The sequence below is a fragment of the Cygnus atratus genome, chromosome Z, assembly GCF_013377495.2.
Source record: "Cygnus atratus isolate AKBS03 ecotype Queensland, Australia chromosome Z, CAtr_DNAZoo_HiC_assembly, whole genome shotgun sequence".
NCBI lineage: Eukaryota > Metazoa > Chordata > Aves > Anseriformes > Anatidae > Cygnus > Cygnus atratus.
In genome coordinates this window covers 33,575,307-33,719,485 of record NC_066396.1, presented here as the reverse complement: position 1 = coordinate 33,719,485, position 144,179 = coordinate 33,575,307, and the positions used below count along the sequence as shown (strand labels likewise).

The following is a 144,179-nucleotide window of genomic DNA, read 5'->3' as shown; positions in this document are numbered from 1 at the left end:
AATTGGAATGGGTGCCTAACATGGGTATTGACAAAGAGTGGTGAAAATAGTCTTGCCTGTTGATGTTCTTACTGCATTAAAAAAAAAAAAAAAAAAAAAAAAAAAAGCTGTTTCTTGTTATTTAGAGAATTTATAGAAAAACACAGTGGGAGAAGACCCTGTCTAAGGGATTCAGTGTCAGTAAGAACTGACTGTTATGATCAGTAAGAATTTATTTCTTAATAAGGTGGATAATATAAGTGCTCCCATTGCTGTTGTATTATACTTCAGTATTAGTTAAGTGTGCTGTTAAAATCATGTATTACTGACATAGGCAATATTTATTTAATTTAATTTTATGGCACATATTTCAAGACGGACACAAAGAGATATTGTCTGACCTTCCCAATGGTCAGGAAGTTTATTAGCATTGTCAAACAGACAGGATCAAGAAACTGCACCCATTAACTTCAAAACTCTGGCATTATGAGGCTTTCTATATTAATAGGTAGTAGAGAGATCACAGAAAAGTTCTTTCTGCTGATGGGAAGGCGGTCTTGACATCGAGAACAGAGGGGAGAACTCAAAAGGTTCAAAACAGATTCTAGAGTATGTGGATTCTGGTCTGCAGAGCTGCATAATTCTCATTCAAGCAGGATGAACAAAAGCGAAGACTGGAATGAAAAAAAAAAAGAGATTTAAAGAAGTATGTAATGAAAATCAGAGATGATAAGACAGGTGTACTGAATGTGTCAAGAATCTAAAATCCCCCTTTCATGTCCAAGTCACTATTTCAAATCCAACAAAAGGCAGTAGTGACAAAAAATTATTGCCACCTGATCTTCCTCAAGATCCTCTACAAAATTAGATGGTGGTCACTGTCAAGCTGCTGTCAGGTACATGCCACTGCAGCCATCATTAACCAGTCCTAGCTCGCAGGCTACTTTACAAAGGAACTCAAGACCTCAGTAGTCTGAGTAAAGAAAAAAAGACTTGTACAACTAAGAGTGATTTCTCCAGGGAAGGTTGGGGTATGCTAGTTGAGCAGGGCTGGGACAGTTTGCAGTGCTGCCTGCACTTGAAGCTATTCCCTGAATAAACAGAGGACTTCAGTTTCCAGGGCTGTCAAAATGCCAACTTTGGCAGCAGTTGAAAAAGAAAAGGCGAAGTGGATCATTGACTGTAATCACAGAGGAATGGAGAGCTGAAGTTATTCTGGAATCCAAAAATGCAAGGAGAGACCTAGGGAGGAAATGCTGCTATGTGTAGCTCTGATTGCAAGGAGAAAATGGTGCTGAACTGCTAATGCATGCTGGAGGACATGCTGAACGCTAGGAAATGTGCTGCAAGATATGTCTGTGACAATTACGTGTGGCCATAAGGCAGCACTCGCTTCTTGCTGTCAGACCCAAATGTCTGGAAGTGTTTTATGCATGTTTGTTAGCTTTTTTAAAACTGTAATAAATAGTTAATTTTGAAAAATGAAGCAAGATTATCCAGCCCTGTCCTGAATACTGTAGGCAAAAACAAGACTTGAAGGACTATTACTGAGGGAAATGAGATCCAGAAGGAAAAAGTATGGATTATTGCCAGTAACTTTCATATAAGAATCAATTTAAAATCTGGGGGCTAAAAAGGACCAGGCTACCAGCAGTTCAGTCAGAATTTATTATTGCACTCATGTAAGTTTTGGGCTTAAATTGTCAAGAAAAGGCTTGTTGACACAGGTTACAGGAAGAGAAATATCAGCATTAATTGTGTTTCACATCTTTAGTTAGGCATGTAAGGACAGATCTGTAAAGGTATGAAGGTACCCAGAAAATCTGATAGGTGTCTTAAACCTGTCCAAATCTCACAAGGGCCAAAACCAGACAAACTAATTAGATGCTGACTCCCACTTACACTACTTTAATTTAACTGTAGACGTGTGCCTAAATATTTCCGAGGACCTGGGGCTACACATCTATCTGCATCTGTGGCTGCCTATGTATCTTTGAAAACCTGGCCTCCGCTGCCTAATTTCAGCACACACATGCCAATTTGCAGCCCCAGATCCTACTCGCATCTCTGGAAGCAATTTGCTTGCTGCAGCAAAGAACTTCTCCACGTGACTGTTTTCTCTCTATGCATGGCACTGGCGCTAAACTGCCTCTCTGAGCTATTTCTCTTCCCTTCCCTTTAGGCCTCTTCCCCCCCTCTGGGGGGTCGGGAGGCAGCAGCATGCCATTTTGGTGGTTTGCAGTGCCTCGTCCATGGGAGAGGACATACGCTGTTCCCCCACACGTGGCTGCATCACAAATTCAGGGTGGCGCTGAAAATAAATGAGCCCTGGGAATGTGGTCAGATTGGGGCCATTGCAGAGCAGGCCTGGCCCCAAGGGGGTCCACCAGGCCTTCACCCCTAGGGGGAGGCAGGAGAAGCGAGTTTCCCTCCCTCCACCTCTTCAGGTGCTTCCACCATAAAGGACAACTTGAATCCTTGCACTGTCCTAAACATTTTCCCTAAAATTATGAAATGGAGATCACCACGCAAAACAGAGCCATGCAGGGCGCTTAATCCAAATGAGCATCCTGGTACCCACCAGTCACAGATTCAGACGATTTTGTGCAGAAAAGGGCTTTTTTGTCAAGAAAATAAATGATTATTTCAGCCATATTTGTATGATTTACACTATCAAAATACCAACAAAATACATACTTTCCTCTGTTCCTCTGATGTCCGGTGTATATGAGGTTCATTGTTTTCATACCAGAGAGCCTCATTAAAAATAAAATTAAAATTTAAAAAAAAAAAAGGAAAGAAAAAGGCAGCCAAATTAGGCTTGTTATTAACTCAACTCCACTTTTTTTTCTTGTATGTGTATGTATATTTAGTTACATATAAATGCATGCATACATCCTGTGCATATCTCTGCATTTTCTATAGTAGCAACAAGAACTGGAATTCCCTAAATAATGCTGAGGTATATAAGTTACATCATTTCTAGATAAGATCAAATGGGTAAAAAGTTGCTGATTTTGAGAAGTCTCATAGCTGTGAAGTAAGTCCTTCTGAAAATTCCAAAGTCTGAAAACCACAATTTTTCCATACCCATGCTCAGTCTTTACATCAAGGGCCAATGTATGCTCGCCTCCTGCTCCAGAAAGCTGAACACCTTTGGGACAAATTGAATAATTAATTTGCCTGTAAGCCCCATCAGACACTGCAAAAGGCCATTCTACCGTATCTTGAATACTTCATGTCCCTCTCCTCACTCTCTGTGTATCTTACACTTTCAAAGCTGGTGCTATGATTTCCGGTGCTCCAGGCAAATCGTCAAAAATCTGTTCTCACCACAGGCACCCAGACAAAAATAGTCATGGGTCGTTTTGCTGCTCCTCCTGTTTTGCTGCCCTGGAGATACAACAGTTCCTGCAGATTCAGAAGTGATTTGATTCTAGGCTGTGTTTAAGCATAGTTTTTTCTTGAGCAGAGTGATGACAAGAGGAGTTAGAATAAAAATGAAGACAGTCTGAAAAGTGTGGAATGAAAACCCAGTGACACAATGCCTTAACGAGCTGGAGACAAGCACATTGAGTGTTTTTTTTTGCCTATCCTGAAGTTGAGGCCTCTTTTGCCCCCTGAACTTCTCTAGCAAGTTGCTTCCACGCAATCATTTATCCTGCCTTATGGAATACAGCTGCAGCTTTATTTTTCACTTATCCCCCTTCTACTCAGCAAACGTGGTAAAGTGCTGGCTGCCCATGCACTGAGGTAGGATATTTCTGCTCCGCTGTATCTGATCGCTTGTTATGCCAGACAGCATGTGATACATGCAGATTATGGAGCTCTGCACTGAACAGATAACATTGTCTGAAAAAAAAAAAAGGTCCTGTTTCTTGCCATACTTGAGGCATACACGAGGGTTTAAAAACTCCCTAAAGTCAAGCAGCTCCTTGGCCTAGATGAATCCCATGACTGCTAAACCTGATGCTTTTAAAATGATTAACTGTATCAGCTGTCAATGACAAAGGCTGGGAAGAAAGGAGGCAGACTGTGATTTATAGTGAAATTGTTTCTTCCAATATCTGAATATGATACTGAGTGAGATGGTCTTCTGGCTAATTTCTTAGCTGCCAACAATTATAAATATATTGCTAAGTACAGTATGGATGTGAACCCTGAATTTTATTATGCAGAGGAGTGGAGCTATGCTATAAGCTCACTATGTGTATCTGCGGATTGTCCTATTCTTCTAATTATGAATCTGCTCACCAGGAAGCAGCTGTTGTCATTGTCTTACCTGCAAGTCTCAAAATGTGTGGGCTTTTTTGATGCATGCTGGGACAGTACAGCTGGTACACAACAGATGGCACGAGGGAGTCCCTAGTTAGAGGATGCATATGTGCTCAGTCCCAAAGTCAAACCCATGTTGTTATAAACCAGGGAGCTGCCAGGCAGAGCCCATGACTGTATGCTCAGGTGCCAAGAGAAGCTAGAATATAGCTACTGACTAAGTTTGTCATTTTTGCCATAGCTTAAGGGTTGCTGTTGTTTAATGGGACGCTATTATTTGATGCTGAATAATTAGCAGGTCCATCCTCATTTTCATCATTGCCCATTGTAGCTAAGGGTAACATAAGAATTAGGTACTGTGGGACAGCACATTGAGTGGCTCTTAGCTCTTGGCTATTTTACAACCTCCAGGAGAGAGCCTCAGGAGGAAGCTGAAGGGTGGGAATGAAATTTGGAACATACCGTGCAGACAAGGTAATTTGTCTTGCTTGCAAAGAAATGCCTAAATACAGGCATACCCTTTGCAAAAAGAACTGAAGACATTCAAATGATTCTATGAAATTTGAAATATCCTTAAATATAGAAACCCAAGAGTCAGTATGCAACTGGGAAGCAGGTGCTAGTTTTAAGCAAACCTCAGGGCTTGTTTAGTAGAAGCACATCTGGTCTTTAAAAGTCTGCACAGGTGTTTGCATTTTAATTGCACCAATCTATCCTGCTGTCCTATGTTATGCCCTGGAAAAGTCAGAAGTCAACTTTGAGATAGCTGAACTATTAATACAGGTGCTGCTAACTGATCACACGTTGTTCATAAAATACTGAGTCTAGAGCTATGACATTGCCTGTGTGTTCTCTTGTGGTTCTTTGTCATATCTCATTTTAAAAAATACTCTTGCTAATATTCTACTAGTTTATAGGTACCTTTGCCTTTATGAAATGGGCCATGCTTTTATCCTAGCATAGTGATATCTGCTGTCATTAATTGTTTTATGGCAATTCTTTGCAATATAAACATCACTGATTTTTACAGATGTTTTGAAAATTCTTTGGCTGTGTTTTGATCATAGTGTAGTCTAACTGGCAAAATACAAGAGAAAGAGAAAAAAGTCTTGAAGTGCAAAATTTCTCACACTATCTTTTTTTTTTTGATAGAAAGAGAACATGCTGGGAAATCAGTGGTGGGTGGAGTTATGATTTTTGAGCTGTAGATTAAACAGTCCTGAAAAACAATGAAATGGAGATGCATTAAATAAAATTCAGTGATGAGCAGTGAAGCTGATAATAGAAATAAACTGGTTTGGTTTAAGATAAAATTGTCAACTAAATCTATCTGAACCATTACTAGGCACCTAGGAAGGAAAACTGTCTGTGTATAGAATTGTTTGGACAAGAATGAAGTAGGTATTAATGGAAACAATGGAACCAAACATCTGAAGGCTAGAAATGAATTTAAAGGGTAGTAGCTGGGGTAGTTAGGATACCTGTATTCTGCCAAAGACTCTAACTTATGGTACTAGGAAAAAATTCAAGGTAAAAAACAGACAAACAAACAAACAAAAAACAACTAGGTAGTTCATGGATTAAAACAAAACAAAACAAAACATCTGGGGATATAGGGCTTTTCTTCAGATTTATTAGTCAGGTGGCTGGAGAATGGCGAAATGGTGATCCAGAAAATCAGGATCTTAATGTTGATCTGCACTTTCCAATGCTGAAATGTTTATTTTGCTCTTGAGATTTTGTATGTTTTTGTTTTGTGGTGTGTTTTGTTGTAGTTATTGCTGGTTTTTAATTTTTTCTCTCTCTCTCTTTTTTTTTTTTTTTTTTTTTTTTTTTTTTTAGCTCTTAGGTTCTGAGCTTGAATTCTGGTTGCAGCATATTGCTCAAAGTATCTCGTGCAGGTGGCATACTTGGAATAAAGCCGGTTTAATAACTGAGGGATTTAAGTCAGATTTAGTTGAGATAAAAATAAGGATAAATTAAGCTTGTAACGTTTCCTTCCTGCCTTTATCTATGTGACACTTCACTACAGCTAAAATTATGGAGGAATGAGGCATTTCAGATGAGAATAAAGCAACTATGAGATAGAAGCATTAATGAAGATGGAGCTATTTTTTTTTTTTTTAGAAAGCTTTCCCTTTTCAAACCTGTCTTCCCTGCTGAGAAGGAAAACAAGGTGAAGGAAAGGCTTTGCATTGAATTTAGAGATGGCAGAATCATCCTGGAATAGTGAAAAAATGTTTCTCACAGGAGTGAAAGTCAGCCACTACATGTATGAAACTAAGGGAGTATGACAGAATCAGATGATGTTTCAAGACAAAGAAATACATTTTATTGCTGGGAGAGGACGAGGGCAGGATGAGGATCTCTATTTACATCAGAAGTTTCATGCATCTGGAGAATGTCTGACAGGCGCGGAGTACAAAAGGGGACTGTTTTAGCCATGGGGACCTCATTGTGAGACTTTGAAAGCACGGCAGGCGTTTGGAAAAGGACGGAAGCCTAACTCAGAACCAAATTTAGGTTATTCAGTACAGTTATCATCCTGGTGACAAATGTGAGAACTAAGTGAGCACAAATACAATGGAAGGTATTTAAATTTGGATGGGTTTGAAAACAAACGCTTGATGAGGTTCATAAATGTCAAATGAACAGATGGAGCTGAGAATGAAACCAGCAGGGAGATAAGGCAGAGATTGCTGTGAGCAGGGGTGGAAAACAGGAAACTCCAGTTGGTGGGCTGCAGGGTGAGGGTGAGGGAGCTGGGCCTGCCAAGATAAGAGCTGAGACAAAGGCAGATATGGATGGTCCTCAGGCAGCAAGGAAGAGCAGAGGTCAGTGCCTTCAATTATGGGAAGAAAGACCCTTGCTTGCAGATCCTGGAGCCAGAGAAAGGCTGGGAGAGGGGCAGATGGTTGAACCTGCTTGCAGCCCAGGCGCAGGGATGTGCCCCTGTAGGTCAGTCTGCCTGGTGGCCTGTATGCAGCACCACGTTCTGACACCAGTAGGGTTTGTGGCCAGCCGCGGTTGTTCCACATGTCCCTGACAAGATGTTTCTGCCTTGCACACAGCCGTTGCTGTACAGAGGGTGTATACATGACCACACGCTGTGTGGGCATCTGGAGGGCATGGGCAGTCTTGGTGGTCTGTGCTTGTATTTGGGACCTTGTGCAATGCAGCTGTGACACAGGCTCCGAGGTCCATGGATGTTTTGCTATAGATGTCATGCCAGAAAGTGGAAAATAAGCAAACCTACACATTTGTGTCCTGGTGAAACAAGAAAGTTGCAACTTCCTTTCATTCAGGTCATTTTGCTCCTGCATGATGCCCATTTTAAGAGTCTGCCATGACTCAGCTTTATTTTTACACTGCCTGAAAATGTAGCCTAATAAATGCATGCGCTGTGCAATGTGCTGCTGCTGTAAAGTTTCCCTAAGCAAATGACATCTTCCCTGTAAGCCTGAGCTGTCTCATAATCCTAACGAGCAATTGACCCTGATGATGTTGTCAACTAACTGCTGCACATTGGGAACATGCTACAGGCCCAGGTGACTGCAGGTGTTGGACACCTGGAATTTCCATTCATGTAAGCTGTAGCAGGTTTCAATAGGATGCCTAGTGGTACTCTAAACCAGCCTGCAAGCACATTATCAAATATATACTGACTCTGATAGCATCAAACACTGTGGTTTTGTCTAAACATATATTTACTTTACATGCAGAAACATAAAAATCTGCTGATTATAGATTTCTGTTTCTACAGTCTGATTGACAATAACAAACACCCCCTCTCAATAAATAAATAAATAAATAAATAAATAAATATGAGACTGGTGTTCCCAAACTTCACCTTTACAGGAGTCCTGCCAAATTGAAAATACTTCTTTCCCTTCACTTTATTTATTTATTTATTTTTAAAAATATATACATTATTCTTGTTCCTTGCATTCCCACCACATTGACTGAAAACAATGTGATTGAAGAATAAGGTCTATTTTTTCTTTAGTTTGCTTCATCAAGTTAGAATATGCCAAGCACAATCATTTGCTCTCCATGGGTACTGTTTAGGAAGGAGTACTAACTCCCTGGGATGCTGTGAATTGCACTGCTATGCTTACGGTGTTTCGGAGATGATCAAAGTGTGGTATGTCTGTAGCAAATTTTTTATGTGCAGCAAAACTCAGTAAGTACCACACTGACTTATGTTCCTTCATACAGTTAAAATTCTAAGGCTTTGCACTCTAAGTAATTTCTTTTTTTTTTTTTCTTTCTCTTTGTGACAGACTGCCTTTCTTTTCCATCCCACACACAAGGTGGTATGCAAGCAAGACAGAAATGTAAAAGGTGCTTAATGACTCCAAACACTTTTGTCTTGACACTGCTTACTTATGACACAGACATGTTTCCTGTAAGAAGTAATGTATTCAGGCTTCTGTGCCATTCTAGAATAATCACTATACATATGTGTTCCTTGAAGAAAAAATAACGCTAAGAGTAAGTAGAAAAAATGTTGTATAAGAAGAAATGTTATTTTACAGCCAGATAAAGACACTTGCAGATGTTCATGCAGGAAGGCTGCTCCAGTTTTTATTTCACTATAAATGGTTCTAGTCCAATATTCCACCCTTCTTACACTCATTTAAAACTGAACCAGAATTCAAATAAGGATTAACCACCCACAGAGTCTGGCACAACAATAGAAGCACTTGCTAACTTTTTTCCTACGTATTATTAGCGTAGGGAATCTAGGCTATAGAGTTTCATTACAAATTATATTTTTTAATTCTTTACTTTCTATCTCTTTTTCTTTAGTTTAATCTCAACAGCTGAAAATTTCCACATGCCTTTGTGGCCCAAGGTAATCTTTATTCAATAAATGTCTTGGGTAGTGAATAACAGACATTTTTGTGAGCAAAAGTTGCTCAGAAAAAAAAAATTGATTTCATTTGCTGAGGTTGAGTCTAGTACTTGGAAAGAAAAGTGAAACATTTCTTGTCTATCCATCCCTCTCCCTTAGACATTTGTTCAAAATAGGTAAAATCAGAAAAAGTCAAGAAATATTTATAGATGTTCATCTTATATTTAAAAGTAGCTTTTCCTTCGGTCATTTTGAATGTTTGTAGTAAAGGGATGGAGAAAATATTGAGTTATCAAACAGAATGTAATTGGTTGAAAAAACAGCATTTTTTTATTCCAGCCTAATTTTCAGATCATAACATCTTAATGGATGGCTGAATATTGAACATACCAGCTGATGCTAAATACATCTACATAAAATCAGTACTATTAAGATTGAGAAGGTGTATCCAAATGTGGAATTAGCTGGGTTAGTCAGTCTTCATTCCCGGGTATCTGCACATACAACATCAGTAATGACATTACCGAGGTAACTGCATATATATATAAATATCTTTGCTAGAGTTTGGAGATGTAGTTGAAAAAAAATGTGACATTGCCTGAAAATGTTATAGTGAAAGGGATGGTCTGAAAAACTACCTTAATTGAGACAATGGCAAAACTCTCACTGTTATTTAACAGGGCAAAGATTTCACCTTTGAGACAAGTACAATGAAGTTTTCCCCAAAACCGTAAGGAAACTGTAGTACTCTGTGCTTCGTAACTGTTCAGCTTGAACTGCTTGTCTAAGGAGGTTAAGAAGAAAGCACATCATGAGGTGTTGGTCTCCAGCATTTTGAGTGAAGACTCTATCAGGTGCTGACTGCATGGATGTACTACCAAAAGTTGAAAGGCAGACAAGATGGAGCTGACAGAATTGTAGAAATTGGAGCTTGACAGAGCTTTACTGGTTTATAGTATTACCAGTGCCTTTCAATGGAAATCTATTGCCATATTACATAATTTCCTGTGATTTTTAATTAAATCTGAAACAAGCAATTAGGCCAATTAACAGCATTACTCCTCCCATTGCAGTAACAAAGCTTCATTTATAAATCTTGTCCCCACTTTTTATTGTCTAGGTTTCTACATTCATTTTTCTTCCCTAACGGCTAGTTCCCAGTGAGGAAGTATATAATGTAGACAGAAATCTTCAAACACTGGTATGAATTATACACACTGTGATTAATTCCACTGAAACCATGCAGATGGGCTGAGAGTAAGTTTTTTCAAGATTGGAGCTGTATGTTATACCACTGGGCTTGGTAAAAATGAGATTCTGTGACTAGATACCTCATTTATTCCCACTTTTATCTACATGATAGCATAGTACACACACACACACACAAAAACACATCTCAGCTGGAAAACTGGTTTTAGAAAGTGATTCTTTCAATTGCTGACATCCTATTTGATTAAGAAGGGTTCATCTTTCAAGATATCTGTTTTCCCAGCTCTGAATTTCATGTCTGAGTACTTAATTTGTTAAGACACAATGTTCTCTGATTTAGGAAAAAAAAAATCCCAAACCCCACCAAAACTAATTTCCTTAATTTTCTTTTGGCCAGACTGTTACATTTATATAGGAATTACATCCAGTCCAGAGAACAAACTATGCAGCAGAGTTTTTATCCAAGTATTCATAGCTTGTATTGTCATTGGATAAAATTTTCTCCTGTGCAATGAGCTTGCATGGGACGCAATCATATCTTCCTTTTCATGTAATACTTTCGGGGAAAGAGCAGAAATAGCACAAAATTCTTCAACAATATTCTGAGATTTCTTGTTGTCCTAGAGAGATCTTACTTGCACCAGGAAGTCAAACAAACTCCATTGTTTATCCTCTGAGACATAAGAGCTTTATGTCCCACTTTAGGAACAAGTGCTGCATTACTGTGATGAATAGGGCCAACATTCCTCTGCAGTATCCATGAGCTTTTTACATTAATTTTGTTTTTAGTGCTTTTCCCTGCTTTCAGTGCTTGCTCATTGGGGATGTTCTGTCTCAGATTTCTAGAGGAAGCTACAATTTTTAAGCAATTTTTAATTTTACAATTTTTCAGCAATTTTTAAGCTACAATTTTTAAGCAAGTATCTCTGAGAAACAAAAAAAAAGGAGAGAAAAAAAGAAAAGATGGAGCTTGTAAATGTGAAATCTTTTCTGTAGTAGTGAAAAAGACGTGCAGTTTTCACGTTCAGCAATGATCATGGGGTGAAATATTAAGGATTTGGCTGCAAGAATGGCATTTCCTTTGTTTAAACATTTTAAAATACAATTTTAAAATACACTGCTGTTCCTTCAGCAAAGTTTCGGTCAGTCTGAGGGTTGCTTTGCCATTTGTACTGTTTGGTGGCCTCTGGCATGAGCATTGACTGCCAGGTGAGGCGTCCCTTTTCATTACCCATTCAAAACCCAGCTATACACCAGCACTCCTATAGCATGACTGGTGTGGCACGTGAAAGTAAGTCATGAGGTATGCAACATGCATGGCCCTATGCTAGAAACCATTCAGACAGAGGCTAAAGACTGTGAGCTAGGTAACAAGTCCTACTTTTCAGCCCTAAAGTAATATGTTTAAGCCGGGAAGTTGGAGGATGGGTGGAGCTGGCTTTAACCTTCCTCAGTGCAACACGTTTACCTGATAAAAGCTTAACAATGCAATCTGAACTTCACGTTGCTAACATTACAGAGGCTCAGCTACACGCTGTTGGATGAAGTGCAAAACAAGAATTATACACACACACAAAATGCATGAAAGACATATGTTTAGGGGAATCTAAATCTTAGGGGAATGAATGGGCTAAAATATGAAATTTGCCAGTCAAACATTCATCTATAAAGTATTTGCTTTTCTCTATTCATTGTTATAAAACATGTCCTAAATTAGTCCCAAAACACTTGCCTTTCAAGTCCATGTTGTCTTTTGGATTTGCAAACAGACTGAAAATGACCAGCTAGTTAGAGACAAATGAAGCACAGGATTTTTATTATTATTATTATTATTATTTTCTATTAAGAAAAATTGTAACCAAATTAAATGTTCAGATTACTGTGATCAGCTCCTGTATGCTTATTTGCATGACTTGCTAACACTTTTGCACATTTCAGGAAATTCAATTGCCTTTTTAAAACTGAGCCTGTAGGGTTCAAATGAAGTACCTACCCTTCAACTCAGTAGGTGCTTGATGGAGCTGAGCAGCTGCACCGGCTTGAAAAAAGTTGCTATTGTGCATTGCTCATAATGGTCCTGAAAGCAAGAACTGAATGCTGCCAGCCAGCACAGCTCTTCACATTTTCTGCTGGTGAGTACATGTCACTTAAAAGACTGATGCTGCTGGGTATTTTCCCCTGGGTTTCTTTCCCCCAGGCTGATATATCTCTTTGGACAAACCTTCTCTTCTGTGATTGTCACTCTGCAGACAGTAGAATTGTAAGGTGTTCTGTAGTGGGTGACAGAGATGGAAGACAAAATGCTGACTTCTGTTACTTCATCACTACCTGTGTCCTTTCCCTGGCTGTAATCTCTTGATGACACCCCTGGCTAGGTAGCATTAAATACTTGCTATTTAGTCCACCCTGCAGCTGGCTGAGGAAGTGAAAGACATTGTTTTCCATGTGCTGCCTCATTCTGAGCACCGAGTGCAAAAGTGCTAACCACAAAGAATAATGTTACATTGAAGTGTACACCACGTATTCTGCAGATGTGCTCGCTGAAGGGTTGTATTGTAACTAGGCAGGAGGGTTGTACCTGATGACGACCAACTCTGGCTGCTTGCTCTGCTGGCTGGTAGGCGTGGGCAGCCCTGCAGAAGTGGCACAATCCAACCCTGTGGAGCAGAGCTCTTCACACCACTTGGTGGCAATCTCTCCAGCCAATTAAGGAGATGTGTGGATGAAATCCAAGGGGAGTTGCAACGCGTTCACCTTGGCTGGGAGAATGAAGGCTTTGGTTTATACAGGCAGGGCTGCAAGCAGGGTGAAAAGGAAAGAGCTGTTTGTAAACAGTTCCCTTTTGGGAGAGAAACAAATGAACTGGACACTATTTTAACATCAAAACAAAAGTGGTATTTCAGAAGGGACAGGGAGAATTTTTTTAATCCCTCATCTCTTGCTAGGCACTCGGAGCCGAGTACAGCACAGTATTTTTAAATGTTCATGCTCCCATTATGTTGTGTCAGTGAAACATCGCTGAGAATTCATGCACTATTTATTCACTCTTGCTTACAATGACATGGCTTTGATATTCAGACCACGAACAGTCTGGGACAAATGCAGCACCAAGGGGATCTGGCAAACAGTGAAATGGGTGTCTTCAGTTGCAGTAGTTGAAGGAAGTAGAGGCAAACACCGAAATTCTGTAGAGCCTGCCTGCAATGCTTTCCACTGTCAGACAGGACAAAGTGAAACATTATTTAGTGATTTTAGTGGAGTGAATACCAGCTGGAAAAGCTGCCACTACAGTGACTGTCCTTAATGCCAAAGATTTATCATGTTTTTGTGGGTTTTGGAGGTAATATCCTCAAACCAAGTCTTCTGCTGTTCAGTGACAAAAGTGCAGAGCTGTGTTTCTCTGGTAAGATCTAGGACTGAGCTAGAAATCATTAGACAGAGGAGGAGGCCTATCCCTGACCAAAATCAGAATTCTGATCCTTTCTTCTCCTTTACAGAGCTTGGGTTAGTCAAATCAAGGAGACCATGTTGCAGTGCTGATCTGCGATGCAATCATTATAATTTCTTCATTTCATTAAAATCTGAGCTTCGATACTTTATACTCAGAGCAGCCTCATGAAAACAGGCCTGAACATGACCATTTTTGCGTAAACTGCATTTTTCTTTTTAAAATGCTATCAGTAGAGCTCAGTTGTTACGAGTCATTGAACCCCCACACACTTTCCCTTATGCATAGCCCTGCCATCAAACCACTTTCTCTTCTAGCCAGCAAAAAAAATCAGTAGAAGAAAATAATCTGTCCATTCTTAAATGGTCCTTAATAAACAATGAGTTTTTCTGCTGCTCTGTTGAAACATTACTGTGTATCTGTGAATGAAGGAGTAAACGATATGAACTGTTAGTAGTTCTGTGGATGTATTACCAAAATAACTCTTTAACTCCTTCACTAAACAAATTTCTCTATTCATATTAAATTTTAAAGGATTTTGAAGAAAATAGCCTTCTTAGAAACTTGGGGGCATAGAATATCCATTGAGCAGGGAAACATCTTTGCTAACAAATTTGTTACTTTTGCCTTCCCTACAAAGTGTGACCGCCAGTGATCTCCAACCATTTGACTGCTATGATGTGATCTCAGGAATCCTTTACTTTTCACAGTGAGGGGTGGTGGGATAAAAATGAAATTTTGAAGAGTAAATTTTTTTTTTTGCAGATTTATAGAATGGTTGAAGTTTGAAGGGGTAGTCATCCACTTGGTGGCTCAACCACCCTGCTCAAGCAGGACAACCTGGAGCCAATTCCCCAGGATGATGTCTAGATGGCTTTTGATGATCTACAAGGAGGGAGACTCCACAACCTCTTTGGATAACCTGTGCTAATAATCAGTCACCTGGACGGTAAAGTGTTTCCTGATGTTCAGAGGGCTGGTTCCATTTTTATGTGTGTGTGTGTGCCCTCTCTTCAGGTGTTTATCACATTGATAAGATTCCCACCCCCCACCCTGAGCCTTCTCTTGTAGTCCGAACAGTACCAACTCTGTCAGCCTTTCCTCATAGGAGAGGCTCCAGTCCCTTCATCATCTTATGGCCCTTCATTAGACTCTATCTGTTAGCTCCATGTCCCTCTTGTCCTGGGAACCCCAGAAACAGACGCAACACTCCAGATGTGGCCTCATCAGTGCTGAATAGAGAGAAAGGATCTCCTCTCTCAATCTGCTGGCAACGCTTTGCCTAAAGCAGCCCAGGACACCAAACTTGCTGAGGGTGCAACCTGTCACATCATCCAGGTCATTAATTTTCTTGTATTGTTGCCTCAAGGCACTGGCAGAATTATTTCTCATGTTACGTTTCTGCAATAGCATCTCTTGGCTTCCAACAGAAGTACAGCTTGTGTGTTTGTGCTTAAGAAACAGGATGTCCTGATGCAGGACACCTAAAAACTTGCTGGGCTGCTGGAGGGTGTGCCTGTGCCCAGCAATACTGTATTGTGAATACCATGTGGACTCAGTTCCTTAATAACCGCTAACAGTTGGCTTTATATGCTGTTTGCTGCCCTCACACTCTGCACTTCCATCCCCACATATGAGATGACCAACAGAATTTTTTTTGCCATTGTGGTGCAAATGTTAATTACAGGATTGTCCTGGGCTCTCCAGGACATGTAGCCAGCTGAGCTCACTTCACTGCATGGGTAATAAATACCATGCACATATCCTGTTTCCTGAGCTCATACTGAGTGTTTATATGTATGTAGATTTGGTGGTTTATTTCAACATTTATCACTGTTTCCCAGCTCATTTCCGCCTTTCCTTCTCCCAAAAGCACAATCCTTCCTGAATTATATCAAAGTACATTTCTGGGTGGTGAACATTTGTTTCCGGACAGGTAACACCCAGCAGAAGCAGATAAGTCAGATAACTGATGTCTCAGCATGCATATATTTTTGAAGCCTACATATAGTTCAATATATATACATATATAGAACTAAATTCTAACACAGCTCCTGTATGTCCTACTAAAGTTGGCAAAAATATAACTGTGCCAGCTGGTGTGGATCAAACTTTTCCTCACTCTGCATTTTACTCTGAGCTATGTATGATACAGCAGTTGGTGGTGTGCCTGAATGTAAAGGAAGAAAAGAGCTGAAACAATGAAGTTACGTCTAGTCCCTCATCTTTGCCTGTGCACTATATTTCCACTGCTTTGTCAAGTCTTATCTCATGCCTACCGCATAGGTGATGGTTTATTTGCACATAAGATAATGCTTTCATCATTACTATATGTAGAGAAACTTTATTTTATTGGCAAATTTATAGTTATGAGGTCTGCACATTAACTGCTGATTTGTTGTTTTTTTGTTTGGAATGTTTTTATAATTCAAGAGTGGGGATACTCACTTTTTACCTTGTCTTAAGTAATTCCTTATGCTTAAAATATATTTCATCTTCAAAATAATCCCATGTTTCTGTTTAAAAATCTTAGTATTTGTACAAATGACATTTTGATGTCACTACAAACTGAAGCCTTCTTTTTCCCCTGTAAACTCTTCTAGTATGGATGGGAACGAGATCTGCACAAATCCACTAGTCTGCATTGACCTATTCCTGGAGGGACAACTCTCAAACAGAACTCTGTACATTTGTAGTTTAGACTCAGCTTGGAAATTCAACAGAGGTACCTTTTACAACAGTTTTTTCCTTATCTGGGAGAACTGAGAAAAGACCATTTCATAAAGGCCACGGATGCAACTTTTATTCAACACTGTATTCTGATATCAGTAATTTCAATTATTTCAATTTGAACAGTTTAGCTCCATATGAAGATTTTTTTAGTTGTCTCAGACCATTACAGTAACATTCATCCAACCTTTCTCCTCACGCTCTTCATGCAAAAATCTTTTGTATTTATGTAACTCTTAATTTTTCTGCCTGCAAATGACAAAAGTAATATCGCTAGGTTTTAGTGGGAATTTTTCAAGGTGGGATGTTGGGGTTTTGCCTCAAGGTGTTTGTTAAATTTCATTAGTCATACGAATACCCCTCACAAAATAAATTTAAAGTTTAGGGAACAGTCATTTAAAACCAACAGACATGCATCTGGAATAAAGAAAACTTAAACCTAGTGGAGGGGGACCAGACTAGTGAATATTTAAGCATACTAGACATACAGAAGTATGGGACCTCACAGGGTGCACCCAGAGTTGCTGAGAGAGCTGACACAAGTCACCATGACATCATTCTTGGTTATCTTTGCAAAGTCATGGCAATCAGGGAAGTTTCCTGAGGACTTGAAGACAGCAGAAGTTACTCCTTTCTTAAAGACAGGCAAGAAGGAGGTTCTAGGGAGCTCTGAGCTGGTCAGCCTTGCCTCAACCACTGGGAAGGTTGCAGAAAAAACAGTCATGACATTTCCAAATGCTGAGGACAAGAATGTGTTTGGAAGTAGTCAGCACAGGTTTATGAAGAGAACATCATCCCTGGCCACCCTCATAGTCTTATCTAGTGGGATGCTTGGCTTGCTAGATGAGGGGGAAAGCAGTGGATTTTGTCTATCTCAACTTCAGCAAGGCTTTTGTCATTGTCTTCCATAGCATTGTCATAGACAAGCTGATGAGGTATGGGCTAGGTAAGTGGAAAGTGAAGTGGATTGAAAACTGTTTGAATGGCAGGGCTCCAAGGGTTGAAGCTTCTCCAATGAGAAGCAAAAAGTCCAGCTGGAGGCCAGTCATTACTGATATACCCCAGGGGTCAATACTGGTGCCAATCCTGTTTCTGTCTTCTTTAATGACCTAGGTGTTGTGATATGTTGCACCCTCAGCAAGTTTGCAGATGATATAAAAGCATGAGGAATGGCTGTTACGTTGTCTGGTTGTGTTGTTTTTCAGAGGGACCTTGACAGGCTGGAAAAATGGGCTGACACAAACCTTGAAGTTCAGCAAAGGCAAATACAAAATCTTGTACCTAGTGAGGAGCAACTCCATGCACCAGCACAGGCTGGAGGCCAACTGGTGTGAAAGCATCTATTCAGAAAAGACACAGTGGGTCTTGGTGGACATCAAGTTGGTCATTAGACAGCAGCACACCCTACTGGCAAAGAAGAAAAATGGTGTCCTGGCCTTCTTTAGGCAGAGCATTGCCAGCAGGTCGAGGGAGGTGATCCTTTCCCTGTGTTCGGCACTGGTGAAGCCACACCTGGAGTGCTGTGACCAGTTCTGGGCTCCCCAGGACAAGAGAGACATGGATCCACCAAAGAGAGCCCATTGAAGGAGTAGTCTATGATTTGGTGACTGAGACAATTAAATCAAATTAAAAAAATATGATCTATTCATGTTTCTAGTACATAAAAGAAAATTGAACTTCAGAGGTGGAGTAGGTGAGTAAAAATATATGTTATGCAACAGATGGCATTTATTTTCCTTTTTGGCAGTTGTTCCTTAACAGGTTAATTTCAGTGAGAGATAGGGGGAGTGAGTGAATTTTAAGATTGTCTCCAAAAGTTGATAGCCTTTTACTGCATTCCATGAAGAGTACTTAAAGATGCTTCATTCCATGAAGAGTGCTTAAAGATCTGAAGTTCTTCATTTGAGACCAAAAGGTAAAATAGTACGTGTAAAAAAAAGATACTGCATGACTTCTTAGTCACTCTTCCCAAATGTTCAGTGAACATGTTTAAAAACTTGATGACATGATTCTGGTAGATTATACCTGGGTTAATGCCAGTAAGCTACACTCTCCAAGAAAGGTGAAAATCTCCCCAAACTACAGTGAAATTAATGTTGCCAAAACTGAGTTGAATACTCTCCAAAAGTATTTCCAAATAAAACTCCGCCATTACTCAGCTGGGTGCCAATAAACAGGTCAACTTTAAAGCTTGGAACTTTAAATGCAGTGAAAACCAAGAGCTAATTTGCTACTCTTCCATGACAAGTAGGATTTTTTTTTCTTTTAATTTGAGCTATTAGAGGACACTTTCTATATTAAAAACAACAACAATAAAACAAACAAAAAAAGAACAAGTTGCCTCTTGTGACTTTACTTAAATATTGTGATCATCTTATAGTGAACAAAAGAACAAGAAGAAGAGTTCTAAAATGAAATTCCTTCGCAATTAATTTGGTGAAAATATAAGATCTTCATTTTGACTTATACTATTGTAACTGAGGAAATGATTCAGTTTTTATTTGGAAATTGGCTGTGAATTCCTAGTAATTTACCTGTTCTTTTTTGCTTATTTATTTATTTATTATGCTGAAAGTTGGTCTAATGATATTTTTTTAGTTAACTAACTGATAATGCCTCTATCCAATCCAGCTGCCAGGCTCTGCATGTGCTATAAACATGTAATTGGAACATCCTTCCGAGTAAGTGTATAAATAAAATATAATAGTATAAATACAAATTAGATAATTACAAAAAAGTATCCAGCTATGCATGTGATTATTTTTACATTTGTAACATTATACATTTAAATCTTTTATGTGTCCTTGATCTCTAACAGAATGTTATGAGCCAAATTTAGCTTTTTTTTTTTTACTTCAGTGAATGTCATGCAGATATACCAGTAAATATATATCGTCCCCTATGCTGTTTTATCTTGTACCTTCTTTTCAAAGACCTTTTGAGGTATGTCTCCTACAAGCCATGCTAAGAGCAGGAATTTGACCTGTTGTCATTAACAGCTTGATTGGGCTTCCATGGAAGTCTGCATAACTGAGTGCACTCCCAGGCTGAGTGACCAGAGCTGCCCATTGTGCAACTAAGTCACAGAGCAATGCAACATGAGTCTCATGCAACATGATGTTAAGCATCTCTGCAGAAGAAAACCAAGGAAGATTTCATATTAAATGATGCCCAGTGAAGAAAGGGAATACTCTTAATGTAATTCTGCAGAGCATCTTTCATTATAGGAGGGAAGTGGACACCTGAATTTGCTTTCACTTCATTACTTTAAATATTTTGGGGGTGGGGAGGGCAGTTGACTTTGTAAAATCAGGCACAATTAGCTGTCAAATTTCCAGATATGCAACACTATGGCATGTTATAAGATGTCACACATATGTGTACATGGTACCTATGGTTGTTGATGGTATCTGCTGCATACCAATGGGCTTCTTAGTGAGAGTTCTGTGTACAGGAATTGATTTTAATTTTCTATTTCAGTCTGTGTATAGGTATTGTTCTCAATAAACAGTGTCTAGCAAGGTGTTCAATGGTAAAAAAAAAAAAGTAAGATTTTGAACACATAAAAAGTAGAAGACAGAAGATACTGAACTCATTTGCTTTCAAAAAATAGAACTGAAATGGTGACAAGACCTTCACAGAAAAAAAACCAACTCTGCTAAGTCTCAAAACACTTCTTAGAAAAGACTGATGAAAGACTGAGAAGAGAAATGATTCACCACTATTTGGGAGGGGAAAAAATGAAGTAGAATCAGAAAAAACAAATATTTGGAACAGAAAAGATGAAGGAGAACGCTCTTAATAAAGTTAATTGTAAACTCAAATCGAATAAAAATTCAGACAAATAGCTAAAGGAAAGACAAAGGGAAAAAAAACTATAAAATGAAGGAATACGGTTATTATAGCATACAATATACATACAGTCTGTTATTGATTTACAAAATGACCACAGATAAAAAGCTCCTTTTTTTTTTTTTTTGCATTCCATCAGTTCAGTGAACCTGCTGGAGAGATCCGAGAACTGTATCTGGTATATGTTATTAAACGCAGAAAAGCTAACAATTTTTTTCCTTGTACCTATTATTTTCTTATGATACCTTGAGGACAAAGTGGGATTTTAGATATACCAGTACAAAGGTAAAAAAAAGTCCTGATAAATCCCTGTGCTTTCTTCCCTCTTACCTGTACAACGTGTTAGTATAATTTTTTGAAGGGTGGTGATGATATTGTGTGCGGGTGTGTGCTGACTCACTTTAACCATGCCATAAAAGAAAACTCTGTTTTTGAGACAGAGGCAGAAAGGGCAAGAAGGTGAAAGTGTGAACAAACATACTTTCTGCAGTGCTGTGCTAGAGGAGCTAGGGTCCGAAGAAGCAACAGCAGAGGGTATCCCCAGCAGTATCAGCCTCCTATACAGTTACCCATGCACGCTGCTGCTGCCCTAATGTTGCACTATGTCTGGCAGCTCTCCTTTTGGTTACCCTGGCTCTGACCCAGAAAACCCCATTCTGACAGCAGAAAAGGATCTATCTTCTCATCTACTGTGAAAGCACCCACCACTTGCCTTCCCCAAAACACATGTGGAAACCTGCCTGTCACAGCCAAACTAGACAGTATCAGAAGGATATCAAGTTCCCAGCCTGCAGTAGAAAGTCTGCCAGCAACACTATAAAATAATCATGAATGCATCTGAAGAGTTAAGGAGCACTGCTGTATGAGAACGGGGTAGGGGAGTAGATGTGGGGCAGTCAGCGTGGTCAGCCATAGGAGGAGAGCTAGAGAGAGGAATTTTGTAGGATCAGAGTACCTTGTAACACTTCCATTTGACACAAATGTTTTCATATATATTTCTTGTGACAATCTTTCCCCACATTTATATGTAAGTTTTGTTTACAGAGGATGACGTGCACCAGTATGCTAGGGGCCCTGTGGCCTTACTCATTTATTTATAGCTGACAAAGGATTCAGCAGGTTTTGAAATAAAACATATATTTTTTCAATGTATTAAAAGTGTTGTCCAAATAATAGAGGTTGTTATTTCAAAATATACTACTGGATTAATTTAATCTTCATGTAAAGAATTTTCTGACTTTCCTTCTAATGATATTCTCCCTGTTGGCTGTGTCTAAATGCCTACCCCATTCAGTGTTAGTGCTGTTGTATACAACTCATGCCTACGCAATACTATGGGACATGGAAGTAGTTTCTCATATCTTTCTATATCTTCCACACTGCCTTGTAAATTTTTCTTCACAGCCCCGGGCCAAGAGTGGGGAAAAAAAAAAAAAAAAAAAAAAAAAAGTGTTTGTTCCCTGCATTGCTCATGGAAAAAAAACCCTCCGAAGTGAAGCAATTAATTTGAAATAAAATTATTTTTTATTATTAGTGCTCTCCCAAACAAGTTATAACTATAGTACAGCTTTAATGGAAAGATTATTCATCTATGCCATAAGTTTCCACATACAAGCACTGAAAATGGAAAGCCAAGATATAAAAAGACGAGTTATCCTTGCAAACCCTTTGTGTTGATCTAGCATCTGTCCTTGGCATACCAGCCAGCAGAGACCTCTAGAGGCTGCTCATGGCTTCATCCTCCTGCGCATTGGCATCCATCATACAGGAGATGCGTCTAAATACTCCGCCATCTGTGGGACAGCCATTTGCTCCCATGGCGTGTACATGAAAGTCCCACAGCTTTCCCATTTCTGGACCATATGCTGCTCTCATTTATGGATTTGGAACTCAGGCATAATGTAAATGGGAAAGCCTAGTTATCAGGATCTGCTGTTTAATTTATGCAAAACTAGGGCACTGTCATTCTGCAAATCATATGGTGCACATTTTCAGAATTCATCATTTACATAAAGATGGGGGTGTCCTTAAAAGTGGTTGGGAACGTATGAAGACACACATCTGAATCGCAGAATTCACACCCAGATTTCTATTACTACCTCATCTCCGACTCTGTGATATTCTGATTTTCACATTTCAGTTAGATCATCAAAGACACAAAGCCAAAATTTGCATCTGCCTAAGTTTCCAAATGCCTTCAATATTTTCAATATTTAGTTGCATCTGCAGTTTCCAGTCAACCACAGTTTATTAGCAACAACAACAAAATACTCCTCTTCCTCAAAATTCTATGAATTCTTGCTGTATTTTGAAAGTACACTTATGACCAGTTTATTCTACTAATAATTAGGTCTCCTTTGAATGTTAGACATTGTTCTCTTTCACTTGAGAATTAAAATATTGAGCTGGTTCTACCATGGATATAAACATGCACATGTAATCTGTGTTTCAAGTCAGATGTTATGGATTTTTATTTTTATTTTTTTAATTTAAAAATAAATAAAAATCTTTTGGGTCTGGTAAGCATCAACAGTCAAACTTAGCATTCTGCTTCCATCAATGTAGAGTCACAATTTCCTGGTGCACATTAACCTATTTGTGATTCCAGATATTTAGAAATGTTGTGAGCCTTTTGTTGATGCCAAGCTGTTGGACCCATGGCAGCACAATGCTGTGGATACCATCAAGTAATACAACAGCAAATTGGACTTTGACTAAGATAATCTCTCCCACCCTTGTGGAAGCCAATCTTGATTTGCTAGGCACCTGGTACTGCCTAGAAAAAGGAGTGGAGAAGGCTGCAACAGGGCAGACTCCTCATTATATTTGCTGCCCTTGTTCTTTTCTCAGATGATGTTTTTTTCTGTTGCCCTGTCTGAAGGCCAAGTGCACAGTTCTCTGAGAGTTGCTGGCTAGGAGTTATTTGTTTAAATGCTTTGTGAATTTGATCTTCAATACCAGCCTCCTGGCACCATAAAGCTATTGCCTCTGTGATAAGCCACCGTACCACTGAGGCAAACCACTGAAAAATCACTGGTGCCACCAGCAGACTTGTTTATTTCTGTTGCTTTGAAGAGCTTTATTAGGGCAGGCTGCTTTTTATGTCCCATTTGTGGGTATTTCTTGTAACTCACACCACTGAAGATGCCCTTCAGTGAAAAGGACTAGCAGTATTCCACAGGGAGGAAAAAAAAAAAAAGAAAGAAAGAAAGAGTGAAGAGGTGCTGCCTTTGTTATGCAGTTAATCCTTCCCTTTACTTTCTGCAACACCAGCACAGAGTATAGAGGTTAAAGAAACACACAGCTGCTCACTCCAGCTTAGCCTTCTAGTAAGCTAGTGATGATGTGTATCTCATCAAGTTGCATCCACTGTTCATTGTATAGTTATAGTAATTGGAGTCCAACAGCATCTCGATGTCTCATGCCAGAGCAGAATTAGTATGTTGGGGTACAACTGGTGCTTGCTGAATTTCTGGAAATTAGGTAGGATGAAGCAGCGTTTAGCCAAGTTTCTTTTGTTGTTAAGTGATGCCACCATCTGGTGAGCTATCATTTTTCACAGCTGATTGTCAGGATACCCTCCACAAGCTGAACAGGGCTGTGGTTGGAGGTCAGCTCACCTATGCCTGGATAGATGCCCCTCTAGTGACCAGGGTCAGGACAGCTGTTTTAGGGTCTGCAGGGATGTGTGAAGGAAAGTAGGTACTTCTGAGGTGAACAGAGGAGCTGTGTGTCAGTTAGACCCTACCCAGGAACTTTCTGTATTTCTTTTGGACTTTATCATTTCCTTGCTGCGGTGAATTTTGTGACCTAGTGGTTAGGTCAAGCCACTTAAGAATTATTAAAGGCTTGAAAGTTCTTGCACATGGAACAGCATGAAGATCTTGTAAGGCAAAGACATGACAGAGGGAACACTCAGCCAGCAAATATTAGCGAAGTCTGAATGCTTATGCAGCCTAGCAATTCAAGATGGGCAGTCTTCTATCACTTTTTAAAGTCCAAGTCCTTCTATCACTTTTTGAAGTCCAAGTAAAATACAATAGCACTTAACTAAATACAACCCTCTCTCCCAGAAAGTCTGTACTTGCTATGATATATTGTGTGAAATGTATCTTCTGTATGGTGTTCAAAAGTCTTTCTCTCTCCTTTTAGCAGGAGTTTGGTTACTGAAGGGACAAGGTTTTCCCTTGTATTTTGTCAAAATAAAAATGACTGCTTAGACATTTGATTCTTCAGAAAGGAACAAGTAGAAAGTTTGTCTCTCTTTCACAGAGACAATCCCTTCTCATATAGTATCTATTGCTGTGTGATTGATCAAAGTACCCAAGAAATGGGCCAAAGCCTTTTGCAGCACTACATGCCACGTTCCATTTGCTTTCTGGTTTATGTTGATTTTAAGAGGCTTGTCCTTCCCTTAATACCAAATACCATCTATTCTTCTCCATCTTTGATCCTAACCACATTTCCCAGTCTGCATGTTAAGTGTGTTTTCCAAAAGGCCTGATTTCATCCCTCTTCTTTTTGCTCACATAGCTGGTCAGAGAACTTAATGTCACTGAGGCATATTCATTCGAAGCTCTGTAATCATCCTCCTGTACTGGGTATTATGTACTTCATACATCTTAATGCCAGCTGTCTAGTAATGATCAGCAATGTGGGACTGATTATTGACTTTCTTGAGAACTGTGGAGATTGTAAATAATACATTCTGTTAAGTTCGACAAAGAGACGTTAAACTTGCTATGAGCCAAGAAGAATATTAGTCAAGAACAGACCTGTTGCTGATTACAGTGGCCTCTTTATAGCACAATGTTCATTTCTCAAATCATTCATCAAATCACCTTATTGTAGTAAAATGATATTTGTGCATAGCCAAGGCAGATAGCAGGAATCAGTGGGAGGAGACAGGACCTCATGCCTTGGTGAAATTCTTTAATTTCAGTGTGCTCCAAACCACATTCCACCTTGAAAACTTTCGCATGAGCTTCTAAGCCCTATGGAAGTAGAGCAATTTGCCCATAATGGCTTTATCTAGCTAAAAATTTCTTTAAAAAGTGTCATTTAATAGACATTTTTTTCTTCTTTCTGCTTTTGCTTCTTTGGTTTCAGTAGCCCGTCTCAACTGATTTCACCCTACATGTCAGTCAAGGACTTTATTTCTTGGGGTGAGTTTTGCGTTTCTCTGTCAATAGTTAACGACATCACTAACACCTAAATCATCCTGAAGAATCTAACCTTGTGCTCTGCTTTGGGTGTTAGGACTACCAGCAGTTATTGCAGGAAACAATAAAGAATCACAGTCTTGGCATATGAAAATGTGAAATACAGAAGAATAGCATCATCAGCTATTTTACCCTTTAATGTGATTATAAATCTACCAGTTCAATATATCTGGTCCTGGTAACCTATCTGCCTATATATGTATTTTGTGTGTGTGTGTGTGTGTGTGTGTGTGTGTGAAAAAAGAGAGACGTATGTATAGAAGTATAGCAGGAATGTGAAATGGGGGGGGAGGGGGAGGGAGGGAGGGTCAAACTAAAGCAAATTCTTTCTGCTTAGTGTGGACCTCATCATTAGCATGAATTCCTCCCTATGAGAAAAAAGGGCTTAACTAAGTCTCCTGTAGCATTCGTTGTTTTTAGCTCCAGTTTGTAAAACACTTTGCTATCCTCAGATGGCAATGTATCAGGAGGGCAGACAGCTGTCAGAGCAGTTCAAATCCAGAAACAGAAGCCAGGAATTTGTATTTTCAATCTCACATCCTGTGGATCCATTTGTCGCCTATACAAGGATAGCTGAAAAATCAAGGAAAGTGTATTTGCAGGACTTGGAGGAACAGAGCAAGAAACCAATCACTGCCACACTTTAAGTGCAAGTGCTCTTTTCAACAGCTGTCCCAAAATGTCCTGAAGCAAACAATCATCTTAATGATATAGAAGTCCCACATCAGGAAGTTATGAGCACATAAATCCAAACTAGCCAAACTAGTACAAGAAATGTGTTACAATGCTGATTGATTAATAGTCACTGGAAGGGAGAAAGGATGGCACCACATGGAATTGAGATCCTGTGCTGCCTCCTTGGCTTTCTCGTCCTCCTTAGGCTCAGTCCAGTCCAGGCATTAAGGCCTGACTCTGTCCAGGATGCCCAGGCACCCACCATGCTCTCTCCCACTCTCCCCAGCCCTTTCCTCCCTGTCTTCCTTGGAAAGGAAATGTCAACGTGGAAAAGAAACATAGCCAGTGACATCCATGCACCTGGAAGCCAGCTTAGCCACGATGTCCATTTCTTTAGGCTTATTTCTGTATTTCTGTGGAGTGTGGTGAGGATAAGCATGTGAAATACACAAATTTAACAGGCATGAATGTAAGCTACAATTTGATACTGTGTAAATTAATATCTGTCTGTTTCTGATCAGTGATCTATTTGCCTAGGTGTCACTTGAAGGTCTTGGAAAACAATGGTTTGCTTGTGGCAGCTGAAACAGCTCACTGTGAAGGTCCACTTTATTTTAGGTCCACTTTATTTTAGTTTCTAAATTGCAGCGGGTGCTACTGGCCTGCTTTGCTCTGAGGTAAGTGAAACCAATCTGTGATGATAAGGATTCAGTGTTCAGAGTATTACCATTTTGTAATGTTCATATCCAGGATCTATCATGTTTTAAACACCAGGGTCATGTATTCTCAAACATGCATGCATTGTATACCTAAGAAAAGATACTTTTTTGTGTGTGGTATGCTGTTGAAGCTATTAGGCTATCAGGTAGAAGTATAGCAGAATTGGTGGAATGAGTAGGGAATGTTGTACCAATTTATACCAATTTATTTTGGTGCTACCTGTGGTGTTAATTCTGCAGCTCTTTGGGATTCCTGGAGGATAGGGATTAGTCAAGATTTCAACTCAAGAAGCATGAGGTTGAAAAGGGAATGAGAGGAGGTGAAATGTTGTGAGAATACTCTGGGAAAAAAATCTTCCCAGACCGAAGCTGATAATGAAGGTCTGCCATTCCCTCAAGGAAGGGATCTGGTGTAAAGATCTAGTTCAGCACTTGTTAAGGCTATTATTGTGCCATTCCTACCTCCTCTTTACGTTGAGGGTAACCAATTCCAGGGTTTCTACTTATTGACAACTTCAAGCTTTATTTCAACTTTCCCATTCCCTTGAAAGTCAAGGAAAATTTTGTAATACAGGTTTAATGGAACACAAGTTATTGTCCTCTCAAGTCTGGACTTGTGTTGCAATGGTCAAAGAAAACTACAGTTATCAGTGATGATGTGTAGTCATGCCTCTGGCTGGATTTCTAATGCCAAATTTTGGCCCAGAACTGTTTCTTTAAATGCTATGAATTCATTATTGTGCATGCAAATGATTTGGGAAAGAAAATAGAAAATTATAGTTGTTGTTCAAGTAAAGAAGATGACTGAAAAATACCTTAGAAATTGTTTAACACTGAAAATCTCTTCAAACTCTTGATGCTATAAATCAATCTAATTAAAAAGTACAGATTCACCTTTTTTCAAAAGTGCAGGACTAACTATTTCATGATATACCAATTTTCATCAGTATAGTTTCATTTGGCTGTAGCACTGAACATGAAGAATACACTCTACTATCTTGTACTTGAGTTCAATGATTGTACTGACATCTACTGGTATAAAAATATTTTAAATTATATTTATGTTGTATTTGAGGTAAAAAATGACAAACTTGTTAGCTGTGTTATAGAAACTTTCACTCCCTGCAACTCCTCTCCTCTCCTCGGCTCGCCTCTTTTTTTTTTTTTCTCTTTACAAAACCAACTGTGCTATTGTACTGACATCCTGCTCATAATAGGATATATTTTCAGGAACTGCATTTTCATTTCAAACTATCAACAGGTTACAATTTGGTTATTTTGGTTGACATTTTTGGTATACCAACAAATTTGGGTTGGTATTTCAGTACCCTTTAGTCATACATTGAAAGAGACTGGTGATGATGCAGGATAACGCGCTACTAAACACAAGTGATTGCAATGACAAAAAGGTTAGACCACAAAATTAATGGTAGGCAGAAATTTTCTGAATCAGGGTTTAAAATAGCCCCACTATTACATGAGAAATGCTGCGTTATCACTCTGAAAGCACAGACATCCCGCAACACAGCATCTGCAGAAGGACAGAAAAACAACCATCTCTGTCCTGCAATCACCTCTGACTAAAGCTATTTTGACACTTCTTGGAGGAGTTTTTAATTTATAGCTGGCCGAACACATCATGAAATTAAATGGAATCCCATTAGAAATGAACATGCTGATGGGCAGGGAACAGTACGCATGAATTACTGCTCTTCACAAACCATGTGTTTAAAACAGAAAAAAAAAAAAAAAAAAGATAAACAAGCCAGAACTTTTAAATGTAATAAAATTTCCAATGAAATGTATTGTCAGACATTTAACACAGGAAGGAGTTTATGACAGTCTTTTTTAAACAGCAGTCTGTAATTTTCTAATAGATTAAGTTTCTAATCTGAGGAAGGAAAAGTATGCCAAGGTACCACCTTTAAATAATGCTTCGTTGCTGGATTTCAAGTTAAACTGCAGAAAAAAAAAAGAAAAAAATCCAATGCTAGAAATGTTCTGCCTAAATTTGATTGAGAGTCCCCTGACTGCAGAATAACATTTCTCATCTTGACCAGAGAAGAGAGACACAATGGTCATTGTGCCAGGAGTGGAGAAAAGAAAGACAAAGAAACTAGATCCTCTAAGATTTAGCAAGAAATTTCTTTGCTCTTTCTTTCAAAGGATTTTTGACGTGGTCTTTTGAAAAGTCCACTTGAAAATGAAAGGTGTAAGGTATTTAGCAGCTGTTGCTTGATTTTTAGCTATGATCATCATTGAATTGACCTCATTAATAGAATGTGCAAAACATTAACATAACACATTTTAGTGTGTTAGACTTAACAGGGTAACCCTTGGAAATGGTTGATTTATGTTTTACCTGCAGTCAGACTGGAAGTAGAACAGTGTTTCTTAAATTTGATGGTGTTTTTTTTTTATCTCAGTTTAGGACTTTATCAAAACAGTAAGAAATTATGAAGTTTGAGGTGAAGGAGCATCATTCTTGACAAGTGATTAAAAACGTAATTTAGGATTTGATAATACTGATAGATATCTTGATTACCAGTAGCTTTGGACAGGAACATATATTGTATGTGAGCAGATTTCAGATTCTTTGTAAATTAAATATCATAATTACATTACATTTACCCTTTTATGCTTCGGTTATTATAAGGATACATGACTCACCATTGTTTGCTACGAGAAACTGCTGACCAATGACTAAGTTAAATGCTTTCCCTTTATTGTTGTGATATAAGCTTTTTAAAACTACAGAAAAATCACAAGAACTTGACCCAGTCTAATCATCTTGACATGGCATGTTCTCAGTGTGGCATTAGAGCAATGCATTAAGAATATAAACTCATTTATAATAAATGGTTATTATTTTTAAAATATTTAAAAGATTGTTTTTTTATAGACTGATTTATATTTACTATAGATAGTAACAATATGAAAAGTAGCTTTTAGTTGGAGCCGTCCAACCAAGTACTTCACAAATTCTAGTTTTAAAACATAGCTCTTTTGCAGTGTTAATTTATGGGAAATACATTCTTTCTGCATTTTTCAGTACAAAATAATTCTTGTATATCATTCAATAAACCCTAAGGCTGTGGTAATGGAAAATCTAAACTGACAACCAGGGCTGCAAATAGTGACTTTATTTAAGTTATTATGGAAATGCTGCTGTAACTAGAAAACCTAAATATTTGAAATGAGAACTTAATACCCCTAAACAGCTTAATTTTTCAACCCTAAACAGCTTAATTAAACCTTTCATTTTCAAACTGTGAGAATCCTGCAATAGAGCTTGCTCTTTGCAAAAGCAGACAAAGGTGAGCACACCGCTAACTTGTTACAGATATTTTCAGAAACTTTGCTTATAATTAGATATCACACTTTTATACCTATATGAGTAATTTTTCCAGCTTAAACCTTAAATATTGTGACATTTTGCCACCTATACTTGGCATCTACCTTTGAAATACTGTTCTTAAAAAAAACGTGTTCCAGAATAAACTTGTCAATTCACTGATATTGTGGTCATGAAAGAAACTTTAGTCAAGCCAGTCTAACTTACTCTGGAGTATGGGGCATCAGATTTTACGTAGGGTCTTCTTTTGCCAAGATCACTGGAATCTATTTTAATAGATTCTACTTTCTAGTTAGGTACTACACTTCTTCCAGGAAGGCACTCAGGCACTATCTGACTGATCCTAATGAAGACTTTGAGAAAATTATGATTTTAAAAGTAATCAATATTTTCTGTCTTATGGCTTTTCATGTCTTCATATTTAAATTTTGAATAGGTTTTTATCCATATTTTTTTTCTAATCATCCCCTGAAAACTTCTTTACTGTTGCAGGGAGTTCCGCAAATTGCACAAAGATTTACATACTTCTAATTAGTACCTTCTGGTTTAATTTGAGGTCTCCTAGTACTTGTACTGGCAATGGACAACGCAATGGACAACTGTTTTCCATTTTCCTTCCTTGTACCATTTTCTGCTCTAGAGTTTCCATCAATCAGGTGGACTTCCTATAAGCAAAGATTGTACCAGGTATTATGGTGTCTACTGGCAACTGAAGTCGCACCAGTGGGCTAATTTGTATACCTTTAATTTCAATCTTTTAAAAATCCTTGCTTACCTTTTACTGTATTGTAAGATAGTTGTAGTATGTTAATTGCCTGCATGCACTATATATTGTTTATTCCCTGTAATGTATGTTTGGTACTTCTGTGTGTCATGATAGAGCCACATGGGTGTCAGAAGGAAGCAGCATGGTCATATTAGGACAGTGTCCACCTGGGTTAATATGCTCTGCTGCCCACAGCAAATAAGCAGTGTCAGAGTATTGCACTAATGTGGATCTAGTGTGTCAGGTGCCCCAAACATCTCTGAATGCCTGAAGGTAGGCTGCTTATCTCTGCACAGCAGGGCATAATGACACATAGGTATATTTGAGGTAGCAACAGCACCACTGACAAGAAGTCAGGACTGGTCCCACAGGTCACTTTGGAGACCAATTCTGCAGAGAAACTGCTGGGGACTGGCTGCCTTTCTTGCTATATGAGCTTATAATAAGTTCCACAAGTTGCAGTTGAGATATGCTCCGTTATACTCAACGTCTCTCCTAATTCGACACTTGATAAAAGTAGTCCTTAAACTTCTCTTGGTTTCTTTTGGGTGTTCACCTGATTTATTTACAATTTTGAAGAGAAATTAAGAAACCCTTTTTTGAGCCATATGCCAAATTAATTTGAAGTGTAAATCTCTTTTGTTGATTCTCTCCAAACTTCTACAATGAAAGTCTATTGGATTTATTATTTCACTCACTGGAGAAACACTTCCTGAGTTTTAACAGATGTTCAAGTTCCTTAATTTCTAGAGTTTGCAATTCCCCTTGGTCTTAATGAGTATCTTCAGTACCAATGGTTTACAAAAAGCTTATGTTCTCACATTCTGCTGCACTTGACAGGAAAATACCCTTGTAAGAAAAGCGTGACTGTTACTGCTGCTGTATTTGGTACATGCTCCCTTCTCTGACTGCTGATGCTTATGGCCTAGTGGAAGCCTGAGGCAGCTGGGAGTCTGAAGGCAATACTGGTAAGTGTATTTTTATCTATTTACTTTCCACAACTATTTATAGCTGGGTATGGGCACAAGCTTGCTGTCTGTCAACAAAATTGCGAAGTAAGTCCTTTTACACTGTTCTGAGGATAAATTTGCCCATTTGAAGTACTTTGAACTTTTCCCTTACAAATCATACAAAAGGATTAAAGTCAAGATGCTCCCAAAGTTTGGGAGGTTATATTAATGAGAAACCTATCTGGACCCTTTCCCGAGATTAATAAATAAATAAATAAATAAATAACAATTAAAACAAAAAACAAAAAACAGCTGGTAAGGAGTCTGGACCTGGATCCAAAGAAAATGTGATTAGTCCAGCATGCCTAGTCCCTTTTATAGCTTTTAGGGCTTTGCTGAAAGCACTGAGACATGGGCAGAAAGAATATGGTGTCTTACTAAAGGACGCTAGGACAAGAGTTGCCTTAGCTATGAAGAATATAGGTAATATAATACACAGCTATTCAAATCTTTCTCTCCTGTGGGACTGAGGCACTTCTTGTCATATATGATTTACAAATAATGAAGTTCTTTGAGTAGCTGATACCTGAAATAAAAGCTTGCTCTGATCCATGTGTAGTTGAGATGTCTACTTACACACAGAATAATTAAGTGGACAGGCTCTGTGTCTATTGTATAGCAGACCTTAATTCAATTTTCATTCCTCCCTGTGTTTGGACTGAGAGCTTTCTTGATCAAGGACACTGATGTGACATTTGTGTAGTAAGCTAGGTTAAAGACTTCTGCTTTTAAATGTAATGTACGTGATGCTGTGTATGCAGTCTGCAAATTGGAACACTCAGTGTCAAATATAGGAACTGTGCCTAAATCAGGGTAACAGTAGTTAGGATAGTCCAGGTTACTTTTGCAAGAAACGTGAGCTTAAATCCCTTCCAAGAGGGTTTTGATCTTGATTGTCTAATTTGTCTTGATTTGTCTAATTGCCCGATTCTTGCTTTAAAACAGTGAAGGAGAAGCATAGTATCCTTTGGTCATTATAGTACCTGGTTAGGAAGGTATCTTCTAATGGAAAAGTCTGGATTCAGACCTCAAAACGAGATAGAAGTATGTTTGGAATCCTAGCAGGCCTTACCAGAAGGTAGACCACAAGCGTATCAGGAAACAGTCATCCAGGTAGATGAAATGTCATAAACAATGTTAACAGATCTTAAGGAGCGAGGTCTCAGGTAGAAGACTTTGGAAAGACTGAGTGTGGGGTGTAAAATTACCAGTACCCTTTTTTAGGTACTTACATATATCCAGAGAAAGACTTTTTGATCTCTCCAACTCCAGTAAATTCTTTAGAAACTGGTTCTTTCTATTTTTTTTTTCTGAGGATATTTCAACATCTAAGTCTAACATCTAATTCATAACATAAGAATGGAGAATGGTGTTATTAGAAAAAGCATCAACAAAAGACTTCTGCAGTGAGGGTGACTTTGTAGGCAGAGCTGTCTGAAGGCACCAGCAATGTTCTTGCAGTCCACGCCAGTTGTCATGCATTAGGTCCCAGAAAGGAAGACACAAATATAGTAACCTGGAGGCGGGAGGACAAAAGGCTTCTCTAAGCCTCTTAAACTGGATGAAGGGCTCTATGTTTTGTGGTGGTGGTGAGGGGCTCCATGCTAGTGGTCTATGGAGTCCCAGCTGGTTTATGCACAGGTGTCCTAAAAACTACAAGAGCTGTTCTTCTACCAGCTTCCCTCAAGTTTTTCCTATTGAAAAAAACATTAAAGGGGGAGAGAGAAATGTAGAAATGTCTCTCATTGTCTGCAGTAGCTCCCTTCTGCTGTTCGAATAGCTTTTTACAAAGCAGATGTGCATTTTGGACCTTCAAGAATGTCTATGTATGTTAAGGTAATATAAGGATAAAAGATACAAAAGGTTCAGTGTTTTTGCACCCTTTACCTCCCCTTGTTTCTGGTGTTGCCTGAGCATTTAGATTCAAAGCTCAAGTTATCAAATGATATGGACATGAGAGGAACACGGGAGGGAAAGGCTGATTTTTTTATTATTATTTTTTTTTTCTGAAATGACATTGTTATTCTTCATTCCTCCTGCATACAAATTAGATTGAGAGTTCAAATATTAGTAACAGCAGCTTTAAAATTCATCACTTTGCAGTTGTTAAATCCATTTCCTCTCAGTTTGTCCCCTTGGCAACAAAAATAAAAAGGCAACCATACGGTGAAAAAAAAATGCATCTCATCTGAGCCTGTCTTTGCATAACACATTCTGAGACTCTGTCTGGTTGCTAACTTGATGTTGGCTCAAGACAGAAAATTGGAGGAGGGAAGTTTATGAGTGCTTTGAGATCTTGCCCTGTGCTCTGCACACCGTATGAATTCTTAAAGGCTGGGGAGAAAAAAAAAAAAAAAAAAAAAAAGAGAGAGACAGCTAATGACAGTGGCAACACAATCTAGTTAGAAAATAAACAATTTCCAGCAAACAAAATTGAAAGTATAGGAGAGCATTTTACTGCTGAAATTGAGGAGATCAGCTTACTACAGTTGTGTGTTTTTATATAGAATATTCATTCTTATTTTTAATTATGATGTAAGTCTGGCATTTACTGAACAGCTAAGGGCAAATTTTCACATGTTGCATATCAAATTCTTTAACAGCTCCTCATAGCCATACCACTGTGAGAAGGAACCCTTATATATGAGAAGCAGATGACCTAACCGAAGAGGTGCACTTTAACAGAAAAAAGGGATTTACTGCATCAGCTTTGCAGAGTAACATAGCTCTTTTAATGCTAGTGAGAGTCCCGTTGGACTAAATTCATATCCGCTTCATTTGCTAAAGTGATTTTCACTTAATACTAAATTCCTATTTAAGAATGGTGCAAAATTGACCTTACAGTTGTCAGGTACTGGTAAAAGTGGGCTTATTACAGAAATGCCACCCTTTTCAGGTTTTTCAGTTAGTTCAAACCTCTTTCCAAGTGGTATTCTTTTTCATTTTTTTCTTATTATGTTCTTGGTGCTGTGCAGAAACCATGAATGCCTCTGCATTGGCTGAGCATGTACAGGGGAAGGCAAGTCTGGTACCAATCAAAGAAAATAGTAAGGATTTTTGCATCAGTGAACCTGCCTAAAATCTTAAAAACTTGGCCAGTAATAGGCATTCTCATTCACATCTGGGCCAAGAGTCTGCAGCACAGATCACCAGAAGTTTCATCCTTTCATCCCACTCACAGAACAGGAGATGTTCTCAATATGGGAAAGGTTCCCCGCTCTGCCTGTCTTTACAGGTGCTGATTTTGCTAGACAAAATATCATTGGTGTGGGATGACATGGTTAAATGCTGATTATAACTATTTGCTTTGGATGTGTCAGCTGTCATCCTTAAATGACTGTGCTGGTGTGAATGAGCAATACGTAGTTTTCAAGTTCCTAGGCAAGGGGATGTGAACTTGGCATCGTTTGTATTTTAGACTCTCAAAATCTGCACACCAACACCAGCAATGAGCTGGTAATTCCTAGCCTGTACTAATCAGACATTCTATCCACGTATGTATTAATGGTATTAGCTGCATTTAATAAAACTAGTAATACTATTTTTAGTCTAAATCCAATGTGAAGCTACATCATAAACAAAGTGAAAGAAGGACACAGATATACCTTTTGGCTTAGTCTCTACATGTAACTTAAAATTGAAAGAATCATGTGGAAGCATCCTCATCAGAAAAGCACCTTCTGGAAGGTCATGGACAGAATCGTTTGCCAAGTTCCTCCATACACAAAACTACTTGGCAAAACTGTCTGTAAATTCTGTGGTCATTCACTGCCCTCTTGAGCGGACAACAGCTCTGATGCTGGTTCATGACTGGAACTGGAAGACACCGTTTTGATAGTCCAATAGGTAGGGAGCTGTTTATCCCAAATAGGTAATATTTTCACTGTTCCTGGGAACCCAAGGCTCAAGACTGTAAATGCCAACCTTTAACTTTCCCTGTGCCTCTAACTTTGAAAACCCCTGAAGTAAATCTGAATAGAAACACCCCTCTAATTTCACAGTTTGGATCAGAAGCAAATCAGAAAAAGACCAGGACAGAATCTCAAACACGCTGATTAGCTCAGTAGTGTATACGGAGGAAAATACAAGCTATTTGGGCAGTACCACAAACAGGATGGTACTTTTGTGTGATGAACTTCAGAGCCATATGACAAATTGATCTATGCATAGTGGTCTGCTTTAGTTTAGTTCCATCAATTCGTCTTCAAGAGGATTTATTCTGAAAATAAATCAACCTGCCAGAGAAATATTTCCTTTTCTTCCTGCAAACATGGCTCCCTCCTACCTAGCATGCTGTAGTTTAGCTGTCTGTGAAACTAACTGGTTGATGATGTGACATTTTCTCAAATAAATGTATATCATTGTTTAATGTCTCAACACTTAGGAAAGAGGTGCTATCATATTCAATACATAACAGCAACATGATTAACTGCATACTCCTAAACTGGTCAGGTCAGTTCTTCCCATTCTGATTTTAAAGCTCAAAGTACTCTCATGTGAGAATTATCTATTCTTCTAACACAGAATTTATTAAAGATATTTCTTTTTTTTTTTTTTCAAATACTGGAACAACTGTTGCATTGGTGCGTACCCCTGGTTACATGGTGCTCTGGACTGTATCCCTTGAAGCATTTCAGAAAAAAAAAAAAATTAAATTAGATTTTCTGAGAGTGAGGTCTGCCAAATACGTGGTTACCTTCAGCAAGACACAATATTAAAAAAAAAAAAAAAAAAAAAAAAAAAAAGCCTTAATCTGAACAAACCAGACTCTCCTCGTAGGTATTTTATGTCTGAGAAATCTATGATAATGTTAATATGCTTTGTCACTTACTTGGCTTCACTCCTCTGCTATGGGCAAGGCCTGTGGTTTTAAACAATCCTGTTTGTGCGTAAATAAACGCCCTCTTAGTTTGCCATAATTTCAAGTATTTTGTTTTGTAGTCATAAATAATTAACATACCTTTTATGATTTTTTTTGCTCTGGTCTACCTTAAGGGGCATACTTTCTCTTCTACGCACATGTGTAACCTCCAATAGCAATAATAACAGTTATGAAGTATGGCCCCAGGGGAGACAATTTCCCTAAAAACCTTTAAAATGTAAATCTACGCACCATTCTTGCCAGCACGTACGCTCCAGTAAGTGAAACTAATATTCTGTACCTACCAGCATAATAATCCAAAAATTGAATAAATTTCAAGTGCTAAACTTAAGAGAAAGTTCCTAATTTTAACTTTGCATAACAACATGCATGGTGTTACCTCCTACTGCATACTTACTTGTTGCTGTCTGACTTTTGAAGTGTAACTTTTATGTAGAGGTAATGGAGGAGAAAGGTGTTATGTTTAATTTGACTGTGTGCTTCTTCTAGTATAATTTCTTGAAAATGTAGTAAAGAAGTATTGTATTCTAATCAGTTCCATGAAAAATAAGAGGAAAGATGCTGATCCAGCTTTATTTGGACAGACAGTTAGAATGCATAACCACGTACTTAACATAAAACTTTACATAGTAAAACTTTAGTCTAGCAGTTATAGCAATTAGGATCACAGTTGCCTTTGATCTCAGATTGTTTCTTCTACAGTTTAACTCTGCTTAATGCAATGAATTACTTTTGGGGTACACATCTGGGAAAAGATTTTATATATAGGAATAATTAGCATCTTCTGACAAGGAAGGTTATTAGTGGTGTTTAACCTAAATTTTGAATAAATGCTCTGCTCAGAAGTATATTATTGTATATATGTATGCATAAGTACATGTGCATAAACATTAATAGAATTATATAAGTACTGTATGTACTGAACAGTAAGGTTATAAAAGCAGAAATATATTCAATTGTTATTTAAGTTAGTGCTTATAAAAAGGTTTATTGTACTATTTTTTTAGATATTAAGTTCAGAGATGGGATTTTTCAAGCCTAAACATAACATATATAAACATTTCAGAGTCCTTCCTCTCATATTTCCTCTATGTATCTAAAATACATATTCTATCCATCCTGTAGCTGGACATCCAATTGCAATGTCCTTACAAAAATACCATTTAATAAAAACAAAAATGAACAAACAAACAAAAAACAAAACAAAACAAACAAAATGTTTTGATACACAATCCAGTATGATAAAAGCAGACAATTGCTTTTGTGAATGTATTTATTTTAATTTTATTTTATTGTGTTAGGAAGTACAGTGACTTATGACTTAATGGACACATAGCCTTGTTTTTTGTAAAGACATTTTTCTGAGTTCACTTATCCTTCATGTCTTCTAATCTAAGCAGTGCCTTGCTAATATTAACCTCTGCTATTTTACCAGCAAGATGTGACTAGTGACTACAGAAGTAAGTCAAGAAGTTATCTCATCCAATATTCATACTTCCACCATGAATATGTCTTAAATTGGCCTGAGAAATGAAATATTACTGGAGATTAATATAAGAGCACAATATAAGAGAATGTTTTTTAGGTCCCACTCATCTTCTCCTTAAGAGACCTTTCTGACAAAATATAACGTTATAGATTTTGTTGTAGTAATGGTATTTTGAAGAAAGTTTGTTTTAAAAAGCTGTTTGCAGTTTTACTTTAAAATCACATGGATATAAGTATGTAGATATATCTTTGTTTGTGTATTTGCTTTAAAAAATTTGTAAACCCATTTAGGCTTGAAATACAAAGTAGATTTTCTTCCCTCACATATTGAGGACAGCATCCCCCAAAATTGCACAATAATGGCTGCTCTACTTATGCTAATGCAGCTATAACATAAATTTAATTTTGTGTGTTAGGTCTACATCACCTAGCCTACCTTGGGGAATCTTTAATAGTTTTAGACTTTTTTTTTTTCCTGGGGAAGGACTGGAGAGGTAAAATGGTTTCCTTATTGTGGAATCAGTAAAATTACTTTTTGCCATACTTTGTAACACTTCTGGTAAAAAAGAAGAAACAAGTAAATAATAATAATTGTTTCTGTCTGTCTAGTTATTTTTCTAAACCTATTAGTAGGTATATCCTCCAGACTTGTAGCGTGCTCTAACCCGAAATGGTTTTCTTTGCTATTTGCTAGATCTGTATCTGCATGATTCTTCAGAAGTGTCAACTATTGTAAATGAGAGCTCATTATTTTCCTGTGATGGTTATTTACAGTACAGATGTGTTGTACGTTTACCGAGAAGGCTAGCTTTGCAGGTACAGTTATGTTAGTATAATTAAGCCCATGAAAATACTTTTAGAACAGGCAAGGCCTAAGGTAGCATGATGTTTTGAACATCAGTAGGTATAACCTACTTATCATATACTTCAAGGGATTTGACAAGATCTGAATGTAATTGAAATTCTACTTGAGAACAGCAGATTGCATGTTAAAAAACTATCTGGAAGGTATACCCCATACAACACAGGTTGTGCTGTGAGGAAAGATTACATAGCTGATGTTGTATGCATCAGGAGTAAAATACCACTGCACCTAATTCTGATCTTTTTAGCTCCAAATAAACTTATGGACTTCACTGTATTTTATTTCAATTGAATGCCATGGTTAAAGCCGGAGCAACAGAATAAATAATAGCTGTCTGGTTTTGCATTTATCTATTCGACTGTGGATTATTTGTTAAATAATGATACATGCAAATTGTGCCTTATACATAAGATTTCACTCTAGAGTCAATAAAGGCTAATGTGACATGGAAGCGGGTGGGGCAGTTTATAGAGCATTCACTGTTATAGCAATAGCAAACAGAGCCCCAATATTTGATTTGATGGGCAATATGCTCACCAGCACACAATGGATTGAGCAATATAACCTGTGAATTAAATATTGAAAATGATTATGATTAATTTTTTCATAGTCAAGAAGTGGAAGAACGATTGTTAAATATATAATTACATGCAGATTTGAATATATATCAGAGAAACAGGTGGCTAATCATTTGAAGTCCTTCAATCTGCCAGCTGTAATAAATGACAAATATTGTCTTGAGGGTCAACTTTTTTCAGAAGTTAATTTGTCAAATAATAACAACAATAATAAAAACATTACACGTACAAAGAGTGGTGTTTCTTTAAATTTACATGAGAAATGTTCTGCTTTTGAAAGTGCCAATACCGGTATCGCATTCATCAATCCTCTCTCAGATAAATAGGTTGGTATTCTACTTTATCTCCAAAACAATGATATTCTTCAATTGTTTTTGGTACAAAACAACAAAAACTATTGCTTGAATATGGTAACACACTCAAATCCGTTTGCGGGAAGAACCAAGCCAAAGCGAGAAGGCAGGTGGGAGAGCCGGGCGCCAAGCAGCTGCAGACCCAGGGCTCTTTTCACCACAAAGAGTCTCATTGCAGCAGAGCTGCCATCTGCATTTGCAACATGGCATTATCTCTTGGCAAGGAGCAGTGGAGCCCACAGTCTTGATGATGTGATGTCCAAGCATGCAAACTTAAGAAATCAAGTGAAATAATTGCACTTTGTTTTGCAGAATTAATTTTTACTGTCATACCAACCGTTCCTGCATTACGTGCTTTGCTCTCATGGTGTTTATACTTATGTGAAAGGTACACAGCACCTTCTTTTAGCTGCTAAAAAAGAAGGAAAATCACATTTTCGTTAGCCTTATGACCTCATTCACCATTTTGGCTATTTTCATGCTTTATTTCCAAACGTTTCCCATTTCCCTCCATTCAACCCCAGACTCATCTTGCTGACCCAGAGAGGATGCCGGTGGCTTTTGGGGTGCAAGTAGCGGTAGGTAGCTTCGTGCTCTTCTGCGCCCGCATGAGGCTGGGCCCGGCTGACCTGCAGCAGAAGGCACGGCGCACACCACAACCCCACTTTTACAGACACCGACAATAAAAAAGGACAAGAGGGAAGGACGAACCCAGCCGCTCGGTCCCATCCTGGCGAAGGGCGTGCGCTGAGCCACCCGGCCCGGTTTGGAGCCTCGCCTACTGCCGGGAAACCGCTGGCAGGGCCCCGGCCAGGGGACCCCCCGGCTCCACCCGAGCCGTGCCGAGCCGTGCAGAGCCGCGGGGGCGGCGGTCAGGATTAGGTTTCAGGCCGCCGGGGCGTGCCTCATCGGCTGCCCCGCGGCGCAGCGGGGCCGGCGCCGTTACTCGGGGGCGGGCAGGGCGAAGGCGGAGAGCGGCGCCGGGCGGGTAAGCGGGGCGCTGGGCCGGGTCGGGCCGGGCCAGGCCAGGCCAGGCCAGGCCGGGCCGCCCGCCTTTGTGGGGACCTGTGGTGGCGCCGGGGCTGTGAGGGACCCCGTGAAACGTATTTATTTCCCGAAGCGTGACCGCAGGGGTTTCGGCTCGCCGGGTTGCGGGGGGCGGTCGGGAGGAGGAGAGAGGCCGCGGGGCTGTGCCGGGCTGAGCCTGTTGCTCTCCGCGGTCCTCGGCCGTGCCGTGCCGGCCTGGCGGCCAGTCCTCATGTAAACAACAGCCGCGTCGCCCCCGGCGGCTGCGGGAAGGTCCGCCTGCCGCCTCCTTTTTCTCCCACGTCTCTTTTTTTCTTTATTATTTTGTATTTTCCCCTGCCTTGGGGCGCTGGGGGTCGAAGCCGGGTCTCGGGGGGGCCCCGGTTGCTCTCTGGAAGCGAAAACGGGGCCGAGCGGCCGGCTTTCCCCGAGCCAGAGCCCCCGGGGGTTGGATGGAGGGTGCCTTTATCTGTTGCTGCGTTGGTTCGCAGTGCTGGAGCCCGCTGGAGCTTTCTGAGGCCCCGCCGGGTCTGCACGAAACACGGCCCTTTCCGTAGGGTGGGGTGAGAGGTGCAAGGCTGAGAGTCAGTTTTTTGTCTCTTGGTAGGTCTGGTCGTGTGAAGAGAAGGGTTTGCTTTGTGGGACGGTTTGTTTCTTGTGTGGTTCCCCTCCCCTGCATCCTGTGCATTCCTGGGTTATTGGGAAGAATAATAGACAAGACAAACGCTCTCAAAGCTGATCCTTTGAACTCCTTGTACCACATTTAATGGATTTGATTTATAACTTGGCTGGGCAGTGTTATTTTCTCCTTTTCCCTTTCCCCATTCTTTCAGCTTTAAAAACAGTGCCTCATCCCTGTATATTTTTGCTCCTTTTCACACACAGGAGACTTTGTTAGCGTAACCTGTTGAACAGAAAATATCATTATTGGCTATAGTACTGGAAAGGATAGCGGGAGTCCTTTGCCCAAGCAGAGCTGTGCCTTGATCAAATTAAAGGGCCTGGCTTCAGCTGTTGTGGAAGTCTGTTGTGTAATGCCTTGCGGTTTCCATATCAGCAGTGCATTTTCCAAGATAACAACTTGTTGGGAGGGAATAGTCTAAACTAGTAAAAGGCAAAGTAGTAAAATATTTTTGGGAAATATTATATGATGCTCATATGGAAATGGAAAATAACGTAACAGAAGAAAAAGAATACAGAATTAAAATATCTTAGGGCTTATCAGCATAGACGTTAACAAGCAATGTTTTAGTGGCAGAGAACGTCATCTTATTTTTTGAAGTCGTTATCCATTTTTAGGATACATATATTTTTTTATTTCCCTATTGCATTAACAGAGCATGCATGCAACATTTACTGATTATGGCTAGTGTTTCTCATTTCCTTTGTGCTACCAAGAATTTTTTTCTTCCGGAACAGGATATGTTCTCCCCTCTTGTCACATAAAAGTCTGTTAGGGAAGCTAGATTGTTACCGGCACTATGGAAAAAAGAGCTGCACTACTTACGTACTAATAGATGATCTTTATTTTCCAGCTGGCACTGTGTCTGTGAATTTTGTGGAGATTAATGTCATACAACTTTGCAGGTACTCAGATCACTGTAAATGGTTTTAATTGATAACATTTTAATCAGTGCCTTGAAAACCAAAATAAAGACCTTTGAAATTGTCTGGTCCATGTTCCCTGTATGAAAATTTAAAATTCTGTAGATGGTATGAAGTAAGTTTTTAAATGTGCTTTCTATTGAAGCATCCTGCTGAAGCAGTTTAAGCCAGAACAATACTATGCCGACAGTAGGGTGTATCATCATTGGTAAAGACAGTTTTGTTTTGCCATTGACATACACAGCAAGTCAATACATAACTGTGCCATTAAGTGTTTAGTGCCCTCTTCTCACACAGAAATTGCTTTGGAGTACTGTTGCTGCTGCTTATGAAATAATTGACCTAGACAGATTGGAGTATTTCTTTTAATAGGGTTTTCAGACCAAGTCCTTACATCTGAACCACCTTGTACAGTAGACTGGTTACATGATGTAATGACTTCCTGCATTACTCTCCCTTAATTTTCACAAAATATAATAGAAGTTTTATAGTGTCTTCAGCTTTAAAGGAAGATGACAACTCTTCATTAAAGATTAGTGGCAATTTATTAATGATGCTTCTTGTTTATTCATTTGAGTACTTTTTTCACCTCTGTGAAAAGTCCAGTATATATTAAGAAATGCAGCTGTTGTAGGAGCTGCATATAATTAAGCTTAACTGAATTTAATGAATATGTTAATCAAATCTGTATACTAGAGAAGTAAATAGGCAATAGTAACCATGCCTGGATTTTATACTCTGACTCAGGATATGTAGTGTCACATATATTCTGTGTATGCTAGAAAGTTGCTTTTCAGTTTCAGAAGCTATTCCTATACTTCTGGTGTTTGAAGCAAGTGTTTTCAATTAATGCCAATTTAAACTGTTTACTGAAATTAATCTGTTTACAAATTATATATATATTTTCTATTTGTTACTTTACTTACCAGAAAAAAGTTCCCCTGCTATGTTGCTTTTTTCAGTACTCTTTACTGAATATTTCTGAGTATCCTGCATCGCATATGTTTAAGCAGAAGGTAAAAGCAGAAAGTATAGTTTAGGCCCAGTTCCAGGTTGTAATAGTAACTTGTGCATCAACTAACATGAATATTACATTCATGTAGAGTTTCTTACTGTGTTACAGAACAGTATTAATTCAACAGAAAGGAAAAGATTGCGCATTTATCTGAAAGCACTGTAAGTTTCCTTAAAACATTAGTGTGATGTGTACAGAAGGTTAAAATCAGTTGTGTTCAAAATTTAATTTTCATAGTTGGTTCAAAATACATTATGTTCTTTAGCTCTATTAAAGGACTTTCCTCTGACATATAGAGCTACTACTGTCACCCTTTTACGTGTTTTTGAAGCTAGCAGTGTCACTTTTCAAACCAAACTGCTTATAGTCTTAATATAGGCTGTTTGTGAACTAGCTTTTTTTTTTTCTGCTTTGAATGTCTCAGAACAATTTTTGCATTAATAAAGCTTTTAAATGTAAATTTCATGTTTCTCTTGTTACATTCGTCTTAGTCAGTGGAAATTTCCTTTGTTCCTTGTGCAACAGAGCACATTAATTTTTACCTGTATTAAGTCCTTACAAATTGCTTTTTCTTTTATTGAATCAGTTCCCTCTTCTGTCATACAGAAGCATGCAGTCTGAGCATGCAGTTCCTAGACTTGTGAAACAGGTGGTTGTTGTTACCTGCATGTTGGTGACCTATCACTGAAGCACTGGGCTAGCCTTTTTTTCACATCTTTATTCATTTGCTCTTTTTGTTTCTTTTTCCCCTCTTTCCCTGTTTGTCACTGCTCTCCTGCATTTATTTCCACACCCATTCTGTCCATGCTCAGGTATGTATATCACTTTTCATTATGAGTAATGAAAGCTATACCTGTCAAGCTGCAGTGGGCAGTCCCGTCTGATGTTGTTTGTAGTCCTTGAAGGTGAACTCCCTTCATGACAGTGGAAGAATGAATAGAAAGTGTGAGATCTTTCAGTTTACCTTGGATGGTTTCAGCTGCCTTTATATTGACAAGTCCTGTCTTTCAGGAGTCCAGGTATCACCTTAATTTTCTCCACAGGGGTAGTAGGCAGTGTGACAGAGGTAGCTGGGTGAAAGAGAAGAGCTCCTTTAAACTGCTGGCAATATGGAAGGTTTAGCGGTAATTAGTATCTTCCATTTCCTGTGTGGTTTGGTTTTCATTCTTGTGCCAAGCAGGGCTAACACAGCATGCCTGTCTGAGTGACAGACAGAGAGCAGGGGAAAGGAAAGACAGAGGATAACAATCAAGTACAAAAGGATATCCATACCTCAGCCAAATTCAGGCCCAGGTGTTGAAATTTAGATTAGGAGTTTTGAAATGCTCTTTTTAGCAGCTACAGAATATAGGTGGTGATTACCATGTTGTTTAATTGAATCAGATTTGTTTTTTAATCTCATGCAGCTCCTAGGCAAAGTTTGTGCCTAGAGATCGCTCTCAAGATAGGCATTTCCTTTGTATCCTGAGAGCACTTGAAGTAATGCAAGAGCTATAAGGCAAAGCCTATTACTGTGTTTTCTATCTTTGTCATTGCATGTTTGTTAATCTAGTGCTATAAGTGTTAGTTTTCAAGGTATTTTCTGAAATGGTTTATGAAATTGTAGATGGAGTACCCGTCAATGAAAAAGAGTAAGTTTCCAGGCTGAAATTACATAATCAGATGTGAAAGAGTAATAATTAAAAGTGGCTAATCTTTTTTTGTGAATCTTCTGCCTCTTTCGCTAAATAGTTTGCATGGTTGCAGTGAAAAGGAGGTGGTAAATATAAATTTAATGTCTTTTTTTTTTTCTTAATTCTTATACCTATGGATTTTAGTGTTTTAGGAGTGTGCTCTAAGAAATCAGGATTGCAGCATGTCACCTGTTTTCTGGCAACAGAAAACATACCTTACAGAAGAAGGGCAGCTGCAGGAGTGGAGAGATGCATAACACATTTTTGTGTGTTAATGTGGGGAGAGTCAAATTTTAGAAGGGCAAGTGTATTAATGAGTATATGAAGGGGATCATCTTTTATCTTCTGTGCATGCTTAGTAGAAGGTTACATATTTCTCATCATGTACCTGGCTAAAATTGCGTGTGCTTTTTGCTTTCTTAAAAAACATGAGGAAAGAGAGAAGGTGCTTTTTTTTTTTTTTTAAGCCAGATCTGTCAGATACCTGTGCCTTTAAAAACATTGAAGTGAGATTAACTTGCTATTTATTTAGCAGTACTTCTTCAAGTAGCCAATAAAAAAGTGCAATTCATTCAGTCAGTGTTCTTATTCCTGTGAAGAGATTAATGAATTTTGCTCTGAAACACATAAATAGTTAAAGCTACTTTGAACTAACCTACTATGCTCTTTGAGTCACGAATAGTATTTGTGTCATTTATAGGAGGGTAGGTTTTGGCTTCAGACTCCTCTGATGCAGACAGCCAGGAGAATGGAAAGTAAGAAAGGGAAGTGGTTGAGTCACCATCCCTGGAGGTCTTTAAGAGACGTTTAGATGTTGAACTTAGTGATATGATTTAGTGGAGGTCTTGTTAGTGTTAGGTCAGAGGTTGGACTGGGTGATCTTGGAGGTCTCTTCCAACCTAGACGATTCTGTGATTCTGTGAAGATGGTCAGAAATAAATATCTCATTTGTGTCTCTAGAATTTGTCATTGTATTATAAAAACTCTCACCGTAGCAAATGATAGATATACTTCTTTCAACAAATAAAAGTGTGCGTGCCTCCCTCCACACTTCTCCCTGGACAAGATTTGTTCCAGTGCATTTTTACTGAAATACTTAGAAGCAAGCTGCTTTAAAGGCCAGGAGTTGCTGCTGCAATGGGTGGTGGTTGGTGATTATGGGTGTCTGTGCAGTGCTTGCTTCCCTTGTACTTGGGCTTCGTTGATATGCCACTAAGCTGGTGCTGACAGATCCCGCTTGCTAGCGTGGATGGGACACAGCAGGAGCACAGTCACATGGCTTTTCGCCATTTACAAGTGTGCACAGAGCAAAGGGGTCATCTTGGACTGTGAGACACAGAAATACTGGTGCGTCTCAATGCCTTGCTTCTGCGTCAGAGGAAGTGTCCTGAAGAAAAACATCCTGACAGCAGTTTCAGTCTTGATCCCTCTTGGTGCTGCAGTCAACAAAGGCATTAAGCGGGTCGGCTGAGGAGGCAATCTCTGCCAACATAAACACACAATAAAGAGAATTAAGGAGAAATAGAATGAAGTGTGAGTTAAAAAAAAATGATTGGCTGACACTGAGGTAGCTCTGGAGCAGTATACCTACTTCTAGTACATGAGGTAAATAAAAAGTATATCATGAGTGCCTTAGCAGAGCTAAGCACTTTTTTTCATTGCAGATTAAATAGGATCATCTCTATCTTTAGAGTCTGTTTAGTGACTTCTGTTAATAAGTGTCTATTTTGAGAAAGCTTCCATTACAAATCATCAGAGATCATTATTCTAGGATTGCACAAACACAGTGGTGACCTTGTCCATTCTGTCGCTTGTAAAACATGCTTTTCACAGCACACCAAGAATGATATTTTAGGCAAGTTGAAACATAATGTAAACCAAGATCCTGCAGCCTCAAAAGATGTTTGCTCTTTACAGCTGCTTCTTTTCCTGAGACTCTCAGGGACCTAAAGCAGAACAGTAAGCTTGTATTTTTCATGCTTAGTTCATCAAAAGGTGAAAGTTAAAGGTATGATGGCAGTGTGTATGTGCATGGAATAGCATGATAAAAGGATCATGGGACAGATGTGACAGAGAAATAATCTTTTTTTTTTTTGATGCAGTTCTCTGTTTGCATCCACAACACAGCTGCATGAGCAGTTGTACAGAAAGAGCTGGAATGGTGAAACAGGGAAAAGCTGCTTTAGTTGGCATTGCCAGTGAGAAAAGGATGTGAAGAGGGCATAAATGGCTCTGTTTGTAAATACGGGCTCTGAATAGAGGATGTGATAGTTTGTGTTTTTTTTTTTTTTAATCTCAAAGTAAAAGCTATCAGTGATTAAGGTTTGGGGAATCCAGCTTCTTTCTTGATTTTTAAATAACCTCATCCAACCCTTTCCCATGTGAAACAGACATTTTGTTTGTCTTGATTTTGAAGGGTTACAAGGTGAAAACATAAGATATTCTTTGGTTTTGTTTTCAGATCTGGTAGTCATGTGCTGGGATTACCTTGCTAAGTGAGAAAACAAATTCACGAAGGCTTGTTTTTATTATTGATGTGCATGATTGTGTAATTTGGAACATGGAATAAGGTTACTTCAGTAAATTTGGATTGAAAGAATTTGAATTTCATGCCTCTCTCTAAGGAGTACATTGTCCTAAAAATGATGATCAGTTTTTCTCTGGCAATGTATTGGTAAATTCAGACACAATTAAATAAACTGATATGAATCTTCAGTCATATTGAGACTAGGGAAGTCTTGGCAAGGGAACTTGAAACAATTCTAAGCCCACTTGAATTGATACGAACTGCAAAAGATACGTGATTGTCAAAATATTCGTCTTGGTTTATGGTCCTTCTAACTGAATCTGTGTTGAAAACTTTTTTCTCACTCTTATTGTGAGGATTGATTCATGCTTATCCTGCTCAGCTTCTACAAGTTCTACTTCTACTCTTTGAGTTTTAGTTAGGCTCTCACCCCCAGAGATCTGTCAGTATCGTCCTTTCCTGATTTTCCTTTTTATGTATGAAGAAAAAGTCACTTTTCCTGAGTGTTTACTGATCACTGTTCTCTGTGTGGTGATTTGCTCACCAGACTGAAATTGGGATGTTGTCTTAAACTGCTTTCCTATTCTCAAGAAAACAAAGGTACTGTTTTGGAGGATAACGTGAAGAAAGGCACAACTCATTTCATATATCTGCAATGATGTTTGAACTCCTCACTTCCCTTTAGTTACCCATCTCCATCGCTCTTGTGCATGGATGGAAGTACCCTACCACTAATCCAACATTACAAATTTCTGAACAACATCAGACTTGCTATTAAAAAACAAAACAAAGCAAAAACCCTAACAAAAACCATAACAAAAACCCCCCAACCCCCCAAAAACAAAGCAGTTTCAGAAATTTATTCTTCCCAGGATGGAGTTTCCTTCCTGGAAACTTATGTTTGCAAAAATCGTCCGTCATTCATATATGACTCTTAATACCAGTGTATGTTAATAGTGGAGGTTGTAGTGTGACAGGTCTGTATAGCATTAACACGTCGTGGCTTATATGATTTTTCTTTTAAAAGGTGACCTTAAAAGGTAAGCTACGGCTCATGCACCTGAAATTGTCAACATAGGGCTTGAAAACTGAACCCAGGGGTAATGCTTTTGTGAATCACTGGGAAGGAAAGCAATGAAATGCTGTAAAGTGTCAGTGTCAGCTATGATTCATAGCTTCTGATTAGAGCAATTCAGGAGATGTTGTGTAGCAGTATGCAGACAGAGCCTTTGATATGGAAATGTAAAAATATTACAAAGTATATTCCTAAAAGCAATTTTCAGGAAGGTTTTAAGCTCTAAAGTGACTTAGAATATGGTCACCTATGAGGTTATTCTAATTATCCAAGGAGATGTAGTTTTTGTGGGTTGTTATTTTGGGAGGTTGTGTATTGCTTTCAGAAGTCAAACTTCTTTCTTCTCCTTCAGAACTCAGTACTTAATAGTCTGTAAATGTGACTGTTTTCCTTGTCTGATATTTTGCAGGAAAATACTGTATTTGCTACCACTTACCATATTGGAGTAGAAGCTGAGAAGCTGAAAAAATGTTGGAAACAATTGGTAATTTTTTTCTTTTATTTGTATCAATGTATTTTTTTTAGCTAAGTTAAGTGTGCTTGATAGATGTAGGACATTGGTATATACTCTATATATTCTATACAGCTGAGGTAGGTTTTGTCAAAAAATACCTGCCTATACATATATATATATATTTTTTTTTTTTCCATAGGAAAACACATCATTTGTTTAGTGTATTCATCTTTTTCTGCTTGTCTTGTTTTAGTCTTTAGTAGAATTTTAAAAGTTCATATGGAAAAGACAAATGTTTCCTTTTAGAGGTTTGTGTCACTTCTTATTTACAGTTGCCTGTACAGTTATGTACACTTATGTACAGTTGTCACAGTTCTTGTAAATGAATTTTAATGAAGGCTCTTTCACTTTTGCAACACAGTTTTTAGAAATGTAATTTTCTTTGCTCTCTGTTTTGTGCTCTGCCTCTGACTTCCTGATTCATTAAGACGTGTTTGGGCTGGGATTTTTGTTCAGAACCGAACCACTGAAGTCCTCTGTAGTTTGAACAGAAGAGAGGGATTTATTAAAATCTGTTGCCTGCTTCCTATGTCTCTGTTTCTAAACTTCTACTGACTTGGAGTGAATATCTCTACAGATACGCATCGGGCTCTCCAGGCCGTAGAGCGCTTACAGGCAAAGCTTCGCGATCGAGGTGACATTGCAAATGAGGAAAAACTGAGCTTATTAAAATCAGTGCTGCAGAGTCCTCTTTTTAACCAAATTCTCAACCTTCAGACTTCTGTTCAACAGCTGAGAGATCAGGTAGGAAAAGCAGCTGCACAGACACAAGAGAAAAATTGAAGGTGCAAAAATATGTGTATCTCTTTGCATGTTGTGTAGTGAAATCAAATAGCCTAAATTAAAGGTCTGATCCAAAGCTTCAGAGAATGGAGGAGGATATACCCAGTGACTTTCCAGGGTTTTATCATGGCCCGTATTGTATGCACACACTTTTTAAGTACATACTTGTAAGATATGATGTGCACTGTAGGGAAATGGTGGTACTGGGTAGTAAGTTAATGTACTTTCTGTCTGTCCTTCAAAAGGAAGCAGTGTGTTTTGTTTGTGGTCTCGCTTTTATTTTTTTCTTTCCTATGAGCCTTTTATTGATTCCTTATATCTTAACCTGCTAAAATGAGAATATATAAGGGAAGCTGTGGAAATGTTGGCTTCATAAAGAGATGAAGATATATTTTTCTTGACATAGGAATAAGAGATTAAGGAGAAGTGAGAATTTCTGCCTCCTTTCTCCTTGCTCAGGAGTTTAAGTAAAAGTATTACTTTTCTGCCTTCCTTTGGTGAGGATGAGAAAAAGGGCATCTTATTTTTATTGACTTAATTATTTATTATTTTCATTTTACTCTGATGACAAGGAAATAAAAACTTATATATAAAATTTAGTTCAGTAACTAAACTACATATCTGGTTCTGCAAATAGTTTTTCATGTTGAATCCTGCAAGATGGGCGACTGTGTGACTGGTATGCAGAAATGCTGAAGTGGGAGGAACAGCCCCTGCGTTTTGACCATATCATCAGTATGGAGCTGCATCTGGTCTCTGGCCAGGCTGTAGCTGGTGAGGAGTCCTTATCTTCCTGAGGCTAATACAACTGCATGGTAGAAGAGAGCACAGTCTGGCCCTTTGCTGTTTCCTGTAGATCATCTTGATGCTATTTTACGCCATCAAGAAATATATTAGAGTGGTGACTACAGTGTTATGTGTGACAGTGTTTTTTGAAATTTTGCATTTTTGGTACATTCTGATTTGATAGTATTGGAGTGATTAAAAAAATCTGGGAGAAAAGCTGCTCTGAGGGTTTGTTCACCCTGTTATTTGGAAACTGACATGCAAAAATACACAGATACTTACGTAGTGATGACTGTGGGAACATACAATCCAAAAACAAGGTACGCCTGAAACATTAGAGGGAATTTGCTGAAAAGGCAGATGAAATTTTCACTTCTAGTCATTAGGTTTGAAGTTGAAGGTTGCTTCTTTTCTAAATACAGTCATCTAAATGAGATGCAACTGATAGTCCGTAGGTTATTTCAGATGAGCATTTTTTTAAAAATCAAGTAATAGTTTCACCAGCAGCCCCTGCCTTGCAGGTCTATCTGTGCAGTAGCTTCAGTGGTCTGTGCATGTTGCATGATACGTACGTAGAACCCAATCTAGCTGACGGGAACTGCTTGTATGTGAATTTTTTTAATATGCACTCATATGAAAAACCTTCACATGCAAATGTAAGTTTCCATTCTTAGATTTGGGTCACCTCTTAGAAAGTATCCTATATTTTCTCTATGGAATGGTTTCTTCCCTGCAGTATAACATGAGATAGTTTGTTTCTTCTTTGCTTTATTTAAATGTTTATAAAGAATATTGAAACAAGGGGAAGAATAAATGTAGTAGGCAGCCAAGTTAGAAAATTAATTTTTTTGGCATTTTCAAAGCCTCAAATTTGTTCAAGGCCACTCTATAGGTTTTTATTTTGTTTGCTTTTTGTTTTGTTTTAATGGCTGGAAAGGCACTGTGGTCTTGGAACTCTTAAATTACTGGTTGGTGAAAACTGCAAGGCATGTGAGTATTGACCAGGCTTTTTGGCTGAGCACTGCCAGACAGAGGATGGAGACACGTTGTTTCCCAAGCACTTGCGGTCAGAGCTATCTTTGAGACTTGTCAAGTGGTGCTGAGCAGTGCAGTGGCTAGTTGTAGCAGTCTACCCACTGCAGCTGAAGATGGTTAAATTCTCTTGATCCTGCATGGTAAGCTATCCTGAAGTTGAAACGTGGTCTCTTTCTTCTCAAGGTGAAGTGTGACAGTCTGTTAAATTGTTAATGTGTTTTTAATTAGTTGATGAGTTTTTGAAGAACTACAAGACTATTGCAAAATTCTCAGGAGAAGGCCATCTGTCAGTGAAGTATTGGTTTGGAGGAGAGGATGGGAGCAGAGGAGCAATGATGGCAATTTACTTTCTAAGTTAAACTGATTTGTTGCAAGAATCCCAGTAGATCACTAAGTGAGACCTACTTGTAGGCCTGTAGTGGCCTCATAAGCATTTTCGAGGGTAGGATGTATTTCTGTCTTGAGGCACTGTATCTGGAAGGTGCAGGGATGATTGTGAGACCATCTTCTGTTTGTGTAGTGAGTCTGGAAAATGTCGTGGCGAATCTTGTAAACATCAGTCATATTCTATCAAGATTTAGGATGTAAATATACAGTTTTAGCATACAAGTACTTTTTGCATTCCTGTGAGTGTAGTCACCATTTTGTGGTCTAAAATATTAGGCTTCCTTTTTTTTTTTGGTTTTTTTTTTTTTGGTCAGAAAAGTGATCTCTTAAGCACCCAGAGATCTGAAAAAGAGTGTCTCCATGCAAGCAGGTGTTTCAGATTTGCTGTTCCATTTCCTCAAAGCTTCTGCATGTTAATTGGAAACTGATCCCCTTCTGTTGTTGTTGTATGCTTAACAAGAACCTCTTGAGTTTGCATTTGTGTTCAGTGGAGTGGTGTGGAATGAACAGTATGTTGCTTCAGATGGATATTGATGAGGCACAGTCCCGAAGTCAGCAAATCTGATGCTTTGGTTCTATTGATAGGTGCTCTAAAGATTGTTTTTTTCTTAGATAAGCAAACAAAAGATTTTTTTTTCTTAGATAAGCAAACAGTTTTTGTTTACACTGCAGATCTGTCATTGCAGAGTTAAGAACTGGAGTGGGAAAAGTCTAGGAACACTGAAGGAATGTTTTGTTGAGAATAGTTATCCTTACTTCCTCAGTCCCTTGAGTTGAGGAGTGCTGCAGCAAACACTTTTTTTTTCTCCCTCTTAGTATCCTTATTCCTTGGTGAATGCTTGCTTTCTGATTGTGAAGAGCAATCTTGTTCTTTGCAGATAAAGGAGTGACAGAAAAGAAAAACAGAGACTGTGATGTTTTGAACTTTCCAGGTCTCTCAAGAATATTTTCTTTTGCATATAAAATGCATTAAAGAGAACACCCAGACAGCACTGGCAGCCCTTCTCTGGCACCTCTAACTCTCTTCTATTCCTTTCTGCCTCTCACTTACCTACTCACTGCCTCTCTTCCACCTCCCTCCTTCACTCAGCTCAGGGTTTTGCCAGAACAAAAAAATCCTTTCCTTGGCTGAGCTACATTCCTCAGATTTTTTTTTTCCTTGTGAGCTCAGTCATAGTTTTTTATACACAATGCAGTAAAGGAAAAATTCTGCCTGCAGTGCAGGCACCTACTAATTTGCATGTGATAGATGGGTGCCCAGGACCACAAGACAAATTTAGGGAAGGAGCAAGATGGAGAAACTGCATCTTTCATAGTGCCTATGAATGGTCTCCTAGCGTTGTGATTTGCACAGCAGACGAGGACCTTTAGTTATCATTCTGAGCTCCTTCCTACAACTGCGCCATTTGTTCTGTTATTTGAAACAAAGTAGTTCATACTCTCATATGAAAAGCTAATTTGGTATCTGCTCCATACCTCCCGAGGAGGGAGCCCTTTCTCAGGGAGGTGAAGGAGCGTTTACCAGAATTGCTTAGAAGCATTACTGGGGAGCAGGGTGCCTCATGAATAGCTGTAGCTTGTTCCAGAGGAGACTTGGAGGAGATTTCAGTGCTGCCCTCGCAGTGTTTTTCTGTGTGCTGCCTTCTCCTTTGGAGAGGAATTTGTGGCAGGCGGGGCGGCTCCTGTGGGGAGCCTGGCAGCGGATCCTCGCCTGCGACCTCCCACGCAGGGCTCCCGTGTGGCTGACTTGTGCTTCACCACTTCTGTTACCACTCTTGCTCCTACTGACCCTTTCGCTACACAGCACGCTCACATACTGGATGAGATACTGCCTCATGTTGCATGTGGTCTGTGAGGGTGGGGACTTTAAAAAGTAGAAACACCAGGAATTTGTTCTTTTGACAGCTGAGACGTAGCAGTGATTATTGCATTGCTTTAAAGGCTGATAAGTTTACAGACATGACTGATTTTTTTTTATTAAAGACATTTTGAACAACCAAATGTAAGTGCTGTTTGACTGCATTTAGCATCTATCTGCGCAATTGTAGTGTAGGTTTTATCATGCTCAATGGTATTTCTGAATTTTCTTCTCCTCTTATGCCAAATTATGTCCATATATTGTTGATGTTACGTAAAGTAAGGAAGAGGCCAATCAAGGACAATTACCATAAGCCAAATTATAAAACAAAGCAAAATTCTTTCATACAGTACTTAAATAATCGCATTGCTATAAAAGAACTTCTCAATACAATTATAGTGATTTTATTATTGCAAAGTACTACAACTCATATGCTATGGAAAGTATTTCTTGAAACCACAAGAGCATCATCTTCCTAAGACTTCTACTTGTGACTTATTGCACCACTAGAAATGACATATACTTCTGTGATTAACAATGACATACACCAGTTCTCCTGAATTTTCACATGCTGTAAGCCTGCATTTCAAGGGGTGGAAGGAAGAAAGGAAAACCAAGGAATCATGATGTTTCTGTTCTTAGTTTGTCTGGGGATTCTAATATTCTATCTTTAGGGTCGTTATAAATGTCATTTTCAAATAGAAATGATTTTAAAGTGTGTGTGTTTCAGGAGAGAAAGGGAGACGAATTCTTAAATACAAGTTTTTTTACACACACATGTATGCAGAACTTCATTCTGTTAACAGTTTGGTAGATTTTCTTAGACTTCTCATCACAAGCCAGAAGCAGAAGCCACCTTATGTGAGGTAGGTTTCCCATGTTAAGCACATCCTCTGTTGAACCTGTAACTGTTTCTTTAAAAAGAAAAAAAGCCCGATGAAGATGAATTGTTGCTATCAATTGTTAGAGAAGAGGTAGTGTTTGATACTGCATTGTAGCTATTCTTTAGTCATAGTTTTACTGAAGGTTTTGAGATGAACTTTTTCAAAGCTTTATTTAAACTGGTATTAATTGGAGGTGCTTTTTAACTTTCCATGCTTTATATAGTATGCAGCTCTTCTTTTCAGTGATATGTTAACCGTCATGCAAATGAAGACTATCCGGTGTCTTTAGAGTAATGGAATTAATAAGTAGTTGTGGAAAAATGTCTTAGAGAATCCTGAACAATTTCCATCTCAACACTCGTTTGGAAGGCAGCAGGAATACAGGGGTTCAGTCAGTTCCCACACCTTTGCAGCAGTGTACCAGCTAGCTCACAGAAATGTACAGAAAGGAGAAGGTGCCAGACTGACAAGGTGGGTGCTGTATTTTCAGTTTGAACAGGATTTGGTCTGTGAAAACATACAATGTGATGCTGAAATATGAATCTGTGGCCTGTTGCTGCTTTTATTCTAGCAAGTAGATGTGAGAGTTTTCTACCAGAGAGGAAAAAATAAATTCCGAAGGAAAATGCCATGTTTTAATGAACAACGCACATCAAGAACTTCAAACTTATCTAGAGAAGAAAATGGTGATACTAGTAATATGGTCAGGTGGAAGTTAATGTGTCCTTCGTGGTCTGTTGTTTGAGCATTGCCAACAGTGAAATGACCTTAAAGCAATACCTTGCTAAGCAATTCTAGCAGAACATTCACAGAACTTTCTGTGGGATGTGTGCAGAGCTTGTCTATATACTGATGACTGTGCTGTACTGGATGCTCAATGGATGAGAAGAACTCTAGATTCAGACAAAACATATAATACAATTCATAGTAAGGGGAATGTGTTGTACTCAATAGCCTTTTATTTTTGAGATGTAGCTCCATTTTTCTCTTTGCTGTTTTTGCATACAGAAAAGTAAGTGCTTTATTCTGTGTTTGAGCAAGACAATACAATGATATAAACACCATTTACATTATTCATACCATTGTAAAAGTGCCATGCCTTAGGACTGCTGTGCTTTGCTTGATCTAATTTTTTTGTGCACGGCATGATTTTCTTAGAGTTGTATATTGCTCCCTTTATGTGTGTGAAGGAGTGTTCCTGATACAGGGAGGACATTGCTGTTCTATATGGTGAGAGGTTTCACAGTCTTGATGTTAGTAGTCCACATATCATGTGGTAATATGGAAAAATTCAGAGTGAATTTAACGAAGAAGGCTAGAGTTTCAGACAGTGAGGTGGGCACAGCAGCAATTCCTCAGCTTCAGCAAGCTTCTATGCCTTAATATTCTATTTCTTACCCTTTTTATTTGTTTGTTTTAGCCTGCATGGCTCTTCCCTTTCTAAAGCAGAGGGGTTCTAGCTTTATTTATAGTCTCAAATTTTGCTCCTAGCATAATTATAATTTTCTTTTTGTTCTTTTGTCTTATGACTATGCACACCATTCAAAGGCAGTTTTCACACTCGCCTGGGTTTCTTAGGACTAATGATAATGCCAGTGACCCTTCCCCTTCCTGCCATCCTGACTGATGAAACTTAGGTTCATGCCATATTAAAAGGGTCCCAAGATGGAGTAGTGTTGTGTTGAGAAAGGTGCTAAATGAAATTTAAGGCATTTAATATATTTTTTTCTCAAAGTTTAATCACATTGGCTGGAGTCATTACCACTCACAGCTGCTGAGCCTTGCCTGCTTAGTTGGAGCAACCACTCCAAAGGTTGCATCAAAGAGGTTTTATGAACTCTCACCACTGTATGGGGCAGAATCAGTTGGTTTTGGTCATACTGTGCTGTTCCTTATTTAGGCTGACATTGCTGGCATTGCCGGAGCAGGTGGTAAGTTCTTTTGTGACTCCTTTCACCAAGAAAGCTCTGAGCATTATAACCTTCAGCAGGAAAGGCAGTTAAGTGCTATTTTGTGCTATGAGCACAGTGATTTAGAAAATGAACATGTATCCATGACTGATTAATGTTTGTGATATCAGATCCATTTGCAACGGCCTTTGAGTTTACAAGAAACAAATTGTATTTGTGTCCCATTTACTCTTAAGGCTGCTTTATCTTGCTGTGGAAATGCAAAAATGTTTTTAAATAGAAGTAATGAGAGACCTGCTAATTACAATGGTGTATTTTTTTATAAAAAAAAAAATGACCCATGACAATTTTATGGGAGGAAACATGACAGGAGGATATATTAGTAGATTTGAAGGTGGAGGAGAGCAAAAAATGAAGCATGTTAATTGACAAAGTTCAGCAATATACTTGTGTATATTGAAATGGGTGACATTGGGAAGGTGGAGGTGTATTAATCTATTGTGTGCGCTCATGTAGATAAGAAAACAGTATGGCATAGATTTTAATAGTTTTAAATTCACACATACAATATAAGGGGAAATCTTGTGTTCATGAAAGGAAGGGTAGAATGGGATTGTCTCTGAATCGTTACATGCAGTGAGCTCTGAAACAAAGCTTATCTGCCTGCTCCTTACAGGTTTGCTGAAATGACTGTATCTGGTTAAAGAAAATGCGCATTTTAGGCATGATAGTTTGTGTGAAACATAACCCAAGTGGTTCCTCACAAACTTGGACAACAGAACATGATCACTGTATTGGAAATCACTGAGTTCAAAACATCCTGTTTTTCTTCTTTCCCATTTTGTTATGGCAGAGTGGGCTAAGTGTTATTGAGGGCTTTTCTTTCTAGTGCTGCCTTGTATTAATTCTTCTGTAACTTGTTGAGCTTTCCATGCAGATAGGGTATTCAATGAATGACACTTGTTCTATTATATTTTCCTAAAGCACCTGGATGAGAAGGAATTGTGTGATGGAGAACGATACTGACTTTTTTTTTGGTGTGTCTGGGCTATTAGGAGAATGATATTATAAATTTAAAGGTGGTAGTCTGTTTAAACAGTTGAGACTGGCTGGCACAGTAGCCATTTTAGAGTACATTCCTGGATTAAGAAAATATTATTGATATTTGATATGTAAGAATAAGGCTTTGAAGAAGGGGAATTAATCTCTGTTGTGGTAGAGACCGCTGCAATTTTTGCACCGTGAAACTACTAACAGTATTTGAGGACAGGGTATTGTGGTCCTGAATAGAGGTCAGCATGCCAGGCAAGTGTGACACAGATGGGTCTGGAGTAAAACAGTTCTTGCTGATGGACAGCCGTCCGGCAAGTGGGATAAGAGGCAGCTGAGGGCTGCTTCTCCTGAGCATTGTACAGTTATTTGTGTGAAATGATGTCTCCATTCTCCCACCCCCAGCCATGCATTAGATTGGTCAGCCAAAACCTGCTTGAAAGTAGGTAATTTACTCTGTCTGGGCAAGATGGGGACTTCTCTTATTTTCTTTTCTTCCCTAAGAGAAAGGTATTGTCACAGCTGTTGGTGTAAAGGTACAACTGCGGCTTTCAGATCAGCCTGGTGATTTTAGAGCTGCTCAGTAATTTTGTATATAATTGTAGCTCATGTAGGGTGTCACAGTGGCAGCCTTAGTGTATAGCAGTGCAGAAAACCTGACTGGCAGAAATTTTATTTGGACCATTGTTTACTGCATAGGAGGTGAGGTTTCTTTCTTTTTTTCATCAGAATGCACATACTTTTTTTTTCCTTGTAAAATAATTGAACAATTTGTTTTTAAAAACCTGGCAGCGTAGAAAAAGCTTGTTCAGACTTGTTCACCACTACCATGGTTAGAGTTATTCAAGCTGCTATGCTGATGTGAACAAAAGAATTTTAGGGAGAGTGTGCAAAATAATTTTAGATTATTTTCATAAATTTTTCATGTTTTAGCTGATGATAATTCACAACTTGTCAACTATAAATACTAAGGATAATTTCGCTTTTTAAATTGTTGTTCTAAAATTGCAAATTGGGATTTTAAATATTTTTAACAAGCTAACAGCTATTCATGGTGCTTTGTGGTAAGCAGGAGTATCTCTGGTATGTCAATAAATCTGTGCTGTTATCAATCTTTTTCAGGTAAATATCACTCCTTCCATACATTCCACTGGTGAGTTCCCCCAGCTTCTCCACCATGGTGTGAACGTGGGTTCCTTACCACATAATGAGTCATATTTGTTGGCTCAGCAGAATGGCAGCCCAGCTAATGTGCTAGAAACATCGATGAGATCCATCACTCCTCAGATTAATGGGAAATCCTCTAGTGATGACTTTGAGCAGCTGATCAGAAGTATGTCCCAGGTAACCATGTCTTCTGCTGGCCCTGAAATGTGGCAAACAATAGCATACTTGATGTAAAACCTAAGATAATCTCTTCATGTGAGGAACAACTGGTAATGAGAAAGCAGGATTGGAAAAGTAGCCTTGATGTTGTTACTGCTGATACTGTCTTTAGTTGGGCAGTGTGACACTCACAGATCTGTATGCCATTATCTTTCTGGGCTTGTTGCAGGACTGATATGTGCATGCAGGAGATGCTTTGTCAAAGCATGTTTTTGTCTATATCATTTATGAAGCCTAGTTGTGCTGCTTCATTGGAAATAAGACGAAAACTTCCTTTTTGGGCTTACTGTGCATTGTTTTGTAATATTACTACTTTTCTGTGGTAGACAAAATCGGTGTTTGAGTCTCTTCGGTGGCTGGGGCTGAGAATGGACGGGCATGTATTTTAGCATTTTTCTAATTAACCCTTAATAGAGCTTGCTACAGGAAGTCCTCTGCTGTTCTTCTGGAAACACTTTTGCACAGTTCGACTTTTTCCTCTCTTCTTGAAATTCATCCTCTTATTTCTTGTTTGGCATCAAGGTTGGCCTGTACCCTCTGAAATTTTGTAGTCCTCTGTATCTTAGTCTTGTCACTACTGATCGTGCACTCATTTAGCTGATTTTTTTCTGGTTTTCCTCTTCTGATCCAAAGAACCCTTTCTAAAGAAACCTTTATCTCTCAAACCTTTCGTAATTGCTACCTTTCTATATGATAGCTAGAAATGAGCACTGAAGAACTGTATTTCAGGTATCAGCTTGTGTAGCCTTGTCCAGCTCTAGAAATAAAATTGAAAACTCATTTACCAAGTTGTTTAACACATTGATTAATGCTGCTTTTTGGCATTTTTAATATTCATCCACTTTTCTTCTGCCAAACAGGGTCGTCTTGTTGAGACAATTGAGCTAATTAAACCTCTAAGTGGTGGTCTGGGCTTCAGTGTTGTGGGACTCAAGAGTGAAAACAGGGGAGAACTGGGAATATTTGTGCAAGAAATCCAGGAGGGAAGTGTGGCACATCGGTAAGAATACTACTGGAATATTTTTCTGTACCAAATGTTAACATGACACAGTGATTTAGTGGTGTTATTGCTATTGTATTTGTGGTACAAGAATGTTTTTTGCTTGTATTATAAGCCATGCATCCTACCAGGTTTAAAATAATTCACCACAACAGCTTTTATAATTTTGGAATAGAGCACTGTATGATTTGTGCTTGAAATTTACTCAGAAGTAATTTCTTTGTGGTTTGCTTGTATTATCTCTCTTTCAACAGGGAAAAAAGAGGCTACAGTTCTGTGTCATGGCTTTAAAAACTAAAATACAGGTGTTGGCATCCTTGATTACACTGAAAAATAACTTGGTCCTAAGAAATCCATTGCAATTAGAAGGGTTGGTTTGTGGAGTAGGGCCCTATTATACACGTGTAAGAAATCCATCTTTTAAGTCAAGCGAGGCTTGACCTGAAGTCTTTGGAGTCTTAAGAAGAAGTACTCGGTGTTATCAGAAACTCAGCTTGTTGAAAGTATGCTTTAGACTTTAGTCCTGATTCCACAAGCTGTGTTGAAAGAAAAGGATTTCTGCTGTAACAACAGCCCTAGTGAGCAAACTCATTGGTGAATGGCAGCAATACTGGTTCATGGCAGACTCAGGCATTGTTCTCCAGTGGGGTGTATCACTCAGTTCAGATTTGCTGATCAGGATCCTGGTTAGAGGTGCTTCATGGTGCAGTCTGCATGTCGTGGGGGATGGCTGGATCATTTTGGTGCTATATGTCATTACTGGATTTTTTTAATCTGCCTAAATCCCCCTTTTTCCTTCTCCTCATTTCCCCTTAGCCCCCTACTCCCTTCCAAGTGGCTTTTGCTTTTGCTCCTCATATTCCAAGGAGTTGAGACCTATCTTCAGTGAATCAAGTCCTGCCTGACTTGCTGGCAAGAAGAGAACTGTTCAACAACTGTTACAGGACTCATATATCAGAAAGGCCCCAGCAATAATAAATCTTCCAAAGCACTCTGAAAAAACGGTTCAAGTTCACAAGTAAAATATTATGGGTTAAGGCAAGATAGTGTTTTTCCTGAACGATGCTGAGTACCTTGGCTTCTGTGCTACAGGTGTAGAAGTTCGTATAATAGGGAGCCTTATCTTTGTTGGCTGATGTTTGTTTTGTAAAGCATTGCCACTTTGGGATACTAAAGGCATGACTCCAGAGTTCTTGCTGGTTTGTTGTGAAAGTAATAGAAGGGGTGGAAGAGGTAGAGGATAACTTGTCTGTGTAGGCTTCATACAGTTCCTTTGAAGTAGGTCTGGGGAAAGGCTCAGTATGTAATTCTACAGCAGTGTTTCCTTTGTCAGAAAGTGAAGTATTATTCTATAATTTATTCAAGCCTTATTTTTTTTTTCTCATTTAAAAGGGATCTTTTGTATCGTTTTCTTTCTGTTTGTCTCTCAGCTTCCCCACCCTCCCCCCTTTTGGGGAGGGGGTGGTTGTGCAAAGCAAAATTAGTTTCCGTAACATCTTGATGGAAATGTGTTCCATTCTTCAGTTTGATAAATATTCAGAATGGGTGCACTGAACAAAATAAAGCACTTGGTCTGTTAAGCAAGAGACTCAAAGTTGAGAATAAACATAAGTTCCCAGGCTATGGTTGGGAATGACTGAGACCTAATGTGCTTAGTCTCAGATGGGGGTACAGGGAGAAGAAAGCTAGCTAGGGGGTAGCAGCCAGGGGAGAGCGGCAGTGGGATTAGCTTCAAAGGAAGCAATCATCAGGGTGCCGCATCAGCTCCTTTCAGCAAAACTGCAGGGAAAGATTAAAAAGTGGGTGAAATACAGAACAGGATATTAAAAGTACTGGAAAATTGTCAAAATACTGTAATTTCTCTGGCAACACTCTTTTGATTTTTTTGTTCGTTTTGTCATCCCCCTTCCCTGTTTATATATATGTGACAGAGATGGAAAGCTGAAGGAAGCAGATCAAATCCTTGCTATTAATGGACAAGCCCTTGATCAGACAATTACACATCAACAGGCTATCAGCATCCTACAGAAAGCAAAAGACAACGTCCAGCTAGTTGTGGCCAGAGGCAGTTTCCCTCAACTCATAAGTCCTGTAGTTTCCCGGTCTCCTTCTGCTGCTAGCACAGTTTCAGCCCATTCCAACCCGGTGAGTATACCCCAAACATATGTTTATTCAGTTTTGGGCATGTATGTGCTTTCTGTATTGAGACACTTTTTGTAACTTGTATGTATATTTCCTTCACAGTTCTAGAGATTTTTCTTCCATGTATATTTGTTTCACTTTGTCCCATACAAAGAGTAGAAAATATGTAGCCTTGCTGGGTGGATCTTGATGTTGGCCATATTCCTTCTTCCCATCTGCCAAACTGTGTCCAACAGTGCATATAGAACCTATTTGTCTTACATTGTAAAGCTCAATTTTGAGTTAGTAGACAGGATCTTTTTCTCTCTTTTCTTCTGCTTGGGTATACAGACATTTTTGAAGAATTACAGTCTGATTTGCACTACCAGCTGAATGGCTGCTTCTCTGTTTATTCCTCAGTCGTCTTTTTAGCAGTTACTCTCACATAAAGCAACAGAGAGCCATCAAAATGCCATGTGTGGGTACACACTGTAGGACCCATAGAAAGCAGTTGTGCTACATTTTCTTTCTCTTGAAAGCTTTTGTGCAACTAGTTGAAGAGACGTTAGCTCAGAAGTGTGGTGATACTAAGCACACTTTTCTCTTCCTGGTGTCTTCCTCATGTAATGGCTGATACATTTTTGCTGGCCCTGGGGTTATACAACCTGTCTTTGGTTCCTGTATGTTTCATTGTTCAGTTATCTATGTCTTTTCTTTACATTAGGGTGGCCTAAAATTGGAGGTATATGGAATGATCAGCCTGGAAAAAAGAAGCCATTTTAGTGATCATTTTATCCATTATCATAAAACATTTGGTGACATAATTTCAGAATTACTGTTTTATTAGGTGTACGGAGATGTTGCTGATGAGTTTAACCTTTCCTGTCAGCATACAGGAAAGGCCTACATTCTTGTAATATTCCTGTTACATACTTATTTTCTTTGTGACTACCTCTGTATTTTCTGAACAGCATCTGCCTCTTGAAAAAATGTTACTTTTAAACCTGTCCCTGGTCCCTCTGTTTTTAATTATGCATATCTTTTCTAGTTGTCTTGTTCCTTTAGCTTTCAGTTGCTGCTGGAAATCAGCTTATCTTGAGGCATTCTTTTTCCTGAGGGCATTGCTTTATTGTCTTAGGTTTATGTTAAGACTGTGGATACCCAAACAAATACTACAGGGCTTTAAATTTGCAGCACCTTGATTTATTCCAAACTAGCGACTTATTTTTGAGGTCTTGCCTGGTGGAGTACCAACTGCGGTTTTAAATTTTAGATGAGTTTATCATGTGATTTGTTCTTATACTCAACAATATCATGAAAACTGTAGTCATCTGTTCAGTACTGTACCATGTAAAATACTATTTGTCTTTCTTTCAGAGCAGTTATATGTCTGCCACAAAAATGAAGCCTGTAGTCAAAGTTATTTCATTCCAATGTGGTTGACATCAGACAACCCAGAAATTGTTGTTCACTACACAGGAGGCACTTCTGCTGATGTGTAGCTCACAATGTCTAGTGCTGCTTTCAGTCTCAACCTCTGAATGGGGTTTATGCTTTCTGCTGTGCTTTGTTATAATTGCCAGTGTGAACACGTACACATCTGAAGATTTTATTTTACAGTTCTGCAAAATTTCCTAGAAGTGTTATTTTTCTTACTGACTGCAATGAGGCATGGAGGTGGACAATCATAGGTCATTGCATAAATTCTTTCAGCAGTCAGGTTCTTGAAAGGCTAGACACACTTAACTGATGTCAGAGTATGTGGGAATGGCACAAAGCTGCTCCAGGGGAGTTTCAGACTGGACATTACGAAGAAATTCTTTACTGTGAGGGCGGTCAAACACTGGAATAGGCTCCATCAAAAGATGGTTGATGCCCCAAGCCCGTCATTGTTCAAGAGGCATTTGGATAATACCCTCATTAATGTATTTTAAATTCTGGTTGGCCCTGAAGTGGTCCGGCAGTTGGACTAGATATCTTTGAATGTCTCTTCCAACTGTTCTGTTTTGTTCTATTCTGTTCCATTCTCTACACACATCTGATCCTTTCAAGAGGAGGTACAGCTGTTAGAGATGAGCAATTTATTACTAAATATTATGTAATCTCATATATAATAATAGTTGAAAGGGTCCCACATACCTACCTTTATTCTACCTTCCTTCGTTCAAAAACTCACCCAAGAAATAAGAGAAAATACTTTGCAAATTTTAATACATATGTCCTTATTTTAATCACATGCAAATGTAATGTTTATTCCTTTGAGGTTCACTGGCAGCACGTGGAGACCATAGAGTTGGTGAATGATGGCTCAGGTTTGGGATTTGGGATAGTTGGAGGAAAGTCAACTGGAGTGATTGTTAAAACCATCCTCCCAGGAGGGGTAGCTGATCAGGTAAATTCAACTTACCCTTCTGTTTACCATTCTGTATAGTGTGAAGTTAAGCTTTACTTTTATATTCATGCTAAGTAATACTAGCTTTTTTCCTCTAAATATAAAAATGAGAGAGCAAGTGATGAAATTTATCCTCAGTAATGTAGGGTTTAGTGTAGGGATCTGTGCATTTTATGGTACCAGCTGGGTTAGGCTCCAGATCATTTTTTCCAAACTGTTACATTGTATCTGTGTGGTGCTGATGCCTTTAGACTCCTAATTCCTTTATGAATATACTGGTTGTAATCTAAGGAGGGACCAGTCAGTTTACCTCCTCTGCCCATACAGTTATAAAGAATGATGCATCAGCTTCTCTCTGTTGGGCTTACTTGAGGTTGGAACAGGCATCTGGACTCATGTGTCTGCTTCTTGACACGGGCTGTGTGACTGCCTTTGTTCATGCCTGAAGGGCTCAGAAGAAGTGAAATTGGTCATCACAGTCCGTTTCAAACTTGTCCATGAGCAGATAGATAGATTAATTTTTCAGACTTTAATGCTTTTCCCGTGGACTAAATTCCTGTAAAGCTTTTCTATTGGTTAATTAAATAGGAGAATAACCGTAAATAGCTGTGAGTGTAAGGCGATATAACTACCCGAATCACGCTAAGAGAGAAATGTATTTTATTTTGAAGTTATGGTTAATCCTGAGGGCCATTTTTTAAACAAGCATAAAGCTGAGTGTACATTTTTAAGCTGTGTTTGGAAATGAAGCCTAAAATTCTCTAAACTACATGCGGCTGTTACATATTAGTAGGTAGTAACCATAACTATGTGTATTTTTTTCACGCCCCAGTGACTGTTTTCTTGAAAAAAGGATGTCCTGGATATTTTTGGGGAAATTTCTAGTAAAAGTAATATGCTCTTAGGCAACATACTTGTCTTCTCCATGCTGCCAGGGTATTGATGTGGCATTAAAAAAAAGTCACCTACTTCATATATATTAAAAGTAACTAAAGTCATGCAGTCATTTTCTATTTGTATGATTTATGGGAGAAGTTGCAAGATGTTATTGATTTTTTTTTCATTATTACTCTTCTTCCAGCATGGGAGACTGTGTAGTGGAGACCACATCTTGAAAATTGGTGATACTGACTTGGCTGGAATGAGCAGTGAGCAGGTGGCGCAAGTTCTAAGGCAGTGTGGAAATCGAGTGAAACTGGTGATTGCAAGAGGTCCTATTGAGGAGCCACCTCCACCAGCAGTCCCACCAGGTACTCCAGTACCCATCTCGACACCAGAGAAACAGGTAAGCAATAATAAACGTACTTAACTTGTGCCAAACTTTTACTTCAGACTTCATTTTCTTTTACATCTGTTTGAATGTCTTTCATGCTTATGTTCTCAGAAGTCAACATTTTCATATCCAGTAGTGGTGTTTTTATCTTATGCCCTGGGAGGCTTTAAATGCTGTCAGTCCACAGTGCAAGGAACTACATGCTTGAAGTCTTCTGGGATCCGGGCTTGGGATTAGAAGTTATTCAGGTCATACGTCTGGGTTAATTAACCCTTTGACTTGCTTATAATTATGCAGTGATACTTCAGGAATAGCAGAGTCCACATAATGTTTTCTTGAGACAGAACATGGTGGTTCTTTAGCATTTCTCTGTCCACTTATCCTTTTACTCTCCAGGAGCACTTGTTTCTGTATCATTGCAGCCATCCATCAGACAGTTCTTCTCTGTGCCAGCCACCACACAGAGGCTGCCTCTTTCCTGCATCACCTGACATTGGTCATTTACTAGTCATTTTCCAAAGAAAACCAGCTGCTACCCTTATTCCCTTGCTGATGATTATACTCTGTACTGTTACTCCTCAGACTAGCCATGACTCCTCTACAACTCTCAGCTACAGCTCTCAGCATTAGCCTTGTCAGCTCAAAACCTCAATGATATAGGTCATTCCCACATTTGCTGCAAAGCCTGTTTTCAGGGCAGTAAGGAACAGTAGTATTGTGTTGTATGTAGTTATAAGCAGGTATGTTTAAATATGAATACGTTTAAGTAAGTGAATGAAACAAGAAAAAGGTGGTTGCTTTGGAGCCTACAAGTAGATAAAATTTATGCAATGCAAAGAATTTTTCATTTTCTTTTTCCTGTTTTTTTTCTAGACATATTCTACAAATTGCATTTCAGATATATCACTAAAAAAAATCCTTCTTTAACAATTCCTGGCATGATTACCAGTGTTTTGCCTTTGTCCCTTGTAATGGTATCTGTGGGAAAGAAACAGATATGTTCGTCCTATCTGTTGTGTTTATAAGGCTAACTAAGAAAGTTAATCGTAACATGCACACTGAGTCTTTTCTGGGTATCTGAGAGGAGAGAGTGGTGGTTTTGTGTCTCTACAGTACTGAGGCATGAGACCCTGGCTATAATATTTCAGGTAAAAGGATCAGTGTGTGGCCTGAGTATTACTTATCTGTGATGTAGCAGTTTCGGAAGGGAATCTGAACATGATAATTTGTCTGTGTGTATTTCTTAATTGTTTGCTTTTCTTAGGTTATGTGATGAGTTGTTAAGGGCCAGTTGCAGGATAGTGGAATTTCTAGTAACAAGAAAAAATTCCAAAGCCCACAAGAAGCAAAAAGTGACTCTTTTTTGCCACCTTCCTTTTCATTTCTGTTATTTTCAGTACCTTGTCTCTGGTATGCCACTTCTGGCAGAAGGCACACTGTTTTTGAACTGCCTTTGCCTGCACAAAGTCTCGTTCATGGGGTGAACATTCAGTTAATGGTACTGCAACCTCCGTAATTTGGATTTGTGTGTTAAACATGAATTGAGTGAAGACGATGACTGATACAGCTTTGTTTGTCTGCTTCTTCCTCAAAAATACATGGTGGCTGAAGACTATGTGAGGCTTTTGACACTCAGTGAGAGCAGAATGCTTCTCCAAAATTGGCATTTCTCATCCTGTTCAATGTAGATATATTTCGTGTAAAAAGTGATGATATTACAGAAATTGGAGCAGATTTTTAGCATCATAGTTCTCTTGAAGTATCCTTTGCCCCTCCCCCCCCTTTTTTTTTTTGTTTTTAAACACATACATACTCAAATAGTCAATGTGGGTTTAGGTGATATCTGCCTGGTTTCCATATTGGCACTTTACAGATATTAGCTGTTGTTTGTCATGCAAAAGAAGCAGAAAAAAAATCAGAGTATAGCAGGTTCATCATAGATTCATACTATATTTATAAATGCCCATTTCAAATATGCATGTAAGTACTGATGCCCATATAAATATAATGAAATTGAAGCTTTTTAGGTTCCAATCTAAATGATTCTATGGTTCTATGTGAAATCATATATGTATCCATAGTTGCTATGGAATTGACTAGTAAGTACACATCTTAGACAGCTGAAAGATGAAAATTTCTTGGAAAAATAAGTTTTTAATGTAGATTTTTTCCTGTTAATACAAAAGCAATATTGTTGAAATGGGAATTTAATATGTATCCTCCTGTAATAGATATTTTCATTAACAATAAGTAAATGAATTCTTTTCCCTAAAATTCTTTGTTATGGAAATTCAGAGTGCTGTAGTAGGTATTATTGAAGGTTGTCATTGTTTAGCTAGCTGAAAGTATAATTGCTACTTGCTAAAAAAGAAATTTTAAGTCTTTCAAAGACGAGAAAAATAATTTCCACAGTAGAAACAGCTTTGGTTAAGTTTTAAGCTTGGTATGCGTAGGAAAAAATAGCTATAGTTATTCAACAAGAATTTAAACAAATAGAATACAGAATATAATTTTGATTATTATAATTTTTTTAAGAACACAGCAGTCTAAAATTGAGTCTTAGGAAGTACCAGAAGGGCAGTAAGGTATGTATAATAGTATTTAAGCAGGATTTGTATAACTTGCTGTACAAGATGTTTATTGTTCAATTTGTTCAACTTCCATCAGTCATTTCTGTCATCACATGACTTTATAGGCTGGAGAGTAGTATCCCAGGGGCACTGGGGTGGAGAAGGCATGGTCTGCATTACTTTACAGTGAGCAATGTTATCTGTGTGTAGTTTCTCTGCTGAATACCAAATAAGAGCAGAAACGAAGTTGGTACTCTTTTTTTTTTTTTTTGTAAATTTATGTCTAACTTCACAGATCAATGTTAATGACATGAAAGAGTGTGGTGGACCTTTTTTAAAAAACAACACACTTTCTTTCTAACTATACTTTTCTTATTAGGCAGATGCTTCTGTTGATAGTTGTGAAGATGGGGAGAAATTTAATGTGGAACTCACTAAAAACATCCAGGGATTAGGAATAACTATTGCTGGTTACATTGGAGACAAAACATCAGGTAATGGTAGACTCCTGTGATCTACTAAACAATCTATTGTGTAGTATGATGTAGTTGCTTTAAATTTGAATGCATGTAATTTAGTTTTGGTATAGCATGTCTTAAAAACCCTTGACCATCTTAAAAAAAGAAAAAAAAAAAAAGGCATTGGTTTCTTTTTGGAGGAGATTCAGAGATTAGAAGTAATCAGTTTATATTATAAGATCTCACCTTAGTATTTTTTGATCAGTTTTTTAAATTCAGTCTTGTGCTTGTGCTTATATCTTTTTGAAAAACATCGCTAAAATAGATTGAGCCATTTTTATAAGAACTGGCTGATCTTTTTAAATCACAGTTTCATTTTTAAAAGGCCCTTACGAGATAATATGTTAGTATTCTGATGATTTTTAGCAAGTATTACTAGTAATGCTTTTTAAAACTAAGTGTATAGTACTGCTGGCAGATCAAGAATTCTTCTCAGTGAACTCTGGTTATACTCAGTGTTGTGTTTTTTTTTTATCCTTTGGGCTGTTGCAGATTTAGATTAATTTATTCATTGACTTCCAAATACACTAATGTAAACAACCAAAAAAAACCAACAACAAAAAACATATCAGTGTACATAACAATTGTGTATTTTTTTACTTTGTAATTTCAACTACAAGTTGCAGAAAAATGATCAAGAACTCTGTGAGGCCTCCATAGAGGGGTTTGGCAAGTGAAATACTGTTGTGAAGGGCCAGTTGTCAGATGTGTCATCAAACTTCTCAAAGAGCTGTTGTTTTGACTCTTACCCGTGTACATATTGTTAGGAAAATGTATCAATAGATACATTGGAGTTTATAGACATAATTAATTGGCTTTGAGAAGCTGAATTAAATTTTAACAATCTATTCTGTAGCATAGGATGGTTACAGCTTATTTAAGTACGCTCTTTAGCATCTTTCAGTAAAATCTTTAAAAGGCAAATTAAGTTGTAGAACGTGGTAGATCTGGTAGTGTATTTTGACTGATGCAGTGTTGGAGTATCAGCAGTTTTAGACCTTAAATTATTGTGCTGCATGTAACTGCAGTAGAAAATCTTTGTGCCTTAAGCACTAATTAAGTACCTCACATTACATAATCATTAAGTCAAAATTAAAAACAATTTTGCTGTGACAGAAGCAGCAATGAAACTGCTGGACAATGAGAACTGTAGTCAAGTCTTTCTTCACACTGGCAAGTAACAGCTTGTCGTCTTACCATACAGCTGTTACAGGATATGAAAATGCTTGGAAACCAGGAAGACGAGGCATTTAATTATTTACAAAACTTAGGAAAACAACGAATTAAGAAAAAAGAGAAAATTGTCAATCTCATGACTTAAATATACTTGTTGTCTTATTCTTCCTAAGTTGAATATAGTCATTAGAGCAAAACAGAGATGTATTATTCAGTCGTGCTAAGATTTGTCATATCGAGGCCAAGTAAAAAATGAGTCTTCATGTCTGTGTAGACACTGGCGTATCTTGACAGCTCTTAGAACCGATTTTGCCATGCCTTATCTTCCCATTGGAAGTACTCCGAGTGCAACGTCCTGCATCTGGGCTGAGGCAATGCCAAGCACAAATACAGGCTGGGTGGAAAGTGGATTGAGAGCAGCCCTGAGGAGAAAGACCTGGGGGTGTTGTTGTTGAGAAACTCAGCATAAGCTGGCAGCGTGCGCTTGCAGCCCGCGAAGCCAACCATATGCTGGGCTGCATCAAAAGCAGCATGGCCAGCAGGGTGAGGGAGGGGATTCTCCCCATCTGCTCTACTCTTGTGAGACCTCACCTGGAGCCCTGCGTTCAGCTCTGGGGCCCCCAGCACAAGAAGGACATGGACCTGTTGCAGCAAGTCCATGAGGATGGCCATGAGGATGGTCAGAGGTCTAGAACACCTTTTGTGTGAAGACAGGCTGAGGGAGTTGGGGTTGTTCAGCTCGGCGAAGAGAAGGCTCTGGTGAGACCTTGTAGAGGCCTTCCATTACCTAAAGGGGGCTTATAGGAAAGCTGGGGAGGGACTCTTTGTCAGGGGGTGTAATAATAGGACAAGGAGGAGAGGTTTCAAAACTAAAAAAGGGTATTTTAGATTTTAGGAAGAAGTCCTTCACTCAGAGGGTGGTGAGGCACTGGCACAGGTTGCCCAGAGAAGCTGTGGATGCCCCATCCCTGGAGGTGTTCAAGACCGGGCTGGATGGGGCTTTGGGCAACCTGGTCTGGTGGGAGGTGTCCCTGCACATGGCAGGGGGGTGGAACTGGGTGGTCTTTAAGGTCCTTCCAGCCCAAACCATTCTCTGGTTCTACTTGTTAGTCAGAGCTGGAACATTTGTTGAGAGGAATGGAATTCTGTTAAGATTTCTGAAACAAATGTAGCAGGCCTGTGACCATCAGACCTGATTTCGTGGCAGTTCATGCTAATATTTTTCTTTATTTTATGTATAATAATGTGAATAATGATGTTGGAAGTCCAAATATTTTCCCTTTCCTTAGCTGAAGTTATTTCAAATTGCACTGTGATTTTTCTCAAATTGATTTTTTTCTGTAGATGTTTTTTATATGTGACTTTTACCTTCAGATTTAAAATCAGTAGTTGTCTAAAATACATGGCTTTTTGGTTGTTCATTTTTCTTTTGCTTTTGTGCCTATTTTACTATTGGATGAAATAGACTTAAAGCTGTGGTTAAGAGCTGGTTCAAACAAACATTGTAGTCCTGCCTGTTTATAATTTTCTGCATTTGTTTATCCAAGCATACAGTTTCTTAAGCAGTTACTAAGTACATAAAAAATACAGAATTTACTAGGTTAGTACACTCAACCTGAACTTTCTGCCCTGTAATTCTAAATCTAACCAAGTGTAAGAGAGACTTTTTTTTTGTCAATGTTGTTTTTAACATTTAGATTAGATTAAATTAGAATATTTTTTGTTCTTTTGCAGTAAACAGTGTAAATTTGGAGTAGTAAGATTTTGAGTAAAATCAGGTGTATTGCAAGCTGACATTAATCAGACTTACTCTTTAGGAATGTTTTACTTAAAGCATCTACTTTCATGGTGATTCTTTCCTTGTCTTACCTCAAGATTGGGTTTTCTTTCTTTTTCTTCCTTTGGCTGGTGACATTAGTAGGTGATTGTTGCATTATTTAAAATGTTCCCGTAATAAATTTGTTTATTTGCTCTGCTTTTTCATCCCAGAACCTTCTGGTATCTTTGTGAAAAGCATTACAAAAGGCAGTGCTGTTGAACATGATGGCAGAATCCACGTGGGAGATCAAATTATAGTTGTAAGTAAACAAAGAAATGAAAATACTTGTCTGCCAAGCTCTGTACTTATTCAAGTTGTGAAGGAGCGCTCATGTAATACTTACTTAAAACATTTAAGATTGGCGTTGAAATGGTGAGTTGCCTTTTGACTGAGTATTCAATTAGAGTATGTTTCTAATTTTGCTACCTTTATGTAACTATTTTTTTTGAGAAAACTTTCAAGTATATCTGTATCTTACAAGTTTAGGAGCTTTGAAACTGATAAGGCAGAGTTTCAAAGTTTAATACAAGTTAAGCAGCTGTTTTCAAAATTATTTCTCAAGTATGTTATTAAAATTTTAGATGGTCAGAGAAAGAAGAAAATATTTTCATGCATAAAATGTTGCTTTTTTGGTGAAAATTGTGTCATAAATGAAGGAACCATGCTTTTGTGTCTGTATTAGATGTACTTGCATTTGTGTGAAGGCAGCACTAACAAATTGTGATCTCTCTCCTAGTATGAATATGCCTTCATGTTTGTCTGTGAAAGTATGTATGGTTTTTATAATGATTTAAATGCTGAGTTCAAATGGCTGAAACAAATCAATGCGAAATTTGATTTCTTTTGCTACTGCAGATGCAGAAGGAGAAAAAGATTTTAGATGACTGTAGGCAAAAAGATAATAAATGTTTTAAAAATATGTTTTACTTAATTGTGGTGGAAAAAATAAATAGTCCCTGCTCATTTTAATTACTTTTTATTTAGAAGGGCACCGGAGTTGGAAGTAGTTCAAAAAAGGACAAGAAAATGACTAAGGATGTAAGAAGAGTCATTCTTCATGCAAGAAGAATTAAAATAATGGGATATGTGTGCTATATACATAGACCTAAACATTAATGGGCCAAGGGGATGTAACATTGCTTCGAAGTTTTTTTAAAATTTACAGATTCCAAGGCGTGAGATGTAGAAAGAATAGGGTAATATGGAGCTTGCAGAAAGGAGAATGAAAAGTTGTATGTACTAGGGACAATGGGATGAAAATGAGCAACTCCAAAACATTTCTTGAGTTTCAGAAAGCGAAATCGAGTTAATGAGCTAGTGGGATAACTTCAAACAGAAGAGGCCAAATTTATATTCCCTAAAGCATTAAAATACTGGACCATAAATAACATCTGGACAGCTGATAGAGTGATAAGGTAATTGGACTTCATAGTGTTCAGTAGTAGACTTTTCTGCATCTGAGATTACCTGACTCCAGAATTGCTATGCTCCGTAGTTCTCCCTATGACAGTGAATGAATGTGTCCCTCTTCATGCCGCTCTCACAAGCTGTCCCAGCTGTGGCTGTGTTGTTTCATTTGCCATGTGTTTTCTGTTTGGAGGTGGGGATGTTTGGATCAGGCAGGCAGGCTGCACAGAGCACCTCACACAGCACTTGCTTGTGCCCTTTTCCACCTCACAGAGTTTATCTGCATAGCCCCATCTTGGCAGGCACGCACTTCGCTGTCGTACAGGTTGGTAGCTAGCTTTTGGGTATTGTAGTGAAAATGCCTGGTGTGCCGAGCATCAGGTTTTTGTTCTTGTCCTTCCACTTGCTTTTTGCTCTTACGGATGCTGTACTATCATGACATTACTTTGCCCTGGACATCAATTTTTTTCCTTTTCTGGTTGTTGTTTTGCTGGCTAATAAGCTACTTAATCCTGCAGGTGGATGGAACGAATCTTCAGGGTTTTACTAACCAGCAAGCAGTTGATGTTTTGCGACATACAGGACAAACAGTTCGGCTCACTTTGATCAGAAGAGGGCTTAAGCAGGAAAATCATATTCAGCCCCAGGAGGAGTTCAGTGCTGCTGTTGAAAGGGACTTACTGTTACAAACAATGGATAGTGGCACAGCCAAAGGTAATTAAATCTGGCTTTGCTTTAAATTTGACTTGAAATATTTTTCTTTTTAATTACAAACTAGAAATAAAATTGGTCAGTTTCATTCTGGATAGTTATTCCTGATGGCAGAGCTGCTGTACATGAGGGGAGAATTTGGTCTGCTAGGGTTTGATTAATCTTTTAGAAACAGTAGTATTATTTTCTACATTTTCAAAGTAAACCTTGAAAGCTCTGCACTGCACTCTTCGCTGAATTCCTTCAAGACTTTGATCCTGCAGGTCTTTGAATGGTAAGCAGGCAGTGAGTATTTTATTAGTGCTGAAGGGCGATAGTGGCATTGAAGAGCAGGCAAAGAGATATCCTCCATGTTGGGAAAAGCAAGTCTCAGTTCCTTTTACTCTTACATGTCTGTGTCACGAGGTGGAGGTATGAGAGGAATGGGTTATATGTAGAGGTTATTAATAATCTGATGGGGTATTTATTACATTTGTGTACAAAGTTCAGAAGCCATGGCGAATATTAGTTTTGCTGCTGATGAGATCCAATTAGTGAAGCTTAATCTTAACTGTGCACATCTTGAAGTATATGTGCCGGATCTTGAAAGAATACCAAATGGAGGCTGGATGATACACAGATCTATTCAGCTACTTATGTCTGCTGATAACGGTCCATAACATATATTACAGCTCATAGATTAAGGCATAATCCTTAATTTGCATAAGATTTTGAAAGATGTACTAATGTGTTCCCTGTATGACATCGTCTCAGTGCTCTGAGACATGCCTGTGAAGTTGGTGAAAATGACAATGCATAAAATAGCTGAAAGTTCTTTTTTCCTCTTTCTCCAGATAACAATGAAACAGAACAGGGATCTCCATCATTGCCATGCAGTCCCAGTGCAGTAAACATTGGAGAGGACATTAAACAACAAGAAACAGGTTCACAGTGTTTAATATTTTATTCTGTGAAGATGCACTTTGCTGTCCTTACGCAAAGGTCAATTGTTTTGTGTGCCTTTCTATCATCTGTGTGCTATGCAACTGAAGATCTACAACTAGAAAGTGGAAGTAATCATACATGAAAGTGTGTACTGTGTGTGTACTCCTGAGTGCTGTAAGTCAAATACTGTCTTTCACTACTACTGTGTATGTCTGAAAACAATTGCATTTATTTGTCAAAAGATGTCATATAAAGCATTCTGCTTTCTACATGCTCATGTTTCTTTTTATTGTAGTTGTGTATTTCCACTTGAACTTTTTCATTAAACCTTTTGGCCTCCTTATTCCCCTATGTGCCTTCTCTTTCTAACTCAACATGCCCTATCTTTCCAATTCCTTGCAGCTATCTAGCTAAAGTTTGAGGACTTATCTTTTGTGATAAGCTTCTCTCTCACAAATTCCCTAGCTTGCATTCATTTCAGTCTGTGTTTTCTGTTAGTGTTTGAAATTCAGACAATTCTGGAGCACTGACATGCTCTGACTTTCCCATGTCTTTTATGGAAGTTATTATTTTGTAATGGGTATTTCCTTTTCCCCTTGAGATGTTAGGGCATTGTGCCTCATTTCAAATGTCCAATGTGGACGTATATTTTCCAGATTGAGACAGCATTTGATGTGTTTTCTAATATCTCCTTGCTTCCATAGCTAGAGAAGCTGAAAAGCATCCGTGTGATCTAATAGGTATCTTTTCAGTGTATCTTTTCATAAATACTGCTTTCCATTATTCTAGATAGCTGAAAACTTTGTTTTTAATACCTTCCCTTCAGACACTGCAGGGTCTCTGCTTTTGAGGAAGTACTGTCATATTTGAATGCTGCACAGCACCTAAGCAGCTGGCTTTATTTTTAATGTTCTGAGCGATGTCTAGATTTATGACACTGTCTGAGGCTGTTAGTCACCTTAAATTCTTACAGAAAATCAGTGGGAGTTCAGAACTTAATCTTTGAATAAAGATTTTAGTCTTTGTCTATGATTAGCATTTAGATACAAAGAACTTATTTTGATACTTCCTGAATGCGCAGCATGGACTGCGGACCTTAAATATATAGGGTTCCAGTAAATTTGCTGTGCTGTTTTATCTAAATACTGTTCCTTCCATTTGTTTGTTTCCTGCCTTAAAATATAAACAGTTTGAATGAGGGAAAAGTGAGCAGGAGAAAATCATTTCTCTGTTTTATTCAGATTGCAGATAAACATTCAATCAAGTTAAGAGCTGCTGCAGTTTGCTGCCTAGCTTGTCACTGTATTTTTCACAGCATCATGACTTTTCTCCCCTCCTTCCATTCCAACAGGAATTTCATTGCAGCTCTTCAGCTGCTAGTTATTTCTCATTATGTGTGTGCATTTATCTGAATCTATTTTCCTTTTTTTTTTAAAAAGGAGCTACAGCTTATGTTCTTCCACTGCCCTCTAGGGCCTACAGGTTTAAAAGATCTTTTATGGTCATGCTCTGAGTTTTGAAAATATAAAACCTCCACATTTTGTTTAGAAACTTACTCCATTTTGGATACTCTTCGTAAAATGTAGGTTCTGTCCAAAAGCAGCAGGATTCAGTATTGCATCTGTAAATATTTCAGCTGTCCCACTGAATCAGTCTGATCAGCCCACCAGTCTAATTTAACAAATGTGTGGGGCATCTATGTAATTTCTTTATTTCATGCCCACTTCATTCCTTTCTCATGTAAGGTTGCATTAACGTCACTCAACACCGAGGATGGTTTAAATCTGTCCTTTCTTCCCAGCCTTTAAGACAGACTTTTTGACTGAACTTCATGTCTTTCAAAATACAGTTAGCTTCGGGGGCTGAGATCTAATATGATTTTTCAGGTTTTTCTACTGGTAAGCCCAAACCCGGTGAGAAAGAACATGTCAAATTTTTAGTCATATATAGGAGACTGTTAGCATCATGGAGTGATTGTGTAATCTTGTGTGGTGCGTAAACTTTACCAGAGATAGGGTTAGACAGAACATTTTATTTTTTGTCATAGTAATCTGAGACATAACTTCTAGATTTTCAGCTAACTACTACAGAAGAAGCGGCTACAAAGGCAAAGTGGCAGAGGATTATGGGTTCAAATTATGAAATAGTGGTAAGTAAACTGTAATTATTATCGAGTGTCCTTTAATTGGTCCACGTACTATGTTGCTAGCATACAGATACAAATATGTGTATATTATATTTGTTTATTTATTTATAAAGATAATATATATGCTCCTAATCTGTTGGGAGGCTTTTACATTATACCCATATGCAAAATTTATCATATTTTTCTGTAGTGAGTCTGGTAAAATAATCACAATTGTCTTAGGTTACGGTGTCTTTGGATATCGTTTCACAGATTTCCTGCCTTTACGGGGATAAGTGTGTATTAGAGAAAAAGTAATATATAAGGTAAACTTCAAAGCTCCCTTGATTAGCCAGAATTTCAAGCTAGTGCCTGAAATCTCTTATCCATTCTGCATACTGAATGAATTGTTTGATACAGCAGTAGAAATAGTACATGGGACATTTACTGTAGATACAGCTGTAAAGCAGTAGCTGAGTTTAGGACTTTATTTCAAAATTATATGCCAAAGTTTTAGTCTCTGCAAAAGTATGTACAATTAGATATTATTGTCGCATACACTTCCCACTTGAATATGCAAATATCTATAAGTGATTAAAGTTTCAGTTTTTACCTGACTCTACCCTGATCCGGACATTTGTCCTGTTTTTACAAAAATGCAAATTTGAGCATGCAGAGCCTCTTCCACATTTGGCATGGGTCATATTATATTGGGTGTGTTTCAATTTATGTACTTAAAAGTTTTTTCTAGTTGTTCTTGCCCCAGAGTCTGAATTGTAGAATCGTAGAATCATTAAGGTTGTAAAAGCCCTGTAAGATCAGCTGGTCCAACCATCACCCTGCTACCACTGTCACCCACTAAACCATGTCCCTAAGCACCAGGTCCAACCTCTCCTTGAACACCCCCAGGGACGGTGACTCCAGTACCTCCCTGGACAACCCGTTCCAATGCCTGACTGCACTTTCTGGGAAGAAATGTCTCCTAATTTCCATCCTAAACCTCCCCTGGCACAAATTGAGGCCATTCCCTCTAGTCCTAACACTAGTTACCTGTGAGAAGAGGCTGATGTCCAGCTCCCAACACCTTCCTTTCAGATGTAGAGAACAAAAAGGTTTCCCCTGAGCCTCCTCTTCTCCAGACTAAACAACCCCAGCTCCCTCAGCTGCTCCTCATAGGACTTGTTCCGGGCCCCTCACTAGCTCCATAGCCCTTCTCTGGACACGCTCCAGCACCTCGATGTCCTTCTAGTAGTGAGGGGCCCAAAACTGAACACAGTACTTGAGGTGCGGCCTCACCAGAGCAGAGTACAGGCGGACGATCACCTCCCTGGTCCTGCTGGTTATGCTATTCCTGACACAAGCCAGGATGCCGTTGGCCTTCTTGGTCACCTTCCACACTGCTGGCTCATGTGCAGGCAAGCATCGACCAGCACCCCCAGATCCTTTTCCTCTGCACAGCTTTCCAGCCACTCTGCCCCAAGCCTGTAGCACTGCATGTGATTGTTGTGGCCAAAGTGCAGGACCTGGCACTTAGCCATGTTGAACCTCATCACATTGGCCTCTGCCTATTGACCCTGTACTGGGTCTGGCTGGGATGGAGTTAACCTTCCCTGCAGCAGCCCATACAGTGCTGTGCTCTGCACTTGGAGCTAGAACAGCACTGGGATCGCATCGGTATTGTGTCTACTGCTGGGCAATACTAGCACCGCATCAGGATTCCCTCAACCCTCCCCAGAGCCAGCAGGATGGGTGTGGGCAAGAGGTGAGGAAGGAACATCACCAGGGCAGCTGACCTAAACCAACCAAAGGGACATTCCATACCATACGATGTTACACTCCGCAATAAATGTGGAAAAAGGAAAAAGAAGGGAGGAGTGGGCTCTCGTTGTGAAAAGTCTGTCCTCCCAAACAACAGCTATGTGCATTGAGGCCCTGCTTCAAGGACGTGGTCAAGCATTGCTTGTTGTGGGAAGTAGAGAGTAATTTCTTTCCTCTACACTTCCACATAGCCTTTGTTTGTTGTTTTTTTCTTCTCTTCCCTTTTCCCTTTAGTTAAATTATTTAATAATATTTTTTCCTTATTAATTATATTGTCTTTTAATTGAATTATCCTTATCTCAGCCTGTGAGTTGTTTCTTTCCTTTTCTTCTTCCCCTCCTCTTCAGAGGAGGGGGAGTGAGAGAGGGGTTGTGGTGGAGTTCAGCTGCCTAGCAGGGTAAAACCATCACCGACCCATCCTGTCCAGGTCCCTCTGCAGGGCCTTCCTACCCTCCAGCAAATCGACATTTCCCCCCAAACTTGGTGTCATCTGCTAACTCAGTGAGGGTGCACTCAGTTCCCTCATCCAAGTCATCAATAAAAATATTAAAGAGGATGGGCCCTAACACCGATCCGTGGGGAACACCACTGGTGATTGGTCACGAGTTGGATTTCACTCCATTCACCACCACTCTCTGGGCCCAGCCCTCCAGCCAGTTTTTAACCCAGCAAAGAGTGTACATGTCCAAGCCATGGGGTGCCAGCTTCTCCAGGAGAATACTGTTGGAGACCGTGTCAAAGGCCTTGCTGAAGTCTAGGTAGACTAAGTCAGTGGCCTTTCCCTCATCCACCAGGCGGGTCACCTAGTCTTAGAAGGAGATGAGGTTGCTCAGGCAGGACTTGCCTTTCATGAACCCATGCTGACTGGGCCTGATCCCTCAGTGGTCCCTCATACACTGTGTGAGTGCATTCAATATGACCTGTTTCATCACCTTTCCTGGCACCGAGGTCAGGCTGATAGGTCTGTAGTTCCCTGGGTCCTCCTTACGACCCTTCTTATAGATGGGTGTCACGTTGGCAAGTCTCCAGTGACTTCCGTGAATGACCGTGACTGCTGATGGATGACGGAAAGTGGCCCAGCAATCACATCTACTAGCTCCCTCAGCACCCTCAGGTGTATCCCATCTGGCTCCATGGACTTGTGACAGTCCAGGTGGAGCAGTAGGTCTCTGTTTCCACCTGAACTGTGGGGGGTTCTTCTGCTCCCCATCTCAGACTTCCAGGTCAGGAGGCTGAGTATTTCAAGGATAAGTGGCTAGTAAAGGCAGATGCAAAGAAGGCATTAAGAACCTCAGCCTTTTCCTTATCCTCAGTAGTCATGTTCCCCCCTGTGTCCAGTAAAGAATGGAGATCCTCTTTGGCCCTCCTCTTGTCATTAATATATTTATAAAAACATTTTGTGTTATCGCTGACCGTAGTGGCCAGGTTGAGCTCATACTGGGCTTCGGCCATCCTCATTTTTTCTCTGTATATGCTGGCAGCTTCCTTGTACTCTCCCCGAGTTGCCTGTCCCTTCCACTGGACAAAAACTCTCTTTTTCTCCTGGACACTCAGCAAAAGTTCCCTGTTCAGCCATGCCGGTCTTCTTCCCCACTGACTCATCTTATGGCACATGGGAACAGCCTGCTCCTGTGCCTTTAAGACTTCCTTCTTGAGGAGCGTCCAGCCTTCCTGGACACCTCTGCCCTTCAGGACTGATTCCCAAGGGACCCTCCCTACCAGTGTCCTGAACAATTCAAAGTCTGCTCTCTGCAAGTCCAAGGTACTGAACCCCCTCTCCTGACTTCACCAAGAATAGAGAACTCTATCATGGAATGGTCACTCTGCCCAAGAAGGCTCCTGACCACCACTGATGGAGATGGACTTCAGTTGCACAATTGCCCTCACCCCCAACCCAGACTGCTCCCCCAGGCTCATCTCTATCGAGTCTTATTTACCCCTGAGCCCCCCTTTGTACCTAGTTTAAAGCCCTCTTGATGAGCCCTGCCAGCTCCCAGGCTAGAGTCCGTTTCTCCCAGTGAGACAGGTGGGACACATCAGCAGGTATCAGGCCAAGTGCCAAGTAAACCTCCCCATGATTAAAAAAAAAAAAAAAAGAACAAAATTCCTGCGGCTGTACCAGCCTCTCAGCCACATATTGATCAGCTGGGCCTTCCAGGTGTGCTCAGTATCCCTCCCCACCACTGAAGGGATAGAGGAAAACACCACCTGCACATTCACTCTGTCCAGTAACTGCCCCAATCCCCTGAAGTCCCTTTTGATATCTTTCTTTATCCCCACACAGGGGGCAACATAGTCATGTTATTTCAGATATGTTTTTTTGTTGTCTGTCATGGTTCCTGGATGACGCTATGTGAATCCACAGTGATAGTTTCCCTTCCAGGATAGTCTTAATAACTAGTGATTGTGTAGGTTACACTGAATGTGGCCTGTAGATTTTAGTTTTTATCTGCTATTTATTTTATCCTCTCGGTGCTTGTCATCCTGTTGGGAAGTTGGATTCTTTCTTTTAAGCTGCTGCTGTTATTTCACTCAGTGTTACTGAAAAACTTAAATTAGTAACTTGACACGTTTGTTTGCAGTTTTAAGTCTGCATTACACATGTCAGTATTTGTAGTTTCTCCCTACAGGAATTGTCACCTCACTGTATGTAAATTGAATCTGGAGGTAGCAGATATGCAGATATGGCTTTCAATATGTCAAAAGTAACTTTGTTTTTAAATCTGTTTTAGGTGGCTGTAGTTAGCAAATTCAGTGAAAGCAGTGGGCTAGGGATAAGCCTTGAAGCTACAGTGGGGCATCATTTTATCAGATCTATCCTACCAGAAGGGCCAGTTGGACGAAGTGGCAAGCTGTTTAGTGGAGATGAGCTTCTGGAAGTAAGAAAAAGTTCTGCTCTATTTTAGTCTGCTTTCAGTAGAATTCTTGAGAAGTGACTTGCTTCTCACAGGTTACAACTTTGGGAATGTAGGATATCTTAACAGCATACCACTCATTACCGGAAGTGGTTGTGCATGCTGTTCATGTGTGCTTACACGTATTTATGTGACTGCATCTGCACAGAGGCATTTCTCAGCTCGTAGCTGATATTTCAGATACAATTGAAAGTCACGAAAAAAGAATACCCCGCAAAAGCATCTAGAAATACCCCTATACAGTGAAGGGAATAAACAGCTGGTTACTTTTCTAAATTGTTTTCTTAGAATTAGGATGTGAGTTTTGTTCACATGAATGCAAGAAATCTACATGTTTTATCTGTTTTCATGCTTAATATGCCAGTTCCTATGCAAATCTGCTAGTGTTGTTTGTTTTCATATTTGTATGTTCTGAATTTTACACTGGGGTTCTAAGGTGTTTAGTAAGATGGCATCATGTAATTTATGAGACTCTCCATTCAGCTCAAAACATATGCTTGTGCTGATTCTGAGCACCAAATTGAGTAGAAGCCGAGGGCTGAAAATCTATTAATGTTTTCATAAAAATCAGACAATTAGTGTTTTTTTGTTTCTTTTTTCATTTTTGTTCATTATTCTTCTTATAAACACTGTGCATTCTTTCATTCTTGAGGTGAATGAGATCTCTCTGCTTGGAGAAAACCACAAGGATGTGGTGAATATCTTGAAAGAACTGCCAATTAAGGTGACAATGGTATGCTGTCGACCAGTGGCTCCCCCTATCAGTCATCCAGAAGTACTGGATGGTCTAAGTCTATCTGAGGTTCAGCTCACAGAAAAGGTATATGTATATATATATATATATGTATTTTTTAATAAAAATTACTAAGAAAATGACTGTTTCCTTGAGAAAAAACATGTAAAGATCTTGTACAAGATTAGAAGTCTCTTTTAATATTTTAGGACTTGGAACCAAATAAATAGGAAAAGACAAATTATATTCATCAACTGTACTTTAGGCCAACCAGAAGATAAACATACTGGTAGGGACATTGGCAAAAATTGGAGACACGGGGCTTTCTACCCAAATACCTGATTTTTGTTCTGCATGTGGGCTGTGGGGGTATAGCAAATTGGACTGTGTTGTCTTTGGAATCTTTATATTTCATCTATGTTTGACGCTGGGTTTGAGTTGAGTTTGAGTTGAGCAAGCCTGAGCATGCACTCCCTGACAGACAAACTTCTGTTACTCCTAAGTTCGAAGCTCTGGGTTGTCTGGTGTGATAAACATGTAGAAATGGCCTACAGTGTAAGAAAACAATAGCATTTGTATGAAAATAAACTCAGTTCTGGCTTCTGGGCAAGACACAGAATTGAGTTTACTGTTGCTAAGCTTTGCTGTGAAACCAAGGGAAGAGAAAAAAACACATACACTTGTGTGTATATACATATATGTACATATGTACGTATGTGTCTGTGTCCTCCTTTTTCAAATATTCTGACTCCTGTCAGTGCTACTATATTTAGATCAAGGCATTTTTAGACATACCATTTAATAACAGATATTTCCTTTATATTTTAATACGTACACTAATGAGGCTTTCTGAACTTTTTAGTTTGATGGAAGTTTTGCTTTGTAAATACTGTCTCCAAGGAGTGTTTTAATATACTTGCATCATTGATATTTTGTTACAAGAATATGTGAATTCTGTTCTAGACTTAACATAATTTTGTTAACTGTTTGCACTTTTTTCATGTTTAGAGAAACACCACTTAGTTTTTCTTTTTTGTGAACAGAATTTAGTCTCTACAAATTCACAAACATTTACATTCTGTGGAGTTGGTGAACATACACTGTTTTTTCCCAGGCTCATGTCGAACTTGGTTTCATTGGCTCCTCAGACACAGAGGGAACAACTCTGGAAATGGCTGATGAATCTCAGAGTATGGAAGAGGTGCAGAGCTCTTCTTTGGCAATGTGGGAAGCAGAAGTACAGCACATTGACCTGGAGAAGGGGAGTATGGGTCTTGGATTTAGCATACTGGACTACCAGGTAACTTCTGTACTCCTTTCTTTGAGTAGGAAACTCAATACTTTGTATTGTTTAGATCTTGCAATATGATCTAAATAAGTATTTTAGTGGTAAATGTTAATGGAAACCAGGCAATGTAGTAAAGCTGAATGGATGTCACTAATGGCAGGCATCCCACTAGCTACATTACTTATTTCTCTTACTGTGTTAAGAATAATGATGGGATTCGTGTGGCCAAGTCTGGCAAAAGGGTCTTTCCCAACAAGCTGGCCAGACTTCTGAGGGCAGCTTTAAACTAGACAAAGAGGGAAAGGGATTCCGTTTTGACTAATAAAGAAGAGCCAGGAGTTGCTCGTGTATTAGAAAGCAACAGGAAAACGTGTGAAATGCCTCAAAGGAATTAGGGTGTATTCATCTTAAAAGGTTGCACAGCCAATAGCCCAACTGAAGCTCCTCTATACCAGTGCACATAGTGTGGGTGAAAAACAGGAGGAGCTGGAAGCCACCATGCAATTAGAAAGCTTTGATCACTTATAATCACTGTGACTTGAACTTGGTGGGATGAATCATGTCATAGTAATACTGTGGTTGATGGCTATAAACTGCTCAGAAGGGACTGGCAAGGAGGGGGGCGGTGCCCTCTGTGGCTTTTTTTTGTTTGTTTGTTTTGTTTGTTTAAAAAAAAAAAAAAAGGATTGACTTTACAGAGCTGACTTTGAAAAACAGTGATGAGAAATTTGAGAGGTTATGGGTAAAAATTAGAGGGAAAGCCAACAAAAGAAGCCTCATGTTTGGAGTTTGCTGCAAGCCACCTTAACAAGGGTAACCTGTTGAAGAAGCATGCTTGCTTCAACTACAGGAAGTGTTGTGCTTGCAGGCTATAATCCTGCTGGATTACTTTGGTCACCCTGACATCTACTAGAAACGCAACACAACAAGCTGTAAGCAGTTCAGGAGACTTTTGGATAACTTCTTAATGCAGGAGGTAGATAGCCTAATCAGAGGAGTAGCACTAAGAGACCTGTTGCTTACCAATGCAAATAAACTAATTAGAGAGATCAAGGTAGCCTGGGGTGCGGTGACCATGCCCTGGTGGAATTCATGATCCTGAGGGATGTGGGCCAGGTGAAGAGTAAAATCAAGACCCTGAATTTTAGGAGAGTGAACTTCGAGTTGTTTGAGGAATTAGTGGATGGGACTCCATGATGAGGAAACTGCCCTCAAGGATTGAGGTGGAGAACAGGGCTGGCAGTTCTCTAAGGACAAGAGGTCCTGATTCTTGTGTGTAAGAAATCAGGCAAGGAGGGCAGGAGACCAATATGGCTGAGTAAAGACCCTCCTGGTCAAATGAAAGTGAAAGAAATAAATGCATAGGCAGTGGAGCCAGAGGCCTGTATCCTGGGAAGAATACAGGGACACTGCCTGGGTATGTAGGAATAGGATCAGGAAAACTAATGCAGAGTTGGAGTTGAATTTGGCAAGGAGTGTGAAGTATGATAAGAAAGGCTTCTACAGCTACATTAGCCAGGAAAAAGGTAATTATAGAGAATTTGCCCCCTGGTACAGACGGGAGAACTAGTGACAACTAACATGAAGAAGACTGAGGTACTTAACAGTTTTTTTTTCCTCATTTTCTCTGGTAAATCGCTCCTTCCACATCTCTGAAGTCCCTGAACCTCAAGGCAAGGACTTGGCGGAGGGGGGCAGAGAGGGGCAGGGAGACCTAGCTATTGTAAGAGATCAGGTTTGAGACTACCTGAGGAACCTGAAGACCACAAGACCACAGGACCTGATCAGATGCATCCCAGGTTCTAAAAAGAACTGAAAGAGGGTAGATTTAGACTGGATATAAGGAAGAGATTTTTCCATGATGGTGATGAGACAGGTTGCCCAAAGAAGCTATGGATACCTCATTATTGTAAGTATACAATGTTGGGTTGGATGGGGCTTTGGGAAATTTGTTCTAGCGAAAGAAGTCCCTGCCTGTGGCAGGGAGGTTGGAACTAAATGGTCTGTAAAGGTCCCTTTCAACCAAAACAATTCTATGATTCTGTGATTTTACAGGTTCTCATGGTAATGATTTTACTTATCCAGAAAAATAAGTAATCAGTAAAATACTAGTCTCTTGGGAAAGCTGAACCTCTTGTGCCTCAGGTATAATGAATGATGTACACATCTTAGAATGCTCAAGCATCTTGCCATGTATTTTGCACCTGCAACGAGGGTGCCCTTGCTAAGAGAAAGATCCAATAAAGGACTTACATTCTTAAAGCAGGATTTATCAAAATCCAGAACTGTAATTCTGAAATCCCTTGCTTAGCTGCTATCTAGGACGTGCCTAGACATTCTCATTCATTTTGTATTTGACTTGAAAATTCCCGGACATCTCAAGGTGTCATTCATGTTGTGTCCCTGTGTCAGAGCAGCTGAGTGCCTGTCTCCTGCCTCCACTCGGTCAGGATACAACAAATGTTCCTCCTGTGTTTCCAGTTGTCACAGTGGATATTTTTTAATCTCTGATCAAAGTCAAGTAACTTTCCCTCTGGTCAGCACAAGTTTTTGCCTGAGTGTTTGGTGGTCTAGCGGGTCTTTGCTGGATCTTTTCCCTAAGGGATATACACATTGTACTTTGCATCTGGAGGTCTCTTGCAGGTGGAAGTTATTCCCATGGTGCGTTGCTTAGAAATAATCTATGCCCCAGAGGTATTTTTTGCATTTGCACACTGATAACTGTGAAGAGCAGAGTAGTTTAGTAATCACAGAATCACAGGATTGTAGGGGTTGGAAGGGACCTTGAGAGATCATTGGGTCCAACCCCCCTCCCAAAGCAGTTTACCTAGAGCAGGTTGCCCAGGTAGGTGTCCAAACGGGCCTTAATCTGAAGGATATAGGTATAGTCAAGTACTCATTTTATGAAACAGCAGTTATGATTTAATGTGTTACTCTTAATGCTCTTAAATGAGACACTATAGCTGAGCCTGAGTATTTGGAGTCCATATCAGCACAAACTAAAGCATATTTTTGCTTTACCTTTTTCTGAAGTGTAGACACAAAATGTGGTTGTCTATGTGGTTATTTAAAACATTTTGTTTATTAAGAGTTGTTGGAAATACCTTAAATTGTTGTGTATGTTTTACAACTGTGAGTTTGGTTATATCCTACAGGCCTACAGGAAGCTTTCAGAAACTTACTTACCCTTTTTGTGGGGGGGATATTATAATATTTGTGTCCTGTGTTCTCACCTTTGAGATGGGGTTAAAACATTTCAGTTTGTTTCTAAAAGTTCTATTTTCATCTGAGACTGTGAACAATAAGCTAAGTTTACAGTAAGATTTATGCTTGTGTTTTGCTTTTTCCATCCAATTTTTAATTAATTTTCCATGGACAGTGACTAAAGTGAAGGTTAACTTTGTATTTCTAATGTTTTATACAATGGCAGGCCTGTGGGAGAGTACATTATTCCTTACCCCAGGGAAGACTCTGGGGGACATACGAATCACATACACTAGAAAGGTGATTTTTTTCAAAAAATATGTCATGTAGTATCATCTCAAATAGCAGTAAAAATACTTGTTAAAATAGTGAGGAAAGTGTCAGTATTCAGGTCCAAGCACAATGTCCAGCAATGCTAGCTATATTTCAACTTGTAAAGTTTTGTTTCCTCATGGCATTCTCTTTATTGCATTAATTACTCTGATGTGTTAAGGGTCTTCTCTCCCCCACTCCCTCTCTCAACCCCTCTCTCTCACATTAGCTTTCAGCGGTCTCTAATTCTTGCGATTTTGGTTGCTGCCTTTATGATATGCATCCTTTCAGATGTACATTTTGGCATGGCAAATTATTACAGTTGCTTTCCAGTTTGTAGATGTTTGCTTTTCTCTTTCCTTTGCTGTCAGTAAAGCTGATACATTATTATGTATGTCTCATATTTTTCTGTGCATGCACACAAGCGAATTGCCATGTGTTGGAAACATTAACATCTAATGATCTTCCTTGTGAATGTAATTTCTGTAAGAGTTATTCAAGTTTGTGTACATGTTATGATTGTTACAAAAGAATTATACTTTCCTGTTCATAGAGCTTGATGTTAGCTTATTTATAAAAATATCAGTGCATTGGAGGATGCAGATTTGAAAACAGTTTTCTTTTTGAAAGGAAAATGGCTTTGTTGTGCCTTGTTGCTCTGTTGGTATGTTCCTGTCTCGTAAAGTATTTGGTTAGGCACACACAAGAACTTTACTCTTTAAATGTGCTTTCCCAGCTGAGCAAGATCTGGTGCCATGAAGTACATGGTAGTTCTTGAAATAAGCTGTTTGTTCCACTAGAGATTGTTTCTTTCCCCAGTCTGAACTGTCCATGTTTATTCACAAACAGCTAAGTGTAAGAGAGGATGAGGTCTGCACAGTGTCATAGCAGTAGGAAGTATTTACATTTTTGGTGTGATTACTCATTACAGTACATACTGCACTCAGCAATTTAACAGTGTTTTATGCTGGAGATTTGTGATGGAACATCACCTAGAAAAGATTTTCACATTTAGGAATGGGAAACAGAAGGAAGCATAAATGTACAGCTGTATGGACAGGGTTATGTGTTCCTGCTGAGGGTTCATCTGGAGCAGGGCTGTGTTGTGGGTCATTAAAAGTACACGTATAAAATAAGCCTACCAAGATAGAGTAAATAAAATGAAATGTCTCTCTTCCTTTCACTCAATTAGGATCCTGTCGACCCAGCAAACACTGTAATTGTAATTCGCTCATTAGTTCCCGGTGGTGTGGCTGAGCAAGATGGCAGACTTCTTCCTGGAGATCGGCTTATGTTTGTCAATGATATCAACCTGGAAAATGGCAGCCTGGAGGAAGCAGTGCAAGCACTGAAAGGAGCCCCAACAGGAACAGTTAAAATAGGAGTTGCCAAACCACTGCCTGTAAGGATCTGGGAGTGCTGTGGATAATTTTCATGTCATTTAAGCTGGTACATAATGATCCTGACTTCTGTGTACACTTTCTGTGCTTTGGAATACAGTCAGGTGACACACGAAATCCGGAAGACTATCTGTATGAGATTCCTTGCATGCAGGAATGGCCTGCGTAGCGTGTGACAGGTGTGGTGATTTCAGGACCTAGCACGCCGGTCTCCTAGCAGAAAAACAGTGAAGCATCTTACAACCAGCACAGACTTTCAGGGCTGCAAGCTGCTAGACATAATTTTGTACATGTTACAAGATTTTCTGAATGAGCAAGGTGGTGACATAAAGACAGTTTTATGTTGTTTGGAATTTGCCTGCTCTACTTCATAAGATCTGGTCTGCATAGGTATAGCACGTGTGCAGTCTTTCTATACAGACTACATACTTAATTTAAAGAGTGGTAAATAGTCTCAAGGTATCTCAGCACCTGCTGGTTATTTTGGTACAGCCATAAATAATTCTGGGCTTGATTTTAGAAAGGAGTCTCTAGCAATTAGAAGAATGAGGTTGAATAATTGTGTTCCTTTAGCCGTTCTGGGGCAAAAATACCTAATGAGTTTTAAGCGGGAGATTATTAACCTTAAGATTTGGATTGTATGTTGTCTTTTTCAGTGGTAACAAAGAACTCCAGACATAGAAGACCTAGGGTTATGGAGATATTGTGTCAGTATGGATGCTGTGCAGTTCTGCATCCGTATGGTTATATTTTAATAATGTACTCTGCATTCTGAGGGCTGGTAAGAGTGCTTATTTGCACAATGTCTGTTCCACATTTCTTTCTCTTGCATCTGGAAGTGTTATGATTTACAAATAAAGGAGAATATAGGGGATTGGCCAGGACAATAAACATCTATTTCAAGGTTATGTAAGGATACAACTAATGAAAGATTCCTGTGATTTCTAGGCTCTGTATACTTCCTTAGTGACATCTCAGGTCAGTGAATTTAAAAAAAAATCTACCTCACAGCTACCACTGAGAGTATCTTCCTGAATTATCCCTAGCAAAGTGGGAGCATGGACTAGTGTCCCCGTTGTCTATAAATTCAAATCAGTAGAATGCCATCGGTATTATATGTAGAAAGATCAGTCTCACTGTATTTGTAAGGCCAAGTGATTTTTTGCAGTTCATTTTTGCTTTTTACACAATGACAATCTTGTAATCCTTGTGGATGCAGATACCAAATTTTCATTTTCAGTGCATGTGAAGTGGGTAGGAGGGAATGGCTAATGTTTAAGTTCATAGAAACTTTCCTTCTCATAGTAAAGAGGGTACTTTTTAAACTTTCTTTGTGAGATTTATTTTTATAGGGGAGACTGTGTGTCACACACTAAAATGTCTTGCAAATCAACATTGTCTTACTTAAAAAGGCATTCTGAAAGAGAACGTTCATGGTTGTTCTGTCTCTGTTCCTGGAATTTTGTAAACATTCTGTATTTCTACTTTAATATGTCAAGTATGATTTTACCAGTTAAGTAAGCATTTTGAGTAATCACTGGCTTCTTTGCAATACTGGCTGAGTGAACCTAACATCAAATTATGTTGGAAAAAGGTGCTGATTTGCAGTGAGAATTATGTTTTGTCCTCTTGAGGCTGTTAGACCTGGCAGACACCACCTTAAAATACAGGCAGTGGATTCAGTGTTCCTTTGAACAAGAATATTCTGCAACCTGGGAGGTTGTGTAGGCCTGCACTGTTAGGCTCTGTCTCCTCATAGCAGCTCCGGCAGTTCTAATAAATACTTAGTAAGAGCAGAAATTGAGAATGAATTTAGACTAACCTGTAGGTTCTGTGGTATAGCTGGATAAGTATTTCTTATTACTTGAGCATCTAAAGTGACATGTGAAGCTGAATCAATTCAGATAATTTTGGAAAAAAAAAAACAAAAAACAAAAAAAAAACATCTCTTTACCTATTCAGCAGTATAACTGTGATTGAAATGAACTCTGCTGCATTTGGAATTGATTTACCTCCCTAAACCTCCCTCACATAATGCACTTTGAACACCCTGTGTCCTGGCCACTCAGTCCAACTCAGAGCTTCGTTCTTTCTGCAGCTTTCACCAGAAGAGGGCTATGTCTCTGCTAAGGAAGATTGCTTTTTCTACAGTGCCCAGTCATTTGAGGAGGAGGGGCCAGCTGATGCAGCCCTCTTCCATGCTGATCTAGCTCTGGTTAGTGGCCCAACTTAACAAAGATTTCTTAAGTCTGCATTTCATAATGAAAAAAGGTTGCTTTGTCACTGTTCATGCTTATCTTTTAGTGTTTACTATCACCACGTTACTCATCCACTATAGCTGAGATGAATTCCCACATGGTAGAAACTGGCATCTAGAGATTTTGGCTGTTTGCATGGGGAGAAAAAAAAAATTAAATTTTGCTGAGATTTTCAAAAGATCATGGCCACCCATGTCTCCTTGCATCCACAGTGCATCCCTTTGAAAATCTTAGCTTGTGTAGAGAAATGTTCATGTGCTCATTTGGTAAATAAATCTTTTTGCCTGTGTTTCATATTATATGACTCTACTTTCCTAGCTGCCTTGAAAAAAGTTTTGGGGACTCTTTTTGCATGTAAGTCAGCCTTACAAAGAATGCTGTCCATCTTCGAAAGCTACCAGTGTTTTTTTCCTGATAGTATTCTTTAAACTTCAACATCAATCAGTGATTATGAGATTTGCAAGCCAAAATGTGTTCACTTGTACAAAGAATGTAACTTACCCGAAAATTCACTGCCCTACATAGCTCAAAAGTTACCATTAAGAATTTAAAGAAAAATGTCAAAGGAAACAGGACTGTAAAACAAATAAACAAACAGAAAAAAAATCCAAACATATCTTCTCACGATTATTCATACTGATCTGGGACTTACGTTGAAGTTGTTTGGCCCCCATTTTCTGGGGATATGAGTAGGTAAACAGTTTGTACTAAACACCATAACTTAATTCATTGAAGGAACAAATTAAACAAAACAAAAACCTGAAATGGATCCTTCCAAGGAAAAAATCTCTGAATTACTGATTGCAGTGTGTTTGATATTTTTTCATATTTGCCAATGACAAGCTGTGTTTAATAATGTGCTTTTTAACAAGGCTTTTTTTTTTCTTCAGTTTATCTTGATGAAGTAGTTAAACTGCTAGTTATTTCGGCATAATAGGATTTGCCTTACTCTATTTATAGAGGAGAAAGAAGTATGAAGAAACAAGGTTATGTATCGAAAATATCCTTTAATTAAAGACGTGTAGAAAAGATCAGACTAAATCTTAAGGACTTAACTTTTTGACTTCTATGTGTGATTCATATAAAAAAAAATTAAAACCGAGCTGAAGAATAATGAATATAACAGATAATTATATGGTTAAAGTTGTCAGCTATGTCAACTGACTGTCAAATATGCAAAATATGAAACTGAATATGCAATCATCAAGTCAAAGATGTGTTTACAGAGTGCATTCACAAGGAATTGATTTTAATAGATAAATCAATGCTCAGATTCTTCTAGTTTTTCCCCTTTTTACACAATCCTTATTTAGGGCTTAGCTTCAGTATCACTGACATGTATTTTCCAAAAGATGGGCTGAGAGTGAGTTACACCAAAGGAGTAGTTTGAACTATATGTTAAGTCTTTAGGGTTGAGACAATAAAAAACAGATAATTCGTACCTCAGAAAGGAATCAATCTTTTGAAGTCACTGCAGATTTTTGCTATTGTTGTTGTCCATCTGACAATGAATGAATTAATTTTGTGATTAACATCGAAAGCTGCAAAATAACACTTAGATCCCATCTCTGCAGATGGATGGTTACACTTAGCTGCTTCACATAAGTTTACAGTATGGTCATGGTTCTGAACTCCACTGAGCATTTTTGTTAGCATACGATGTTTCCTTGAGCTCTGCCAGGGGAGATAAAATTATAGTCAAAGTATAGAATATGAAGCACCGTGCATTAAGTTCTTTAGGACCTAATTTTATTCTAGTATTTGAAAATTCTTTTCAAGACTTGTGTGTTATATTGCACTGAAGAAAAAGAACACCCCTAAAAAGAAAAAGACTGCTAAAGTTTGGAACTCTTTTTAAAATCTTATTTCGTATGTAAGATAGGAGAAATTTCAGTATTAATCTTCGTGTGAAATATAAAATATTTTTAAAATTATAAGAAGCATTTGTGACGTCTGACTTTTTGTAAATGTTTTGGAAAGCGTTGCAGTTTCTTTTCTTTCACGTCACTAAGTGAAGCTCATTATTTTTACAGCCTTAATTCTTGTAAAAGAATTATTGTAAAAGAAAATAGTAGTTGCTAACACCTCCTATTTCTATTAGGAGGCACTAGCCTATTTCAGCCCTACAATTTGTTCCAGTTCAGACTCCAACTTTAATTCAGATGTTCCTTGCCATCTCTGAAGGTGGAGTAACATAATATGTAACTGGAAGAAGAAATTTTTCCTACTGTGCTGTACAAATTTAACCTCACTGTAAAACACAGAGGGGGAAAAAAAAGCAAAGTGTCAATCAGTTAGTAGCGACTGAGGTACATGTGTTTGGGGCTTATGTTGCGTGAAGGTTACAGACAGCCTGGCTGATTAAATTGCATCTGTTGTTAGGTGGACTCTGGAGAGGCAGATCTAGCGGATGTATCCACCTTTGAATCTCAGTATTCTCCGGAGAGTGACACCTTCCAGGCTTCAATGTTAGCTCTGCATGGCAGCACCTGTAGTGATGAGCTGAACTACACCCTCTCCCTTCCCTCGTCAACTCCCAAGGTAAAATAAGGATGATTTTATTGATGATAAAACTTGCTTATGAATGTGAAAAGGCTCAGTGTTCTATATGCAGCTATATTACTAGATATTGTCCTTGTTCCATCTGCACAACCATTTGTTACCAGATTAAAGTACGGTTTTATTTAAGATAATGCTGGTGTCTTGCAGTTGTCTGTGCGGAAGAGAGAGACAGGTGGAAGATTGAAAACTTGGGCTGTGTTTTGTATAGCCAGGTAGAATACCGTGAGATACTTGTAATGTTAAAGCTGTGGTGAACAGTCAACTACAAAAAAAACTTCACCGGTATTACTTCAGAGCATACTAAAAAGTGGTAACACAAAATAACTGCATCATTCTACAGAATTTTAGATTTACTAAGTTTTCATCCTAAGCTTTGCTTTTTTACTTCTTTGTAGTTAGAGTACTTGTTAATCAGTTTACTTTGTTCTTGCATGAATTGTTCATAATTATACTTTAATTAAATATGAAGCATATCAAACCTCTGATTGCTACTAATTTCTTTTTTAAATTTCTCAAGAATATTACAAAGACCAGTATCTTAATTGTTGCTGGTCACAGACCCTTATGATTGTATCAAAGTTGGCTTTGTTTCTCTCCATGTTTTTTTTATGATTCTTTATCTTGTCAATCTATAGATCTATTTCACTAATCCAGAGTCTTCAGAGTCATTTCTCTTAGCACTCACCGTCTTTGAACCAAACATTGTAGGGATTTCTTTCCAGGTTTGCAATCTGTGGTCTTCAATAAAGTAGCTTCTGCTTTTTTCTTCATGCCTGAGCCACAGTATCTTCGTTTATCCCTTATATATTTGGCCCATACAAGGCATTGTTTTGGAAAGCTAAATTCATCTTCTAATGGCTTCTCCCAATCCACAGAAGAGCACATCTCTGCTGTGCCAGTGGGACAGATTGCATTGTTTAACTCCATAATTGTTACTTAAACAGATTATGCATTTTGCATGCTGAGAAGCGTTTTATGAGACAGAGGTTAGATTTACTTTATATCTCTAGGAATCCTTAAGTTATTTTTGGTTTTGACTTAAAGATGGCTTTATTTTCTGTTGTTTTTCTTTTGTTTGTTTGTTTGTTCATTTTTAAACATTATGGTCATGACATTTCACTGTTCTTCTCCATGCACAAGTATGAAGGGAGTGTTCTCTACAAGTAATATTTTACACTGTGCAATTATGAATGGCTTCACAAAGTAAATATAGCAAGAAAACCGGTTGGTAAAAGAAAACTTTAGAAGCAGTTGAAATGCAGTAAAAATGAAAAAAGTGCTATTAGGTGTAACAAGGAGTGCAGAGGTATTTCAGCTATTTCTGACTACAAGGGCAGTTGAAATGCTGATTCTGAATGCCTTTGCTGTCAATTTAAAAATAGGTGATAAAAATATTCTAAGTCAAACTAATCAAAATGCTCTAAAGAGGTACCACATAGATGTTGTTAAAAAATCCTGAAATTTTGTCTTCAAAAATCAAAGAATTGGCTTTCCTTAAATGAAACAAATTAAAAATGTGCATATACTGCTACTTTAATGCACATGCATGGCATACGGAGTAAATGTTGAACACTGTATAGGTCCTTGTAATGAATACATTCCCACTGATTTGGAAATGAATACAAAACATAGTTAAAAGTAGGTGTCACAGCTCTCTTTGAAACCTATTTAAATAGATTATAGTCTTGGTGTTCTGTTCTCCAAAAGGTAGGAAATTATTTCATTGATTACATCATGCAGATTAGCTGTATTTAGGCCTTGCTCAATTATCTTCTCAGATGTTACTTAAACCAATTGTTTACAGGTGAACCTTTTTTGATAATGTCTAGGTACAAAACAAGCATGTATGCACCTCATGAATGATGAGGAAAAAAAAACCACAATTTTGACTGTTGGTACAAAATGTTGCCAAATATCTTGAAATCGTGTGAATTTTGATTTAATATATACTAGAAAATAAATTGGAGAATCATGTTTTTTATTCCCACTTTATGAAAAAGTGGAAGAAGACTTAATAGGACCAGTAGATAAAAACTAAAACAGATAGAGGTAGAAATTCTTGTGACTACATTTACTGCATTTAAGAGAAAATTCCCTAATATTGATAAAGAACCTATACATCCAACCTCTTAGTCTTTGATATATCTTCTTAATATCTAATGTCTTCCACCTTAGGATGACAATTGTATGCTTTAATTTTAGTAAGTTGCTGGTGGTGGTGATGTCTGATTTGCCGATGTCTTAGTGGACACTACTTTGCTGAAGTTAGTTAAGATTTACTGAATGATACAATACTAGAATTTGGCCTTCAGCAGTAATTTCATATTCATGGATTTCTGTTATAAAATAGAAGTCTGAAGAATCAAGTTAATTCTGTAGAAAAATGCCTGTAATGACCTACTGAAGACACTGATGTAACAACAAATACTTTTAAATTCTTGAATTCTTGTTATGGTTTAGCCCTAGCAGGCTGCTCAGCACCACACAGTCGCTTGCTCACTCTCCCCAGGTGGAATGGGGGAGAGAATTGGAAAGGTAAAAGTGTGAGAACTCAAACAAGGAATTCATTCTCCACTTCCCATTGGCAGGCAGATGTTCAGCCACTTCCAGGAAAGAAGGGCTCATCACAGAATTTCACAGAATGGCTGAGGCTGGAAGGGACCTCTGAAGATCATCTAGTCCAGCTCCCCTGCCGAGCAGGATCACCTAGAGCATGTTGTGCTGTATGGCATCCAGGCGGGTTTTGAATATCTCCAGAGAAGGAGCATCCACAACCTTTCTGGAGAACCCGTTCCCGTGCTCTGTCACCCTCACAGTGAAGAAGTGCCCTCTCATATTCAGCCGGAACTCCATGAGCTTCAGTTTGTGCCCGCTGCCCCTCGTCCTTTTGCTTGGGCACAATTGAAAACAGTCTGGTTCCATCCTCTTGACCCTGTCTCTTCAAATGTTTATATGCATTGATGAGATCTCCCCTCAGCTTTCTCTTTTCCAAGCTAAACAGGCCCAGTTCTCTCAGCCTGTCCTGGTATGACAAGTGCTCCAGTCCCCTGTCATCTTAGTAGCTCTGCTCTGGACTCGCTTCAGTAGTTCCATGTCCCTCTTTTACTGGGGAGCCTAGAGCTGGGCTCAATACTCCAGGTGTGGCCTCAGTAACAGTTTCTTGGGAAGACAAACACCATCACTGCAAATATCCCCTCCCTCCCCTCTTTCTCTCTCCTTACCCCAGCTTTTATTGCTGAGCACGATATAATATGGTATGGAATGTCTTTGGTCAGCTATGTCCCCTCCTAGCTCCTGGTGCATCTGCAGACTCCTCGGTGGCAGGGCAGCATGAGGAACTGGAAAGGCCTTGGCTCTGTGTGAGCACTGCTCTGCAGCAGCTAAAAGATCAGAGGGTTATCACCACCATTTTCATGAAAAATCCAAAACAGAGCATTATGTGAACCACTACAAAGAAAATTAATTCTATTCCAGCCAAAACCACAACAGTTCCACGACATTAATTTCTGCTTAAGATTTTAGCATGAAATACAAATTTTAATTATACTACAAAATAATAATGATTGTTTATTGTCTCCTGTTTTTAACAGGCTGTTGGAGAGGAATTTTTAAATGCAGCAGCTGATTACCATATATCCAACAAGAATCTGTACAACATGGATCTGAGTGAAAGAGTGAGAGAGCAAAAATCTGTAGCAGGCAAAAACCTGGAAACTGCAGCTGCTTTTACTAAAAAGGATCTTCTGCCTCTGGATGTTTCGGTTATCAACCAAAATGAGAGTGAAAACACAGAAACTTGGGCTGGATCTCAGACAACAGCAGAATTTGCACAAAGTACAAGCCTTGCTACTACCATGCAGCTTGATGGCACTGGAAAAGTAAATATTTTTTTTAAATAATAAAAAACAAACTGTGGAAAGGCATTATTAAATGTTAGAATCTTCTGCTGAAATTGACGCTGGCTAGCACCCCCATATGGTTCTTTGGTTGTAATGTCAAGAGTCAAATGTGGTAGCTGACATCAAAACTTTAAAATTTAGTGGAAGTAGCCAAAACAGGAGATAATTTATGGCTTCAAGATAGTAATCTCCCAGAGACTGGAGATACAGCGGTTGTTTAAAAGTCTGCTCATACTCACAGTACAAGACACTGCTGGAGCATGGTGTTCTTGTTGGGCAGACCAGGGGTCTAGAGCAAGGCTTTTCTGTTAACTTCTGCAGATATCTGGACATATGGAAGAGGTTACATCCTGGTGCTCATGCAAGATTGCACAGTTCAACTTCCATACTAGCCTGTGATGCCAGTGTGTGCAAATGCAGTTTTTCTTTCTATGACCGTTGCTATGACCTATTTCTATTCCTTCAATTCAGTGATTACTTAAGAAATTCTTAAAAGAGTTGCAATTTTATATTAGCCTTGTTACTTTAGCATTGGCAAATCAAGAGGCATCTCTGGTGAGTGAGTCAGTTAGCTCTTGAATTCATCCCACTTATTTTAAGAGTATAACTGGTGTCCCTAAATTAACAATATACTTTGCAATAGATTCTATGTTACATAATGAATGCACATATATGAGTTTGATCTTTGATAGACTGACTTTTCTAGTGACTGTATAAGGAATCTGTATTAATAATAGCTTTGGTAAAAGGTAAGATGAGTTAAGGTCTGTGTCTAGTCATATTTTTATATTGGCATTCTGAACTGATGTTGTTTTCCTTTGTGTTAGGATCAAGTGCTCTCAACGGACAAGAGCTGCTCGGTATCTGTGGAGGGAAGTTCCACAACCCCAAATTCAGTCAAAAATGTATATGAGAAGACCATCACTATTGCAAAAGGCAATTCAAGTCTAGGTAAAGTACCTAATATTTTTTGTAACTTGTTCAGGAACATGCTTTCTGTTTTTCTCCTGTGTTTCCTGTTCTACCAGTAAAGATTAATCCACTTGCTGTCACCTTTAACAGCAAATAAGGTGCCCACTCTCACTAAGGATTTTTTTTTCTATAAAGGAAGTCAGTCAATCCTGAGTGTTAACAGTACAGTTTTCGTACATTGTTTTTTACTCTCTGTGCATAATGCAGTGGAAAAACAAGATAGGGCCAACAAGTGCTGTGTTTTGAGATTAAAACAAACAGACAAAAAAACAAAACACCTGTGGTAAAAGAGTTGCAGATTCAAGTACATGTAAAAGTGAAATCGTCTTGTTTTCTGAAGATGGTCAAAAGGATCTAAACAAGCCATTCACTTCCTTGATACTGATTTTTACATGTATCGTAAATTTCAGTATTTTTGAAAATCAGATAATTAATACATTTAATAGATACTATTTGTGACTCAAAGATGTCATCATTTTCTAGAGAGTTTCAGATTTTTAAAGATCTTCAATCTGCAACATCCTGAGCATTCTGACTAGAGGTGCATTGTGGCATTAACAGGCACAACAGGCTGGAGAGCTCCTTGTCCTCTTCAAGTCGTAGAATCATAGAATGGTTTTGATTGGAAGGGACCTTAAAGATCATCTAATTCCAACACCCTGTCATGGGCATGGACACCTCCCACTAGATGAGCTTGCTCAAAACCTCATCCAACCTGTCCTTGAACACTTCCAGGGATGGGGCATCCACAGCTTCTCTGGGTAACCTGTTCCAGTGCTTCACCACATTCTGATTAAAGAATTTCTTCATAATATCTAAAATACCCTTTTTTATTTTTAAACCATTCCTCCTTGTTCTTTCAGTCCTCTCCCTGACTGGATGGCTGCTGTAAGATCTCCCTGGAGCTTTCTCTTCTCCATGCTGAATAACCCTGACTCTCTTAGCCTGTCCTCAAAGGACAGGCTCCTTTGAGCTCTCTGATCATCCTTTTGGCTCTCCTCTGAACTTGTTCTAATACTTCCATATCCTTCTTGTGCTGGGGGCCTCAGAGTTGAATGTAGTGCTCCAGGTGAAATCCCGTGCTTATATTCCTATGTCTAAGAAGCTTATTCATAGAATCATAGGAAGACTTGGGTTGGAAGGGATCTTAAAGATCACCTAGTTCCAACTCCCCTGACATGGGCAGGGATTCCACCCACTAGATCAGGTTGCCCAGGTCCCCATCCAGCTTGGACTTGAATACTTCCAGTGATGGGGCATCCATAACTTCTCTTGGCAACCTGTCCCAGTTTCTCACCACCCTCTGAGTCAAGAATTTCCTCCAAACCTCTAATCTAAATCTCCCCTTTCTGGTTTAAAACCATTTCCCCTTGTCCTATTATCTGCCCAAGCAAAAAGTTTCTCTCAATCTTATTTTATAAACCCCTTTTAAGTACTGAAAGACCACAATTATGTCTCTTCAGAGCCTTCTCTCCTCCAGTCTGAACAACCCCAACTCCCTCAGCCTGTCCTCACAGGAGAGGTACTCCAGCCCTCTGATCATCTTTGTGACCTCTTCTGGACTTGCTCTAACAGGTCTACATCCTTCTTTTGCTGGGGGCCCCAGACCTGGGTGCAATACTCCAGGTGGGGTCTCATGAGAGCAGAGCAGAGGGGACAATCACCCTCCTCGCCCTGCTGGCCACACTTCTTCTGGTAAATCCCAGGATGCAGTTGCCCTTGTGGGCAGCAAGTGTGCACTGCTGGCCCATGTCAAGCTTTTCATCCACTTAATGGACAGTTCCTAGCTAGTCAGGGCCGTCTTCTTACAGCTTAGACAACTGTGTTGATTTCAACTGCAAGTGAATGTGAGGAACCAAGACCCCTAAGAGATTTGTAAGAGATTTTTGTAAGGATTTCTGTAAGGAGTTCGAAAAAGCGCAAGTTGAGTGTCTCTATTAGTGTTGTTCTGTAAGTGTTTTTTTTCTCTGGTATAGATACGTAGGCAGATGTTTGCATGGTGGGCTGAATCTGGGTAGCCTGTGGGTTACAGCTGCTTTTTAAACTCTGTTCAGCCACTTTCTGTTGTTCAGCCTGTCTCCCCCAGTCTTAAGTTCACAGAGTAATGTGTTGTGTCTTTGTCTTCCGTAGTCATGTTTATATATAACTGGCTAGAATTTTCTTGTAATCAGTATCCTTGAAGGCTTTGCTCTGGGTAGCTTTCACCTTGAAGATCATCTTCCTTCTGCTCAGTCTGGACAAAAACGTAAGAGATGATGAAGACAGAACTTCACTCCCATTGCTTGCTATCTTGAAGTTTGCATGCAAAACCAGGAGAACACAAGTGGGGTGTTCACTGCTTCTTTCTCTAGTAAATCTTCCTGTATAAGGCACTCTTACTTCAGTTGCTTTAACTTGTTAGGGAAAACATTCTTGTTGGTCAGTGCACAAAAAGGAGTGAAAACAAGTTTGGCACAACAAAGATGTTGAAGGGAAAACGGTGTTGGGCCTGCAGGTACCTTTCCTTTGCCTTTGTGAAGAGTGTTTTTTCTTAGAAGTGTCAACAGTGTTGTTACCATGAGCATTAGCTGCCCTGAAAATTACACTGAGAAGCCACGCGTACAAGAACAATCACTAGGACGTGAAACCCAGCAGCCCAACTAAGTCCCTGTGGATACACCATGGGCGAGTAGGGGGAAGACCATTTCTGTCTTGTTTCCCATTCGTGAAAAGAACCTGGAGTTAAATGGTGCATATAAGCCTCAAGGATTAGCGTCCTGCTTTACTACTGGTAGGACTGTCATGTAAATCAAATAATGGACTGTGTCTGTCAGTAGTGCACATGCTCTTGCAGAAGTCAGGATTCTCTTCTGGGCCTAATCAATGGGCTGCCTTAATTTTCAACAGAAGATTATTTGGTATCATCCCGGTGCTTCTAGTTAATCCTTTAATCCTTTATTCCTTTCCTAAAAAGAACCATGATAAACAAAACTGACATGTGGCAGATGAACTCAGTGAACTACTCAGAATTACAAATTCAGGTTTTTTTGAAGCCATTCTGTTACCTTTTTGCTTGAGATCTGTTTGATTGTTGGCTTATTTTCTGCTTAAAATTTCCACTGCTCTTTGTTTTCTTATATTGAGATTGATACATGAAATGACATAAGATAAAGTCAAGATACTGTGATTGTGATTTGTAACTCCTGTCTCCTGTTAGAAGAAAGAAACTCGAGGAGAATAAGGGCAATATTCAGGCTTGCTGACGTTGGCAGGTTGAGTGGCTGTCTTCTGCCTTCCCAGCCTCTTGTTATATTTCTTTCTCTTGTCATTCAGAACTGGGCCTCATAGATTATATTAACTCTTACCTGTTTCATGCCTTTTTCACTGTAGGGATGACAGTAAGTTCCAATAAAGATGGCTCAGGAATGATAGTCCGTAGTGTCATTCATGGAGGCTCAATAAGTCGCGATGGACGGATTGGTGTGGGAGACTGCATCCTGTCCATTAATGAAGAGTCAACCACTGACTTAACCAATGCACAGGCCCGAGCTATGTTAAGAAGGCATTCGCTTATTGGACCAGATATCAAGTAGGTACACGTCGAACATTAGTTGTGGTAGGAAAAGGCTAATAATCAAAATCTGGTGAGATTTATGCAGATTTTTTTAAATCAGAATTTTGTCTGTTTTCACAGGGTGAATTTATCTTTAAATTACCCTTTCAGATGGATAATTCACTATTGAATTACAGCTTTGTAAGTCTGAAAGATAAAATCACTTATGTGGGAGGCTCTGGGTGTTCTTAGAAAAGTTATTGCTGTGATTAGTTCCCATCATCATTACTGCCCTACCTGGCTATTTTGAAGGCATAGGATTTGTTAGAGTTCTGCATTTACAGTATGACTCTGCTAAACAAGGTAACGATTTCCTCAAGGTGTTCGTGCTTCTGAAAGGTTGACTGTCTGGCAGTTGCACAAGTGATTTCATCTGATGGAGACCTTTCTTATGGATTTTGTCTTTGACTGCCAGACAGAAAGTATGATACCTGATGTTAATGCAGAAAAGTAATATTTAAAAAAATGTAAGTATATCTGTAATAAACAGCAGAAATGGGCTGTTCTGTGAAGTCACTTCCAGGTTTTCATTAATATGTATGAAGGAGCTTTTGCTCACATACATAGATATCTATACTTTGGAGTACTACTTTAAACCTGAAGTTTTTAATATGAGTCTTGAAAAATCCACTTGCTCAATGAGAAAGTTTCTTCTTCTCAAGTTCAGTTTACAGAAATTTAACTTTCCATTAAAGTACAATTCTTTCTAACTGTCATGGTTGTAGAGTAAACTTTGCCCATATATCCACCATCTAGAAATGTGGTTTTCCTGAGCTTGTGACCAGTTCTCCAGACCTGTCAGTGCTGTGTTTACCGCTTAAAAAAAAAAAAAAAAAAGACCTAATAGTTGTTTTTCTGAAACCTGTGTTAGTATGGACTGGGTCAGGTCTGCTAATGGAATTACCAGAGATGTTGTTAATAGAAGCCTCTTTTTTTTTTTTTTTTTTTTTTAAGAATGTATCCTTGAAAATGATCAGTTCAGTCCCAGTGTAACAGTGTAGTTTCTATCTGTTAAAAATGGACTGCATGGCATTTGCTTCTTCCTCAGTCATATGCTACTTTTCAAGAGACCTGGCATTCTGAGAACACGTGGGCAAGGTACCTTCACTGTGGGTCGTAGGTTTAATGTCTGCCCCACAGCTGTCATGTTTGTAAGATTAGGACTTAATACAAGCTTGCTTGAATGGTGGGTTCTGCTCATACAACTGATTACATTTTTAGACAATGCTGTTGTGAATATGAGCAAGTCAATGTTGATAAAACTTGATATTGATTATTCTTGTAAGATTTCAAACTGTATTGTAATTCCAACTTCCATGACTGAAATCAGTTGGTATATACACATGAATATGTTTGTACATCTGCTGAGATACACATATGCCACAGCACGATTTTTTCTGCAAAGTCTTTTATTAGTGCCATAGTTAAGTGATCCAACACAGATGTGTTCATTTTTTGTGCTTATCCTTTTATAGCTCTTCATTTGTGCTATGTGAATATAAGTTTTGCTTTATAGTCTTAGTCTTTTTCCAGATACATTGGAAATATCAAAATCTCATACGAGATGTGAACATTCAGATGTCCCAAAGAAAAGTGCACCACCTCCTTCTGTAAGAAGCTGAGGTATTCACATTCTGACTTAAGAGTTTTAGCTTTCATTTTATGTTTATGTTCTTTGGTGCATTCCCATGATAAGAGCTTAAAGTGAAGCCATCTTTTGTCTGTCAGACAAATAAAATGCCAAATCCTTTCTTAGCTTCTGAAGGAATCTTGCGAGAATAAGGACAATATTTTTTGGCCTACATAGTTTTGATACAAATCTACTTTATCAGCATAATTAAACGTTTCAGTAATTTGCACTTTCAGGAGAAGTACAAGATTCCAAAAAAAATACCGTGATACAAATGTGTGGGTAAATGTGTCCCAAATCAGGAATTTGGAGGTACAGAGCACTATCTCATGATAGTTATTCCTGTTTTCTAAGAAGGGTACAGAGCTATATAAACACTGTTTCACAGTTAATGTGATGTGATTCATGATCTAAGGGACAGCCTTTCCAATAAGCAAGCATTGAATCTCTTTGGTGTCATCCTACGGAAACAAGGGTATACAACCACTCAAATGTGGTTGTATTATTCCTTTATCCATACAGGGCTGCAGAGCCGACACCTTAACTATTAAGCTGAATTTTTTTGGGGTACCAGGTCGGCCCCAAAAAGTGATTAAGCAGGAATATTTTAATTTCAAACCTGTCTTTCATTGGCAAACATTATTTACTGAAAGCAGAGGAAGCCATTCTTACTTGCTGTGTAAAGGCTTTTTTATTTTATTCAAGGAAATCCAATTTTTGATAGTTCAGGAGCCAGCAATCTGAGTTCTATTTGATGTATTCTTTTTCTTTTTCCCTTTGCTTGTAGAAAACTAGATGTGTGGCCTTACCAGAATGCATTCTTTTTCATATACTCCACCATTCCAGGAGCTCTTATATTTCTGTAATAATAGACAAGGTTTTCTGCTCAGAGGCAGCTGCTTCTAATATCTGTCAGATAATTACCAATCTGAATCAGGATTCACCTGCCTTAACCTAAAGTGTGGGGATGATTTCCTGATCAAGGAATAGAAGATAGATTGCAATTCAATTTTGCATGCTTGTTAATAATCACTGCTATAGACAGTAATAAAGATTAGATGCTTTCTGGGGGAGGTATAGGTGACGTGGAGATGGAAAAAAAGAGAAAGGAGAAAGTAAAAAAAAAAAAAAAAAAAAGGCAGCTCACACTTTTAACTACATAAGTATGCCTCTCACAATCAGCATGAGACAGTGACATTTGTTAACACCGTTGTAAAAAGATGCTGCATCATATGCTTCACATTCTAGATCTTCTCCAGCACCTGCTGATGATCAGGCCCTCTTTTATGTGTGAGTATTGGCGATTCAGAAACTCATTATGGCTCTGTGTTGCAACTTGTCTGTAAAATCATTCCATGCCATGCTTTTATTACATCTGTAATAATGTCAGGGATATATCCGGATATAGGTACATACTCTTTCTGTCTTTGTGTGTGCATGTGCATGTATGGATATATATATAAAAAAGTGTGTGTGTATACTTGTTTTTTTATATATTTATGTGTATATATGTGGTTTAAAATTTGAAGATTATAGCATATTTTCTAAAACCAGAATACATATGTTTTCATTCAAAAAAATTGCTGCTAATGACAGCCACCCCAGATGTGTTCAGAGCATGTGTGTGGGGGGAGTGTGTGCTTGTACGGGGCTTCACTGCTGGAGTTGTCCTGAGTACAATGTACTGATATCTGGATTAATCAATGTCAAATTTTCTGCGGCACTTATATTTTACTTTCTTCATGTATAAAAAGGTTCAAATTAGAACTTAATTATTAATGACAGTTATTTCTGCTGAACATTCTCCATACATTGTTACTTGGTTTGTTGGTGTTTCGAGGTTTTGTGTGGCTGTTCAGTCAAGCATGTGATAAATGTTCCTCTGTACTGCATGCATTCTTGTGTTTACAGATGTTTTCATATGTACACCAGGGTGTTCCCATTGTCGCTGCTTTCATTGCTAGTGCATATCTTGGTGAGGGGGTGGTAGCTCTCAAAAAAGGAAACCAGAGTACTTTCTCCTTCAAGCTGTACAGCTATGAAAAAGAGGGAATGATTAAGCCCTGCGTATAGTAGACAATTCACCTGTTTCCCATCTTCTGTGTCTTCATCCATATTTCTTAGCAATTGTTTCTCTTACTGTCTTCCCAGTGACTTATTAAGGCAGATTTTAGTCCCTTCTGGGGATGAGCCATTCAGATGCCTTGATGAATTTTTATTTCTACGTTAGGGCACAAGGGTCGTCAACATAGTTGATCAGAGGCTCCCAGGACCTTTCATGTTCTGGCACTCTTGTCACCTCAGTCTGGTTCCTGGCACATGATGAGGCATTCAGGATGGTGATGGGTATCTTCAGACCTTGCTGTGACCTCCAAGAACCGAGCTGCAATAGCAATCCAGCAAACGATGGATTTGATTCACTGTGGGCTTTCTGCCCATGAACTACTAAACAGAGAACATATTCTTGGCAGATGTGAAATCTAAGGCAGTTTGTGCAGTCTGACCTTGCCATGTCTCACAGAAGAAAGGACCAGGAAAGAGAGATACTTAGCAAAGATGAAATTCTAACAAACATGCTCCCTAAAACTCTTAATTTTAAGCAGAGCTAGGTTATGTGTATTCCTTTTCATTTCAATAATAATCACAGAATCCTAGAATGGTTTGGATTGGAAGAGACCTTAAAGATTATATAATTCCAACACCTCTGCCATGGGCAGGGACCCCTTCTGTTACACCTGGTTGCTCAAAGCCCTATCCATTCTGGCCTTAAACACCTCCAGGGATGGAGCATCCACAACTTCTCTGAGCAACCTGTTCCAGTGCCTCACCACCCTCTTAGTGAAGAAGTTCTTCATAATATCTAATCTAAATATACCCCTTTTTAGTTTAAAGACATTCTTCCTTGTCCTGTTATTACACCCCCAGCTTTCCTGTAGGCCCCCTTTAGGTACAAGAAGGCCGCTATAAGGTCTCTCCAGAGCCTTCTCTTCTCCAGGCTGAAAAACTCCAACTCCCTCAGCTTGTCCTCAAAAGAGAAGTGCTCGAGCTTTGTGACCATCGAGTCTCACGAGAGCAGAGCAGAAGGGGATAATCACCTCCCTCACCCTGCTCGCCACGCTGTTTTTGATGCAGCCCAGGATACGGTTGGCTTTCTGGACTACAAGCGCTCATTGCTGGCTCATGTTAAGTTTTTCATCAACCAGCACATCCAGGTCCTTCTCTTTACGGCTGCTCTCAATCAATTCTCTCCCCAACCTGTATTTGTGCTTGGGATTGCTAAAAACAATAGCATGGAGAGGGGAGAAGGATTCTCATGGACAGTCACATCAATAACATAGCTTAGCTTATAGGAGCAGTTAAGGAAAGCTTTGCAGTTCACAGAACTTTGGAAATTAACAAGCAAGAAAAAAGATGAACTCCTACACATAATATACCTTTTCATACATTTGATCCATGCCATTTGGTTTTCTTTCCCTCACTTTTTTTTTTTTCAAAATGCAAGTAGATGTTCTTGCTTATATTTATGAAATAGTTGAAGCATTACTGATGTTTAGTTGTAGATAAGAACAAAGAGAAAAAACATATATTTAATATTTGTTTGAGTTCTTAAAATTAAGCAGTTAGAACCGTAGTTAAGCACTAGAATAGAAATAATGTAATTTTTCCAAAGAGTTAAAGGAGCTGCCAGTGATACTATCTAAATTCATCAGGATCAGTTAGGTAACAGTCACTCAGTTTTAGATGCACAATCTTAAAATGGTTGAGTGAACCTCTTTCCTTCTTGGTTCCTATGCTGAGCGCAGAAATGGAAGCTTACCTTCGTAAGACAGTTTTCAGAAGATGTTTGTAAGTAGCATGGAAGGCATCCTTTGAGCTGCATCTTTTGAATGTCCTAGCACAATGTCAGTTATTCATTCATATAATTAAAATCTACATGGTATCCCAGAACCTGTAGCACATCTGGTTTGTCTCCCCCTTAGCTGATCGGTAATGCTGATGTCGCAAGGCAGGATGAGGTAAGGACTACCATTACCCTTGGACCTTAGAACCCTTCATAGTTTCCAGTGCTCGCTGTTCAAAAGGACTGGACAAGAGATGAAAGATGTTGAGCACTCCGCTGTCAGCGATCCCTCTCTGCATCTGGGCTCAATCTGGACACGTATATTTCCTGTTAAGGGACTTGCCATTCTCCTATCTGTACTATGAACAACAGCTTCTTGCTACATTTTAGCATAAAGGAGATTGTTGAGATCATCTAGCCAACAGAAACATTGCTGGCAATTCTGGTTTCTTTAGTGCAGCTGCCTTTCAAGGGAAAATACATTATTTTCTGCTTAATTTTATGGGGTAAAAATTAATGAATTTGATTGAGGTGGAATTGATGGCTGTAACTGCATTTTCTTTCATTGAAACACAGCTTGCAGGTGTTGTGGCTTTTATAGTGGCAGTTTTATGGGGTTACTAGGTGGTAGTTCCGCAGTAGCATTTGCCCCTGTGAGAATTTTGTGACCATAATACTAGCACTTTGCTGTAACTTATCACATTTAGAGTTGGAGATGGCTGAGAAATAGTTGGGATTATTTGAAAAAACTAATGAACTTCTAAAAGCATCATTACTCTTTTTTTCCCTCTTGCCATTCTCCATTTCACTGCTGGGCTTCACAGAATAACTGCTGTATGTCTTGTGCATTTCTTGGTGCTGGAATGACCTCAGCAAACACAGATATTAAGTCATTGACCTTCTACTGAGTGTTTGTTCCCTAGTGTGTACTCCTCAGCATTTCAGAATGAGAACACTGTGTCAACCACATAACACTTGAGTATTTGAAAACAATATGAAGGCAGAAAAACAGATCTCAAGGAAGAGAAAAAGAAGCAGGTGATAGTATAGATGATTTAGAAATTTCTTTCAAAAGAACTGGAGAGTTTCTGCTGTTCAGCATCCATGTGATGGATGGTAGGACACACATTTTTTTGTGTTCTTTTTCCGACAGTCTTAATTGTTGCCACATTTTGATAGCTAAGCTGCATGTGGGACAGTCCAAGGTTTTTGACTCAACAAATCCTGGTTAAAGTAGGGCAGTGTCTTTTATTTGTGTAGTCCTTTTTAGTTCATAGTGTCCTTTCTGAAAGTAAAGGAAATTTTTTAAGAAATACTTTTCATGCCTTAATGTTTTTCCTTCTCTTTGTTCCTCTCTCCCCAGTCTGTTGTGCCATTTCTGTTTCTGGCATTCAAACATGATTGAGTTATACCAGGGCTTCAGGAGCATGTCATTTGGCTGGTGAAACACAACTGTCTGACTGTCCCAAGCTGGCTGGAAGTGCATGGTGATGGGGAGGAAGGAATTGAGCAGAGGATTGCTCCCTGCAGCTTAACTGGTGTGCTATAACACATTTGTGAGTCCAAAGCCATGCAGTATTTTTAACCAAAAGCATGGAAACCTAAAACAGATACAAAACCTCTACAGAAAGCACAAAACCTGCAAACCAACTTTCAGAAGCATATTCAGCCAGCTTTTAGGATGGTACTAGTGCTTCACATTTCACTGATCTTCCAGTGTTTGTCTTTGCACGGGGAATCTGTTTTGACTGAAGCAGGATTGTCTCTATTACATTCTAGTTGCTCTTAAAGCACCATTTACTTAAAATATTGAGGCCAACTCTCAAAAAATCAAGTGCTGTTCAGCTGTCTAATTTGACCATAAATGCTTATTTGTTGCGAAGTCACAAAGGTTGTATATAACTCCTTATTCCAAAGGCAGTGCCTGTTATGAAGTAGTCTTGAGTGACATCCTCATATCCATTCCTCACACCCATGAAGGGTATGTCCGCCAGTCCTCATGCTACTTTAATCATGTCCCATTTTATTGCAGTATTACATATGTGCCAGCAGAAAATTTAGAAGAGTACAGAGCCAGTTTGGAACAACAGACAGAGGAAACTATGCCCCTTGAACTTTTTCCTTCACATACAGTCAGGTGAGTCAAAAGAGTTTTTATCCCATAGGACTCCTAGATTTAACTCTTTGCATACACTTCACATAGTTCAGGATGGTAATTTTTTTTTTAGAAGAGCTGATAAATGGTTAGTTTTCCTCAGGCTAGCCTCCATTAAAAAAAAAAAAAAAAGGCTGTTTAAGATACAGTTTTTGCTTCGGTTAGCAATTTTTCTGACATTTTTACTAGGCTATTTTATAGGTGTTTGTTCTCTCCACTAAGAAGATTGCATGCTGTCTCATCCAAAATTTCTCTTAAATACCATGCAATTTGATTTATGTATTGCCACAAATATTCTGTGCTTCAACGATGAGAATTTGCTATTGATAGTCTAACCCGAATGTATACTGCAAAGAATGAATTCTGCCATCTTTTTGCTTGCCTTCAAAAATTCGTTACTTACAGGTCAAAATATTCAGTGCCTAATGATTTTTGTCTTCTTTAACTTGAAGTCCAACAACAATAACTGTTCATGAATTCTGATGTTGTTATTTCTTCCATTTTGGAAACAATAAGCAATTACATTTGGTTGTAGTTCTGAAATACAGTTTTTTGTTCTGTAGCTATTGGTTGTTGGCGACTTAAAATCAGAGACAAATGGATGGGGAATCCCTGAATGCAGTATGTGTTCTAACAGTTTTCTCATAAGGCAGATCTGTGTACTGAAATGAATTCTGTGTACAAATACAATGCTGACAGCATAATCCTGTATGTGAAATTTTGCAGAGGAATACAGTGATTATATGGGATTTTTTAAAATGAATTGCATGCTCATGTTCATCAGTAGGGAAATCCCAGAGCTTCCAGAACGTGAAGAGGGGGAGGGAGAAGAAAGTGAACTTCAAAACGCTGCTTTCAGTAACTGGAACCAGCCCAGAAAGTAAGTGCAGATCTTGTACACTATAAAATCTAAATTTAATCTGAAATTCAAAAAATTTGAAACCTGTTATGTATATTATGCATTGCAAGAGTAATTAACTGTTGATTTTTACTGCTGTTGGGCTAAATCCCTGCAATCTAACACTTTCTTGATTGCTTTGGTAATTTATTTATTTTATTTATTTATTTATTTATGGTAAACCCAGACAGGCTTACTGTCTGGGAGCCAATAAGAAAAGATGAAGAGAAGGATGCAAAGTTTTAATTAGAAGCCAAAATAAACTGAACAACAGTAGGCACAATTACAGACTTTCTGAGCAACCTAATAAATTCACTCACTGAAAGACAAAAATCTAGGCAAGGAGGAATTATTACTGAATGTTCTTAAACCATCTTGTAAATCCAGGGGTCTTCAATGGTTGGCACTGTCACAATCGCAATAGATCTTCGTTTATTTTGCTCCTTGTTTTGTCACAACAGGGTTGAACTTTGGAGAGAGCCTAGCAAGTCACTGGGGATCAGCATTGTTGGAGGACGAGGGATGGGAAGCCGCCTGAGTAATGGGGAAGTGATGAGAGGGATCTTTATCAAACACATCCTGGAGGATAGCCCAGCTGGCAAAAATGGAACGCTGAAAACAGGAGATCGGATTGTGGAGGTACCGGCCGACTGCCTTTCGGTTCTAGTAACCCCAGCATCTCAGGAGTTGCTGAGATGGATGCTTGGTCTTGGGCAGACAGCTCTGCAATTGCTACAGCTGTCACCACGTGAGCCATAGAGTGTACTATTGTGTTACAAACACAGCAGTACCATCTACTGATGTCTGTGTGCAGTTTTAAGTTGATTTTACAACCTGAAGCATAGATGGCTGTGTGAGAAGGGATCTACAAAAACAGTAGTTCTAGCTGCCTCTCATAAAACCAGCATGTGTAGGAAAAAGCTTAAGTTTGGTAAAGCTAAAAAGTTTTACCTTTGCGTACTGGATAACAACAGAAATGGCCAGAGAACAGGATATCATGCAAATAAATGCTACACTTATTTCCCTTTTAATTTGAACTCAGGCCACATCATTCTTGTGCACTTTAGGAATTAATGAAGACACTATTTTTTTCCTGATGACATATAGAAAGGTGGATTTGATACAGAGGTGTTTCAAGAAATTTGAGAGCATTGTGTTCATATCTGAAGATAGTGTAACCAGTGGTGCTGCAGGGAAGAAATCAGGGAACAAGATTCATCATCTTCTGCTTATCCAATCCTGTGCTTATGCAGCAATTTCTGCATTCTAGGTTAAAGATGTTTAAGGGTGGATGGACGTACTAAAAAGGGGTGTCTTTCCTGTGATGGTTATCAATAAATTAGACATGACCCTGTTTCTGTTGTCATGCCATGTCACAGGAACTGTACTTCTTTTCATCCTGATGAATGTTTTTATCTGATTGTCCATCAGTAAGAACATAATGAGCAGAATGATGGAGATGTTAATACTTCCCCTGGGTCAGACTGCGCATTCTTTACCTAGTGATAGTAAAACTGGTGATAAGTGGCTGCTGCAAGATCCAAATGTAGGACCTTGAAATAATACGTTAATATAGGCAGCACTCACTTGGACAAGATAGATTTTTCCAATGGATAACAAATGGGGAGGTGAAATTTTGCTTGATGGCTACAAAGTTAGTAATTATTCATTATTGCTGATTGCTTGGTTTCGTAAGAATGCAGTGATTGTCTCTGAGAATGGTGCTTGATGAAGATGAAGTGGGTGAGCAAAATTATGTAACTAAAGTCTTGTTAACATGACTAACTAACTGGATGGTTTCAGTTTCTCAAGTTGTGGCATATTTAGGCTTTTCTTTCTATCAGTGCATACAGTATTTCAGACATGGAAGGTTGCAGAGAAGTAGTGTTATTGTTCAGCCCCCTACAGGTTTAGAAACCTCTCACAACGGCTTTTTCTTTCTCTCCGTATTTTACATTTGATAGTTAAGTTTAAGATTGTGTTAGACAGTTGAGGAGGTAGGGGTAATCGTCATTATGTAACTCTGTGTGCAAGAATTGCCACTAACAAATAACCTTTCTGTGGTAGCTTTTAGCTTTTATTGTGGTCACTGTGAGAATGCTTTACTGATGCTAATTTCACCATAACATGTTTTTTACCTGGATGACAAGACACACTGATATATATGAAAGCATGATAAAGAGCAACCAAGCAAAAAATTGTCCTTAGCCATCCTTTGTAAATGTTTTCTTTTAGAAGAGAGAAAGCTCATGAATTCTGACCTGAAAATTTATCTTCTGGGGAATGCATCTAATAGCTGAAGCTGGCTTTACGTTATCGGTGTTTTTAGTAATCAAAAAAAAAAAAAGACTGAAAAGAAAGAAAGAAAAAAAAAAACGTACTGACATAATGACATAGCCATAATGAAAGACCTTCCAGTACTTAACTAGTTTCAGTTTGTAAATTTAAGATCTTGGGGAGGTAGGTTATTCTGAGATAGGTTTTACAGGCAGCAGTATTTGGCAAATGCTGCAACTTGTTCATATTATCATGTCTCTTGTATTACATTACCTATGGGGAAAAAATATGGCACCTAAACCAGGAATATTGAAAACTCCGTATTTAAAATCATGGACATTTATTTCATGTCCTTTCAGTGTTCTTTGAAGTCTCAAACCTTTGTGTGAGGGACATAAACAAAGTCAAGTCATTGGAAACTTTTCCACCAAAAACAGAGGTTTGGGCTTAGGTTTTAGATGAGGTTTCCTGTCCAAAACCCAAAGCTGATTCATGATTCTTGTAGCTTCTTGTAATGTTAAGATGAGGCCTTCCAATTACAGGTGGATGGAATTGATCTCAGAGATGCCAGCCATGAACAAGCTGTGGAAGCCATACGGAAGGCAGGCAATCCTGTAGTCTTTATGGTACAGAGCATTATAAGCAGACCAAGGGTAAGCATAAAGAATATGAAAAGAGACGTGCTGTGTAGTAATAGATGAATGGAATGTTCAACGTGGTGGTATTTGGGAATGGGATATTTAAGCCTGAAAGTTCCATCTCAGCTATTTCAGGAACAAAGATTTGATTTAAGTATTATTTCCATTTAGAATGAAATCGATTTGGATTTGGAATTACCCTCCAGCACGCCGTTCTCAAACTATTTTGAAAAGACTCAAGAATGATAGTTTGCTGGGGGGCAGAGTAGGAGTCTAATTAAAATCAACTCTTAGAGATTGACAGCATGTCTGAGGAGCGCATGCAGAAATACAACACCTGTTAAAATGTTCATTGGACATTAATGAAAGGACCTAGAAGTACGCGGAAATTTTCTGTCGCTAAGCTGCATGGACATTGCAGACAAAAGCTAATGAGCTTTAATATAGTTGCTTGCATTCACTAGAAACTAAACTTCCTCATTGTAGTCTGTGTAAGCTGCATGTTTATTTACTACTTGTCTCATAACTCTTGTTCCCCAGCCAGAGTCTCTTTATAGCCCTTCATCAGCTTCTGCTCCCTGTGGGCAGAAAACTACTAACCCATTTTATCATCAGTCATCAAAGGTAAAGTTGCATGAAAAAGCTCTGTTGAATGTTGGTAATTGATACTCAAGTTACTAAAGTAAGCCTTTTGCCTTACTTTGTGATGTGAACAAAATTGCCACTGCTGAATGTTCAGAAGAACACTGTTTGGGATGGGCGTTACACCATTACTTTATCACAACTTTTCATATTTAGAGAATGCTCCTTTTTTAATTGCAGTTCTTTGTTATCTTTCTTTCCTATTATTAAGTCTGTGCGTTATTTTTTGAATGTTTATTAACAAACTTCTGTTTATTTGTGAGCAGAAACATTGCATATGCTCTTGCTGTACGCATGCTTTGCATTGTGATCTTTGTAAATGGCATTATATTTATTGTCTTCATCTTTGAAACTTGCATCTGTACTTCATAGTAAGATCTTTAAGGGAATTTTCTGCCATCATTCATGTGCAGTCACCCAGATAGCTAACTGCCTGCACACAGTAGCTGTATTTAATATGGTTCTGCATGGCAGTCATTTTCAAGTGATGTTGCTAATGAGTCTGTTTCTTTCCCCTTTTTTTTTCTTACTTCATTTGGGCTACTGTAGTAGTTAGAGTTCCTAAATGTACTCCAGAATAGCCCAAATAATGCAGAGAAGTTGAGAAGCTAGTTCAATAATTTTGCTAGCAAGCAGTTATCTATCAAATCTGTGTTTCATACTTGCTCTGCTCTGTGTACTTCTGAGTAGGAACTACTGTCACCGTGTTATGGCCCCAGACAATCTAATGTTACAGCATTATGCTTTACAAGATGCTAGGTTGCTTCCGAATACCTCCGCATCCTGGACACATTAATAAACTGCTGAATGCAAGTTATATAATAATAATAAAAAAGGTAAAATTATCCTGTTACTTTTTGTGTTATTTTGCAAAAAGAAATGAAAGGAAAAGTACCCTTTATTTTAGCATTTGTTTTGCTTGCTGTAGACTGTAGAAGAAGACATGCTTCATGCACATTGTTTAAAACATACCTGTTCAGACAAAAATAAGTGCCCCATATTCTGTCCTGGTAAGCAGACCAAATTAATGTGATGCAGTTGCATGGATTATAATTTGAACTAGCAGTTATATTTTAGGTGTTATGCAATCAATACAGAGGGTAAAAGGTGAGATTTTGAATTACTGTGGCTGATCCTGTGTTTTCTCTTTTACTAGGACTTCACTACTTGTATACAAAATGTTTGTGATTTTTTTTTAGCTGCATAAAGTTAATCAAAATACAGTTTATAACTTTATGCAGTGGCTAATGTACTGTTAGTGTAATAGGATCATTACAATGATAAATTATGTTTCCCAACCTTCTCTTTACAAAAGATGACATCAAATGTGAATTACATGTATAAACAGAAAATCCTGTACTGTAGGGAAACTGCCTGTTGTTGATGAGTGGCTTGTCAGTGAAGAAATCTTGTTCATACAGAACTCTATCTTCTCAGTGCTGAAGACACTGTAGAACCAAAATGTGTTGTCTTACCAAAATGCATTACATTTTGCTTTGCAAAATCTTATTTGAGAATAAATCTGTAGGAATGCATTTTCCATTTCCAGGAATGTTTAAAAGAAAAAAGCAGTTTAAGAACATTTTTAAACTGCAACATATATCTGGACTAAATTACCATGATGTAAATGTATTATTTGATGCCACAAGCCTTTCACATTCCTTTCCATTTAGTATGCTTCTTATTTTCCAGTATGAAGTTTACAGACATCAGACATTTAGGCCATAGCTACATGGATACGTGTAATATAGAAATTATTTTTAAGTATACATTTAACAGTGTTTTCAACATACTATGTAATGTCAGAGTTGTTCCCTCTTTATTAAACAGTTTCTGATCCAAAAATAGAGTACAATACAAAAACTACATAAGGAATGACCAAATTACATCCTTTGATTTCATCTAAATATGAAAACTCTTTGCATTAAATAATAGAGAGAACTACCTCGCATTGTTTAACGAGAAGATCAGAGAATTTAATTTTATTAAATTCAGCAAATCACACATTCTTGCACACAGATGCAAAGTGAGCTATATTATTAACTCTGTTTAGAGATGTCTAAAATTACTTAACCTTCTGTTTTGCAAAGGACACTGAACGTGTTACCACAAGACATAAATCAAATGATGAGAACTCATCTGTGGTTTTCAAAATAAAACTAAACCTAGATTTGTACTGCATTATGACTAAGAATTACATTCATTCAGATCTAGAAATGCACAATCCTATTTTAGTTAGCTAATGGGTAGGAGTGTCCCATACACTGAGATACTTGAGCAACATTGTACATATATCACAGTAGGTAAATTTTATGTTGATCATAATGCTGAATAATGCACTTAAGCATTTTATGGGCTAGAACAGATAGGAGGATCCATGCTTTTCCTCTACTCTGTGCTAAATGTAGCTGATATACTTCGGTGTACACTCTAGAAATACAGAGCAAATACTACCTTAACTTGACTGCACCAAAATACATGAAATGGATCTTGCTTGGCTAGCACAAACTACTAAATAATCACATTTTGTTTCATGAGTCACAGAGGGTTCATTTAAAAAGATTTTGCTCAGTTTCTGTTATGTTTTCCTTTTAGAACCCTTCCCTGCCTTTCCCGCAGAACAATCTTTTCTGTAGGCCAGCTGTCTTCAGCAGCACTAACCCGTTTGCTGATTCTTCTCAGTTCAACACTAACAAGGTTGGATGATGACTCATTGTCTGGTTTTAACTCACCAAACATTTTGTGTGTGCTTCTTTGCTATTAGTGTCTCTGTTTTTAAGTTCTTCTGTAAGAAATTTGGGTAAAATACTGTGCTAATGAGGATTGGAATTCGGTGTAGTGAATTAAAAAGGCAAAGACACACATGCGTGCACGCAGAAAAAAGTTTTAAAGAAGTTAAGAAATGTCAGCTCTGTTAATCCTAAACACTGAAGCAGAATTAATGAGAGCTACCGAAGAAGTGGATTATCAATTACAAAATCAGTCCATGTGGTATCTATTAAATTATCCACCTGGGTATAAATCTCTCATCAGTTCGAGGTGTTTTGCTGCTATTTATTTTGTTTTCTTTTTACGTGGTTTGGACTTTACATTTTGATACCACTTTTTTCCCCCTCCATGAAAAACCAACAAACATTGACTGCTTTTGCTTTATGATGCTGAAAATGTGCTTCTTGAAAATTCTTTTAATGCACCATGAACAGAGTACTTACATCTTTGGAAATCTGAAAAAAAAGTTAGATTCTATTTTTTTGTGATTAGTGCTTACTGCATGTTACTTATATTGGGGACAGAATTAACCTCTAACAATAATAAATAAAGGCTTAATTCGTTTGTGATTGCATTTCTGATTTAATAGAAGTTCTAGCTGGCTATACATCTTGGGAGTGATTGTAACCTTTCTTACTTTTCCATGTTGTAGTCTGTCAGATACCTCAAATGTACTCCAAACTTTTACGATATGTGGTATATAATTGCATGTATGTTTTTGAAATCTCTCTTTGTTACAGTTACAAGGAAAGGGAGTAGTAACATAACATAAACAATGGCTTGTATTTTCTGTATTTTCAAAAGTATTTGTGAAAAAATTGCACATATTTTTAGAGAAAAAAAATGTTTCTACATTGAGATGATGGTCTTTGTCATGTCTGTCAGCTTTCTTAGGAGTGAAGTAAGGTTCATATACAGTAAGAAACCTTGCGGCATCAGGGTCCATAACACCTCACATAATTTTGTCCATTTTTAAATGGACTTAATACATCTACTGCAGTTAATAAAATGAAATCGAGTTGTCATTAATAATGCTGCGTATTGCCAAAGGTACTGTAACATATGGATTGCTGTTTTTTGTTGCTGTAGGAGATATCGAATCCAATTAGGGTTACCTTCCGTTGTTCCCCAACTAACCCTTTTGCTCCCACACCATTCAAGGTTTGTTTTGATTCTAGTGAGCGGGTCATACTGTATGTGTGCTGTGTGTTTGTACATGGCCTGTGATACCTCCTGAAGTACTGCTTCTTCTTTATCTGTGCCTCCTATGCAGAAAGTGGTACTGTGATACTTGCTCCAAGTTTCCTGCCACTTTTAATATTTGCTTGGCTGTGGTCAGTGACCCTGATAACAAAATGGGTTCATGCACTGTATGATGCTTTGCATTTTAAATGACGTAATATGAAATACTGTGCCATGGCACACCGCAAGTATTTCATGAGTTAAAGCATTTTAGTTTTTTTGTGTGTATGGCCTGATTCAGGGAGCAAAAGTCTTATGTGTGCATAAACTGAGGGGCCAGCTATTGTTACTAGAGGTGCACATGTGGCAGGCTGAGTTCTGAAGGCAGAACCTGGTCCCCAGTGTCTGAATTGCATAGGAACACTCTCCTCACCCTCTTCACAAGGGAGCCTCGCTTTTACTTTCATTTCAGCATTTTCCTAAAAATCAAACATACTCAAATGTATGTATGCATTCACACAGATACAGAAACAAGTACTTTTTTTGTCAGTCAGATCACAGTGGCTGCAGCTGCAGTTCCTAAGTACTCATCTGTCAGGATACAGCCATATGTCCCCACAGTATAGATCTTCCAGAAGACCTTGACAGCAGTGTTGTTTTTTTTGTTTGTTTGTTTTTGGTTGGTTGGTTTGGTTTGTTTTTTTCATATTTTCTTTATTTCTACAAAGTTCTTGGAAGCACTGTCATTTAGCGAGAACATCAGTAAATTGATATGCTGATTTTTATTTCAAACACAGAGACTACTGTAAGGTCTAGCGATCTGGTCTGCTCAAACACTGTTTCCTCATTTTTTCTGTATGTAGCTTTCTAGTTAAACCTCTAGAAAGCACTCTGAAAAACTATAGTGCTCCTAGAACTACTTTCCCTTTTATCCATGCTCAATGTAGAGGTCTGCCACCAAGTTTTCTCCATGTTGGATACATGAATTTTTGATTATGAAAAAATAATTTCTCTGTTATTAACTGGTGTTTCCACCCTACTCTGATTCTGATGGATAAAATTTCTTTGCTGTAATTTTGCTGCTTCAATTGAGGTTTTTGTTTTAGAGTATAATTTGCATGAACTAAATTGTAAATTGTTCAGTGACACAACATATGCATTGCCTTAGATTTCAAGGACTGACCAGCATAGCTGATACAATGATACAAAAAAAACACATGGCATTTATCAGAAATTTTAATGTAGATCATTGGCTTGGGTGCCATTTTAATACTTTCCAGGCTTTTGACATTTAAAGACTTCTTCATTGAGCTCCAAGCAAACTTTATGAATGAAAGGAGAATTTTTTTTTTTTCAAGCAGAAGCAGAATGAGGGAACTGAAATATGGCATTTTCATTTTCATTAGGTCTTTGGAGTATAAAGAGAATGAAGATAACTAATTTCCCCTGTGAGACTGGAACTTCCTTAAATCTCAGTGTTACAAAGTTGTTAACTTTGTAGTTTTTTTCAACATCTTCAGCTGAAAGAGGATTGAAGTCTTCCAAGGTGTATACTGTTATTCTGTGTGCTGTTGCCTCTGATAAGGAAAGCATCTCAGTGTTTTTGGCTCATCTGAGATGCTGTATTCAAATTTTTGGTAGTAGAGGTGATTTCATATTTCAGGTGAAAACTGAAATGATAAGAACTGGGCTATGAAGCTAGTGCAACACTTGGAATGCCTCAGTTCTTGAAAAAAATACTTGTATATCATCAGACAATTTGCCAAGTAACAAAATCTTTTGGGCGTAGATAATCTTCAGAATGATGATATTCAGGCATGAATTCCTTGCCTGTGTATTTGCCTGAGCAAGTGAAATGGTACAAATTAAAACACCTAGCCAAATCCTTGATCAGAGTCCATGTTCCCGTATTCGTTTGGTAGGAATGGAGGATTGCTAGATTAGATTATGGCATTTAAACATTATATTGCAGTAGTGTATGCTTTTGATTTTCTGTGAACATGAATCAATCACATACATCAAGGCCAAAAGTATTTTTCTTCTTTGTGGTTTAATTTCTGTCTTCCTTTACTTGATCTCCCTCATGCAATTTATATGAAATCAGTGAATACAACTGAGAAAGTCCAGTTACTGTGGATTTCTCCACTTATCTGTTTAATTTTGTTTTTAAATTGTCCTTTCCATTAATACACTGATTACTTTTATTGTTTCTGGAGGCATTTTTGAAAACACTGAGTTCTCTGTTTCAGCTCCCTTTTCTCCTATTTGGCTTCCCAAGCATATCACAAGAAAAAATACATGTGGCAGCTTTTAAAAATAAAATACAATAGAAGTCTTTTACAAATATGGCATATGGTAGAAAATAAGTTGAGTCTTCACAAGAGACTTTTTTCTGACATGCAAAGTGGCACATAAAACTTTACTGAATTGGGCTTTTCTTGTCAGTTCTGTTTCCTTCTGAATACATTTTGGAGTGAAGTTATCTCTTACCTCGCATAGCGTTTGTTTCTATCTTTGATCTCTTGCAGCTTTTCTGTGCCGTGTTATTCATTTAGAATTCCAGCTGCTTGGTATTTAAACTTCAAAGCTGTAGTCATTGACATTTTGACATTTTTGTGTACTAGGTTGTCTTACGCAGAGTCTGCATTTGCTTAGCCACTGCATTTTTCTTATTCTCCACAGGCATTCAGTCAGTCAGATTCAGAGCCAGAAAAGACTTCATTTTGTAACTTGCCTCTGCCCCCTCCTCCAGCATTTTCAGGAATGAGCTGTGATGTTACACAGTCATCTTCCAGCAAAGTCAAAGAAGATGTGGAGAAAGAGGATGAGTTCGGTTACAGCTGGAGTAAGTTTATCCTTAATTATAATTTTTTCAAATATTCATTGTTGAAATAACATTGTAGCAGAAGATACGGGGTGTCCAGTTTGAACTACTTTGTTCTTGTGTGTTTTGTGGTTTGGGTGTTAAGCTTTGTTGTCAGCTTTCATTTGTGGTTGATTAGAGGGACAAAGTAAAATAAAAAAGTAATTTGTTCTTCTAAACTGCATTTTGATCTCTGTGTTTCTCCATTGTCTAGACTATTTCTCATTTAGGACTATTTGCAGAATTTCAGTGTAATCTAGGGAACTGATGGCAGTGATATATAATCTCAATTCCTGTTCCTTGAAGTGTTATTGGAGTAAAGAAAGTTAAAATTATTGCTTTTATACATGAAAAATCTTTTTTTTTTTTAAGAAAAGATTTATTGTTTTCCAAAGTTGGAAAGAAAACATAGAACTAGAAATCACCTAAGACTTAGCTGAAATTAAAGTGTGGTGTACAGTTAAAAATTTCTCATCTAGTTTGGAATTGTGCTATCAGAGACTGTTGGACACTGCTCATGACTGTCCGGGTGGTTTGTGAGACTTTCTAATGTAAATCCAACCTCTGCTGCCCACACCTTTACATTTAGAAAAGATCATGCAGCGCTATGGAAATCTACCAGGGGAGCTACACATGATTGAGCTGGAAAAAGGAAGGACAGGTCTGGGACTTAGTCTTGCCGGTAACAAAGACCGATCCAGGATGAGTGTCTTTATAGTGGGAATTGATCCAAATGGAGCAGCTGGCAAAGATGGCAGGTTACAGATTGCAGATGAGTTGCTAGAGGTGAGTTCTTGCAATTTACACTGACAACAAGGCATACTGACTTAAAATATATACAAAAATTAGATTTTTGCTGCAAAATAGGTGTTTTTCAGTAAACCTTGAAATTCCCAAGTTACCCACGTTGACAACACTGGCTACCAAATTTTTATGCTGGTGTATGGGAAATAGTTGCAGCTGGGATTTTTTTTCTTCTTCCTGGTTACAGTAGTACGGAGTAAAAGTGCATGTGCTTGTGTGTTTAAAGTGGATAAAAATGGTGGGATCCAGCAGTTTCTGTGTCATGGAGATGTATGGTAGGGCAATGCAGTTGTGGACCATGGAAAACACTGAAGTCCTGTACTCCATCCATCTGTGGAGTGCTCCAGACTTTCTAATTACTTCTTTGTCTAGTGGAAGTGTGATAATGTAAGAATGCTGTTACGTTGTGTTACATATAAAATGGAAATTAAGTAGGGGAAATAGGAGCAGATCCATTTGTATCATGGGCTGTCATCTCATGACAAATTTGAGCTGTTCTCTAGTGGCTTTTTGAAGAAACGCAACCACTTACTGTGCAACTAACATTCTCAATATGTTTAGAAGCATAATGTTTATTTTTATACTGCTACAGTTCAACTGATGTTCTTGCAGATGTATTCTGTTACAGCATTAACCAGTCTAGCAGCAGTAGTTACAGTAGTTAACATTACCATCACAGAACTGCTTTTTTGTAACCTCAGAACTGTATGTTGAGGTCTAATAATGCACTGTAGTTGAAAAGGAATGGTGGGACTGAATAAAGCATGAGGGTGATACTGAGCTCCTACAGCCTGTCAGGGGCTTTGCGTTACTTTTTTTTGAGGTACCTAGCCTCATGCCTGCTATCTGCAAAGTCCAATGTTATATGCTAAGTGGTTCTCTTGATTCAGTTAAAGCTTTAAAGTTCAAAAACTTTATTATTGTAGATGCTGTATATCTTTAGAACACACTGAAACACATCTGTCTGAGCCAGTTCTCACATAAACTTACTGTGAACCTGCAACCTAATGCTAAGAGATCCTCCTAGCATCTTCTGAGAGGGGCATCTTAGCTTGCTCCTCAGGTTCCAGAGTTGCTGCCCATCAGCTGTGGTGGATCATGTCCCATCCCCCAGCTGACAGACTGACTATGTTTCTTCATAAGCGCAGGGTAAACACTGGAGGCACTACTGTGTCTGGATTGTCATTTCAAGTGTAAATGGTAGGGCTCAGTAGTCTTGTGACAGTGCCTAGTAGATACAGCTTGCATGGGATCTGAGGGTTTGCTGTTAGACTCAACACTCAGTTCAGTGTCTTGCTTCTGTTGCTTCCTATTTGCTGCATCTCTGCTTCTGTTTGTACTACCATGGTGTATGTGTGTACGTACCCTTTGTGTGGGTCCAAGCAGTCCTTTTCAAATAATTTCCCCATTTTTAAAATGGACTTGTCCACTGTGGCTTTCCATTTGCAGGAACAAACACAATTAATAAAATGTAAGCCAATTATGGCTTTGCTTATTCTGCAAGTTCACACTGATATCTCCAGCCCTATCTGAATCATGTGAGTTTCAGGGGCTTTCAGTGAGTCTGCTCTGCTAAATGAAGACAATGATTCTAAGGTCAAATTTTCAGATTGTAAATGCACCAACATTCAGACTCCTTTGCATAAAGTGCATTGCTCACAGCTGTGGTTCAATAAAGAGTAGTAATCTTGTTGTTGAATGTATGTATTTATTTGTTTTGGTTAGAATTTTCCATGGCCCTGCTTTGTTGCTCCATCAGTCACAAAAAGGAAATAGATGATGTGCTAAGTCAATACTGTATAACCCAGAAAATGACATTTTTAGCTATGTGAACGTGTTAAGACTGAAACTAAACTATAAGGATTTTTTTTACTAAAGAAAGTGAGTGAAAGCTGGACACACCATATTCCTGAATGTTGATACAGTTGCTGTTTTAGCCAGTGATATGGGATAGTGGATTTTTTTAAGCCTAATCAAAAGATTAAGGGAATTGGAATATTTGCAGAAATAATTTCTACTTTCCTTCACATAGATAAATGGGCAAATGCTCTATGGAAGGACTCACCAGAATGCTTCATCAATAATCAAATGTGCACCATCTAAAGTAAAAATAATCTTTATCAGGTAAGTTGTCTTTAAAAGTTTTATTAAAAAAATATGTTTAATATGCTCAAGTTCTTGCACAGGGATTGTTTGTTTTTTAATTTTGGTGAGATAGGTATGCTTTTGTACCCAGTTCTTAGCAGTTTTTAAATGTTTTGAGTTTTCTGTTTTCATATTTGTGTTGGCACTGCCACAAATAAAGCAGAAGAAAGATCTAGACTTAAACACAGCATTGCTTTACCATATGCTATAACTGAATCTATTTTAGAAATAAAGATGCAGTAAATCAGATGGCCGTTTGCCCTACAAAGTCAGTAGAGGCTTGTACTTCAGGGATTCTTCAAAACCAAGAGGTAAAGTAAATATTTGTTTCTTTATTTGACTGAGATGCTGACACTGTTCTGGATAAAGGGGTACTCTGTCAACTTAGCAATTATTACAAAAGAAGAAATCCAATGGAAAAACAAAGAGATTTTAGTGCAGCTGCTACATTTACTGTTCCTAGTTCTGTTTTACTTTATGTTCACCTATCTGAGAAGTAAATCTAATATTGCCATGAATAAGGTTATGGCAGTTTAAATGGATCCATAAAATGACCAGTCCCACTTTAAATATATGCATGCTACTTCATTTTGATGAAAAACGTTGAAAATAGCTGCTCACAGTTGTGTTTTCATTATCAGATTGATCCTAGTGCTGGAAACTCCAGTGTTAGTTCTGACTTCAGTTCGTATAAAAACATTCAGTATGTGGAACTCCCTAAGGTATGTGCTGAAAATTAAATTTACACCAGCCACATTTGTGTTCACCAGCTTGATTTTTCTGTAGTGGAGTCCCACTTAATGGGAAACAAACTTTGTACCTTGCTTACTAGAAGTAACAGTAGAGATTTCTAGGGGTCTTCTGTTCTTTTTTTTTTTTTGTGAGTGAACCAAAAACTTTGCTGATGTAATGGTTGTCTTTGACAATCATGAGGTTTTTAAACTTCACATAAATTCTCCACGTGATCTGTATCTCTGGAATAAGTCATCTCTTGACCTAATGGGAAAATTTTTGGTAACTAGCTGCTGTAGTTGAACAGAGAGTTTGTTTGTTTGCTGCCTAAGGTAAATCGTTGCCTGCGTTGTTCCAAGTAAATTAATTAGCATCAGATTATAAGCAGCAATTCCCCTAAAAATTATATATATATTTTGCTGAAACTGTGCAGCTGAGAGAAAATGGTAAAGTGTTGCATAACTGTGAAGCTGCCAAATGGGGGTGGAAAAAATAAGCTTCTGCTGATTGGCATGGGGAAAAAGAGTTGCATTCAGTGGAGAGTACTCATGAGAGTAAACTTCACAACGATTCATAAGTTTGTCTCCTTGGAAGGCACCTAGCCTTTCCTTGTCAACCAGCACAGTATCTTAGAGATGATGGTATCCAGATGATTTAATTCTAGCTACAAACACTGGGAAAATTTCACTCTGTCCCAAACATTTGCTAATTTCAAAGGATGAGCGTGCATTTTTCCATCCTCTGTATTTTCCACTGCTGTATGTATTTCTCCCGTGGTTTCAAATAGAGAATTTAGGCTATATTGTGAAGTTTTATTTACCTTAGGCTATAGTTTCCAAACGTTCTGAGTTCCTACTAAGAAAGCGAATGGTATTCTTGGCTGCATTAGGCAAAATATCACTAGCATGTCAAGATGGGTGATTATTCACCTCTATTCAGCATTGGTGAGGCTGCACCTGGAGTACTGTGTCCAGTTCTGGGTCCCCCAGTGCAAGAGAGACCTGGACATACTGGAAAGAGTCCAACAGAGGGCCACCACAATGGTCAAAGGACTGGAGCACATCTCCTGTGAGGGGAGGCTGAAAGAGTTGGGACTGTTCAGCCTGCAGCAGAGAAGTCTTGAAGGGAGGATCTTACTGATTTGTATAAATACCTGAAGCGAGGGTGCAAAGAGGACAGACCTATGGTATTTTCAGTGATGCCCAGTGCCAAGAGTAGAGGCAGTGGGCACAAACTGGAACACAAGAGATTCAGTCTAAATGTCAGGATACAATTCTCTACTGTACTGGTGACGGAGCACTGGCACAGGTTTCCCAGCAAGGTTGTGGAATCTCCTTTCGCGAAGATCTTCAAAAGCTGCTTGGACATGGCTGTGGCAACCTGCTCTAGGTGTCCCTACTTAAGCACAGAGGTTTGGACCAGATGACCTCTAGAGGTCCTTTCCAACCTTAGCCATTCTGTGATTCACTGTAATTCTTAACTCTGTTTATGAATTTAACAACTGAATCACAGTTGACCTACAAAGTTTCAAAAAGAGTAAGTTTGAATTTAGACTTGCTTCAGATTTATCTTGCTAACTGTCTTGGTAGCCAATGCACTATTTGTAGGTCGGAAAAAATCGGCTATTTCAGAAATAGATTAGTTTAAAAGGAAAACATTGATGCATTGTGAAAACTTTTGTTATGTCTGCAAGCTTCACTAGTTATTACTGAATGTATTCTAACGTTTTGATAAATGCAGTATCTAACCATTTGCATATTTCTATTTATCCCAGGATCAAGGAGGTTTGGGAATTGCCATTAGTGAAGAAGATACAATTAATGGAGTAGTTATTAAGAGCCTAACAGATCATGGTGCAGCAGCAAAGGTGTGAGAACATTTTAAATCCATATAGGGAATGAAAACGGTTTTTGGAGTAGCATTTGTAGCACTCATACTTTTTTTTCTATTTTGTTTCCAGGATGGAAGAATCAAAGTTGGGGATCAGATCCTGGCAGTGGATGATGAAATTGTTGTGGGCTATCCAGTAGAAAAGGTGCTTCTGAAGTGTCAAGAATAGCGTAGAAATCACACCACTAAATATAGGAGATGAATGTGTCCAGAACCAATAAGGTTTTTGTGACTCTACTCTGATTTTATTTTCAAAGCTGTCTAAAGAACCAAAGATCTACAGGCTTTGTCTGGATAAGGAAACTACTGCAGAATAGGATCAAGCCTGCATTTAGAGCTCAGTTGCTATTTTGTATTAATGCACTACACAAATAGTCTTTCTCTGCATTACTGATGTGACTTTTTTTTTTCCCTGTGGTTCAGATCAGATGAATCAGAGGCACTTAGATGTGGGACAAAAGGCATGAACTATTGCTGAATAATGTGTTTTCATATCTAACACTTCAGAAGTATTAGAAACAGTAAAATTGTTATGTCTGTATTATACATGTTAAATTGCATCAGTGGTAAATTAGGTCATGTACTGTACTTATACATGGGGAGGGTCTGTAACAATCACTGTGTTATATTCTGAGCCTGATATTTTAACCCTTTGGAGAAAGCTATTTCCCTTTCTAAATAACAGTTTGATGGAGTTTCAGGGAAGCTAATTGAATAACTTCAGCCAGATCTGTCCCACAGTTAACTCTGACGCTGCTTATTATCAAAGCATCAATATTTGTCCTTGTTCATTGCCAAGAAAACCTTCAGGATTGTGACTTCTTGCTCCAGTTTGGAGAACAGTTATTTTTCTGTATTTTTGTTTTATAAGTGACACTCCTGCTATATTCTTCATCAGCTTTCCTCTTCATCTTTCAGTTTATCAGTCTCCTGAAGACATCCAAAACCATGGTGAGGCTTACAGTCAACTCAGCAGAGGCAGGTAGCCTGACTACAGCATCAGTCAGCACTGTCCCAGCAGAGAGGAGGAATATCCAACCACCAGCAACTGTCCCCTCTTCCAGCTCACCTGAACCAGAAGCAGTCAAAAGTAAGGTTCTCCTTGTTTGTCTAACTTCACTAGAGTTATGAGATAAAAATGAAGACCTAGCTTATAAACAAATTCTCTCTTTTTGTATGCACTCAACTGTTTTCTGAACTTCAGTTTCTAGTATTTCCAGATTACAGATCCATCTAAATAAAGCAGTAAGGCTCCAAACCGAAGACCTACCTCTTGCTTTCCCACTGGCCTGTTTTAGAGTTGGAAGAGTGGAGGGATTTCCTCTTGCATCCCAAAGGCTGTGTAGCAAGTGCTTGTATCATGGATGTCTAGAAGTGGGAGCCATTTTCTTTAAAGCAGAGAGAAAACTCACCTCATCTTTGTTAGAGCAGAAGAATGGTTGAGGCTGTCTCACTGTTTAGAACTACCCGAATTTCAATCTTCCCCTTTCAAATGGAGACTTGAGATGCAAGTGATTGATGATAGTTATTGGTTAAGCAACACACCACTAAGAAGGTAATAGCTTAATTGACTAATGGAGACCTCACAATTAATTCATATGTACATCACTGCAAGTATTGCTGAGTCATGTTTCTATTGACTAATAGTAGTAGTATTGATACACAATTATATCGCTACTAAGTTCATAGAATCATAGAATATCCTGAGTTGTAAAGGACCCAAAAGGAGCATCAACTACAACTCCTGGGTCTGCACAGGACCATCCAAAAATCAGATCATATGTCTGAGAGCGTTGTCCAAATGCTTCTTGAACTCCAGTAGGCTTGATGTCCTGACCAGAGCCCAGCCACCCTCTCTGTCAGGAACCTTTCCCTAACACCCAGCCTGAACCTCCCGTCAGCTTCACACCATTCCCTCAGGTCCTACCACTGGTCACCAGCAAGAACAAATCAGGACCTGCCTCTGCCTTCCCCTGGTGAGGAAACTGTAGGCCACCATTAAGCCTCCCCTCATTTTCTTCTAGGCTGAACAAACCAGGCAACTTCATCTGCTCCTCATACATCTTCCCTTCTAGACCCTTCACCATCCTTGTAGCCTTCCTTTGGACACTCTAATAGTTTTATGTCCTTTTTGTACTGTAGTGCCCCAAACTGCACACAGTATTTGAGGGGAGGCTGTGCCAGAGCAGAGGAGAGCAGGACAGTCCCTTCCCTCGACCAGCTAGTAATGCTGTACTTGATGCACCCCAGGGTAAGGTTGGCCCTCCTGGCTGCAAGGGCACACTGCTGGTGCGTATCCAACCTACCATACAATGGAACCTCCAGATCCCTTTCTGCAGGGCTGCCCTCCAGCCTCCCATCCCCCAGTCTGTGCATACAGCGACAGTTGTCCCTTCCCAGGTGTAGAATCTGTCACTTGCTCTTGTTGAACTTCATATTGTTGGTGATTGTCCAGCCCTCTAATTAGTCTCTAATGTCTCTACAAGGCACTCTCAAGGAAATCTACAGCTCTTAGCAGTTTAGTATTATTTGCAAACTTTTACTCAAAAAATTTGTGTGATCACACATAAATTAATACATAAAGATGTAAGTTGTAAGGAACTTTTTAACACCATATACACTATAGAAACTTATAGTAATTGTGGCTTTAACTTTATATATATTATTTATGTATGGTAACATCTTGAAACTAAAAGAGGGTAGATTAGCTATACGGAAGAAATTCTTTGCTATGAGGGTGGTGAGACACTGGAAAAGGTTGCCCAAAGAAGATGTGGATGTCCCATCCCTGGGAGTGTTCAAGACCAGGCTGGATGGGGCTTTGAGCAAGCTGGTCTAGTGGGAGGTGTCCCTGCTTGTGGCAGGGAGGTTGGAATGAGATGATTGTTAGGGTTGCTTCCAACCCAAGACATTCTATAATTCTATGATATTTACACCTTGAGATATACGGCTTCCAAAAGCTGTGTCAATGGTCAGTTAAAAGTGCGACTGGTGAATAGAAGTTCTTGTTGAGGGGTCCTAGATGTAATGGTGTGTGTGTACAACCTTTAGTTGACCAAGTACTGGTAGACTTGGAAAATACCACTGTATTTCACATTCTTTCTCATGGTACAAATCTGAGTCTGAGACAGAATATTTAGTTAGCTGGACCTTGACTTAGCCCATTACAAAAGGGTAGGACTGACATCTTTGCATCCATGTATGTAATACATTGTATGCACTTTATTTGTCTGTGATCTGTGTTGCAGAGTTACTGGTATAGATATTTAATTATCTCTGAAATAGCATTTGTTGTGTACAATAGCTTCTTTGGCTATCCAAACTCTTAAGAGTTTGTAGGTAGTACAAATATAGCATGTTGTATGTGATACTGTCTCAGTAAACTTAAAACTGTGATCCAGGTGCTTGTTGACCTAGAAACAGGACAACTGCTATTAAAACCACAGGACAGTACTTGACTGAGGGCAAGGGAGGGTGGTATTATGTGGGCATTTTGAAATAAGTATGTTTCCTGTAGATTGACTCTTGAGCTCTTACTGTAGAGTATGGACTCTCAAAATGATATTTTAAAGTCACTCTTCTGATACTAAGCTGTCTTACCTAGGATGTTTAGTTAATCCTGTAACTAGGATATTTAATTTTGTTTTAGATACAAGCAGATCTTCAACTCCAGCCACACTAGCTTCTGACCCCGCTACTTGTCCCATTATTCCTGGATGTGAAACAACCATTGATATCTCCAAAGGACGGACTGGTCTTGGTCTGAGCATTGTTGGAGGAGCAGACACTTTGCTGGTTGGTTGGAAAGATACCTGTTACTCACATGAAATAATAATATAGAAATGAAAATATCTGTTAGAAGAGATTTTGTCTTCATTTGTTCTGTGGCACTTTTATAGAAAGTTACTAAGGATCAGGAAAAAAAAAGAGAAAAAAATAAAAAAGCACTTCTAAGATTGAAAGTATAAGTGAACTTCTTAAATATTTTGGTAATTTGTCATTATTCTGACTTTTTTAAAACAGTGAATTTTAGCAGGAATTTTCTGTAGCTCTTGCTTCAAAGTTAGGGGCATTTTCTTTCACTATGCAATTTATTTTTGTTGCTTATCCACAGGGAGCAATCATTATCCATGAAGTATATGAAGAAGGAGCAGCATCAAAAGATGGGAGACTGTGGGCTGGAGATCAGATATTAGAGGTGCGCTTACTTCTTTGGTCACTGTTTATTTTCATTTGCTAGCTAGACATCTTTCATTTGTCTGTTGGAAAGTCCTGTATATTTCAGTCTATGTATGCTTTCATTGTAGGTGAATGGGATTGACCTCAGGAATGCCACACATGATGAAGCAATAAATGTCCTCCGACAGACTCCCCAAAAAGTTCGTCTGACGGTGTACAGAGATGAGGCCCAGTACAAGGAGGAAGATATGTATGATGTACTCATTATAGAGCTCCAAAAGAAGCCTGGCAAAGGCCTTGGCCTGAGTATTGTTGGGAAAAGGTATGAACATACACGGACAGTCAATGTCTGGGACTTGGTCACTCGTGTGTTTCTGTTGGGGTGCTGTGCTCAAATCCTGTAAAGGCAGTACGTGTCATTCTTGTGCCGTTCCTAGAGGAACTAGCCCAACATGACTCATCAGAAAAATGAGACAATATTCATTGGGTTCCCAACTGCAAGCCATAAAAGTGACCCTTAAACAATATTGTAATTCAGAATTCATGTGTGTATTTACAGAAATGATACGGGGGTGTTTGTGTCAGACATCGTCAAAGGAGGAATAGCAGATACAGATGGGAGATTGATGCATGGAGATCAGATACTGACTGTGAATGGAGAAGATGTTCGAAATGCTAACCAGGAGGCTGTTGCAGCTTTGCTAAAGGTATCAGGAAAACGTGAGATGGTTAAAAGTGAAGAATTGAGATCCAGATTTTTGAAAGCTTAAGTTTTATTCAGCCTGTGTTCAGACTGTTGCTGAGATGTCAGGGAGAACAAGCTTTGGATCTGAATTCAAATTCCTGAAGGCTAAAGCATTCAGATTTTCATACTTCGCCTGATAAAAGTGGGAATAGTGGTAGCACAGACTGCCATATATTTATAGGGCAATAAAAGACCATTACCTAGAGCAACCCAGAACTTAATACTGTATTTTATCCGACAAACGCCTATTTGTTTAACTATCTCATATTTTTAGAAAGATACTTAGAACTGGCTTTAAATTATACAGAACTCATCAGTGTAGTTGTGCCAGAAAGTGGTTGCTTTCACAGTTGTTAATGTTCATCTTTTCTTTTTTTATTTTTTTTTCTGTGTATGTCTTGTGTCACATTACATCCATTAAATTTTATAATGCCTTTCTCAGTGAGCAAGGCATCTAGGGTAAGAAATCACTCTCTCACAAAGATAACTGAAGTAACCTCCTGGCTGCCGTTCTCAGAACCAGAATTCCTGTTCTCAGTAAATATTGTGTTTCTGATCTCCTCCATTTCCAAATCAGAAGGAAGTCATACATACAACAGTTCCTGTGGTCTGGCAGGAAGTCCAGCTGGTCAGCCAGTTTGTCTGTTTTCCATACAGAGTTTGAGACATTCGGTTGCATGTCAGGATTCTGTTGAGTCAGCATTTTCCAATGAAAACGCTCCACTGGAAAAAATTTAACAGCCTTTATTGATAGCTGACTCTTGGGTATGTAGACATAATCATGCTTGTTTGCATTATTTTAAAAGGTATATTTTTGCAGGTCTTAAATAGTTCCTCAAGCCTTTTTTTTTTTTTTCTAGGGTATGCTCTTTTTATATATACATATACATATATATATATATATATTTTTTTTTTTCAGTGTGTGACCATAATTGAGTATGTCACAGCTGCATCTGTGTTCTGATAGTGAACTTGTTGATGTAATCCTTTGGGGTAATAGTACTTTCCAATTCTTACCTGATACTTTATTTTATATAAGGATATAAGGACAATGGGTTTCTTCTTCACGTGCTGCACTTTGGACGAAGTATTTCTTCCTCATATGCTGCACTTTTACATCTCCTCTTAATTAAAATGCCGCTTCATTTGGAAAGTTTCTGTCATTTTTGTTAGTTGGCAAGCATTTTGGAGTATACAATTAAGTATACTTAATTAATAGTCTCACTTACTATTTTCATGTTTAAGTTTTTGATACTTCATCCCACTCAGTGGTACTTGTAAATAATTGTCCTGGCCCTGAGAAATGTGGTGTCTAAAATATCTCAGATATTATTAATGGTTCTGTTTCTTTCACATAGTAAAAATGGATAAAAGCATGATCACTCACACACAGGCAGTCATCATTTTTAGTTCAGATATCAGTTCTGTTTTCATTCACAAGTGAATGATCTACAGCAAGTTGTCTTGAATTGCCTAAAATGTATTTTGTTAGAAAGTTATTTACAATCTTTGTAAAATCCAAATGTATTTAAACTGCCATAAAACCACAAGAATGTGTGAAAATTCCTCCCATTCTTGCAGTGTTTCTTGTTATGTATCCCCCAAATATGTGAAAAGTTGATAGTTTTTCTTCCACTCATTTGACTTTAGATCTATCAAATAGGAGACTCCAGGAAAAAAAAAAAGTAAGAAGACAGAATGTGATGTGATTTACATTCATCCATCTGAAGTTCAGATGGAAAGTATTACATCCCACTTTCACACATAATCACTTCAAAATCTCATTTGTGGGCTTGCATTTTATGTGAGGATGTGGTAATTTTACAGGAGGAGAGCAGCAGGAAAGACTGTTTATGTCTGAGCCCTGGTCACGTCTTTTCCAGGACATGAAGAAGTCAGTATTACTTAAAAAAATAAAAAGTAATTTAGTAATAAATCTCTCCTAGTATCAGCTCTAAGAGATTATCAATAGTATATGCTAGCTACAGAGGCTTAGAAACCCTATTTGAATGGGTATATTATGTTGTTGAGTTTGATATATTGGTCTGTTTCTTACTGTGAATTTTCTGATAAATTTTTGAACCTCTCTTAGGGTAATACAGCTAAGGTATGATAAATAAAGGCAGACATCTGTAACAGTAAATTCTTTGGTTGCATAGGTACCAGAGATCATAATAACAACTTCCCAGTGGAAGAAAGGGAAAAGCAAAATAGCAACAATACTTTGAAATTTCTGTATTTAAATATGTTGCAGATAGATAGATGTTCTTTTGACACTACTTATATTATTTTGGAAGTCCTATTTTCTGAAGTGTTTTTGTGATAACACCTTACCTATCTGTTATCAAAATAAGCCTAACATCTTGGTTTCTAGATGTTTGATTGTGTGGTGAATTTTCATCTGAGGTAGGTATTTATACATGAAATGCCTAATAGTATATTTAAGAACTCAATGCTTAATGGAAGCATTGGAATGGATTTTCCAATGTGCAATCAATCCATATCACCCAAGTTCCTCTTGGGAGTCAGATACAGAAAGGTCTCTTAAACTACAGATAGATGTTTGGAAAACCTCCCACTCAAAATCTCTTTAGTTACGTCAGTATGGATCCATATTAACAGGTAATTTCAAGAGTGGGAGAGAGATTGCTAACTACCACTTTAAATACCACACTGTCAGCTATATCAACAGAAATACTAATTAATACTTGGAGGTTTTGTACTGTTTTAGTGCTTATCATGAAAATACTCCACTTTTATTATTCTTTGAAAAATGTCATCTTCAAAGTACATGTTAGCATTACTATTTAGAAGCCAAGACTACTACTCCTTAAAGAAAAGGTAATGGAATTAGGCTTCATAAGTAGTCCTCACATCTGTATTAGAATACTGTTTAATCCGAAAAGTTCTCAGCTCTGTATTGAATATCATTCAATAGTATCATTCAGTCATAGTTGGTATGGTTCTGGTCCTGTCACAAACTCTGTCTTTTCAGTTCTCACCGCAGGGTTGTTAGTCCTGTATTTTCCCCTCTGTCCGTACTTTTTTCTTCTTCTACCATCTAATAAGTGACTTAAGTGTTGTTGTTGGCTTTAATGTTGTAGATACAAGAGGTGTATTAAAAATGACTCTTTCTTTAGTGTTCGTTAGGTACGGTAAGACTAGAGGTTGGAAGAATAAAAGCTGGTCCATTCCACTCTGAGAGGAGAACATCCCAGAGCAGCCAGGTTTGTAACTGTAAAACTGTTTAGTCTGGAAGAAAAAAAATGTGGTTAAATAGGGAAAGCAAAAAAAAATAGTTAATTTTATGATGAAAATTATTTTCCATGTACTTTGTAGCTTTTTGGTAGCCATTTTACTTGTTCATTTTAGCTAGTTGTATCAGTTAAAGACGTGATCCAGACGTAATCCAGATTGGATTAATCCAGATCTATTTTGTAAAATACACTGAATACAATGGGTTACAATTTTATCAAATTGGGACTCTGAAACTGCTTTCTAATCCCAGTGTAACACTGTATTTAGGTCAGTGAAGGAAGTGGCAGTCTCTCCTCCTTCAGCTTTCCAGCTTCTGGTTCAAGTGCACCTGAGGTCTTTGAAAGTGGTCTGAAGAAAAATACCTGTAAGTTTTTATGGCCCTTTCACTAATTTATATCTGTATATTGGTAGCTGAGATCTGCTTTCTCTAATACATAGTCATTGTATACTATAGGCCTGAAAGTGATTCCTTAGTCATTAAAATGTTGCAGGTGTGGTGGTTATTATACAGTACGTCATATATCTCTTTGAATCACTTTTTATAAAATAAACTAGCAGGTGTTACATCAGCAGTTTAGATGCTGAGAATCTAAGTTGAGCGAGAACTATTTTTGTTAAATCTTAATATGTCTTCAGTCAAGCTGTCTTGACTCGTTCTTGGAAAGTACGTGGTCAATTCCGGATACTACATTAAATTAGAATAGCTGTGTAATAGCTCTCTAGTGCTCAGATTTACACCAGTTACTTGTGACCCAAGTATCGCTATCAAATAATAGTTTCTATTCTATAAGCATTGCTTAGCAATTTACTCCAATAGTTGTTTAAATTGAAAGAATGAATGACTTTTTCACCCATTCTAGAAGTATTTCAGTGCTATTAATTTAATGGCAGCTGCTTTCAAAATCTGTGTTGAAATGTATGTCTGTAATGAAGCAGCAGAAAGCTAGAATCATCACAGTGGCTTGGATGACTTTAATGGAAAAGTTTCTTTTATATACTAGTTTAACTTTTCTTTTTAAATTTATCTGACAACAGCTTCTGAAATACAGGGATTAAGAACAGTTGAGATAAAAAAGGTAAGTTACAGCATAAAGTGGTATGTATCAGGAAAGGTTCTGTAGATGTTATGTGTATGTAAAGGAGGAAGTCTGGCCACCCAGTTAATCATTAGAGGGAGGAACTGATATGGCAATAGTTAAGTCATTTGTCTACTGGTTTTACTGATCTCCACTGCCCGTATTTTTAAGTAAAGTAAGTGTGACTTCCACCATCACATTTTGTGACCTGTTTTTAAAGCAAATGGAGAGAGAATTAGTAACAGTGTTACCAAACAAAGTTAAATCCAGGCAGTTGTAGTGAAGCCAAGGGAACTGTACTAAATTTGCAAGTCCGTTGTTTTGTATTTCACATTTGTTTGACATGTATTTTTAATAGATAGGCCTTTACATGACAGCTGCCAGTTTTTCAACTGGGTTTCAATTGCCTTTCTCATTGACGGTAGCGTAAGATCTAAGTTACAGACTGCTTCTGATTGTCTAAAACACATGTATTTATTTGACTTTGCCTGGGATCCAGTTTCCTTGATTACGCAGATTGTATTTAACTGTTCTGTTTTTAACGTTGAATCTGTGAATACTGATCTATGATAGCGATTTTGGTGGTTAGGTAGTTGAGCATTGTACAGCAGTGAATAACTGGTTTTGTTGTTCAATAGTGGGACACTAGGGGGAGCATAAAGATTAATTCTCATCTACAGCAGGTTCCTAGTAGGAGACTGATAATAAAGGACAATCAATCCCATCTCTACAGTTTCGTTGCCAGGCAAATGCTGACATTAAGGGTTTGATGTTGACTTCTGTAAGTATTCAGTTTGGTTAAGAAAAAACATATAACTGAGTCAGTAAATTGTCACCCTCCACTGATGGGAAGAACTATGTATTGTGCACTCTGTGCTTTTCCAAAATATATTAACTTTAAAAAATGGCTTGAGACAGGCGTATTCGGATTTTCATAAGATAGGATTTTTATGAAATTTTTAAGGTAAGCCTGCAATTCTCTATGTATTTTTCTTTCAAAAAAAAAAATATCTTTTTTTTTCATTACAATAATAGGGCCCTGCAGATTCACTAGGAGTGAGCATTGCTGGAGGTGTAGGAAGTCCCCTTGGAGATGTTCCTATATTTATCGCCATGATGCATCCAAATGGAGTTGCAGCTCAGACTCAGAAACTCAGAGTAAGTTAATTGTTAAGAAGGTTATAAAGATTGCATGGGTACTGCACAATAATTACTCTAGACAGGTAATAAGGTAGCAGTTTAATGATGCAGTCATGATTGCTTCTGGCTGTGACAAGAATTTTTGCTATTTGGATTGACAATAAAGTAACTCAGATTGGTGACACGGTAAAAGGTAATTGCTGAAAGATATATTAACTTGGGAAGGAAGTCCTAAAGAAATCTTGGATCATATAGCCGATAAACTTGTGAAAATTCAAAGTAGGAAGCCTGGTACAGAATGATGGATTCTCTAAGTGAGCTACACTGTTGAGTCTCGTGGTCATTCCTGTATGTATGCAGTCTGTTTCATATCTCATGTTCTCTGTGCTTACCTGTCTTAGGATAGAGAATTCTTTTTCAGATTCCAAGTCAAAGTAAGTAGTCTTAACTCACACAGCACTTAAATGTGTACTGTATTCAATTTATATCAGAGGTTGTTGAATTTGACTAATGTTCCTTGGAAAATAGACAGTGTTATTTCAGGATGAATTTAAATATATATATTTCAGGATGAATTTAAATATAAAATATATATATATAAATATATATAAATATATCTTAAGATAATGTACTACTTCAACCTGTCTGTATTCAGATGATTTTCCATATCCTTCTAGAATATTAAGATTAATTCTGTAAAGAACAATTATTATTTTTTACACTGAATACACTAAACTTAAACACTGATCTGCTAATTTTGATCTCATATTTTCTACTCTTCCGTCACTTCACTATGTAGTTCAATGATGTTGTGCCTTTGAGAGAAGTGTACCATGCACTCTTCCTACTTTCTTTCTTCCTGTCCTATGTCACTGATAAATTGTAGCTAACTCCAAGTACTCAAATCTGCTATTATTGAAAGAAAATGCCAAATAAATCTATGTAAATAAATTTGTATTGATAGTTACGTTTTCTACATTTTCTTCTGCAGGTGGGGGACAGGATTGTTAACATCTGTGGAACATCTACTGAGGGCATGACTCACTCCCAAGCTGTTAGCCTCTTAAAAAATGCTTCGGGCACTATTGAGTTGCAGGTAAAAAACAAAAACAAAAACAAAAAACCTCCAGTGACATTTGGAATATTTTCTGAACATTAGTTGCTATGATGTATTATTTTAGTATCAGCGTTCTTATTTTACTGGCTTTTTTTTTTTAACTCATTTTACTGAACTCTGTTCTTAGGTTGTAGCTGGAGGAGATGTGAGTGTCATAACTGGTCAGCAGCAGGAGCCACCTACGTCCAGTTTTACATTTGCAGGACTGACTTCAACCAGCATTTTTCAGGATGATTTAGGGTCAGTAAATACATAATAATACAGTCTATGTAGCCAGCTACTTGAGGTGGAACTCAGCCTAAAATGCTTACAAATTGTTTTGTTTTGTTTTTTTTTTTTTTTCCCTGCTGTAGAATTAAAATGTGATTTGATTTCTTTTTAAATATGGCTTTCTTCATTTCACTGAGCCTAGGTACCTAAGATTAGTTGATACACCCCAAATTGCTGTTCTCAGACTTCCATAGCAAGGTTCTTTCCACAGTGGTACTTTCATTTCTATAATGTACTTTTTTAGCACTAGGCTATCAGAAAAAAATAACTTTCATGGTATACAAGTGTTAACACTTCTGGTATACTACAAGGCACAGCTATGTAAACAAGTATTGCCTCAGATTATGTCATAAATCTGAGGCATTTTTCCAGGAACAGGGAAAGAGAGAATGGGGTTCTTTAGGCACACAAACCTACATTAAAAGGTAGAACTTCAAAATTCATGTAGTCAAAGTTTATGTGTGGAGATACACCTACGAGTTGTCTGTATAAACACATACATGCAAATAAACAATAATAACTCAGAGTAGGAGAGCAGCAACTAAATCTTGCGACATAACGATTGGCTGCTAATTTTGGACTTTTTTCAGGAGGCATAAAGGGTTCCAGGATTTTTAAAGGTGTTTGCTAGGAAGATTGTACCATGAGGTACATTTGTAGTTATAGAGGAAATGGAAGTGCATTGCTTAACTAGAAAGAAAAAATGTTTTTGGTTGAACATTATACATGTTAAATCATAAGTTCAGACAACATAGCAACGCTCTTTTTCCCTTTCATTAGGCCTCCTCAGTACAAGACCATTACTCTGGATAGAGGACCAGATGGCCTGGGCTTTAGTATTGTGGGGGGATATGGCAGTCCTCATGGAGACTTACCCATTTATGTGAAGACAGTATTTGCAAAGGTAAGTGTAGATTTGTTCAGTCAATCCATTTATTAGTTCACGGCAGCCACTTTCTTAAAGCATGGCCTGAGTTCGATGCCAAATGATTAATGGTTTCTCACAGCATTTCTTGACCAGTGCAAGTTCTGATCAAAATGTGCTCGCATTATTTGAAAGATACAGTTTCAGGAAGATTCAGAATTTTTCAAGTGCATGAGACTCTGCAAATGGCAGTCTTTTTCAACTCTCAAAACTGGAAATGTTTACATACTTTGAAAAACAACCCCCCTACCTTATGTTTAGAATTCATTTTCTTCAAGTAATAGAAGGGACCAATTTATTACAGCCTCAAAGGTAGACCAGCATAAAATAACTGAACTCATCTGGACCTTTGGAGAAGTTCAGGTACTGACTGGATTTTATGAGTATAGTCTGCCCTAGGGAACAGCCCTGAGTTAGATAAAAAATAAATGTAATGAAGAATCCCAAATGTTTGTTGTAAGTCAAAGTTCACAGGTAGGTTTTGATTACTGGATTTCCAGTTTCTGGAAGCTATTTCAGGTCTTGAAAATCTTGCTGTTATGGTACCAGAGACTAGAAGTTATACTAGCTAGACCAACAGGATTAAAGTAATATAAAAATCCTCCAGATCCATCCTCTAGATCAAAGTGTTGTGAAAGTTAGAGAACGCAGGACATACTGCAGCACTAGCAGGCTGTTCTATGATGGACTGTAGTCAAATCACTCTCAATCAAAAAAGGATTGTGGGGTTTTGTGTACTGTACCCATCTTATTCAGACCATTGGGACAGTGCGGCAGGGAGAAAAAGAAATGCACGAGTCTGCAATTACATGTTGTATTGTTTCAGGGTGCAGCTGCAGAAGATGGACGCCTGAAGAGGGGAGATCAAATCATTGCTGTGAATGGGCAGAGTTTAGAAGGGGTGACCCATGAGGAGGCGGTTGCTATTCTGAAAAGGACAAAAGGAACAGTCACTTTGACTGTTTTGTCATGAACTATCTGCTGAAAGGGGTAGGATCGACAAGACTATATTATTTACATTCTGCTTAGCAAAGAGAATGGAAATGTTTGTATAGCCTTATTGCTCTTCCCGCTTCACAGGACTGTGTTACATCACTGAAGAAAAATAACATTTAACCATATTTTTGTATGTAATAGAAGTATTTCTCCTACTGTCAAACCACTGGGATGGAGTTATGTCACCTATGGCAAAGACATGAATATTTTTCCTAGTAATATTGTAATGAATACTTGTAAGACACTAAAAAAAAATGTTTTCATTAATAACCTCACAACAAAATTTAAATGTTTTGCTAAGAGGCTTTGAATATTTTAAATATGTGAGAACAATAAAGTCACTGAATCAACAAGGGGATGGCATGGGCAGAAGTAGTCAGAAAACAGAAATAAGATTATTGGAGAAATAAAGTATTAACAAAATACAGAATTTGGGGAACAGGAGGAAAAGCATGTAATGTGGAGGCACATAATTAATGGACTTTTTTTTTTCTATTAATCTACAATGACCAGGTAGAAGGAGTTGGGAGGGGATTTTTTTGTTGTGTTTAGTTTTGGTTTTTGCTTGTGTTTGAATTGTGTTTTTGATGGTGGGGATTTGTTCTCAGGCTGAAAAATTTATTTGCTAGTGGAGACTTATCCCGGTGAGTGAGAGTGCCCAGCAACTGCAGTATTAGAAGGATTAAACTTTTCTTTCATAACAGTAGTTTTTTTCTAGACTGTGTGGGAGTGAAAGCAACCTCCCTAGTGTGAAATGTGTGTAAGCAAAAGTTGTCCTCTTGCAATGGGCAAGGCTAAATACTGTCTTAGTGCCGAAGTTTCTGAATGCTGCTTGAATCAGAGCTGTGAACAAACTGCTCAGGATATATTTACTTAGCTGAATATACGACCTTGTGGATATAGGTTAATACAATGCAGAAGATGTTAGTGTTACAGTGTTGCTTGTCATTATAAAATAAATATCAGCAAAGATAAGGTCCTTCCTGGACTGAGGAGGGCTATAACAAGGGGTTGATGGTGGGTAGAGGGCTGAAGATCAGTTCCAGTGGAGAAGAGGGGAGCAGTGAGACAGCAGTGAAAGTCTTTGCATCAGCGTCAAGCAGAAGAGGACAGCTGAGGGTCACAAACATTATTTGGGGGTTGTTAATTTAAGAGGAGCAAATGCAAGATATTGTCTGGTAAATAAGGTGCAGCCATGAAGCTGTTATTTGGATAGCAGAGTTGTCAATAAATTTATCAACATCCTCAGTTTACTAAGAAGTCTTTAAAACTTTATCCTGAAATCATACCTACTGATACCACTGGCTGATTGTAGTCTGCCTTTGGCTCTGCTTCTTCAAAGTGGCTCTTCAGAATCTGGCAGATAAAGCACACCTTGCCCATGATTTACCTTCCTGCATAAAAATGCCAGTAAATATGCTGAAGGTGAAATACACCTAATTAGCATGCTATATACTTCCTGTAGCAGCAAGACCATGTTGATTAGCAAAAAAAAAATATTGCAGCAAGAAGGTCAGCACATCAGTTGTCATTTAAGAGAACTCTCTGAACAGAAAATGCAGGCAGTGGTCAGGCAATTACTAGAGGAAGATGCGAAAGACTAGCATTTGTATTAGTGAGAAACAAAAACAGTATTAGGAATGTCTGTGAAATAGTATTAACAAGCTGGTATCTAGATCTAAGCGAGTTAACTAAAACCAAACAAAAACAAACACAAACAAACAAAAAACTTCATCTCATTAATTGTTCTAGAAGTTACTGTGATTGGCAAAAAATGAAAGTACACAGATGGTACCATTACTGGCTGTTGTTACTGAATTGTTCTTGTGTACTTATTCCTTGGTTAGAATAAGAGATGCATACATTGGAGTGTGTAAGGTTGCTTTAAATAGTATCTATATTTGTAACAGAAGTAGTGTACAGATATTTTGTTACTACTGTTGTGTCTAAATGGGGGATTTAATTAAATAAATACCAAACTCTCAGTGATGAAGAAATAAAGTTGCAGGTGCGTTTCTGGTGTGTGCTGGCTTTGTTCATTTCGTTGTGAAAGATTAATCCAAACTTTTTAATTAATAACAAGAAGTTAATGATATTGCTCTTTGTGTGAGCCATCTAGTAAAAACTGCTTTATTTGGATTTTCAGATTTTAACTTCACTCACAGTCTTTTAGCACATCAATAAGACAAGATACCAAAACTATTTAGAAATGAATAAGAGAGTGCCTTGCTTGTTTAAAACAGACAGTATTTAATCATTTCTCAGTCTGCTTAAAAAGCAGTCTGTTGGGTATGGTTCTTGACACGAGCAATCAAAACACTGAGCTGAGCAGCCTGGAATATTGCTTTTAGTCGTGACCATGGTGCTGGTTCAGAGCACAGGATCTCACTGAACCCCTGTGCCAGGACAGCTGTTCCATGACCACGACTGAGTGTCTGCTTTGCAATGGATTATGAGGTGTAATAAACTTAGCAGGCTTACAGTGATTAGTTTACTTCATCATTTGGTATTCGGTGCAGCTTTTCTATCACAGGGGTTAGTTCTGCAAGATGCTAGGTACTGGCACTGTTCTACTAAGTTCTCCTTTTGGTTATGTTAGTTTTTTGTTCATGTGACCGTGTTAACTTTGGGACTTGACAGGATTGGAGCTAAAAGGCTTGGGATCCTAAGGGCTCAAGCCCATTGTCTGTTCAAATACACATTCTTTTCTTTTAACTTAGGTCTAACCTATTCAGTGCCAGTGATCTTAGAGTGTGTCCTGGTTTCAGGTAGGACAGAGTTAATTTTCCTCCTAGTAGCTGGCAGGGTGCTATGTTTTGGATTAGGATGAGAAGAGCGCTGATAACATGCCGATGTTTTAATTGTTGTAGAGCAATGCTTACACCAAGCCAAGGACTTTTCAGCTTCTCGCTCTGTCCTGCTAGCGAGCAGGCTGGGGGTGCAGCAGGAGCTGGGAGGGGACAGACCCAGGACAGCTGACCCAAACTGGCCAAAGGGGTATTCCATACCATCTGACGTCATGCTGGACAATATATAGGGGTGGCTAGCCGGGGTGGGGGGGCCGGCTGCTCGGGGATAGGCTGGGCATCGGTCAACGGGTGGTGAGCAATTGCATTGTGCATCACTTTGTACACATTATTACTATTATTATTATTATTATTATTATTATTATTGTTATTGTTATTATTTTCCCTGTCTTAATAAACTGTCCTTATCTCAACTCACAGGCTTCACTTTCCC

General features: G+C 38.5%; 1 protein-coding gene across 10 annotated transcripts; it reads left to right on the top strand.

Moving 5' to 3' along the window:
- The first annotated feature begins 41,018 nt into the window (after positions 1 to 41,018).
- MPDZ (multiple PDZ domain crumbs cell polarity complex component) lies at positions 41,019 to 142,961 on the top strand. 10 transcript variants are annotated; one of them, XM_050716367.1, is made up of 49 exons: positions 41,250 to 41,367; positions 42,826 to 42,877; positions 49,595 to 49,669; positions 50,277 to 50,443; positions 59,515 to 59,736; positions 60,639 to 60,778; positions 62,710 to 62,923; positions 65,163 to 65,291; positions 66,373 to 66,576; positions 69,514 to 69,628; positions 72,818 to 72,906; positions 74,573 to 74,768; positions 75,599 to 75,688; positions 77,759 to 77,838; positions 82,365 to 82,511; positions 83,200 to 83,367; positions 84,395 to 84,580; positions 89,277 to 89,486; positions 91,583 to 91,699; positions 94,125 to 94,283; positions 97,895 to 98,182; positions 99,031 to 99,154; positions 102,545 to 102,743; positions 105,646 to 105,687; positions 110,271 to 110,375; positions 111,178 to 111,273; positions 111,753 to 111,930; positions 114,111 to 114,221; positions 118,707 to 118,778; positions 121,482 to 121,644; positions 122,252 to 122,448; positions 124,499 to 124,590; positions 124,838 to 124,922; positions 125,253 to 125,333; positions 127,118 to 127,210; positions 127,304 to 127,378; positions 128,152 to 128,323; positions 130,883 to 131,028; positions 131,348 to 131,431; positions 131,541 to 131,734; positions 131,972 to 132,119; positions 135,298 to 135,384; positions 135,683 to 135,779; positions 136,451 to 136,491; positions 137,527 to 137,649; positions 138,623 to 138,727; positions 138,876 to 138,988; positions 139,799 to 139,922; positions 140,770 to 142,961. In XM_050716367.1, exons 3-49 carry the CDS (start codon positions 49,654 to 49,656, stop codon positions 140,914 to 140,916), a joined length of 6,231 nt encoding a protein of 2,076 aa, XP_050572324.1. In that variant the 5' UTR covers positions 41,250 to 41,367; positions 42,826 to 42,877; positions 49,595 to 49,653; the 3' UTR covers positions 140,917 to 142,961. The 10 variants fall into 10 exon arrangements, with proteins under 10 accessions (XP_050572330.1, XP_050572328.1, XP_050572325.1 ...); XM_050716371.1 differs by lacking the exons at positions 42,826 to 42,877; positions 91,583 to 91,699 and having other exon boundaries at positions 41,166 to 41,252; XM_050716368.1 differs by lacking the exons at positions 42,826 to 42,877; positions 118,707 to 118,778 and having other exon boundaries at positions 41,166 to 41,252.
- The last annotated feature ends 1,218 nt before the right edge of the window (positions 142,962 to 144,179 follow it).

What these genes read in the sequence shown, in the direction of transcription:
- MPDZ (XM_050716367.1), top strand. An exon ending in TGATCAGAAGTATGTCCCAG is followed by an intron (nt 59,737 to 60,638) that starts GTAACCATGTCT and finishes TCTGCCAAACAG; the next exon opens with GGTCGTCTTGTTGAGACAAT. An exon ending in TTGCAGATGAGTTGCTAGAG is followed by an intron (nt 122,449 to 124,498) that starts GTGAGTTCTTGC and finishes TCCTTCACATAG; the next exon opens with ATAAATGGGCAAATGCTCTA.